The following is a 121,896-nucleotide window of genomic DNA, read 5'->3' as shown; positions in this document are numbered from 1 at the left end:
ACCTGAGGTCAGGAGTTTGAGACCAGCCTGGCCAACATGGTGAAACCCTGTCTCTACTAAAAATACAAAAATTATCTGGGCGTGGTAGCACAAACCTGTAGTACCAGCTACTCCAGAGGCTGAGGCAGAAGAATAGCTCGAACCCGGGAGGTGGAGGTTGCAGTGAGCCGAGATCACACAACTGCACTCCAGCTGGGGCGACAGAGCGAGGCTCCATCTCAAAAAAAAAAAAAAAGAAAAAGGAGGCTGGGCACAGTGACTCATGACTGTAATCCCAGCACTTTGGGAGGCTGGGGTGAGTGGATCACCTGAGGTCAGGAGTTCAAGACCAGGCTGGCCAACATGGCAAAGTCTCGTCTCTACTAAAAATACAAAAAAAATTAGCTGGGCTTGGTGGCGAGTGCCTGTAATCCCAGCTATTTGGGAGGTTGAGGCAGGAGAATTTCTTGAACTCAGGAAGCGGATGTTGCAGTGAACTGAGATCATACCATTGCACTCCAGCCTCGGTGACGGAACAAGACTGTCTCAAAAACAAAACAAAACAAAAAGAATACAGAGTCTAGAAATAGACCCACATGGTCAATTTTTTCGCAAGGCGCAGAGGCAAATTCAATGGGGACAGGAGAGTATTTTCAACACGTGGAAGAACCGGATATCATTCATACGCAAAAAATTACCTTCGATCTCTACCTCCTCCCACACAAAAGTTAACTCAGTCAAATCAGATACCTAAATGTAAAGGCTAACACTATAAAACTTCTAGTAGAAAACCCAGAAGAACATTTGTGAGCTTGGGTTAGGCAAAGATTTCTTGAGTTTTTAATGGGTACAGAAATTGGCCAGGTGTGGTGGCTCACACCTGGAATCCCAGCACTTTGGGTAGGCCAAGGCGGGCGGATCACTTGAGGTCAGGAGTTCGAGACCAGCCTGGCCAACATGGTGAAACCCCATCTCTACCAAAAAGACAAAAATCAGCTGGGTGTGGTGGTGCACGCCTGTAATCCCAGCTACTTGGGAGGCTGTAGTGGGAGGATCACTTGAGCCTGGGAGATGGAGGCTGCGATGAGCCCTGATAGTGCCACTGCACTCCAGCCTGGGTGACAAGGCAAGGCAGTGTCTCCAATAAGAGAGTAAGCATGCCTGCACCTGCAGGGGTGAAGTGCTTCTGACGCACCCCCCTGCCTGGATAGGGTCCCGGGGTAGCCCTGTGTGGCAGATTTCTGAGATGAATCCTAATGACAGGAAGTTGAGGAGTTTCCACCTCCTTTCCAGCACTAAGGAAGGGGTGGGGACTCGGAACTCTCTGAGTCAGTCTGGCTTCCCAAAGCACAGAGGAGGTCAGCTGAAGAGAAGGTTAGAAAGTTCCCATGAGTGACGCAACCCTGCTCCATCTTCAGGAGGAGCCAGCGTTGCGGAGCGGGAGAGATGGCAGCTGTCCACGCAGAAGGACGTCTCTGCCTTCCCAGAATTCCTAATCAAAACAACACACTATAAATGTGCAGACTTTTCAAGGAAACCGTTCTTTACTGACGTTTCCTACCACGCCGTTGCAGTCGTCTGAGACAGCACTAACTCAGCCTTTACGTGAGGTTTCCGTGAAGGGCGTCTGCTGGCGCAGTGGCTGGATCTGTCACCGTGAGGAAGCGCTACCAATATGGGCCCAGGCTGGAATCCTTGCTGTGTGTCCCCGGGAGTCTGTTCCCTCCTCCAGGACTCACCTCCCTCCTCTGTAAATGAGAATAAGAAACACTATCGGCCTCGCAGGGCCGCAGCGAGATGAAGGAGGGGTCGTAGGAAGTGCTTCATAAATGCTAAGTGCTTAATGGTCAGTGTGCAAGCGTTTAATCCATAGGAGCTCTTGTTATTGTTATTATTAATATTAAATATTAATATTTAGAATATAGATTCTTGGCTGTGCGCGCTTCACCCAAGCACTTTGACTCCCTGGATGAGTGGCGCCCTGCTGACTGAGAGCCCCAGTGCCCTCCCAGCATTGTTCGGGCTGGCTGGGGTTCCACTCAGATCAGTGCGTGGTGCCCCAAGCGCAGGAGCCCAGGAGTGACTCTCAGCTCTGCCCACCTAACGCCGCCCTCTTCCTCCCGGCACCGCAGCTTCTCCACGTGTAACATGGCTAGGGGCGGCTCCCGCATTTCCAACGGAGAGCAGCACGGACGCCAGCAAAACACGCGAAATGGAAATGGAAGGTGAGGAGCACGCATGTGCCCCGGAGAGCTGAGGCCTTGGAGGGGACTCCTGTGACACTGTAAAGGAGGAAGTTCCTGCATGGAGGTCGGCTGCCTTCCCGGGTCCCTGTGATGTCAGGATGTGCTGAGCCCTGCAACGCTCTCAGCCACTGGCTCCCACACAGGTTGGTGTTATGAAAATAAAAACTATGGGCCGGGCGCGGTGGCTCACGCCTGTAATCCCAGCACTTTGGGAGGCCGAGGCGGGCGGATCACGAGGTCAGGAGATCGAGACCATCCTGGCTAACACGGTGAAACCCCGTCTCTACTAAAAATATAAAAAATTAGCCGGGCGTGGTGGCGGGCGCCTGTAGTCCCAGCTACTCGGGAGGCTGAGGCAGGAGAATGGCGTGAACCCGGGAGGCGGAGCTTGCAGTGAGCCGAGATCGCGCCACTGCACTCCAGCCTGGGCGACAGAGCGAGACTCCGTCTCAAAAAAAAAAAAAAAAAAAAAAAAGAAAAGAAAATAAAAACTATGGAGGTTTGGCTCCACAGAATGGATAAGCCTGTCCTGTCCTGCTCACCCTGCATCTGCCACTGAATGCAACCGAAACCCTGAAGAGAGTGCGGGAGCTGCCATCGAGGGCCTCTGGAGAGTACACGCAGCAGACAGATTGGGGAAGGCAGCAGAACTCGGGTACCTCCCAGCCTTCGGAGCTCCCAGGCTCTTCCCTCCCAGCCTAAACCTCAACGCAGCAGGAAACCTTCCCAAAGAGCATCTTCAGGCCCAGATGCTTTCCCTGGCAAATTCCACCAAACATCTAAAGAAGAAACAACCAAATCTACACAATGTCTCCCAGATAATAAAATAGAAGAGGATACTTCCCCATTCATCTTATGAGGACAGCATTACCCTGATACCAAAACCACACAAAGACAGTCCAAGAAAAGAAATGCATGCAGACCAATGTCCATCAGGAACATAGACATGAAAATCTTCACCAATCTACTAGCAAGTTGTATTCAGTAATATATATATTTGCTAATATTTTGGTCATAGGTCATACAAGCCCATGACCAAGTGGGGTTTATTTGGGGAAGGCAAGGCTGCTGGAACATTTTTTAAAAATCAATCAAAGTTGCGTGCAGTAGCTCACACCTGTAATCCCAGCATTTTGGGAAGCTGATGTGGGAGGATCACTTGTGGCCAGGAGTGTGAGACCAGCCTGGGCAACACAGCAAGACCCCATCTCTACAAAAAAATTTTAAAAGTGAGCTTGGCATGTACCTGTAGTGCCAGGTACTTGGGGGGCTGAGGCTGGAGGATTCCTTGAGCCCAGGTGCTCGAGGCTGCAGTGAGTGGTGCCACTGCACTCCAGCCTGAGCGACAGAGTGAGGCTCTGTCTCTAAACAAAAGTTTAAAAATAAATTTATAACAATAAAAAAACTATCAATTAATCCATCATATTAGCAGACTAAATAAGAAAAACCACATGATCATACCAACTGACGCAGAAAAAACATCTGACAAAGTTCAACATCCATTCATGATAAAAAAAAAAAACTCTCAGAAAACCAGGGTAGAACAAGAGCAGAAGGCCACTTCCTTAATCTTTTTTTCTTGAGACAGAGTTTCACTCTTGTTGCCCAGGCTGGAGTGCAATGACATGATCTCAGCTCACTGCAACCTCTGCCTCCCAGGTTCAAGCAATTCTCCTGCCTCAGCCTCCTGAGTAGCTGGGATTACAGGCGCCTGCCACCACACCCGGCTAATTTTTTGTAATTTAGCAGACACAGGGTCTTACCATATTGGCCAGGCTGGTCTTGAACTCCTGACCTCAGGTGATCCACCTGCCTTGGCCTCCCAAAGTGCTGGGATTACAGGCCTGAATCACCGTGCCCGGCTTCCATAATCTTATAAAGGGTATCCATAAAAACTCCACAGCTAGCATCGGACTGACTTCATGGGCAAAGAGAATGCTTCCCTTGAGGTCATGAAAAGACAATTTATAAACTCTTACCATTCCCAGTCCACATCTTATCTGGAGGCCCAGCCAATGAACTACAACAAGAAAAAAGAAATCCAAGGCACATGGACCTGAAAGGAAAGAATAAAACTGTCCATATTTGCATATAACATAATTCTCTGTGTAGAAAATCTTAAGGAAATTATTTAAAAAGCTTAGGCTGGGCCGAGTGTGGTGGCTCACACCTGTAATCCCAGCACTTTGGGATGCCAAGGTGGCGGATTACTTGAGCTCAGGAGTTCAAGACCAGCCTGGGCAACATGGTGAGACCCCCATCTCTGCAAAAAAAAAAAAAATTAGCTGAGCATGGTGGTGCATGCCTGTGGTCTCACCTACTCAGGAGGCTGAGGTGGGAGGACTGCTTGAACCCAGAAAGTCGAGGCTGCAGCCAGCTGTGATTGCACCACTGCACTCCAGCCTGGGTGACAGATTGTTAATATGATGGATTACATTGATCGATTTTTTTTTATTTTTATAAATTTATTTTATGTTTTACTTGTTTTTTTAGAGACAGAGTCACACTCTCTTACCCAGGCTGGAGTGCAACGGCACCACTCACTGTGGCCTCAAACTCCGAGGCTCAAGCAAGACGCTGTCCAAATGAACAAACAAAAAAGCTTATTGAAATAATGAGTTTAACAAGATCTCAGGACATAAGGCCAACAGACAAAAAAAAAATCATATTTCTATATATTAGCAATGAAAAATAGATAAATGATAAAAATGTTAAACCCATTTACAACAGCTCTCCAAAAATGAAATACTCAGATATAAATCTGACGAAACTTAAGGATGATCTGTATGCTTTATCAAAATGCTGACAAAAGAAATCAAAGGCCTAAAAACAGAGATATACTGTGTTTATGGATTGGAGGACTCAAATATAACTATGCTGTAAATTATCCCCAAATTGATGTGGAGGTTTAACACAATTCTAGTCAAAATTCCAGCATGACTTTTTGTAGATAGTAAAAATTGATGTGGAAAAGCAAAGGATCTGGAATAGAAAAAAATGATTTTGAAAAAAATAGAATTCAACATCTACTGTCCAGCCAGACCCTCCTCTGGGCTCTGCCAGCCACGGGCTCTGTTCTGTGACTCGGAGCACCCCTGCCTTTTCCCAGTTACCGATGTCTTGCTTTCTCCCACTGGCTGCAAACTCTCTAAGACAAGAGCTGTCAAAATGCTCACCTCCTTTCATTTTTGATCTCCCTGCAAGTACAGGCAATGCCTGGCACAGAGTTGGGGCTCAATAAGTGTTTGATGAATGAATACATAAATACACTTGCGATTGGTCCGAGATCTGATTCTGGTAATGGTTGACAGTGGACTCGGGGCAAGTATTTCCGGGGGTGAAAAAAAGCTTGTTTGTGTGGTAAAGACCTTGGCCAGACAAGATCCTTGGTGATCCTGAGATCCTTGCTTCACTCTCAGTACTCCAGACAGATGTCTCTTTAGCCTTCCAGTAATCGTGATAGAGTGACAAGGCTTCTGTCGATGTAGTGATTAACTATCAATTAGGATTCAGGCTGGAGGCGTGGAGGGTTTGGAAAAATGTTTTCAGATTATTTTCCAAGTGTTTGATGAAACCCCAAGATATTTTTCCCAGATATATTTTCCCCCGAAGCTGGAAACCCGTGAGTATTTAAAGGAGAATTTAATCCTAGGGGTTACAGTTTGCTTTTGCTGCGCTCATCTGAATGGAATGGTGTGCAATGCCCAAGAGGTCTGTGGCCCTGTATTTTACACACAGAATTAGACGCTTGCATTTCAAATGCATGCATTTGAATCTCGCATTAATCCGCAAACCAGTACTTGAGTTTCAAGAGGGTATATAAACTTGGCAAATGTGCCTCTCAATTACTGGAATCAAGATAAGCCTGCTGGGTTGTAACAAGGCCCAGGCGCAGGCCTCAGAGAACCCAGGACCTTTGGTCGTCAGAGAAGTGGAGGATGGGAGAGAGACATGATGCTGGCGTCTCTGGGCTTGCATGGAGACACGGAAGGAGAAAAGAGTTTCCCGTTTGAAACGTAAAAACTGTCCATTGCAGAAAACTGGGAATACACAGACAAACAGATGGAGGGCAAACAATCCCACAAAGACAACCCTTGGAGGCCAAGCTCACACTTGTAATCCCAGCACTTTGGGAGGCCGAAGCAGGCAGATCACTTGAGGTCACGAGTTTGAGACCAGTCTGGCCAACATGGTGAAACCCTGTCTCTGCTAAAATTACAAAAATTAGCCGGGCGTGGTGGCGGACACCTGCAATCCCAGCTGCTCGGGAGGCTGAGGCAGCAGAATCATTTGAACCTGAGAGGCGGAGGTTGCAGTGAGCCGATATCGGGCCATTGCACTCCAGCCTGGGAGAGTGAGACTCTGTCTCAAACAAAATAAATAAATAATAAAATAAATAAATAAATAAAACAAAGACAACTTTTGGTGATATTTTAGACCACGACATTTCCTTCCAGTCTTTTTTTCCCCCTGCATTTTGGGAATTGCCGTTCAGGGCAGCTGAAATGAGAGGTGGGGCTTCGTGATTAATCTGCCATGTGTCCTCATGTTAAAGCCTGAGGGGCGCCCAGAGACTTGGTTAATTGTGAAGACTTAGCGTCAGCTGTCAGCCAGGCACCTGATGACTCAGTGAGTAGACGGAAAGGAAAGGGCTTTATCTAGTTCAGAACTGCAAGTACCTGCTGTTTTGACAATAATTTATTAGTGAAGATAACATTATCAAAGTGCGCATGCTCTGGATATATGTCTGTGAGCTTAAATCCCCTCTAGTCCATTTCAACACAAAGCAACTTGAAGCACATCAGAAAGTTTGCATTAATCCTGCAGCATTTAAAACTGTGACAGAAGCTCCCTGACTCTCAGGTGGCCTGTGGGAGTGGAATTGGGAGCACTGTGCAATGGTGGCCACTCCTGCTAACAGGCGCCTGCCTGGGACCCTGCAGTCCTACTCAGGAGGATGCACCCAAGAGAAAGGACATGAGCCCTCCACAAGGCACACTGAGAACGCTCTTAACAGCCCCAACTGCAACAAGAGATGCCATCCGCAGTGGAATAGACAAGCACATCGTGGCACATGCATAAAATGCAACATTACTCCACAGTGAGAAAGCAAAACTAACTCCTGGCACCCGCCACCGCTGGAGGGATTTCAGAGAAGCAGCGTGGAGAGAAGAACACGGAGGGCAGGACACATGGCACTGTGCGATGCCATGGAGAGGAAGCGCAGAAGTCACAGTGACCCACACCGTGGTTCTCAGCCAGGGTGACTGCGTCCCCAGGGTGTATTTAGCAATGTCTGGAGACATGTTTGGTTGTCACGATGGACGGGGTGGGTGCATCTAGTATCTAGTAGGTCAGGGCCAGGGACACAGGAAACATCCTACAGTGCCCACCACAGCCACCACCCCCTAGAATTATTGGCCCCAAATGGCAATCAATAGTGCCGAGGTTGAGAAGCTGATGTACGACAACAGGCATCAGGTTAGAGTCAGGGATGGGGAGAGCGGGAGGGAGTGAGCTTGGGGCCTCTGGGGTGTGGAAATGCTCTATACACTTACACACGTCTAAATGTGTAAAAAGCCACTGAGGTGTACACGTGCGATTTGTGCACTTTGCCATACACACACACACACACACACACACGCACACACACTCTCTCTCTATCACACCCCAGATCCACAGCATTCCCCAGCAAAGCCATGGCTCACGGTTTTGTGTTCCATCACCTCCCGCGCCCCTCTCATTTAAATAGGACAGAACATCTGAGTCAATGCATCCCTTTTACTAAGTGAAATGAAAGGGTTTGGCTCGCGGGGATTCCAAGGCAAATCTGAACCATATGAACATGCAGACTCATGGTAGACGCTTGGCTCTTGCACAGCTTCCTCCAGCCGCCGCCGTCGCGGTGAGCGAGCACACGCAGGCAGCAGCAATGACGGGCGCCTGAGGCTTTATGGGCCCTGGCATCACTGCTGTCCAGAGCTCATCATTTCCGTGAAAAAGGTGCCGGGCCCAGCCCGTCCCTGTTGCTCCATCAGCCGCAAACCTGCCTCAGGATGTCAACAACTGGGCAGCGTCCAGAGACCCAGGGGCTCATCTGCTCAGTGGGCCAGTGGGTCAGTCTCGCGGAGCTGACCGTGGTTTGTGCTTGTGTTCCATGCACGACCTGACTCAATCTAGTCCAGGGCAAAACTGGGCTGGAGTAACGCCCTGGCCAGACGCCACAGAAGATGTTTTGCTGTGGCTGCCACTCCTTGGAGAAAAAGCAAATTTGGAAGCTTTGACCCAAGAGGTGGAATGGCTGCTTATTTATTCTCATTTTCTCTCTTTTTTTTTTTTTTGAGATGGAGTCTCACTCTGTCCCCCAGGCTGGAGTGCAGTGGCGCAATCTCAGCTCACTGCAACCTCAGCCTCCCAGGTTCAAGAGATTTTCCTGCCTCAGCCACCAGAGTAGCTGGGATTACAGGCGCGTGCCATCACTCCTGGCTAATTTTTGTATTTTTTGTAGAGACGGTGGTTTCACCATGTTGGCCAGGCTGGTCTTGAACTCCTGACCTCAGATGATCCACCCGCCTCGGCCTCCCAAGGTGCTGGGATTACAGGCGTAATGAGGCTCGGCCTTATTTTCTTTCAGTGAATTTTATTTTCTCTTTGGCTCATATTAATATACTGTCACCATGAGAATTAACGAGACCAGAATGCTGAAACATATTTGGCTTCAGGAGGAAAAGACTCCGAAGTCAAAGTCAAGATGGTTTGCTGTGTAACCTTCAGGCACTGAAGACCTGAGCCATACAGCTTGTGAACGTCAGACGGGCTTTCAAGCCGCATAGAAGACATCTTCACGTTTCCAAAATGAATTTCTAAAATGCAAACCATATCTCAACACCGAAACCTTCAGAATTCCAGGGCAAACTCTGCTTTAAATGTAAATTGCAGAAAAGAAATAGAGACCCACTCCCAGCAGAGATGACAGGGCTAGGGTTGAGGACGCTGATTTCAGGGGCTGGTAATGACCAAGAGCAGCCTAGCATTGTGGCCTGGCCATCGCCACAGGGCTGTCTCCCAGGAAAGATGAGGCCAAAACAAAGCCACCCCCACGCCCTCCACCTCCCTGCTCATTGCTTCTCACTCTCCCCTCTCTTCTCAGTTGCTTCTCCCCTCTACATTTTCCTTTTATTACTGTTTTTAACTTTTTTTTTTTTTTTTTTTTTTTTAGTAGAGACAAAGTCTCATTATTTCACCCAGGCTGGTGTCAAACTCCTGGACTCAAATGATCCTCCTGCCTTGGGCTCCCAGAGTGTTGGGATTACAGGCGTGAGCCGCCTGCCTAGCTCACATTTTCCTTCTCCTGGCCTTCTCTTCCATTTCCTTTACCTGCTTAGCCTCACCCTTTCCATCCCCTAGCTGGCCTCAATACAGAGTCAAAGCGTACTTTCAGTTATTTGCTGTATTTACCAAATGAAGTGTGTGTTTTCTTCTCAGTTATAAATGTGGGTGGGTTGAAGCTTTATCGTTCTATTCCTTTGCAAACAAATCTTAGGTTGCTCCAAATCTGAGGTTGGATGCCGGCTTTGAATGGTTCTTCTTGTGCACTAGTGACTGTGAGTATTTTTAAAAGTCCCATTGTAGATGGTAAGGAGGGGACTTCCAGGAAAGCAGAGGGAATGCACATGCAGCCAGCTCTGGAGGACGTGTCTAAGTAAAAGGAAGACAGCAGAGGGAAAGGCTTCCTAGCTCCTCTGGGATAACTGGCTCTGGAACAGTCTTCACCTGGTTGCCCAATATACCCTCGTGCTGTTTTTCGGTGGGAACTTAGGAGTGAACGTCTGTCTACCCTGGTGGTCCCTGACCAGACAGGACACACTCTCTCAGTGCTGAACTAGCACTGTCTGGCTTGATCAGAGTACCCAGAACAGCCAGGAGGGCTGGGATTCTAACGAGGGATGGGGCAGGCAGGGGCACAGGTCCAGGTAGGCACGTGACCAAGGTCCCGAAGGCTGGCTGCCCAGAATCGAGGCCCCAGCCCCAGGCCCTCCTGGGTGCTCCCTAAGGGCCTGCTCTGCCAGGGCTCCCTGGTGTGCTTCCTGCCCAGGAGGGCACAACCAGCGGGCAGCTATGGTCATCACTCACGTGCACCTGTGGGCCCACTGCTGAGGGTCCCTGTTCAGACCTCACTGGGCGTGGTGTCGCATCTGCCAGAGTGGACGCTGTGATGTCAGGCAGGTGATACATTCACTGGGCACGGACTGCAGCCCCTCCTCCCCCAGGCATGGCAGGGGCCCTCTGAGGAGTGCCAGGGCCACTGTGACTGAGCATCAGCTGTGCTAATGGATCACACCTGCTACCTTGCTTACTCCTGCCCCTGGGCCTAGGTGACAGGGCCTAGGTGACAGTGCCACTCCCAGCCACTACCCAGAGGAGGCACCGGGCCACCTGTCCAAGGTCATATGGCTGGTTCACAGCAGGTGAGGATGGAATGCAGGCACCCGACTATTTAATCATTGTGCTACTTTGCTCTTTTTTTTTTTTTTTTTTTTTTTTTTTTTTTGCTTTAATGCTGCAAGCACTGAGGCGTCATGCACATCTTTTTCCTTCTGTTCCTCTGCAATATCCACTGGGCTCTGTCTGCCATTCCAGTTTACTCCTAAGCACCAGTGATGACCTCGTCAAGCAGGGTGGGCTGCAGGGAGCGGACACCGGGTATGAAAGGGTGTGAACACCTGCCTGCAGCACAGAGGAGGGGCCCCAAGCATAGGTGCTGGGCAGGTGCCAAGTCCCCAACTGCACAATGTAGACAGAAACTATGCATGGGCTTGGCAGAGGACCAAATGCCTGGCAAAAGCTCAGCAGCAGCCCTGGCCCGCAGAAAGCCCTGTGTGTTTGCTGTTAATCTCTCTCAAATGAAAGGTGCCAAACCTTTAGCCAGAGGAGGAAGTGTCCTGGAGAGGGGATGGAGGCAGGAAAGCTGGAGGGAGGTGCTGGTGGGGGAGGCCCACAGGAACACCCTAAGGTAGCCACCGAGGGTGCTGCTGTGGGCTGCTGGTCCCCTGTAGCTCAACATCTGATATCCATGGATACACTCCAGGTCTCAGACCCTAGCCTTGGAAGCAGGCCCGGCTGCACCCTTCTTTCGGTCACAGCAGAGGACCCCACTGAAGATTGCACTCCGGCGCTGTGAGGTGTGGCCTCCCAGTGTGGCAGGGAGCGTTTGTAGCCACAGGAAACAGGGACATCTTCCTAGAGAGTGAACTTTACTCATTGCAAAGCTAATATACTTTTTGAAAAATATGACAATTAATTTTTTTTTTGAGACCAAGTGTCACTCGGTCGCCCAGGCTGGAGTGCAGTGGCGCAATCTCAGATCACTGCAACCTCTGCCTCCCGGGTTCAAGTGATTTTCCTGCCTCAGTCTCCCAAGTAGCTGGGACTACAGGTGCGTGCCACCATGCCTGGCTAATTTTTGTATTTTTAGTAGAGATGGGGTTTCACCATGTTGGCCAGGCTGGTCTCCAACTCCTGAGTTCAGGCAGTCAGCCTGCCTCAGCCACCCAAAGTGTGGGGATCACAGGCATGAGCCACCACACAGCCAAAAATATGACACATTTTATGTCACTGTATTAGCCCTAAGGGGGCACCGCTCACCTGCCAGGATGCCAAGGGTGCATATTTCAATGGAAAATTGAGGCACTGACTTCTCTCTGCAGAGCCCAGGAGTAAACTGTGTGTGATAAAATAAGACAAGAATGTCAGGGTCTCTTGCCAGCCCCACGGGTATCAGAAGCTCTACTTTAAGCAGCAATAAATAAGTGGTTACCTGTGCAGAGAGGGACAGACAGGTCAGCTGCGCTGAGTCCCAGACCTGTGCCTTCTGATGGAAACAGGAAGAATGAGGCAGAGACGGGGTCGTCAGATCTGGAAGTCAATCAGCACCTTACAGGGAGGCTTTCAGTCTTTCAAAGCAGAGGAAGAATTTTTTTGTTAAATCAAATGGAGAATACCATCATACTCAGAAAATAGGCAAAAATAATTGCTTTCTTTGAAGGACACGTGGGAAGTCCAAGGTCAGGTCTATCAGACCCAACCCAAGAAAGCCAAGGCTATACCTCGAAAACCAGGGCATGTGGCCTGATCCCATGAACCAAAACACACTCCAGAGGGGTTGTTAAAAAAACAAAACCAAATAATAGGGGAAAAAGAAAGAAAAAAGACACAGAGTTAGATTTTGTCTAGTTCTCAAATGTGCCAACAACACAGGCACCCCTCAGAAAGTTCCTATCAGGGGACTGTTCAAATACACAAACACAACTGAGCAGTGTATTGGCTTGAAACAGGCAGCATAAATGAAGCTACTCTAATGTTTTCGTTATTAGAAAATCAAACAATAAACACTTTCCCCCAAAACAGAGCAAGAACTTAAACGGGAGTCTATGAGAAAATGAAAGTGATAAAAGTTTTTATAGGCCGTCCGCGGTGGCTCACACCTGTGATCCCAGCACTTTGGGAATTCGAGGTGGGTGGATCCCTTGAGGCCAGGTGTTCAAGACCATCCTGGCCAACATGGTGAAACCCTATCTCTACTAACAATACAAAAATTAGCTAGGTGTGGTGGCGTGCACCTCTAATCCCAGCTACTAGGGAGGCTGAGGAGGGAGAATCGCTTGAACCCGGTAGGCGGAGGCTGCAGTGAGCCAAGACCACACCACCGCACTCCAGCCTGGGCTACAGAGTGGAACTCTGTCAAAAAAAAAAAAAAAAAAAAAAAAAAAATATATATATATATATATATATATATATATATAAAATATCTTAAGCATATCACTGTGTGAAATCCTAGAGTCAAAATAAAATAGTTTGCAAATCCCACAGCAGCAAGCACTGTGTAAATTCCCTTTACTGAAAATACAGCACAGAACAGTGATTTCCAGGTTTGCCTACTTGCCAGTTGTTTCCAAGGAAGGGCCACTCGACAAAATACTACTGTGTTCAGCAAATCAGTGCCTAGCAAATGACCCCGTATCCTGACCACAGAACAACAGGAGACACGACTAAGTCTGTGAAACAAAATGCATGTACGACCAAGAAGCAAACGTACAATTTAAGTCCCACTGGAAAAAATGTACACTTGCTCATTAAAATGATGTAACATGTCTTATTGAGGTGGGGGATGAGGAAAGGGAGGGAAACAATCAGAAAAGAGAATGAAGCATTTGGTCACTAGTTCATAAAGGAACATCACCATGAGGTAAAGTCAGCAGATGCCATCGGGTGCATTTCATTTTCGAGCAAGTTAATTTTTCCCCAAAAGGTGTAAATAAGATGGGAACGGCCAGTCTAAAAGATGAATAACACTAAAACAAACAAACAAACAAAAACAACAAAAAAACCCAATTCCTAGGAAGCCAGAGAAAATGTCTGAAGAAGGCAGAACAGTGTCTGCTCGGTGATTTTTGCTATGACTGATTTTAAAGGAAAAACATGCTGGGCGTGTTGGCTCATGCCTGTAATCCCAGCACTTTGGGAGGCCGAGGTGCATGGATCACGAGGTCAGGAGTTCAAGACCAGTCTGGCCAACATGGCGAAACCCCGTCTCTACCAAAAATACAAAAATTATCTGGGTGTGGTAGCAGGTGCCTGTAATCCCAGCTACTCGAGAGGCTGAGGTAGGAGAATCACTTGAACCCAGGACGTGAAGGTTGCAGTGAGTTGAGATTATGCCATTGTACTCCAGCCTGGACAACAAGAGCAAGACTCTGTCTCAGAGAAAACAAACAAACAAACAAAAAACAATACAATAAAGGAAACACAAAACACTTCGTGTAGAGTTGGCTATTACCACTTGGCCTTGCTAGACACGGATTTTAAAAACACTAACATTTTGGTCTAATCTCTTTTAAGTCCACTGACCCTCAGGAAATTGGTATAGAGATACTGTCTTCACTAGGCTCAGTCAAGATATTTTTCCTTCTTGAGCCAGAGAAGTACCAGAAAAACGGTGAGTCTTCTGTCTCTTGCTGTTTTTAGTTCTTTTGATGCACTCAGCACTTCCCAAGAGAAATGAAGCCAAGAGACTGCTGTGTCCACACTGCCACAACTTGCTCATTCTCATTGACTCATGAACGTGAGTTGGCTGTACAATACTAGCTCACTGGTTTATTGGGTTATTTCCCATAGTTCAAAAGCCACTGACTTGGACTATGCTTGTCACTTTGTAACCAGTTGGCCTGGTCAAGTATAAGCAGTCTATGACAACAATAATCAGAAACGTCACCAAATAAAAGACATTCTAAGATGATGCCTTTGCTGACTGCAAAGTTCCTGCTCACGTTGCCCACACATTAGACTAGGATGGTATGACCAATGACATCAAGCAATGAAAGCAGGGGCTGGGCACGGTGGCTCACGCCTGTAATCCCAGCATGTTGGGAGGCCGAGGCAGGTGGATCACCTGAGGTCAGGAGTTCAAGACAAGCTTGACCAACATGGTGAAACCCCATCTCTACTAAAAATACAAAATTAGCCGGGTGTGGTGGCACATGCAAAACAATCGCTTGAACCTGGGTGGTGGAGGTTGCGGTGACCTGAGACGCACCGCTGCACTCCAGCCTGGGCAACGAGGGCAAAACTCCATCTCAAAAAAAAAAAAAAAAAAAAAAAAAGAGAGAGAGAGAGAAATGAAAGCAGAATGCCACTGTGAGCCACTTGGATGGCTGAACCATAGTTACACCAGTGGAGGCCAGAATGACCTCCATTCTTCATCCTGCCTCAAACACACAGTGGCTTGCACTTCCTTGGCTAGTGGACAAATAACATACCAACCAGGTAAACTTCATGACATCTTCCCTGTAAGAGAACTTCCAAGTCTTGTTGTCAACAACTGACAAATGCGAGGAAAATCTCCCTATAACATACTAAAAATGTAACCATTCACTGATTTAAATGCCACCTACAAAGGCATGTTAAATGATAATGAAGGAAAATCACTAAGTCTGTAGCCTCAGCACCAAGGTTAATGAGCAAAGTTCCCGAAGTAAATAACCTAAAGTTAGGAAACCGTACTATGAAACTTACAAAAACATTAAATGTTGCAACATAAAATGGAAACGTTGTACGTTAGGGTTCTCTAGAGGGACAGAACCTATAGGTAGATGCATATGTAAAGGGGAGTTTATTAAGGAGCATTGACTTACAAGAAGGGGTCCCACAGCAGGCCGTCTGCAGGCTGAGGAGCAAGGAAGCTAATCCAAGTCCCAAAACTGAAGAACTTGGAGTCCGACGTTCAAGGGCAGGAAGCATCCAGCACAGGAGAAAGACGGAGGCCACAAGACTAGTCTAGTCTTTCCACATTCTCCTGCCTGCTTTCATTCCGGCCACGCTGGCAGCTGATTAGATGGTGCCCACCCAGATTGAGGGTGGGTCTGCCTTTCCCAGCCCACTGACACAAATGTTAATCTCCTTTGGCAACACCCTCACAGACACACCCAGAAACAGTACTTTGCATCCTTCAATCCAATCAAGTTGACACTCCGTATTAACCATCGCAAGTTGAGTGCAAAATCTCAAGAATAGCTAACAGGGACAGACCCAAAATTCACTGGGACCCTAGAAAATGTCTGGATTTGCTAGAATCACCTAATTCTGTATCCCTGGGCCAATTATTCACTTGAGGGACCATATTCTGCCCTGCTCTGGGCTTCCCTGTCTGTGGCTGGGTGTGTGCTGATCCTGCCTGAGCAAAACAAAACTTGGGCAGCCGCACGTTCATCACGAATACAGCCTCAGGAGTCAGGCGGCATGAGGTTATGGGCTCCGTTTGTGTTCCCGCCAGTATTCATCTTTGAAGCCTGAACCCCCGGTGGAATACTAGGAAGTGGGGCCTTTTAGGTGTAGATGAAATCACAAAGGTGGAGGCCCACAGTGGGATGAGTGTCCTTGTAAGAGAAACAGACCAGGGCTCACTCTGCCCTGTGAAGACACAGTGAGAAAGTGGCTGTCTCCAGGCCAAGAAGCAGGCCTTCCCCAGACAGGTCTGCTGGCATCTGCTCTTGGACTTCTAGCCTCTAGAACTGTGAGAAATAAATGTTTGTTTTCTAAGCCACTCAGACTATGGTATTTTTGTTCTAACAGCCCAAAACAACACAGGGGTTTTGCAGGCTGTCTCGTTAGCACTAGCTTGCATCTTTCTATCAGCATAGATGGGTTAACAGAGAAGCCCTTTGCTGCCTACCAGGGAGTTGATTTTAAAAGGCCAGGTACACCAGACAGGGCAGCTCCCCTCAGAGCAGACGTTATTGCCAGCTGTCACCGGCAGACCAAGATACGGCAACGTCCCATTGGAGAGAATCTCTAGCCACTCTTCAAAGGGACTGGGGAACTTTCAAAGGCAATTTTAGAGCGCAATCATTTCCAACATATTTTGAGGTTGACAAAATATGTATCTTAGCAAATGAAAGATGATGGAGAAACCACTGAACGGTATCTGAGAGAAACCTTCTATCTGAATATACAGGACAGGTTTTAAGATTCAGAAGCAGGTTGGTGGGCCTAGTAACCGCATGCTTTGTCTGGCCTCTCGTTCCAGCTTCAGTGAAAAGGTTTTCCTAGATCGGAGGGCCCCTTTCCAGAGAGGACACTCAATCTCATACACATGGGACACGGCAGTGACAAAGTCACTTTATACTGCGTAGGGTGAATGATCAACACCAGTCGTAGAGGCTGGGGGCAGCGTGAGGATGAATAAGCCACCAAGGACAGAGGGCCAGAGCTGGGTCAAGCATCACAACGTACACATTCAGCCAAGTGCTTCAGGATGGCGTTTTATCTTTTCGCTGACTTATTGCTGCTGGTGTGGGTGGTTGCCCCAAAGTTAATCTGGCTTCCATAGGAACTGTACATTATTTTAATGAGAAGCTAATTATAATATTGTGTCCAGAGTTGGTTCCTTCCGGTGGGTTCACGGTTTCGCTGACTTCAAGAATGGAGCCGTGGACCTTCACAGTGAGTGTTACAGCTCTTAAAAAAGGCACAGACCCAAAGAGTGAGCAGCAGCAAGATTTATTGTGAAGAGCAAAAGAACAAAGCTTCCAGTGTGGAAGGGGACCCGAACAGGTTGCCACTGCTGGCTGGGACGGCCAGCTTTTATTCCCTTATTTGTCCCCTCCCATGTTCTGTTTTTGTCCTATCAGAGTGCTCTTTTTTCAGTCCTCCCTGTGATTGGCCACTTTTAGACTCCTGCTGATTGGTGCGTTTTAAGAACCGATTGGTGCATTTTACAAACCTCTTGCTAGCTAGAGCGCTAATTGGTACGTTTTTACAGAGCGCTGATTGGTGCATTTTACAAACCTCTTGCTAGCTACAGGGTGCTGATTGGTGCGTTTTACAATCTTAGCTACAAAGTGCTGATTGGTGCATTTTACAATCCTCTTAGAAGACAGAAAAGTTCTCCAAGTCCCCACTTGACCCAGGAAGTCCAGCTGGCTTCACCTCTCAATATGAGTTATAATTCAGCCAAGCAAATCAGAATAGAATTACAAAGGGTAAGTAGGTTAGACGGACAACACTTGTACAGTAAATTCAGGAAGCTCTGAACCCCAGATGGCACCAGGCTACAATCAGAAATACCAGATGGTAAGAGCAAGAACTTGAGAGAAAGGCTCAGACCACGTTAAAACCCCTTCTCTGTAGATCTCAGGACACCACAATCAATCATCCACACAGGGCCAGAAGCCGGGGCACAGACACCCTTGCACATGACATCCCTCTCTCCATGTCTTCCGTCTCAGAAGGCTTCCTTCCCACTACTGAGGGTGGCGTCTAGAGGCACCGCTCAGCCGCCCCAGCGGCACTCAATTGAAGAGCATTTAGCCTTGACCTACAGCAGCTATTTTGGTGATACTGAAAATGCTGGGCTATAGAAACAAGGGGTGAGGTGGGGAAGGGGAGAAAACCTCCTCCTTTCTGCCAATCGAAGAGTCAAAAATTTCGTTTACCCAAATCACTAATCCATTTGAAAATACGAAACAAGCATAACCTGAGTGGTGGTTCAGCTTCCACAAACACGTCGAGCTGATCGAAGGGCAGATTTTAATTCTGGAGGCAAACTCATGCCCCCATGAATTTCAGTTACCCGAAGAGGCATTCGCATTCAAAGAAACACACACACACCTTTAAACCAACTTTGTGATTTTTATTGATGGGCGACAACTTTATACTCCTAGATATCACTAAACTGTGTACAATTAGGGACGCAGCATTAGAGAAGAGCAGACAGCAGAATTAAACAGAGCAGACTGAAGGAGAGATCTTCATTATTTGCCCATTTTTCATTATGTGTACACAGAAGCATGAATGCAATTTGAAATCTTTTAATGGCAATAAAGTTACAATCACCCATCTATGTAGACTAACATTTTAACTCCAAATATTTGATCTGCAATGTGTACGTAAGCAGTTTCTCTCAGTACAATTATTAAAATTTTTCCTGTTAGGAACCAGCAACTTATTTTTTATGTTTATTTTTCTTTTGAAGTAAGAACTAGTTCTTCTTTGATAACTGGCTCATTTTTATCATTTATCAAAAACTAAAGGGTAAGGAAGAAAAGTGTGATGGATTAAAAAATTTCTTTTTTAAGGAAAGATAAAATTCATTTTCACAAATTTACAAGTGTTGTTGCTGGTGCAGGACTTATTCTACTAAGCAATGAGACTGGGGATCAAATCCACTTTCTTATCTCAGGAATCAGCATTATTTCAGAAATATGGGTTTTTGTGTATTTTCTAAAATCAAGCAACAGTCTGTTTCAACCAAATGATTTTGATTTGGAAGTTAGAGTCAACAGAAGCTATGTTGTGCACGAACCCCAAGGCATCTCCTTTTCATTCTAGCCCATTTTTGCAAAGGGAGAAAGTTTCTCTCTAAAGAGCCACTAAAGAGAGGCGGGAAGTGAGTGTGAGGTGGTGTCCTACGAAGCGGGCACTGGGCGCACACACAGCGCACACAGGGTTTACAGCAGGTCCACTCGGCGGTAATACAGGAGGTAGGCTGTGCGTTCAGCAGTTGGTTTCACCACCTGGTACTGGTTGATCACCTTGACTGTCTGGTCATCGATGCGCAGCCAGCCATTCAGACCGATCTGGAAGACGTCTGTAGTGTAATGGCCGCCCGTCGCACTGTTGCCGTGATGGTAGACCACTGGAAGAGAGCCCGGCAGGCAGCAGAGTGAGAACAGCACTGCACACGAATCATTACAGGTCTCTGCCGACTTCCCTCCAGGGATGCATCTTATGTGTAAAACCCCTCTCCAAAGCAGGTGGGACAGAGAGATGTCATCACACAAACCAATGCTATTTCAACTCAAACACGCAAGCAATCCATAATAAAAACTTTTCTATAACTGCAAGGTAAGGGTAAGTCAGATAGGTACATGTGTGCATGTATGCATATTAACCACATATTTAAAATGTCCCACGCCTCACAAAGACACTCCTACACAGCCATCAGCTGTACAGGCCTACAGACCTGGCTCATGCCCTTGGATGTGGCTGACTCTACTTCTAGACTGTCCTGAAGAGATTATCTGAATCTTGGACAGAGATTATGATGTCATTTATAACAGTGAAAAAATGGAAAACCTTAATGGCCACTAGAAGAAATGACTGATGAGTAAATTATATTAAAATAACACGATTTATTTTTTCGTGGAATAGATTAAGAATGGTGATGCGGGAATATGCTTATGGTATATTAAATGAGAAAACAAGGTCCTTAGGCCTTCTGTGGCCCATCTATCCTAAAGACACGGGACACAATCTCCCGGTGCCGGCCCACATGGCAGGAGGGACACCGGGACTGCTAACCACGGTCGCTTGAGCGTGGCGCTGTGGTGGCGCACTGCGGAGATGGTGCTGGTAGTTACGCATTTGCCTTTAAAAAAAATTACCCATGTTTCTATGTTTTAACAGAACAAAACACACACACACACACACACACACACAGTTATTTACTTAAAAAAAAAATCCTATAACCAAGAAGCCTTAGTCAAAGGCCTAAAAAAAAAAATCTGTAGAAGATGTCATGAAAACATTAAGACAGCCAGAGAACACATCCTCCACTTCTATGGAGCAGAGGGGCACAGGCCTGCCTGGCCAGCACCAGACACCAGCCTCGGGAAGGCGGCTGTCCGGCAGCATTCCGGGGGGAACGACAGGGCAGCCTGCTAAGCTGTGTCCACCAGCAGTGGCACAAAAGAAAAGGAACCAGGAGAGGTGCAAGACTTGGCTGGTAGGGAATTTCAGCACTAAAACAAGACCAAACATCACCAGGTTCTAGTCGCAGTTGTCACGTGGAGGGGCTAAATGACAGCAGGAGGCCTCAGTCCTCTCTGGGCCAGGGACCTTGGCTGGCTAGAGGACAGTGCTTATGACTGAGGCCACCAGTCAGACTCCTGGGCTCTGCACAAAGAAATCCTCTGTGCAGGGACCCCGGAGGAGACTGAACAGCATAGGGACAGCAAGACTGTGGGGCCCGTACTTCGGAGAGCCAGGGACACAGCCAATCCAAGGGCATAGCTTCATCCCGTACTGCACAAGTCACAGCCATCCTGTGAAAGGGCAGGAAGCACCCGTGACAGCAGCATGTCCGCTGGATCCCAAGTTCACTTTGAGACTTCTGTCCTAGATCTTCACCTCACAGACCTAACTGACTGGGCTAAGAGTTTTGCTTCAAAGCGACCATCAGTAGAATTTGCAGGGCCTGGGGGTTTTACTAACTTGTCTTTCCCACAAGACATCTCCATTCTAAAATTTCAAGGGGGACTGCATGTCACCATTCTAGTTTCATAAGCAGCAGCCCAGTTAACTACCCTGGGCTGAGCTGTGTGTCACTCACACCCGCAAGCCCCCCTGACAGGAGCGCTGAGAACCGCCTGAAAAGCTTGTGCGTGAGGTTGCTTCTCCCAGGCCCCACAATCACAGCAGTTCTTAAAAAGTGTTCCTTTGCTCATTCTACAGGTAATTCTAACCAGTCCAGTGACCTCATTTCCAAGATCAGAATAGGCTTCCAGCCTGGCCAAAAGGGCGAAACCTCGTCTCTATTCAAAATACAAAAATTAGCTGGATGTGGTGGTGCACAGCTGTAATCCCAGCTACTCGAGAGGCTGAGGCACAAGAATCACTTGAACCTGGGAGGCAGAGGTTGCAGTGAATGGAGATTGTGCCACTGCACTCCAGCCTGGGCGAAAGAGCAAAACTCTATCTCAAAAAAATAATGGGTTAGGGGATGAGGATTCAGGAGGGCAGGGGAGAGCAACCCAGGCCCAGGTCCCGGGGCGAGGCAGGTTGCAGAGTCGGGGAGGGGTGTGTGTGCTCACACTGGGGCCCTGACCAGGAGACGAGCAATCCCTAGCCCCTGCCCCTGCCCAGTGATGTCCCCCGCAAGAGCCTCCAGGGGAAGAGGTGCAGGGAGAAGGCAGAGAAACTGCTGGCCACCCACTGGGACCTGGGTGCCACACTCCAAGGAGCCAGGCAGGATACTGGCTGGCTGCAGAGTCTGAGGACTCAGACCTTCCATTCCAGGCAGGGGTGGACAGGGCTGGAGACACCCACAAGCAGGTGGTGCCCATGGCCGTCCCATCTGAGGCCCAGCAAGTTGAGGAGGAATTGTGATCGGGGGGAGAAAAGAAGAGAGTCAAAAGGAACAACGAATAGTGAGAGGAAGAGAGGGAAGCCTGGCACCTTGCAGTGTGGCTCTGGGCCCTCACCCCTGGGCCCTCACCCCTGGGCCCCCACCGCTAGGCCCTCACCCCTGGGCCCCCAACCCTGGGCCCTCATCCACTCGCCAAACTTCCTAAAACATCGGGCGTGAGCTGAGGTGGACAGGAGCTTGAAGCCCTGCTCTGCCACTGCAGGCCAGAGTGGTGAGTTTTCTTCCTTGAGTTCTGGTTTATTCTTTTATAAAATAGGGATCCCACCTCCCATCTCCTAGGACACATGTAAGGAAATGAAAGAATATCTTGGGAAGAGGTTCAATACATGTGTGAAGGTCAATAAATGGCAGTGTTATGTTACGATACAAACAGGTTCACCAAAGGCCACACCAGAGAAGGGAAGACACAGAAGCTAGAAACATGTAGTAAAAACAGCCTGGGAAGCAAACAAAAGTGCAGCAAACAGCAACAATCCAAAGAGGTAAAGACTCAGAGGCATAAAAGATGACGCTATAAAAGAGAAAGAAGGATAAAAGGGAAGGCAGAACGGAAAGGGAAGATGATGTGGAAGAAGAAATGATACTGCAGGGAGCCTAAGCCGGGAGACAGAAGAGGTCTCAAGGCCCACCCATGAGGGAACAGGGGGTGCCATCCACCCTGTTGGGAGATTTCTCATGACTGACTGGGGGCCTGGCAGCCGAGGAGCTTGTGCAATCGGGCCCACCCTCTCAAGCAGCCCTAACAATACCTGTGGGGGAGGACGCAGGGATCACCGGCTGGGGGCGCGCTCACCCAACCTGGCTGGGTGACCAGGTGTCGTGGAAACTCCACAGCACTGTCACCCACAGGTGCCACAAGCACAGCCGGGAGAGGTCATATTCTCAAACAGCCAGCCTGGGAGCCTGAAACTCCCTCCTCTGACTCAAAGACAGAAATGTTCCCTTTGAGCAAGGTCTTCTGTTATCTGTCCTCAGGGCCAAGATGATAATCCGTCATCTACGCAGAGTTTCAGGTAAAACTCTCACGTGACTCCCCGACTCACAAGGCCACAGGGATACCTGAGTACAGCATCTGGTCGCTATGCTAAGTTGCAGCAAATCTGTGCCCAGCTGTAAACCCCTTCATCAGTGTTTTAATGAAGAAGTAATGTCGTACAAATTTACTCACCTGCAAAGAGCCGATAGGTTCTGTGGCATTTAAAATTCTTATTTTTAACCCCTGGAGAAAGCAGTTCTGGAAAACAAAATATCAATGGCTTGAAGCACTTTTAGAAAGGTTCAGGATAACAGCAGCAAAAAATGGCTAACAACATTCTCCCAGCAAGTAAACTGCCTGTCAGACCAGGAACAAAACAACACTCTATCCCTTCAGTTGCACAAAAATTGACTCATGAAGGAAATGAGCCATGTGACGTAATAGGACACAAAATGTGCAGCCAGCTCACTAAAGAAACAGGAGCAACGGCCGAGGCTGTGATGCTCCCGTGGGAGGCCCCTTAAAAACAGGTGCTCTACAAAATGGAAAAGAAAAAAGCTGCTGACTTAAAAACAAAAACAGTTGTGAAAAATCCAAGGCAAGAATTAAAATTTTACATATGCGTCAGATCATAAAACTTCAATTACAGGCCAGGCACGGTGGCTCACGCCTGTAATCCCAGCACTTTGGGAGGCTGAGACAGGCGATCACGAGGTCAGCAGATCGAGACCATCCTGGCTAATACAGTGAAACCACGTCTCTATTAAAAATACAAAAAATTACCCGGGCGTGGTGGCACACGGCTGTAGTCTCAGCTACTCGGGAGGCTGAGGCAGGAGAATCACTTGAACCCGGGAGGCGGAGGTTGCAGCGAGCCAAGATCGCGCCACTGCACTCCAGCCTGGGTGACAGAGCAAGACTCTGTCTCGAAGAAAAAACAAACAAACAAAAAAAAACAAAACAAAACTTCAGTTACAGAACAGTAACATGATTTCTCCAAATAGGAACCAGTCTACCAGCTGCTACGAGGCGGGAACTCCCCGCTCTTACTGTGCGCAGAAGTACCACTTACATCGACACAAGAGTCCGTCGAAGGTGTGCTGTTCGGGGCAGCCATCTGTACTTCTTACCCAATGACCTAAGTGAGGTCCTCTTGTCCCCTATTTATGTTATTGATTTATTTTTTTGAGATGGAGTCTTGCTCTGTTGCCCAGGCTGGAGTGCAGTGGCATGATCTCAGCAACTTCTGCTTCCCAGGTTCAAGCGATTCTCCTGCCTCAGCCTCCCAAGTAGCTAGGATTACAGGCACCCACCACCATGCTAGGCTAATTTTTGTGTTTTTAGAAGAGTTGGGGTTTCACCACGTTGGTCAGGCTGGTCTCGAACTCCTTGACCTCAGGTGATCTGCCTGCCTCGGCCTCCCAAAGTGCTGGGATTACAGGTGTGAGCCACTGCGCCCAGCCCCCATTGATGTCATATTTTGATAATGTATTGGAGGTGGCAGCTGATATAAAAATACAGCAAGCAAGAAAAGATATAAAAATAAAATCACTGTAGCAAAACATCCAAGTCAGCTCAGACAGCTGATCTGGAGGCGAGTGAAGATGCAGGAGCAGAGGCCGAGGATGCCTTCTTTGACTTAGCCGGCATTCTAGGTTTCCCGATGGATAGAATAAAATGGGGAGGAGGATCTGTTACATGATTCTCACTGGCATCTTTCTTCCTCTTGCTGGTCCTCAAATGGGATTAAAAAGCAATCGGCTGATGAGTGATAAAGCAGCTAGAAATGTGAGAGGAGCAACGGACACTAAACCCGGCACAGCAGCCAAGCCCGTCAGCAGAAAGCACAGCTCTTGTGTGCAGGCCTGGGAGAGACAGTGTCTGAGTCTTCACGGGAAGGTATAGGGCGCCCCTAGGGTAGACAGGGAGCCGGCTAGAAGCCAGCCACGCCCACAGTTCCTGGGTCATCTATATGGAAGGAGGTGTGAGGTGGGGTTGCTGTGCCAGGGGACGGAGAGAAGAGGACTCTCGGTTCAGGTTTGTTCCTCTACAAGACCCAGGAGTGAGGCCCAGTGTCCTCTTTTCTGCTTCCCAAACACCTCGATACTCTGAGAATCCTCTCCAGCTAATCACAGTCCCAATCAAGCCTCAGTGTTGTACTATACGTTTTCACAAATTCTAAAGCTTTCAAGAAAAGTCTTCTTGAAGCTGTGCTTTTAGCAAGATGCCTTTAACCTGGGGCTCTTTAAAATTGCTTTCAAAAAGTGCCGAGCCCGTGACCTGACAGAGACTTGAGGCTGGTAAGTGCCACATGTCTTATTTGTGCGCCACCACAACTAGAGGTTAGAAGGGACTCTCACTGCCTATGAGAAATCATTCTTACTTCACTAAAAACCACTTAACTGGGCTAGTCAACACAGCTGTTAATACTCGGTGGAAGGCAAACTGCACCATTCATCCCTGAAATATTCACAGAAAAGTGATGTTCTTTTTGATAGACAAAAGCTGCTATTTTTCTAATCTAGTAAGATTATAGAGTTTAGTTATTTTTGCCTCTACTTTCAACAGGCCATTTTCATGAGAATTTTAGTATTAAGGTCTATTACAAGTCAAGAAACTTAAAACAAGTCCATGTCCAGCAAGAGAATGTCCTCACTCTTGACACCATAAAGAAATGCTACAGGGTTGAGCTTCTGATGTGCAGGAGTGCGTCACCACGAACACTCCCGACCTTATGTATGCATTACCTTTACTAATTTCCAAGTCCACAGGATATTCAATATTTTTGATAAGCTTCTGGCACCCACCAGTCTTCTCATAAACGAATCGTTTCAGGTGCAGCACGAGGACAGGAGGGAGTTTTTCCAGAGTCACTCTTCGACTTATCTCAACCTAAGACACAAAGCACACCAGGACACACCGTCCCTGTCTTACTTGCAACAGCTGACACCACATCCACCTTCCGCTCAAAGACGTCCTCTGAGAGGTGAGGCCCAAGAGTCCTGTGGCAGGACTTCATGGCTTTTCCTGCCCCACAGAAGCTCTGAGATCTACCAATGCTCCTCTTAAGAAAATGCACATACCCAGATGCAGTGGCTCATGCCCATTAATCCCAGCACTTTGGGAGGCTGAGACAGGCGGATCACCTGAGGTCAAGAGTTTGAGACCAGCCTGGCCAACATGGTGAAATCCCGTCTCTACTAAAAATACAAAATTAGCCAGGCGTGGTGGTGGGCGCCTGTAACCCCAGCTACTTGGGTGGCAGAGGCAAGAGAATCGCTTGAACCCAGGAGGTAGACGTTGCAGTGAGCTAAGTTCGCGCCACTGTACCCCAGCCTGGGCAACACGGCGAGACCTTGTCTCAGAAAAAAAGAAAAAAGAAGAAGAAAAATGCATACATTCCTATAAGCACAACTGCAGAGAGCCTCTTGGGTCCCTGAAGTCCAGTCGTAAACTCAAAGTTAAGAACTTTACTCTGTGGCATTACTGACAAATTAGCATAAAAATTAAAAAGCTAACTTAGTACCACCTTATTTATGTACTGACTCCCCCGCCTTTTTTGGGGGGAGGGAGTTCTCACTCTGTCGCCCAGGCTGGAGTACAGTGGTACGATCTGCGCTCAATGCAACATCCGTCACCCAGGTTCAAACGATTCTCCTGCCTCAGCCTCCTGAGTAGCTGGGATTACAGGCTCCCACCACCACATCTGGCTAATTTTGTATTTTTAGTAAAGAAGGGGTTTCACCATGTTGGCCAGGCTGGTCTCGAACTCCTGACCTCAGGTGATCCACCTGCCTCAGCCTCCCAAAGTGCTGAGATTACAGGCGTGAGCCACCACGCTAGGCCTAGTATTGACCCATTTAAAAATAACTCTGATAGTATTGATAAAACTGATACCAGTATGATTAGATGGGTTTTTTTGTTTGTTTGTTTTTTTAAGACAGGATCTCACTCTGGTTGCCCATGCTGGAGTGCAGTGGCATGATGAGGACTCACTGCAGCCTTGACTTCCTGGGCTCAGGTGATTCTCCCACCTCAGCCTCCCAAGCAGCTGGGACTACAGCCATGAGCCCAGCTGGTCTTGAACTCCTAGACTTAAGCAACCTGCTCGCCTCAGTCTCCCACAGTGCTGGGATTCTAGGCCAATTAGATGTTTTAAATAACCTTTAAAGCTATTTATTCTAATCATGAGTTTTATCAATGTAATCTGTTCCTGAAGTACTTTCACAGGTCTGATGAACGCTGCTTTTAAATAAAGCCAGGTTTTTTGTTACTAAGATGCATCTTTACAAATAACAATCCCTTTATCATTCTCTGTACTTACAAAGTCTTTGATGCTTCCCGTATTCATTTGGATAATACTTTTTTTTTTTTTTTTGAGACAGTCTCGCTCTGTCATCGAGGCTGGAGTGCAGTGGTGCGATCTCAGCTCACTGCAACCTCCACCTCCCGGGTTCAAGTGATTCAGCCTCCTGAGAGGCTGGGACTACATGTGCACACCACCGTGCCCAGTTAATTTTTGTATTTTTAGTAGAGATGGGGTTTCAACATGTTGGCCAGGATGGTCTCGATCTCTTGACTTTGTGATCCGCCTGCCTCAGCCTCCGAAAATGCTGGGATTACAGGCGTGAGCCACTGGAGAATTTTTTTTTTTTTTTGGGACGGAGTCTCGCTCTGTCGCCCAGGCCGGACTGCAGTGGCGCTATCTCGGCTCACTGCAAGCTCCGCCTCCCAGGTTCATGCCATTCTCCTGCCTCAGCCTCCTGAGTAGCTGGGATTACAGGCGCCTGCCACCATGCCCGGCTAACTTTTTGTATTTTTAGTAGAGACGGGGTTTCACCGTGTTAGCCAGGATGGTCTCGATCTCCGTCTGACCTCGTGATCCACCCGCCTTGGCCTCCCAAAGTGCTGGGATTACAGGTGTGAGCCACCTCGCCCAGCCAACTGAGGCTTAATTTCTAATCACTCAACAAAGGCAGACATTTTCTATATAGCAAATATTTCATATAATCCTATTTTCCCCAAAACCTTCACATGTTCCCACATAAAAACACTTCTGATCTAAAACATAATAAAGGTGGCATTTTAAAAACTTAAAAAAAAACACATTCAAGAAAATATGTAATTTGCTCCTTATAGATACTTCCATACAAGCTGTCCCAAACCTTCCTGAAACATCTGCTGTTGAAAGTGGTCGTGGCCTCATCTGGTAACACACCACCACAACTGCGCACCCATAACAGCTGGCAGCATCCTTTTTATCTTCCGGAGTCCACCAAAATGCCAGCTTTCCTTTATTTTTATTTCTTCTTATGTTTTAGAGACACGGTTTCACTATCGCACAGGCTGGAGTGCAGTGGCGCGATCATAGCTCACTGCAGCCTCCAACTGTTGGGCTCAGGCAATCCTCCTGCCTCAGCCTCCCAAAGTGCTGGGACTATGGGCGTGAGCCACCACACCTGGCCCGCCTTCTTTCTGGAAGCCTTCATCCAAACCTGCTATTTAGGATAAACCATTCTTTCTTCACTACTGTCTAACAACAGGCTGACAACTGCCTGCGCCTCAATCCCTGCCCCCACACCGCCACCCCTACCAGCCCACCCCAGCAAAGTCAAACTGTAATTGCAGCAGAAGCAAAAGAGAAAAACAGACACATCACAAAGGGTCTTCCCTAGGCAGCCCATGGAAAGGCTGACCACCTCCCCAACAGCATGGGTGGCCAAAGACTCCCATAGCTGGCTCAAGAAACAGCATAAGCAGAGGGCACCAGCAGCCAGGGCCAGGGAGCTATCTCTGGAGTTGCAGCTGCCACAGAAGTGAGCCAAGCCGACAGTCACCCACAGCCAATGCACAACTGAACCACCCAACCAACCTCCCCAACACAAATACCACTTTTTCCCTCTCTCTCTTCCACGAGGTCCACCGCCAGACTCTTCTTAGCTCATTCACTGAAGTCAACTACCAAGTTTCTGCCTCTGGCTCCTACTGCTTCTATTTTTTAAACAAAATCACCCATGAGATGCAAGTCTGCAAATACGGTAGAAGATTAGGCATAACTTCTACTGATCCCCCCAGAGCCTGGGTGAACCAGTCCACAGCAGGACACCCCCAAGGTGCTAAGGGTCCCTATGTCCTACTTTGCTCTTTTTGACTCAGAGCACACGAGATAAGCCAAGGATAGATCCATCCCAGTCATGCAATGTGATGACAGGTCTTCTACGTTGGGGCACCTTATTTTACCTTGTAGCTGCCATCCACTGCCCATTATTCAAATATCGCTTTGCAGGAATGCTATGGACTGTCCATAATTATCAGCCTGCATTCATCTCCCCAGTGCATTTTTATGAATTCACTGCCACAACCTAAGATATATAACAGAGAAGACACTCTCTGCTGCAGAGTACAAAATAGCCATAAGCTGGCACATCTGGACAGCCAGGAACTAATAAGCTCTCACAGGGCAGAATGCTATCCGTCTCGCCCAACTGAGTTGACAAGGACTCCACCAAGCTATAATGTGATACTCTTAAATTCATGAAGACTGAAAGACTCAAGAATCTTACCTTTTCCAGATGAAATCAAAGAGTAACAAGCATCAGAACAATGACTATATTATATTTACAATGACCTGGAAGATCTACAATCAAATGCAAAACAGATGTGTCTGGAATCTCTCTGACATCCTAACTAATCTAATGACAGTTGTACCCTACGGTATCATGAACATAAATAAGCTATTTGGCCTCTGTCAGAGGTAGTATTGATGTTGTGATATCATCATTAGATTGCCAGAAAATTAAATGTAGCTCAAGATAAACAATCCAAAAGGAGATCATTACCTTGTGTAATATGATTTAGAGCTAAAAGAGGCCCTTGGGATCACGTTTCAACCATTTCATTGTAAAACCATAAAAACTTTCAGTACAAAATGGTTAAGCAACTGATTTAAGAGGCATAACTCAAACCCATTTCCCCTCATTCCTAATTCTGTGTTCTTTCCACCAAACCAGAGCACCTTAGTAGAAAGGTTCAAAATCAAGTGTGAACATACCTCTTGTTTGGTTTTTGTGGTATAACCTTGGACAGATTCTCTTGCCACCAAGCTCTCCAGTGCATCCTGGACTGTGCGTATCTTGTCTGACTGGATATCCAACTGCAACGTGAAAAATGGCTGCAAAGTGGCAGATTCTTTTGAACTCTGCTGGTAAACCACAGACCTAAGAATTGAAAGCAAAAACAAAAAAATTAAGAGACCACTCCTTGCCACTTTCCCTTAAGATTAACCAAGGGAATAAACACTGAAAATAAGATTATTCAATATCACTTTCAAAAGACCACAGAGAAAAGCCAAAAATATACTGAATTTAAAAATAATTCTGCTGAATAGCACCTCCTTAGTATTTCTAACAACTAAATCTACCAGTTGATAAATGTTCCCAACGCCAGTGCTCTGGAAGAAAACATATTTCATTTTCCAAATTCTTTCACCTCCTCTCCACACTGTTATTTACTGCACCGGTTCATAAAGGCAGCCACCCTGCCATGGCCTCAAAACGCTGCTGCTTTCCATTTTCTCCAAGTATCATAGCCTGTTCTAATAAAATAGAGGAAATCCCAAGGTAAAGAGAGGATTTTTAATGGCATTTTCCTCCTATAAAAATGTCTTACAAAAAGAAGAAGGGGAGTAGGGTGTGTAGAATAAAAAACAAGTTAACATTCCAGGAAAAAAGGCTGCCACCCTTCCAAGAAGGGCGCCAATTTGACCTTGTTTTCTTAGCTGGTTTTTCATTTCATTTTTTTTTTCTTTTTCTAAGTTTTTCTGAGTAAAAATTGTGTGCTCGGCCCATCTCTCATTTAGCCTCAGCAAGGGAACATTCCAGGGGTTCAACAAGGGCTTCTATTTCTGCAGTCTCAGTGACCTAGTTTCTAAATGGAATAAAATGGGTGTGGACAGGTACTCAGGCTTTCCAGAACAGATGCGGTGAAGAGCTCGCTAAAAGCTTTTCTGTCCAGGGTTTAATTACGCATCTCCATGCTCCTTTACAGTTTGAAGACTTCAGTGACAACAGTTCCCCTGGTTCTGGAGAGGGATACAGTAGTGGGGAAACCGCTCATGAGAGCTGGTGGAGAATCAAGAAGCCCTCTTGATTCAGTGGTCCTGTGTTTTAGCAAAGGTGGCACCGGGGAAGAAAGGCGGGGAAGTCTTCCTGGGGAAACCGAGAAACATCTGAAGAGGCTGAGTTTTAGAAGTAAATCTTTCAATTGGTGTGAATAAAGAATCATGCTTAACAGTGGCCGAAAAGAAGTTCCTACGTTGTAAGAATTCCCTATCTTTGCTTTACCGTTTTTCAAAAAGAAACATCAACAACCAATTTCAACACAGAGACCCCTCAGAGGATGTGGCTAGCAGCCGTGACAGAGTCGTTCAATCTGAGCCAGCAAGTCCTCCAAATGGATGCTGGTATTTTCCACTGGTTACCCTTAGATAAATTTGGGATCTTTGAGTATGCTGACCCTCTGTGGCCTTGAAATTCTGATACCTGGCCTCTGCACAAAAACCATGTTCCCGATGCCTCCATTTGAGCTGTCCCTTCATCTTTCTCTCCCATCCCGAGGGAGTGTTCTCACAATCCTAAACCAGGCTGCTGGGCTGAAGGAGCAAAGGGCACAGCCTTCCCTCGCTGCTGCGCGCCAACCTGGACCCCAGCGTCTCCCTCCCAACACGACGTGTCCCAAGGAACCACAGACAGTGGTCGGGGCTGGCTGTTTCCCAGGTGACAACTGACCACCCAGCTGCCGTGGACACTCCACAGAGCACCAGAATAGAAAGGGGCCAGTGGAATAGAGCTCACAGTGCAGAACACAGAAATGACTTGTTCAAGGTCACATGACTGCTCAACTGGCTTCTAAATCCACTTCCACAGAGGACGGGAAACCAGCTTCTGAGGGCGTCAGCGCAGGTTTCTGAGGTTCTTATTATTCACCTGTTGAAAGTTGTTGATTCAGTCTCAGAACTGAGACTGAATCAAGTCTTGATGCCTCAAAAGGGGTGCTCTTTCTTTCAGGTACGCGGCATTTGGGACAACAACGGACTAAGAGTGTCACTGAAATACCAGCCTGGGGGTTATGCCGCAAGGCCTCAGAAAGGAAATTAGGCTCCAATGAGGCCTCTTCAGTACTTTCGATGGGTAAACCTTCTTGGAGATGGTACAAGTTTTGCTGAATTCCACATCACAGTGGTACTGAAAAGCTCTCAGGTAAATAAAGAAAAACCTTTCCGAAGGACTTTGTGAATGAGCAAAAAGCTGCTTAAGGGAACTGGCACACAGCCAGGTGCCCAGGGACTCCAGCCCAGTCACGTGTCTGTCTGTGTAAAAAAGACCTCCCTTCACACTCTCTTCACTTTCTAGCTCACCTGCTTCCAATCAGTTCACAACAGCCAAGACAGGGAAACAACTGCCTGTGGATGGGCCAATGGATAAAGAAACTGTGGTGTGTATATATAGACAAGGGAACACTATTCAGCTGTAATAAAGACCCTGCCATTTGCCACAACAGGAATGAACCTGGGGAACATTATACTAAGTTAAATAAGTCAGACACAGAAAGAAAAATATTGCATGGTCTCACTTATACATGGAATCTTTATTAAAAAAAAAGACGAAACTACAGAGATAGGGAAAAGAGTGGTTCCTGGGGGGGTGAGGAGTGGGAATGGGAGATGTCGGTCGAAGGACACCAAGGGCAGCCACACAGGCGAACAGGTCTAGAGATCTGATATGGAACATCGGACAAGAGCTACTCATAGTGCACTGTATTTGGGACTTTTGCGAAATGAGTAAAACTGCAGCTGCTGTTGCCATGTGCACACACACACATAAGGGTAACTGTCATGGGGAATATGTTTATCTGTTTCACTGTAGCAACTATTTTACTATCTCTATTTCATAACATCTTGTGTATACTTTAAATATACACAATTTATTAACATAAATAAAATTCCTCCAGATACACTGTCTTCTCTTACCAAAACACATGGTTTGATTAGCTGGTTTTTTTTTTTTGAAGACAGTCTCGCTTTGTCACCCAGGCTGGAGTGCAGTGGTGTAATCTTGGCTCACTGCAACCTCTACCTCCCGGAGGTGGTTTTATGTTGCAAGTTTTAAATGCAGATGAAGTCTAATATATATATATATATATATATATTATATATATATATATAATATATATATATATATATTATATATATATATAATATATATATATATAATATATATATATATATATATTATATATATATATATAATATATATATATATAATATATATATATATATATATTATATATATATATATAATATATATATATATATATATATATGTTTTCTCTCTCTCTCTCTTATGGTTATTGTTTATGACCTATCTTATGAAACCTTTGCCTACCCCTAAGTCATGATGACATTCTCCTGTATCTTTTTCTTTTTTTTTTCTTGAGACAGAGTCTCACTCTGTCACCCATGCTGGAGTGCAATGGCGCTATCTGGGCCACTGCAACCTCTGCCTCCTGGGTTCAAGCGATTCTCCTGCCTCAGCCTCCGGAATAGCTGGGATTACAGGTACCTGTCACCACACCTGGTTGATTTTTGTATTTTTAGTGGAGACGGGGTTTCACCATGTTGATCAAGCTGGTCTCGAACTTCTGACCTCAGGTGATCCACCCGCCTTGGCCTCCCAAACTCCTGGGATTACAGGCATGAACCACCGCGTATGGCCAATTAGCTGGCTTTTCTCTTACTCCCTAGCAGTGAGCAGCTGAACTTGACAGAGCAGAAGTGAGGAGCTCCCTGTCCCCTGCAGACATGCGCCAGCAGGGAGAGAATAAGCCACGGGGGCTGACAAGGGAGGCATCAGGAAGTGCAAGAGAAGAGCAGGCAGGGGAGCAAGATGCAAACCATTACGTCCAAGAAGTCTCAATACAAGCCTCACACCTTCCCCCTTCACCAACATGGCAAAACCCTACAAAAGGCAAATATTAAGTTATTCTAGAAAAGCACAAACCTGATGTGTCCACCAAAAATGCCGGTGATTGGAGTCTGAACAAAATCCGCCTGGCGGGTGACGGAAGTCTTGTTCCGGGGGCCCACTTGTTCCCATTCATCCTCGCTTCCTTCACCTTGTTCTTCCTGCTCTTCTTCATTGACCGAGTGGTTTTTGGGGCCATTGGAAATCGTAAGTTCTGAAAAGGAGAGCATCTGCTTACACTACTATTTACGACAAGAACAGCAAAAAATAAAAAGGCGCAGATCTGTCGATTGCAGTTTTAAAAATGAAATCAGGGTGTGGTCTACATTAAGAGCCACGGCAACCAATCGCAACAGGCGCAACGTCACTGAATCCATGGCAACCAACTGCAACAAGCACAACATCACTGGATCCACGGCAACCAATCGCAACAGGCACAACGTCACTGGATCCACGGCAACCAATCGCAACAGGCACAACGTCACTGGATCCACGGCAACCAATCGCAACAGGCGCAACGTCACTGGATCCACGGCAACCAATCGCAACAGGCGCAACGTCACTGGATCCACGGCAACCAATCGCAACAGGCGCAACGTCACTGGATCCACGGCAACCAATCGCAACAGGCGCAACGCCACTGGATCCACGGCAACCAATCGCAACAGGCGCAACGTCACTGCATCCACGGCAACCAATCGCAACAGGCGCAACGTCACTGGATCCACGGCAACCAATCGCAACAGGCGCAACGTCACTGCATCCACGGCAACCAATCGCAACAGGCGCAATGCCACTGGATCCACCGCAACCCATCGCAACGCCACTTGATCCACGGCAACCAATCGGAACAGGCACAACGCCACTGGATCCATGGCAACCAATCACAACAGGTGCACCACCACTGGATCCTTGTTTACATAAACACTAGAAATGACATCCCTGGGACAACTGGCGAAATTTGAAGATGCTCTGCAAAGTCGGTATTACCGTGTCATTACAGTTGGTTTTCTCAGTTAGATAAGGGACTGTGGTTACGCAGGAGCGGATCCGCAGGGGATGCTTTAGCACCTGAGATGAACTAAACTGTTAGCTACAACTTAACTTTGAATCATTCAGGGAAAATATATGCATATGTATGTATGGATGGATGGATAGATAAGACATATATATATATATATATATATATATATAGTGTGTGTATAGCATCAGAAAATATGTTTAAAACTGTACACTCGGCAATTATAAAGGTATTCATCAAACGATTCTTTTAGCTTTTTTATATGCTTGATCATTTTCCTAATTAAAAGTTAAAGGAAAATGGCAGAGGTTCGGGATAAACTGTAATTTACCTAAATATAACCTTCTCAATGGTGTAAGTTATCGTAGGGAATAAATGCTATTTGAAAGGAAAACGACTGAGGGGAAGAGAAGCAACGTAACATATGAGTATGCAACACCTGTTTACAGCGAACTCTTGCACAACTCTGTGGCAAGTGGACCATAACCTACTTTCACTACTTGGTGAGAGAAGCTTCTTTAGGTTCAACATTTCCTCATGAAGTCCATTTAGAATGAAGCCTAAGTATTCCTCAGCATCTTCTTGTCGACCCTGAAAAAGTCAAATATAATCACGTTACTGTGAACTGATCACTGTCAAAGGCCTGCAGGACATACAGTACTTGCAAAGTCCAACCATGCCTCCTCTGAAATGGAAGATGTAAAGTATTTCCAAACAATGACATGATGACATGGGTTTCCCTTGCATAGCTGAAATCCCAAGACTAGGAGGAAAAGGAGAAACAGATTAAACACATTTCTCTAAATGGGTGGACTAATGGGGATTTTTATTATTTATATTTTCTGTATTTTTGAAATTTTCTTCAATAAATATACTTTTTTTTTTTTTTTGAGACAAAGTCTCACTCCGTCACCCAGGCTGGAGTGCAGTGGCGCAATCTCGGCTCAGTGCAACCTCCAGCTCCCAGGTTCAAGCGATTCTCCTGCCTCAGCCTCCCGAGTAGCTGGGACTACAGGCGTGTGCCACCATGCCTGGCTAATCCTTGTATTTTTAGTAGAGACGGGGTTTCACCATGTCGGCCAGGCTGGTCTCAAACTCCTGAGCTCAGGTGACCTGCCTGCCTTGGCTTCCCAAAGTGCTGGGATTACAGGCATGAGCCACCACACCTGGCCACATTACCTTTATCACAAAAAAGTTATTTAAAAAAAAGTTTCTGTCTTGGGTAAACAAAATAGAAGACGAAGAACTAGATGTCTAGGGCCAGTTCACTGTTCAACTGCAAGGGTTACCACTCGAGCAATGAGCTAAGCAGCCCTATGTCTGCTTCTGTCTGTCTTTGATGATGGACAACTACATGGGAAAGAACTCAAACTACATGTGGAAAAACTCCACTGATTTAGAGCGTTAGCTGTGTTACACATACATCAGCAAAATCATTCACAGACGAGTCACCCAAGAGTTCAATAATCCCACATCACGAGTGTTTGATTCTGTTACTTATCATCAGTTCATATTTCATTCTTCACAGCACAACTGCCTATTCCAAGGCCCTGCAAATTGTTCTGTTTGAAGCATCTAGGTAAACTGCAAAGTTTACTTGCCCTCTCCAAATAGTAGACGTGGACAGCAGCTGTTCACGTGAGTGCATGCTCTGCAGGTGTGCAAAAAAGGGCAAAAACTGGCACAGCCAAAGTGTGCTCAAGACTCTTCATAGCAGGCCTGGGTGGCTCTCCTTGGAAAGGCCTGCTTGCAAGGTTGCCCCTTGGCTGGTGTCTGGGAATTTGGATTTCAGAAAGGTTCCCATCGGTCCAATAACTGATACGGGATTCTGCCTAAACCGTTTGTGCAAGCAATGTGCTTTCTGCTGAACACTTTGCTTTTGTTTTGGGAGTTTGGACTTTTGGTTCAAGCCAGGCAGATGGTACCTATGGGACCAGCCCTCAGTAAAAACTCTGGACACGGAGTCTGTAATGACCTTCCCTGGTTGGCGGCATTTCACGTGTGGTCACAGTCTGGTGCTGGAGTAGTTACGTGTAGCCGTGTGGCCCCACTGGGAGAGGAGTCTGGAAGTTTCCTTTAGGCCCTGCCTCACCTGTCCTTTCCCTTCCTGACTCTGCTCCGCATGCTTTTGCTGTCATCAACCATAGCCACGGGTATACCAGCTTCTGCATTTTCTGAGTTCTTCCAGTGAATCACCCAACCTCAGGGTGGTCCTGGGGAGCCCAACACATCCCCTATTAATGTAACCTTTAGAAGATGCTTTTGTTCATAGCATTATCTCTGTGCACGATCCAAGAGGGGTTCCTGAGCACCCACTTTATTTTGCCTCCACCTGTGCTAGGTGGGCCCCTCTGGGTTCTAAGGCATCTCTGTATCTTTGTGCTTCTCTTGTTGACTATTCATTAACTCATTCCCTCACTGAGAGCAGAGGGCGCACTTCATTCCATTTCTGCATCCCTAACACCATGTTCCCATTACTTGGGAAGTGCAAATTCCAAGCCAATACCAAAAGCTGCATTATAAGCATTTAAAAAGCTTAAGACCCTATGCTACCCCTGGTGGTATCCTGCTACGATGCCCTTGACATTCGCTCTTCTTCAAAGCAATGAAGCTTCAAGTAAACTTGACTTAAATGGCATTTTCTCAACTATTTTTCTCTCTGAATACATTTCCCTAAGCATCATTTCAACTGCTTGTACTGATTCATCACAAACTCAATCTGGGAGGAAAGAAATGCTCCAGTTAACGGTGCTAAGGGCGGCCCAAGTCACTCTCAGCAGCCCCAGGGCCTTTTATAAGGGCTCCCTGGCCCCTTGGTCTCATGCCTTTAGTAACAAAGTATGTGATTTAAAAAAATTTAGGTAAAGGAATCAAGTACATCAAATAGCTACTAAAGCCTGTAAGTATGATGAAGACATAAGCTCTTCTGAATACTGCCATCATTCCAGGCCCAGTGCACTCCATTCTACCCCAGTGGCATATAGTGCAGTGGTTAAGAGAACTGACTTGAAAGCTGGGTTCTGCCATGTACATTAGCTACATGACCTCAGACAGTGGCTTCACTTCTCTTAACCGTAACAAGGAGAACATAATCATACTTTATTCAGAGTCAACTAAGTTAATATATGTAAAGTACTGAGAGCAGTGCTTGGTGCACCATATCATCCAAGCAATGGACTCTTATAAACCTACATCTACTTACAGCGCTGGAGACAGAGGGCAAATATCAATAAGCAACAGTTACCACACAAACACTGGAACAAAAGGCAACACTTGATACTAGTGACGACAGAGAAGTCTCAAACCTTTTCAGACAGGCTTGACTTGTTAACTGTCAGGAGTCTGTAAATATATGTGGGCTCAAAGGCAGCTCCAGGGCGAATATCCCTCACGATTTTATCTCCAAGAGCTGCAATGGAAAGAGGACACAGGTTTTCCTAACTACAATGAACTCATAAATGATGAAAAAAGCAACATCATCAAAACTCCCCCACCTCCCACCTGGCTGAATGTTGAGAATGGCATAGGTGTAAAGACATTATCTTCCCAACAAGACTGAATTTACCAAATTTAAGTCACCTGTCTCCATAACTCCCAATATGTAATAGCATCAACAAAACTCATTTTTACTAACCTTGTCGGGGTTTTGGAGGTACTGGCATATTAGTGAACTCATTCATTAGCCGAACACTAAACATGGGGAAAAAATGTTAAATAGTGCAGTTTTAAACAATGTATATTTTTACTAAAGAGCTTTGATGGCTAAGTAGAATATCAGCTATACGAGTATAGTACATTTTAGGTAACCAATGCTGTAACAGCTAGTGAACTCAAGTCTTTTCTATATGCATTTTTGGTCTATTTCAAGTGATATATGCTGGTAAACGCTAAAATATTTTCTACTGAATCTAAAGAACACAGATCATCAATGCTCCAATTCCATTTCTAGTTAACTTCCATATAAAATCGCCAACAGTCTATTTTTTAAAAAAGACAGAATTATAGGACTCATTTGCAGGAAATCAAGAGCTTTACTAAACTATTTCAATTCTAATTATCAGACGGGAAAAACGCCACCACTTAACACATCTTTCACCACCTTACTTACAAGCTGTCTATCATGGGTGTTGACGTACAAGGCCTTTGCACTTTGGAATACAGAGGAATGAACTTCATCAGGTGGTACATCGGCGGGCAAGCAACCAATGCCTGCAGTGTCTACGTAGTGGCAGTAAGGAAGCGTAAAGGAAATGAACAGACACACCACATTTCCTAAAGGCATACGAAGCACAAGAATGTTTATAAAAACACAAGGAAGCTAAGGACGTTGAACTACTTAGATATGTCACCACGAAAAGGAATAAACCAAATAGTTACTAGGGTAAGTGTCCTGTGATGTCCATATAAGGATCTACGAAGCAGTCAGTCGTTTGTATTCAAGAACTTGACCTAACCAAGACAGTTCAATCAGTTAAAACCAAAGTTCCAGTTGTAAGTGGTTGCTCTGCCCTATTATTTGTGACCATTCTAATGAGAGTCAGCTTGTCTGCAGCCCTCATTCACGTGCCAACATATCCTCTCTTTCAGAGGGAGACGGACTGGGGTCAGGAATAACCCTGTTTATAAACAAGGTAGGCAGACCAAGTAATAAACCAGACTTAGGGATTCAAATGGAGGGCTAGATGGCCCATGGAAGCTGAACTAAGTCACATGCACCCAAAGGAGGGACAGCTGCAACAAGCTGGCCTTGCGGACGGCGTCCAGGAAGGATACAGCATTAATGTAGCACCAGTTCCCTTTATTGATCAGCCCACGGGGTTGCAACGACACTGGTTTATGGATTAGGGTTACATTCTCCAGCAACTCTGAAAGAGTGAAGAAGCATATTTCAGAAATTAATGACATCCAGTGAAGAACATTCAAATCATCTCATACGCTCTACTCTGGGACAGCATTTAAAATCCCTTCAGTAAAACACACAGCCAAAGAAAATGCATACTGTTAAGGCTTCATTCAGTTCAACATCAAGTACATTATTTAATTAGAACATTTTTGAAACTAATCTTTTCCCTCAAATAGCAACATTTAATCTTCCTGGGGGAACAGAATTAGGGAACACAAGAACTACCTATTTTAATGAGAAACAAAAAAATATTAACACAGTATCATTATTAGAGAATAGATTTGAGAGATCCAGCCTTTCTTCCTTAAACACCATTAGCCAGGTGTGTCTCATCAGCAGCAAGGCGCCTCAGACACTAGATAGAAAGATATCTTGCAGAACCCATATCTCGTTCCTCTCTGCATCCCCAGCATCTAATGCTGACCCTAACACATCACTGTGTGCGTTCAATGGCTGTTCAGTGAGTAAAAATACTCCTTTCAGAGACAGCGGTCTCCTACGAATTAAACTGTCCACTAGAAATCCAATTTAGCAACTGTTTTATACACTGTAATTCCCTTATTCCATTTACAAACACGCTGCTCAGCCTCAGGTTCACCCTGAGTGGACATCACTCTTTTTCTGTATTAAAACAGCTGTGAATGCCATCTTTATAGAATTAACCATCAGAAATGCTTGAAAACAAGACAAGGTCTCCCTCTGTCCCACTATGAATCTTCTAATGGCGATGGCTACAATTTATAAACCCTTCTACACTTAGCACGTTCTTTACAATTTACAAATGTTAATTGGCTGGACTGAATCCTTAGTAATCTAGGAGTACCACCACTTTGACCCTTTCACCAATAAGGAAAATGAGGCTCCCAAAGACTGACTAACTTACCTGTGATCACACAGCAGCCAGGTAGCATAGGCAGGGCCTCAACTCCATAATCTGCAGCCAATCCACACTGTCTCCTTTACTTTTAAATTGTATACTAATCAGATAACCCACAGATAGATACACCTACTATGTACCAACAAAAATCAAAAATTCATTTAAAAATAAAGTATAATAAATGAACAAATTGTATATAGGAAAGAAAAACCAAAATGGCATACATACATTTGATAGTAGCATCCATCTAAGGCATCGCTCAAAAATAAGCTTTTCTTTTCTAAACTACATTGTACTGGCAGATCCCAGACTTCGGCACTAATCAAATGAAGAAATTAATTTACAAAATTCAAAACACACACACACACACACACACACACCCCTCTCATTCCCTCCTTCCTATGAATAAATGTCCTCTTCCTTCTAACTGAAGAAGCGTAGGGAATAATTTCTGCATAGCTCTTCTTCTGTAGGAAGTAAAACATTACAGATTCTGTGGAATCTGTTCAATTAGACTAAGTTTGCAAAGCTCCTCTCTCTCTTAATATGGAATACAGAACTGGGCCTGGAAATAAATGAATAATGGATCAGTTACGAACTGAACCCCAAGCCTGCATGTGATGACACCCAGCAGAGACAGCACCTGTCATGTGAGGGACACTGTGCTAGAAGCTTTGTGTATATTATTCATAATTATCATAACCCTACTGTCAGAGATAGTTACCAACCCCATTTTACAGATGAGAAAACTGAGGTCACATAACAGCTGAAATGACCTGTGAACCTGGCTCTACCTGACTCAAGAGGTTGAGCCCTTTCCTCAATATATAAGGGGCTTCACTTAAAAATCCGTTTTATTCCAAGGTTTCAGATACTTACTTTTCCCCACAGGCTTAAAGTCTATTGACAGTGGATTTTTACATTTGTCTTTAAATCATATCATCACAACAGTCTATCATTTCTAGTGTGTGCCACAGAACAGCAACTAATGTCATTGCAGTGTTAAAAAGGTGCATTTTCAAATAACCATCAATGACGTAAAGGCATAGTGTCTCAAATAAAAACTCCAGCATGATTCCAACAAGTCTTTGCCACAGTATTTTTATATCAAATGACTTTTTTTTTTAAAACCTAACCTTAAGACTCAAAACCTGCTATCTTTCTAACATAGAAACCTTTGTTTTTTTGAGACAAGTCTTGCTCTGTCACCCAGGCTGGAGTGCAGTGGTGCGATCTTGGCTCACTACAACCTCTGTGTCCTGGGTTCAAGTGATTTTCCTGCCTCAGCCTCCCATGTAGCTGGGATTACAGATGTGCACCACCACGCCCGGCTAATTTTTGTATTTTTAGGAGAGACAGGATTTCACCATGTTGGCCAGGCTGGTCTTGAACTCCTGAGTTCAAGTGATCCACCTGCCTTGGCCTCCCAAAGTGCTTGGATTACAGGCATGAGCCATGGCGTGTGGCTGAAACCTTTGTTAAATAACACGCTGCCTTTCGCTGAAGGCGGGTAAACCCCTGCTGAGCCCTGTCTAGGCACCGGGTAAGGAAGGCACAGAGATGAATGCGAGGTGGTCCTGCCCTAGGCAAGCTCGCAGACCAGTGAAGGGATGAACTGTGATGTCCCTGGCTCCAAACACACACTGTATAGGCTAAGCTGAAGGGGTGTTGGGGGATGGGGGGTGGGGGGTGGGGGAAGGATGCTTAGCCCAATCCAAGGGCTGCAGAAACTCTGGGAAGGTCAGGGGTTGAAGCCACCAAATGGAAGCTGAGGAAGAACAGAGATACTAGAAGGTTCTCACTGACTCGGGCAGCAGTGCTATCCAACTAGAGGAGGAATACAACAGATGAGCAGGTTATTTTTTGTTTAGTGTGGTAATGAGCTCAGTTTTAGAGATGTTAGTAAAAGATACCCAGAGGACACCAGTAAATAGTATATGTATATTAAAAGACCAGCAAGTGACTGATTTTTTTTTTTTTTTGAGACAGTCTCACTCTGCCGCCCAGGCTGGAATGCAGTGGCATCATCCTAGCTCACTCCAACCTCCGCCTCTGGGTCTCAAGCAATTCTTGTGCCACAGCCTCCCGAGTAGCTGGGACTACAGATGTGTGCCACCATACCCAATCATAATTATTATTTTAGAGACAGGATCTTGCTCTATTACCCAGGCTGGAGTGCAGTGGCATGATTATGGCTCACTGCAGCCTCGACCTCCCAGGTTCAACAGATTGATAATCACACAAACATATGCACAGGTCCCCAGAGTGCAGGGCTGGAAGGGTAGAGAAGTGAGAAGCACGCAGGGGCAGCGTGTAGGAGTGGGGGCAGCGTGTAGGAGTGAAGACAGCAAGTGCAGGCTGCTCAGCCAGAAGCCGGGCTGAGGAAGGAGACAGGATCATGGGTGCAAGGAGCCAGGGATCCAGGAAGATGCAGCAAAGTTTCTGGGTGGGAGAAGGAGTCAAACAGCAACTTCAGTCTTCTTGACGATACGGAAGGAAAGGTCTTCTAGGGCAGAGTTAGGGCGAAGATGCCAGAGGTGGGTGAGACAGGGCTTGAAGATGTTCATTCCTGTTTAGCACTGATACTGGAAGGAAATTAAAGCAGCCACCAGGGCCAGGCATACAAGATCTGCCTGAAACTTCCCTTCGTTGTTGACCCGTTCGAACAGACTCAAAAACATGCTTTATGACAAGGCTAACTCCACTCTTAAAAGGAAAGCAGTGCACAGCCATCAAGAACTGGCTGCACTAAGCTCTGTCTGAAAACACAGCTCCTTTTTTTTTTTTTTTGAGACAAAGTCTAGAGACAGGGTTTTGCCACATTGGCCAGGCTGGTCTCGAACTCCTGGCCTCAAGCAATCCGCCTGCCTTGGACTCCCAAAGTGCTGGGATTACAGGTGTGAGCCACTGTGCCTGGCCTCCTTTCATGTTCTTAACTGAGTTAGGGGCCCAGAATAATCTGCATGGCCTGGAGGCTTGACCATTCAATCTCTATGCAATCAGAGGATACATAAATCAACTATAAACCGACTTTTTTCTCAGCATTTATTTGTGAGACAGCGTGAACTAGTCAGACAGAAACCTTTAGTTTCTACATCAGCCATTCCCTTAAATCGATACCAGCTTCCAGTTTGCTTATTTTGAGGCGCAGGCAGGTTAAAAAGCAGTTTCACTGTTTTTCTTCCACAGTATTAAAATCAAGTCTTTTAGCACCACCCAGTGGTTTGTTCAATAACTGCAAGGAACCTACAAAAGCGAACGAGCACAACCTCTGCAACAGCAGAACAAACGGGCCCTTGGGACGTGTACTAGGAAATGTACTCCACCAGCTTTCCTTCAGGCCTTTGACAGTCTTTGAAAGGCCATTCTGGTACGACGTCATTAAACGCAGAATAAACCTTTTCAGACTTGGAAAATACAGAAGAGACACTGAACAACCTAGATTTTTCTTAATGATTATTCTGTTACTATAGAAAAATTTTATCTAGTGGCAAGTCTTTCATAAACTAAAATACCATATCATTCTGTTATTAGTCTCTTATAATGATCCTAAATCCTAATCTCAGAGTAAGACCGACAGAAGGCACTCAAGATTCTCCACACTGTCTCCACAGTAGCTGACCTCATCACTACCTACCTGATATTAGTGCTGTGTGCCTCCTTCTCTGGACAGGAGGCTCCTTAAAGACAAGACTCTCACACTTCAACTGCTCAACAAAGTCCGCCCCATCTAAGGTAACAGGACTTGGTGGCCTTCTGTGTCCTCAGCCTGTTACTGCCATCCCTACTAGCTGCATGAGGCCTCCCCTCCTTGCTTTCTCCCCTCAACACCCCTCTGCCAATGATCACTTCTCTCTACAAACAGCTGCCATCTGTTCCTCTCTGATCTTATGCCTCAGACTACCCTGAAGGCAAGGCCAATCATTACTCCAACTAGACAGTGCGTGGCATACAGTAAGTTCTCATTAGACAGTAATACAGGATCAATTAAACATCTGGAGAATAAAGTTGTTGGTTACGGCAAATGACTCCATTCATATTTGTTAGAAATGACTCAAGAGACTTTAAACGTCATTTAGCTCCTAGTCCAGAAAGTCTAAATGACAGCTCCTGAGAAGACGCACAGTAAAGGGCAAGGGCCCAGGCACACAAACCAGGAAGATGGGGCTTCGCACCCTGGCTCTGCCACTTCATTCATTGTGCGGCAGATCACTCCGCACCTGGAACAGGTAAGGAGCTGCACCACGCTCAGCTATAGCAAAGATGAGCACGCATATAAATACATAAGCAGACCACTCCCGGCATGACGGCCAGCTCAATACAGACATCAGAATCCCCCCTAGAAAATAAAGAGCTAATAGAGGTGGAAGGAGAAGGGAAAAGCAAATGAATTTATGTGAGAGTTTGAGAAAACCAACAACTTTCAGCATCCCAAGAGGATGCCCAACTTCCTTAAAATCTTGACAAGTTTTAAACATATTAAAGATGTATTAATAAAGTTCTATTTCAGGCAACACTTTGGGAGGCTATGGCAGGAAGATCACTTGAGTCCAGGAGTTCCAAGATCAGCCTGGGCCACACAGTGAGACTCTGTTGCTATAAAAAATAAAAAATAAAAAATAAAATTAGCTGTACATGGTGGTGGCTGCCTATAGTCCCAACTACTCAGGAAGCTGGGGCAGGAAGACCACCTGCACCTGAGAGATCAAGGCTGCAGTGAGCTATGATCATGCCACAGCACTCCAGCCTGAATGAATGAGCAAGACCCTGTTTCTTAAGAGAAAAAAAATACGTTTTTAAAAAATAAAGCTCCATTTTAAGAGGAATGATTGTAACAAATGAAGATTAAGTACTTATTGTCAAAGATTTTCTCTTAAGATCCAAACACTCAAGAAACATTTAAGGTCCAGTTTTGTAACATGTCACACATACACTACGCCTTCCATCCTGACTCATCTCGATAACCATCAACTGGAGGAGACACTAACGCTTTATGAAGTTCGTGAGCTCCTCTTCTCCCTCGCAGTGAAAAAAACAGGGGTGCAAAAGCAGTTCTAATTCCTCCTAAGACCAGACCGAATTATGTTCAAGTGAATGAATCCTATTGTTATCATTCAAAAGTCAGGTCTTACGGACAAGCCAGAACTAATATCACTTCCAAATTTCTAATATCACTCTTCGCTCTATTTAAATTCCTCTTTCAACATCAACATTTTCATTTACAATGTTATTCCTAGCCTAAAGTCCAATACGCACTCTAATTATGGAGGCTAAAAGAATAAAAATGAGGAAGGCGGGCCACCAAGGATAGAGGGCAGGGAATTTCTAGGTTGAAACTTGACCTGCATTCCAAAGTCATTGCCATTGGTGTATCTATTTTACCTTCTTTTAGGGCATATAATAGAAGTTGGCTCTAATAACAAACTTTCCCCAGAAGCCTTTTCAATTCATCATGGTTGCTATAATTTACTACTTAACTGTTCAGACAGCAACTTTAGGAAGGTGGCCTCCCCCAGTCCATCTTTGTCACAGGAGTTGGTGGGGCTGCCTAGAACAATGTGTGTGAAAAAGCACAAAATGCCAGAATGACTCATAAAAGACACAAAATTGAAACCTGTAGTTCACTTTTGTAATAACTCACATTAAAAGGCTGAACTGAAATTTCACTCTTATGAAATCTGCTGACATATAGAAAAATGGAGTTGCTTAATAGCCTTTTTTCAAATTTTAAGACATACATGGTAGATGGTAGCTCACAAGGGCTGCCACAAATCAGCCCAATGAAATCGTTTATCAACTCAAAGGCAATACCAGCATCGTAAACTTTCATGTCATCATAAGCTATGATTATTCTTACACATATTTTACACATCAAATTCTGTTTTCCTAAAAGTAGGACTTAGGGGTCATATTAACATTGAAAATCCCTGAAAATGCAAGGTACAGAACTCTGATTCTTAGGGCTCAATAACTGGCCTGTAATTGACATTCTGGTGTTGTTGACCTGCTTTTCTGTCATCTTTCTAACTGTCCAGAACATTCTCCAAGTGCTTTTCTTTTCCTCATTACCATCAATTTGGAAGAACACACACTATCTTGGTTATCTAACCAGGTGGAGGACAGCAAAGTGACCAAAATGTACCACTACCCATTGACTATAGATCAACTTATGTTTCTGAAGTGGAAAGATGTATAATAAATGTGAGGCTACAAACATCGAATCAGATGTGGACTAAACTCTCAATCCACAAGGGTGGATCCCAGTAAACGGGTGCCATGCCTTTTTAACTTAGATCACGCCGCATGACCACTGCCTGTGTACTTCAGAGTTTGAAGAGGAAGTGCAAAATATCTGAGAAACCATTTCCCCCAAGGAGGGGGGGGAAATATATGCATGATTTATAAACTGCCAAAATAAAGATCAGTTTTAGGATACACAGCCATGCTTAATGATGGGGATATGTTCTGAGAAATGTGGCATTAGGCAATTTTGTCATTGTGGGATCACATGCCTAGATGGTATAGCCAACTACACACCTGGGCCATATGCTAGAGCCTATTGCTCCTAAGCTACAAACACGTACAGCATGTTGTGTACTGAATACCGTAGGCAACCGTAACACAACTCACTGCTCACTAGAAATTGTTTAGCTCCATTATAATCTTATGGGACCACTGTCGTACATGCGGTCTGTTGTTGACTGAAACATCATTAAAGCAGCACATAACTGTATATTCATTTACACTTAAATAAACACAGACAGGGTAATTCATTAGAGAAGACCCAAATTGTAGTAACTTTGTTTCTTGATCCAATGCCTTTTAGGTATAAAACCACTGTGAAAAATCATATAAACAGGTTTTGACTAACAATTCATAATAAATGACATTGCTAGATACCTCAACGCAATGTTTTCAGAGCTGTTCAAGAGCTCAGTTTTCCTAGTTCTCTCTCACTGGAATTTTAACTTATCGGGCAGTTGGCCACTCTTCTTACCCAGCATTATTTATATTCTGTTAAAACAAAATATACTGTTGCATAATTTTGAAAGCAAAACATCAAATACAAAATGGCTCTATTTGTGATGTGAAAGCATCTGATACAATTTCATCTAGTATATGAGGAATGTTCCTTAGTAAAGACCCAGGAAAAGTACAATGTTCACTGAAAGCATACGTTCAATTTCAAACGTCACATGTTCGTCAACTCCAAAGTATCTGTGCTAATGAGGGAAGCAGCAGCAAAGGCGCTCCCCACGTGTCTGCCATACTCACTCTTAACAAGGGTGTAGCGTTTTGCAACTACTTTCAAACACAAGCTATTAAGTTTTGGGTTTTTTTTTTTTTTTTGAGACAGTCTCACTCTGTGGCCCAGGCTGGAGTGCAGTGGCACGATCTGGGCTCACTGAACCTCCACCTCCCCGGTTCAAGCTATTCTCCTGACACAGCCTCCTCAGTAGCTAGGATTACAGCCATGAGCTACCACGCCCATCTAATTTTTTTATTTTTAGTAAAGATGGGATTTCCCTATGTTGGCCAGGCTGGACTTGAACTCCTGGCCTCAAGTGATCCGCCCACCTCAACCTCCGAAAGTGCTGGGATTACAGGCGTGAGCCACTGTGCCGGGCTGTATTAAGTTTCCTTTTGTTGACTCCTACTGAAAAATGGCAACCATCTCCTCTCAGACCAGTCACTGAAACACAGATCCCTCTCCAAGCCTCGGCAAGACAGGGCTTTTGTGTTTAGATTCATCCTTCCCTTGGGGCCAAAGGAAGTCACTGAGTGTTCAGTTCACACGCTCTCCCCTGGCGTGTCCTTCTCCTTTCAAATAACAGTTTACACATGAAAAACAGCCAATGGAACAAAATGTTGACACATAACCTACACCGAGGACATGGCCTTGCCACCAAGAAGGTCCAAGTAGAACCCGTTAAAGTGGATAGTTTAAGAGTAATCAAGAGTTTAATGTATTTCACTTCAAAATCCCTTATACGTGATTCTTTTAGTCCATCTGCCTTCTTAATTTCACTTCTGATGGCATAAAAACTAGTTGGCATTTATTAAGCAGACTTAACAATAGGGGAAATAGTCCAGAAATGTGAGAATTTGAAACAAACTTGAGATAAAAAATACACAAATTATTCTAAGCATTTTGTGTGTGTATAATTTTTTTTTTTTTTTTTAAGATGGGGTCTCAGTATGTTGCCCAGGCTGGCCTCGAACTGCCAGGCTCAAGTGATCGAGCCTCAAGCCTCAATCTCCACACTATCATGCCTGGCAGAAAGGAATACATTTAATGTCTAAATCATTCCCTACTCCCTCTTTCCCAAAAGTTAATAACACAAATACCACTGTCTCAGTAGAAACAGTTAGATACTAATGCAAGTCAAACTCTATTATAACCCACATCAACAGATCTTTTAATGAAACTAGACTTTCACTCAGTTAAACGCTGCTTAAAATAAGTGGGCCTACACTTAAAAGTGTGCCCACTAAAGGGAATTTGTGGTAGTGGATCTGACTTGTAACAAACTGAGTATATTTTACCACTTTTATAAAGTAAATCCCTAAGTAGGAGAATAAAACAACAAAAAAAATTTCAAACAATGCCATTCTCCCTAAGCCCTATATGATCCCAAGGGTTATTCAATGTGACTGTATTGCTGTACTATCTCACGAGACTCCTGAAACTGTCAACAACTACGTTCTGTCTATCGAAGCCTCAACAAACAGGCTGAAAAGAATTATATATTTTTAAAGAAACTACACTTTTGCTCAGAAAATTAAAACATCTTCATAACTGACCTAACCAAATAGGATTAAAAAAATAATCTGTTTGGTAGGGGTTTACACTATGTCCACACAAAAATAATTACGTGGACTGTGTGTGGCAAGGCTTTCCTCTACTACCAGTCATTAAGAGGCCCTTACTTTCAGTGTTTGACAAAGCTACTTCAATTAGACTTTAACATATACAGAACATAACAAACTATTTATCAAACTATATTTAAAGTCATATGACTAAGTAGAATGTTCTAAAACATTTTAAATGAAGCTTTTCTTGCTTATTTTAAATAAAGATAGAGAAAATCTCCCTAGGATGGGAGGTTTTCCTTTGTGGAGCAATTTTAGAAACGAAACTATAATATTCTCAGCTGGGCGCAGTGGCTCACGCCTGTAATCTCAGCACTTTGAGAGGCTGAGGCAGGAGGATCACTTGAGGTCAGGAGTTCAAGACCAGCCTGGCCAACATGGTGAAACTCGGTCTCTACTAAAAATACAAAAATTAGCTGGGCGTGGTGCCAGGCACCTGTAGTCCCAGCTACTAGGGAGGCTGAGGCAGGAGAACTGCCTGAACCCAGGAGGAGAAGGTTGCAGTGAGCCGAGATTGCGCCACTGCATTCCAGCCTGGGCGACAGAGTGAGACCCCGTCTCAAAAATAAAGAAACTAAAATAAAATTCTCATGACTTCGAACTTAGAATGCACATTTTTAACAGCACCCCACCGTGCATTTCTCATTATAGGTTAAAAATAAACTTTTAACTTAGTAATCTATATAAAGGCTTACACAATCTATCTTTTTTTTGTTGTTGTTGAGATGGAGTCTCGCTCTGTCGCCCAGGCTGGAGTGCACTGGCGCCATCTCGGCTCACTGCAAGCTCCGCCTCCCAGGTTCACGCCATTCTCCTGCCTCAGCCTCCTGAGTAGCTGGGACTACAGGCGCCTGCCACCACGCCTGGCTAATTTTTAGGTTTTTTTTAGTAGAGACGGGGTTTCACCGTGTTAGCCAGGATGGTCTCGATCTCCTGACCTTGTCATTCATCTACAGTATCAGTCCTTGCAATAAATACATTCTGAAAGCTGTGTTCAAGAAATCGCCTGGCCTGAGTGCGGTGGCCCACGCCTGGAATCCCAACACTTTGGGAGGCTGAAGCGAGCAGATCACTTGAGGTCAGGAGTTTGAGGCCAGCCTGGCCAGCATGGTGAAACCCCATTTCTACTAAAAATACAAAAAAAGATAGCCAGACGTTGTGGCATGTGCCTGTAATCCCAGCTACTTGGGAGGCCGAGGCAGGAGAATCACTTGAACCCAGGAGGCGGAGGTTGTAGTGAGCCAAGATCGTGCCTCCTGCACTACAGCCTGAGCAACAGAGTGAGACTGCATCTCAAAAAAAAAAAAAAAAAAATCACCTGGCTTTAAAAAATATATATGAAGCCCAAAATAACAATGTCTGGCCTATCATTTCCTCATTTAAGAGAACTTCAGAACAACAAGAGTACCTGAGATAACGTATTTTGTATAAGGAATAAAATACTCTTAAAAATACATATACATTGCTTGCTATCATCCTATTGCCACCCAAAGAATGTGTTTTATTTTTTACACAATTCTGACCATCCATAGAAGGGTGTGCATTTGGCAGCTTGCTGCTACATCCTGGTAATGAAGGGTGTCAGGTGTTCCAAAAGGTGACATCAGAAAGTATTACAGAAAGCCTAAACCAAACAGCTGATTTTAACTTGGCTACTAGGGTGAGAATCTGAAGATCTGGTCACCAGGCTTGGTGGAATCCAACCTGACGACACAGCTTCTGCTTCTTAGGTACGTACAGTCACGCGCGGCGTAACATTTCGGTCAACAATGAGCCACACATATGATGGTCCCACAAGATTCTAGTGGAACTGAAATGTCCTGCTGCCTAGTGGCGTCATGATGCTCCTGACCCTATGCAGGCCCAGGCTAATGTTTGTGTCTTAGTTTTTAAGTTTAAAAAGTTAAAAACAATTTTTAATATAAAAGAGCTTATAGGAAAGTAAAGGAAGAAAATATTTTTGTATAGCTGTAGTGTGTGTTTTAAGCTAAGTGTTCTTACGAAAGAGTCAAAAAGTTTAGAATTTTTAATTTAAAAGTAAAATAAAACGTAAAAAAGTTACAGTAAGTTAAGGTTAATTTCTTATTGAGGAAAAATTTGTAAATCAACGTAGTACAGCCTAAGTGTTGACTGTTTATAAAACTCGGCTTTGCTCAGTACTGTCCTGGGCCTTCACATTCACTCAGCACTCATCACTGACCCATCCAGAGCCACTCCAGTCTTGCAAGCTCCATTCATGGTGAGTGCTCTATACAGGTGAAGCACTTTTCACCCTTTATACCATATCTGTACTATATTTTTTCTATGTCTAAATGTGTTCAGGCACACAAATACTTAGCACTGTGTTACAACTGCCTACAGTATTCAGTAGTAACACGCTGGACAGGTTTGCAGCCCGGGAGTAAGAGGCTGCACCACCAGCCTAAGGCCCTACCACCTGTATTTGTGTAGTACTCTCTGATGTTAACACGCACATCCCGGAACACATATCCACCGTTAAGCAACACGTGGCTATGTGAGGACACATACCTCTTTCATACCCTGCTGCATTTCTGACTTCCTACTGTAACTTTTTCAAAACAATCTGTGAATTATGCAGCTTTCTATTTTTATTGTGAATTGTTTCTACTTTGGAGCCTTAGCACTCTAAAATAAAACATTAACTTTGGGCTGAACCCTTAACATTTTTCTCTTCCTTTCAAGAGCTGACCTTGGTGTATCAAAATTCTGAATAAAATCCATTTACTCAATCCAAAAAAAAAAAAACATGTTATTTCACAAAATGATTTCTTGTATCTTAAGAAATAAAAAAAGGAGCACACAGTGAGTACAAATCAGGATTATCATACCAAAGGTATATCACAGAAAAAGTCCATTATACATTCACACCATGGAGCAGAATTACTTGAACAAAAGGCAAGAAATGGAAATGTAACTTGTCAACAGAAAAGAACTGCTAACAGACATGGATCTTTCACTTAACATAAAGTTACGACAACCCTCTCCTCCCATTTGTTTCTATATTGTCTTACTTTTAGAGAACATTTAAGACATAGGCATTCTTCAGACATCGCTATTAACACACAGGTAATCTGCCATTGTTATGGGTACCACCACAGTCTATAAGCCCAGTTGGTGAGGTCTGCTCCCATCTTCACTCTAGATCTGTATCTTTTCAACTATACCTGCAATCTTTATGGCTACAGGATCCTCTGAAACCGGAACAAGCCCTTCTTTGACTTCAACCTGCTTTTCAGAAACCAGGGGAGATATGGCGGGAGGGGAATACTTAGTTTCCACATAGGCCACCGGCGAGGAGGAAGAGGGCTTAGAATCGTGAAAGAGACTGGCCCAGGACTTGGGCTGGCTGACAGGAAGGATGCCTGATGCAGAGCCCGTGCCGTCAGCAGGAGGTGATGCACTCTCGGGTTTGGTTGGGTCCAAGTCTATGCTTTCCGTGGTGTGCAACTCCACCCCGTTGGTAGCTGTGCCCTCACCCGAGGATTCAAGTATTTGTCCATTAGCAACTCCAAGGTTTTCAGTAGTATCGGTACCAACGCAGGGCTGAGCCCCAGCTGTCCTTGACAGGGTGTCTCTGCCAGCCTCTGCAGGGAAGCAGGACTGACCAAAATCAGCCCCGGGGCCCCCCTCCGGCTGCCCTGCAGTCCTGGTGTCACTGCCGAGTGCTCCGGGGAAAGGACTGTCAGGCACAATGTCACTGACAGAGTCCGTGGAGTTCTGGGGGCTGTTACAAGTCCTGGGCGTAACTGACGGGGGCATGTCACCCATAAATTCTGCATCCTCTGCACTGACACTGTTCGGGACTGCTGAATTGGCATGGCCATTGACCAGGGCTTCTGTGGAGATACTATCATCGCCACCATCTTTCAAATAGCTGTAATATCCAGGTGGCCGCTTTTTCTTCTTTTTACGCTCCCTTTGTCCAAGACCACCTGAGACACCATCACTTTCCAAAACTTCCGCCTCCACATTAGAACTTCCATCCAAAGCGAGGGCAGAGCCTGGGTACTGGCAGTCGATGGAGCCATAGCTTGCTTCTTTAGTGATACCATCAGGGGTTATTTTGGAAGCTGTACAACCGAGAATAAATTCAGGGGCCTGAGGGTTCAGTGTGCTTGAAATACTGTAGCTGGGGGTTCTCGGCGAAGTGTCACTGGGTTCAATGACTTCACCGACACCAAACTCAATTCTCTGATATTCTTGTCCTGTTTAGAAAGAAAACTATTAGTTAAGAACACAGTTCTACAAACTCTAAGTACCAGTAATTACTCACTTTCTCTTTGAAAATAAAAACCTTAAATTCTCTTCCTAATCAACAAATCTATTACATCCTTTACTTACGCTGAACAATTTGCGGAAAATGAAACAACTATAAAATTATTATTTAATTTGGGGACATGAAAAGCAGAAGCCTGTACTTATCTTTCTAGCTAAGGAAGGCTTTCAGAAGGTAGAAATTAAAATAAATTTGTAATAAAAAGCAAGTAATATTTTGCCAGTTTAAAAATACCCCCCAATGGAATCTGACTTTCTTATAGCTGCCTTATGCCTGAGATAAAGGAATACGTATTTTGGACAACTTAAATTTTAAAAGATCATGACAACTAACTTAGGGACTTAAAACATGGTTAAATCAGCTTCTCTAGTTAACGTCATTTGATTAATTCCAAAAACATGAACTACGCAAAGAATCCTATACATACTGGATAGGAGAAATAAGAAAGCATAAATTTAAAAACAACAAAAAAAAAGATGTCAAAAAAAGATTCAACAACAACAACAACAACAACAACAACAAAGAATCCTATATATAAAAGCGCACTTCAGAGCACTCTTCTGAATTCTCTATCTCTTGGTCTCCTCCGCTGGTAACCTTCAATTAAGTCTGAAAAATGGCCCTGACATGAACACATGCAAACGTCCTCTAAATAAATTCACACTGGATTAACTCCATGGGTGGTAAAGCCTTCCAAAAATACCAAAAGAAAAAGTTGGAATTGTGAACTTTTAAATATCTCTTGGGAAGCCTTCAATACTTCCTTCCCAGTTAACCACAATCCACATAATTCATTCATGCTAAGACAGATGTATTTTTATAGTTTACATCTCTGAAATCAGGTTAAGTTTTAGAATCAGTTGTGTCTTTCAACAGAAATCAAGCATCAATGTCACCTTATATTTGATAAAAAGTTACACATTTTGAAGTTAAGGGAAGGACACATGCCTTATATTTCATCTTTAATGCATGAAGATTTCTTCCAGGCCAGCATTAAAGGGGCCAATTTTTTTTTTCAAGGCATCTATCTCAAGAAAAGAAACTAATACCCAAAGAACGGTGTTCTACTGTGGAGAAATGAATATATTTTACCTTGAAAGGACCCCTAGAAGTCTTTTTGTAGAAGAAAAAATACAGACGCTGAGAGGGGCCAGTTACGTGCAAGTGAGTGTGCAGGAGGCTGGAGCTTCACAGCCTCCCGAGGCCTCCTGAATCTTCGTATGCTTTAGAATCACAGCCCCCCCACTGTGGAGGGTGAGGGGTGGTGGCAGCACAATCCTGCCCCAACAACAGAAAGTTCCTAGAAAAGAACACTGATGACGATTACACCTAACAGCAAGTTTATGCATAAAGTCACGACCATCTAATTCCTTTGGCTACTATTTATTTTTTGTTTCCTTACTTTGAAAAGAATTATCAAGGGGAAATGAATTTATTATCATATGTAGGGGCTGGCTGTTCATTTTGGTTCCAGACATCCCCTATTCCCTGATGTTCTGGGGCCGTCAAGGCTCCCCGGATTGAAACGGGTGTGCCTGGGGCAGAAGGCTCCATGTGGAGCCTGCCCTTTGAAGGCTGTGAAATCACATTCGAAACTAGAACGTGTTGTGTCATTCAGCTTATGCAAGACTGATTATTTCTAAGACACAGATGTGCTGTCCACATCTCAATTCTCAATCTTATCAGAACATAAAACATTCTAGAATGTGATGTAACGTGAACAGAACCATTTCAGTATGTTATAGTTAGTATCAAACATTTACTCAATACCATGTTTGATCATCTCACTAGAAGGCAGACTCCTAGCCAGCACAGTTCCTCTTCTTATGGAGGAACACTCACAATGGACGCACGTGCCTTGCACCGCATGGCAGAGAGCTCAGAGCCCAATCTGCCAGGCAGACGAAGTGCAGGACGGCCTGCACGCTTGGCTTCAACAACCCAATCAATACATTAGGAAGATGGAAACTCGATACTCAGGTAATGCAGGCAGAGGCTCATAAAACCATGAATCCTAACACAGCATTTCTCCAAGGCTGCTCACTGCAGTACATGCAGTAGAGAGGCCTGGACTACAAGGCAGGGGGCGAGGGAGGGAAATATACAGAGATTAGTAACACAAGGGCCCTGCTCAGAGAGTTCACATTTATTAGGGAGACAAATACAAACAACTGAGAATGAAAACATGGAGGGAAGGGAGAGAAGGCTGTGACTAGCTTTAGAAAAAGGATTCTTCTGGATGGAGGAAACAGTGATCAACTTCTATCAGAAACTAGAGAGGTCAGTGGAACTTGATGGATCACTGAATTGCTAAGGGCAGGGTGAAGGAGTGGTATCTCAAGCTTTAGGAACATCTAAAACAGGCAGTGCTTGAGGTGAAGGACAACCATTCACCTTGATGTGATTATTACTTGTTGTATGCCTGTATGAAAATATCTCATGTACCCCATACATATATACACCTACTATGTACCTACAAAAATTAAAATATAAAAAAATTTAAAAAACACAAAAATAGAAAAGGCCGAGATGTAAAAGGGAAGCCACGATGAGGTGCCTCTGCAAAGGGCTTGCTGCAGCTGGAGGTGGTGGGAGGGAGCAGAATAAAGCATCCTAAACCATTCATCCAACAAATGTACTGAGGGCTTACAACATTCCAGATACTACAGGCGCAGTGACAGACATAGAGAAATGGATCCTGCCATCAGCAGCTGAGCAGGCTGGAAAGGGAGGCAGGTCCATGACAGTGCCCACAGGCTCTGTACAGTCGAACAGGCCCTGGAAGAGAAACTAATGTCATGGAAACACAAGATACCCAGAAAGGCTGCAGAGAAAAGCAGGCCTGTCACTAACTGTGCAAACTGGTGGCAAGATTCCAGTCGTGTTTTTGGCAGAAAAAAGGCAGGACTTAGAGGGAAGAGAGTAAAGAATGGAGAAAAAGGGCCAAGAAGCAGTCACTGAAAAGGGCAGGCAGGCTGGAAGGAGGGAGGGGGAAGCAGAACTCCAGAGGCTGGGGGAGCTGGTGGTGCCCAATGCACAGGGAGGAGGGTGAACTCAAAGAAGTGATGCGCATGGGAAAATCATGGTGCATTTGTAAGCACTGGTTCAACATGAGCAGCATGCTCACTACGTGCAAAGCACACAGTGACAGAGGAAGTCCCACTGACTCAGATGCCTGAGAGGTTGACAGCAGCCAATTAAAAGGTGGCTCAGGAGGCTGAGCAGCCCGGCTTCCCGGTCCCTCAAGCTTCATTCATTTTATTACTTGTCCTAAGCTATTGTTAGATCTGCTCTTTCCCTTATGGTCTCCCATTTCTTATAAATCTAAAATTTTAGATACAATCACTCCCTGATGTTACTGGAAATAAAACGTTTGGTTAGTCTTTTCAAGGTTTCTATTGAAGGCTAAATTGTAATTAAAACCCCTTTCATAAGTCTGACCATGCTAACTGAACAGGGAATCCAAACCTCTAACTCTCAAAGAAAAAGTTTGGCAGCAGTTTCCTGGAGGCCAGTAAGGGCCTTTACAGTGATTCAGATTGAAAAATGATCTAGACAAGTTTGAATTGTGCAAGGGCAGCCTGCAATCAATAATTAAACAACCTTGTTGGTATTCCAACGCTGGGTACTTAAGCAATACAAAATCATTGCATCTCCATAAGCACCATCTCTGGCAATCAGCTTAGTGGCTGTGATGGAGACCCAAAAAAGTAACAGACCAGGAGGTGAAGAGGTGACCTGAGTTCCCAAGAGTCAGCGACAGACCAGGACATGAATGTGAACTGCAAGAACAATAGATGCCAGCTGCCCCTTAGTTTACAAAGAACACAGGCTCAGAAGCTAGCTGGCGCTGGAGCCAGCAGGCTGCTTAGCAACAAGACCCAAAGTTCGCTTCAACTCCAGCATGTGCTGATGAACAGTAACATACCTGTTGCACTCAGAGCTGTTAGGAAAAAAAGAACTCAACAACCATTTCCTAAACTAAGTATTACATGGCTGGCACTCCGAAGCACAGGATACGCTTTAAAACCAATTCACTAGTCAAAGTGATTCAGCGATTAAATACATTGCAGTTTACAGCAAAAACTTCAAGCTGCAAAGAAATGTTTATTCAAATGGGAAACAATGTTTACAGGTAGCCTGCCCACCCAGAACGTATGGCCAAATTCCCTTCAGGGAAATAAGGAGAGAACTAGCTTACCATCGGGTAGTTTATCCACAGCCTGTGTGCCACACAGAACTGTTCCACTGTATGGAGGAAGCTGCACAAGGAATCAGAAAACAAATTTTAATTCAACAAAATGTTAAAACCAACACTTACCATTTAATTAAGGCAACAATTCATTAAAACTCTTAATCCATACAACTTTGCATGCCGTTACTTCTAGCAGAATAACATACATGAAGAGTCAGTGCAATCTAAATCATCTTCATTTAACGAAAAAAACACAATAGAAATGCTTTCAAATATTTATCACTATTAAACAGATCCGAAAATGAAGCCAAAAGGAATAAAAATGAACTCCAATGGACATGTAAATCGGCTACAATAAAATGCTTATGATACATCCTTCTTTCCACAGGATGTCAGTGACTGACCATCCAGACCACAGACACTTTTGTTTGTGCACTAGCAAAGATGACTCTTCCTGACTGCACCTCTTATTCACGATCACTACATTGCAACACAGCCAGTAGAGGCTGGGACCAGGTCCATGGTCGGAGAGCAGAGGAAAGCACACTATAAACAAAAAGCCTGGTGACTGCGGCTCCCTTTTTAACACAGTGCCTTAATTAACTACATTAACAGCTAGAAGTCACATTCCTTGTTTGGCAGACAGAAAGCAGAATGGGAACTGTCTGACCTCTTTGTAAAAAGCTGAAAGGTTATCTCAAAAATAACTTAAATTTTTCTTCTTCCTAGCTATTCCATAACATTTATTTAAGAGTTGGAAATGCTTCCAATGGACACATTGGGTGTAAGAAATTTTAGGAAGGGGCCGGGCATGGTGGCTCATGCCTGTAATCCCAGCAATTAGGGAGGCTGAGGTGGGTGAATCACTTGAGGTCAGGAGTTCTAGACCAGTCTGGCCAACATGGTGAAACCCCATCTCTACTAAAAATACAAAAAATCAGCTGGGCGTGGTGGCAGGCACCTGTAATCCCAGCTACTTGGGAGGCTAAGGCAGGAGAATCGTTTGAACCTGGGGGATGGAGGTTGCAGTGAGCCGAGATCGCGCCACTGCACTCCAGCCTGGGCAATAGAGCAAGACTTTGTCTCAAAAAACAAAACAAAACAAAACAAAACAAAACCCTGTCTCTACTAAAAAATACAAAAAATTAGCCGGGCATGGGGGTGGGTGCCTGTAGTCCCAGCTACTCAGGAGGCTGAGGCAGGAGAATGGCGTGAACCCGGGAGGCGGAGCTTGCAGTGAGCCGAGATAGTGCCACTGCACTCCAGCCTGGGCGACAGCACAAGACTCTGTCTCAAAAAAAAAAAAAAAAAAAAAAGGTTTAGGAAGAAAAGGGGTAAGGTAAGCAGAGAGACAAACTGCTACCTGAGGGCAGAACAAAAGAACAAAAAGACATTCTGGTGCAGCACTTCCCAAAGTCTGTTCACTGCAGTACAATGGCCAGTGCAGGAATGGCCCTAGGGCCAAAGTTCAGAGGCTCCCAGGTAAGTCTCATGCCCAATACTGTATGAGAGCTGCTGCTTGATTGGCTTCCTCAGCTGAGTTCTCCAGTGAGATCTCAGCACACCAATTCAATAATCACAGCAGTAAAAGCTTCTCTCTGCTAGTAACGCAGTAAGTTCTCTTCCCAGAGAATTATGACAAACAGGAAAACACAGGGCAATTCAAAAGAAGCCAACACCTTCAGGAGTTGACAGCTGCACTTATCTCCACCACCAGGGGGCAACCTAGTACTCATCACGTTGACACCCAGAAGAAAGCATTCTGTATGCTGAGACGGGCTACACTAGCCTTGGCACCCGCAAGGCAAAGACCATTCCACACACCAGCATTGATGCTGGCAGGCACCTGGAGCAGAGAGGTGGGTCTATAAGGGCAGTGGACACAGCGGCCATGTGTGTCTCAGGAAGCCTCCATCTCGTTCAAAACCCTCTGTGGTCACAGAAGACAGTTTAGAAACTGATACATAGAATGCCCTCTTTTTCTGTTAATGACACTAGGATGCCCCCTGGTGACAGAAAGCTGTGTTATTTTGAGGCATGAAAAGTGTTTTGAATCACTCTATTTTTACACAAAATTTATTGTAACATCAAGAAATCATCTTTTTCTGAATCAAAACAGTTTCATCACTATTATATCAATATTCTCTTCACACTTCCCAGTATTCTGTTCTGCTCGGGGAAGAGAGAATGCTGAAGGAAACCTCCAGACCCGAGAGAGTGCAGCAGGCTGGGAAGACGCACAATTCGGAGAAGGGACCTCTTCACCCATCCACTTCAAAAGCCAGTACAAGGCAGAGAGCTGTTAGAACCCTGCTCACCATCTTCCGGCTGTCCCCTTCCTCAACATTCAACCACGGGGTGTGAACACTCACTCAACTCCCAGCCACTCCCACAACATGCAGAAGAAAACCCCAGCAATCGGGAAAAATACACAGATGACGATGAGGACAAGCCAAGTGGAAAGGCGGGGCCAGTAATGCCAGGTGGCGCTGACTGAGGGTGGAGAGGCTGGAGAGGCTGGACCAGTGACACCAGGTGGCACTGACTGGGCACTCAGGGTGTGCCAGGCACACATCCTGCTCCTCCTCAACAACTCTGGGGAGGAGGTCCTGTTACTGTGGCCCTCTGACAGAAGAGGAAGCCAGGCGACACTGCCAGCTTCAGATGAGGAAGCCAGGTGACAGTGCCAGCAGGTGACACTGCCAGTAAGAGGCACAGCAGGGATCTGGTGAGACGACCACCATCAAACTCCCAGATGACACTGCCACCTTTGGTAAGCATGCTCAACACACTTACTTTGATTTGCTAAGCTGATAGAAGAGCGCACCTGCAGGAATGCCAGATGGGTTGTGGCACTGTGGAAATGTGTGTGTTTTACTCCACAGGCACACAGCACCTTTCATTCAGCAAACCTCCCTCACACATCAGATGCACTTAGTCTGTGGTAACTGGATATCTAAATACACAACAGAATAAAAGTGCCAGGATGGTTCAAAGTTCACTCATTAACTATTTAACTATTTGGAAGAATACAAAGTTCAAAAATCAAAGACATAAAATTCCCTAGACAAATGCAAAGTGAGCAAGGGAAAAAACTGTCATCTATTAATAGTTATGCTAAACGCACAGTCTGAAAACAGTGCTGCGGCCTTGTGAAAAGGATACCTGGGCCCGTGGCTATAGGAAGGTCATGTTCTGAAGTCTCCCTCTGGGCTACCTGTGTGTTCTGCTTTCCGTCTCAAAGACTCTCCTGAACCACAAAGCCCTCCTTTAAAATCCCATTAAGATACCAAATTAGGCCGGGCGTGGTGGCTCACGCCTGTAATCCCAGCACTTTGGGAAGCCGAGGCGGGCAGACCACGAGGTCAGGAGATCGAGACCATCCTGGCTAACCCAGTGAAACCCCGCCTCTACTAAAACTACAAAAAATTAGCCGGGCGAGGTGGCGGACGCCTGTAGTCCCAGCTGCTCGGGAGGCTGAGGCAGGAGAATGGTGTGAACCCGGGGGCGGAGCTTGCAGTGAGCCGAGATCGCGCCACTGCAGTCCAGCCTGGGCGACAGAGCGAGACTCCCTCTCAAAAAAGAAAACACACCAAATTAAGAACTGTCTCTACTCTCTACTCTCCATGAGTACCCACACACACCCACACCACACACACTGCCCACTGCCAACACTATGTCATCAGGGGCTTATTGACTCAGTCATGGTTGAGATGTGTGCTACTTCCAAAGCTGAGATTCTGGAAACTGTAAAGAATGGTGAGCATTTCCTCTTTCTTTCTAAACATAAATAACAGGATTACGACTGAGGTTTAAACATGCTTATTAAATAAGGTGACTGCATTTTTTCCACTGGAGAAAATCATTTTTAAATCACTGGAGCACAACTCTAGAAAGATGCCAGCTACCTTTCACCTGAATTCGTTTCTCCTTATGCCACTAAATTACTAGCCACCTTATCTTGCCAGTGGCAAGCTGCCAAGCAAGCAAACTAAAAGACAAAGCAACCCTCTGCTGGCAGGAGGCGCTTCTGCAGGAAGGCAGAATGCTCTTTCATCTTAACATCCCACATTTCTTAATTTTGGTTTTTCAATTCATGGCCCCAAGTAGAGAAAACAATGTTTTATCAAGCTTCTAACAACCGAGAAAAAGCATATGAAAAATTCGACTAGATTGTAACTCATGCCACAGCCACATGGTAGAAACACTGCACGTTTGAGCGGCAATTATGTTACCTGAGAGATAAAAGGCCAAACTGTACTGTGGAAGTGACACGCCTTCCCCTCGCCACTCACACACCCACAGGTCCAAGTGACACGCCCTCGCCACTCACACACCCACAGGCCCAACCACATGCCGCCCCATGAAAGTGAGTTCCTGTGTAATCATGTGCTATTATAATTCAGATTCCTGAAGATTGGGGAAAACAACTCCATCCAATTATGTTAATTACCCTGCATTTTCCCTTTTGCAGGTTACTGTGATTTTGATAAACTCTTTTTATACCCCTCCAAACTTCACCGTATGCTCAAAAATAAGAAAAACAGAAAAGCCCAAATAAGCCCAGACACACTACGAGTTCTGAAGCTCGAGCTCATTTTCATGAGACACAGTCACGTCTTCTGTGAATAAAAGGTTTGGCATAACTTACCATCTGTACCCTTTTCATCCATTTCTACTAACATCTGTTACTCACTAGTTATCGGACCACACATTAGCTGATTTCCCAACATTTCTGTGACGTGAATAAGCATTCTGCATTTTTTCAATTTAAAAAACAAGAGAGAGAAAAGAAATGGGAGGCCCAAAAGGAAACAACGTGCCCAAACCCTGCGAGCCTGTGGAAGTGGCAGAACTGAAGTGACTCCAGGCCTTCAGACTTGAAATACGGTGCACTTTTCACTTTCCTATCACATGAAAACTCAAGTTTTTGTCTACTCACTTGCAAACAGGGACCCACCCATCCACATGTGTACACACTTGAGAAAACCTGTAGCAACTAAAACGTATGGTTACATCGGTGTGATGTGGGAAAAAATACAAAATCCCCTTAAACACACACACACACACACACACACACACACACACACACAAATTACCCAGGCCTGGCAGCACACACCTGTAATCCCAGCTATTCAGGGGCTGAAGCGTGAGAACCCCCCCTGAGGCGGGGCGGGGGGTCAAAGTTGCAGTGAATTGTGATTGCACTCTGCACTCCAGCCTGGGCAGAGTGAGACCCTGTCTCGAAAAAAAGAAAAGAAAAGAAAAAATAGAAATAAAAAAATAAAATAAAACGTGTGGTGTTTATAGAGAGACAAGCAATAGGCCCACAGAATAGCACACTCGGAACCAGGGGAGATGCGCTGCCCAACGGGGCTGACAGGACAGCTAAGGGCTGAGTTCCCAATGAATGGTGAGGAGGCACCTGCCAGGGCCACAGGGGCAGGGAGTTCGATGCCACCTCACACATATACAAAATTCAGTGCCTCAATTTCAGCTTATTACACGCTGAAGCGTGAAAACAAAATCTGAAAACTTTTAGAAGAAAACAAGACAAATGTCTTCGTTATCTAAAGGATGGGAAGAATTTCCTAAAGATATTTTTAAAACTAAAAATCCACAAACTATAAGGAAAAAAAAATCGATTCAGTTGACATTAAAGTTAAAAGTGTACTCCTCTTATCCAACAACAACAACAAAAAAATCCAACCCCAAAAAGGGTTCACCTAACATGTGAAGCTTAAAGCCCTCATGCTAGGAACAGATGCCTGTAAAACCAAAGATTAATCCTAAAATCAGTAAGAAAAAGACAAGCTACTTGATTTAAAAATATGGACAAGGGATATAAACCAAGTAATTCACAGCAGAGGACATCCGTATTGCCAGCAGACATGTGAAGAGAATGAAATAGTACCCAGCTGTTTGTAATCGGGGAGATGTAAATTAAAACAATGAGAGTCCATTTACTACACATCAGATTCACAAAAATTTTAAATATGCCAACACCAACAGTTAGCAAGGTTTTTTTTTTAATACAAGCAAGAAAACTCCCATGCACTGCTGATGGGAATGAAGACTGTTAAAATCCTAGATAGCAAACGAGCAGTCTCTAGTGAAACTAAAGGGGCTCAGTCCACAGAACCCAGTAATTCCATTCCCAGGTCTGTCCCGGAGGAGCCCACAGAGGGGCACGAGGAGACATGATAAAATACATTGAGTGCAATATTTTTAACGGCTGAACTAGAGACCTAAATGGCCCTCGACAGGAAAATATGTAAGTAAATTGCAGTGTGTTCAGTCACTGGTACTGAGCACTGGAAATCAAAGAACAAGGACAAATTTCTCAGCCTAAAGAACACAACATTAGCTTAAAATAAACGACAAAATGAATATAGTATACCATTTACGTGACACTTTAAAGCACATAAAACACTACGATTGACTATGGTGATATACACGTATATGATAAAAGGTGAAAACCAGTCAGGACCAATATTTCCCAATTTCAGCAGAGTAGTTACTTCTGGGGAGAGATGGGAGAGAGGTCCAAAGGAGGCTTCAATTGCATCTGTAATGTTTTATTTGCTTTTCAAAGCCTAATAAAGTAAATACAGCAAAATGTCAAATCAAATGTCAGTCAAATCTAGTTCGTGGGTTGAGGCATTTCTCATATTAGTCTCCATACTTTTCTCTACATTGGAATTCTTTATTTAAAAAAACAAATTAAAATAGAAACATAACTATTAATTGTATCTACCCACGTACTCACTAAAACACAGTTTTGTCTTACCTCAACTGAAGATCGAGGAGTCACAAAGAATTGATTGAATTCATCAGGGCTAAAATCTCCAAAAATATACTGAAAAAAATAAGAGAGTCACTGATCACATAAAATATACAAATTATGTACTTTCAGAAAAAATGCTACATATTTTAACAATCCAATGCAACATTTGGGCCATAACCCCCAAGATCCTTTCTCAATTAAACAGAGGATCTGCAACTCAAGAGTTCTAGGTTGTTTATATAAAAGAAATACTATTGAACCTTTCCTACAAATTGTCAAAGAATACTATGAAACTGATAAAGCTTATTTTGAAACAAATCAATTTTGTATGCCAAACTTGTCGAGTCCTGCTTGCAGGAGATTTTTATTGGTTCACAAATACTGCCAGTTGTTCCATTTACCTTTCTGCTGACTCATGCCACTACCTCCATTTCCGCTTTCTCTGCCAAACATACTAAAGAAAAGCAGAAAACGTGGTTCAAATGGGAAGACAAGGAAATCCAAAAAAGGAAAATGTTAATGATCCTGATTAATGATCTTTAAAAACATCTATATAACTTTTTAGTTTAAAAATGCGTTTCCATAGGATACACAGATACACATATTATCAGACAGACACAGCCCTTGTTGCAAGCCTGATTTCACACAATTCAGAATGTGATTTTCTGGAAAACGAAGTGGTTAAACTGCATGGATGTGAGTCTGGCAAGTGCCTACCAGTTCATATTCTCCATGGAGCTTCAAGAAACAAGTCATTGAGGCCTGGCGCAGTAGCTCACGCGTATAATCCCAGCACTCTGGGAGGCTGACATGGGCGAATCACTTAAGGTCAGGAATTCGAGACCAGCCTGGCCAACATGGTGAAACCGCCATCTTTACTAAAAATACAAAAATTAGCCAGGCGTGGTGGCGTGTACCTGTAGTCCCGGCTGCTCGGGAGGCTGAGCCAGGAGAATTGCTTGAACCCGGGAGGCGGAGGTTGCAGTGAGCTCAGATCGCGCCACTGCACCCCAGCCTGGGCGACAGAGCCAGACTCCATCTCAAAAAGAAAAAAAAAAAAAAAGAAGAAGAAGAAGTCATTGAGAAGAATCAGTGATTTCCACAACGGAGAAGCAATGATTCATTCATTTAATCAATAATTATTTAGAACCTACAAATGCCCACGTATGATCAGTACTGGGTATAAAAATGGTAAGCAGAGTGTGGTTCCTCTGTTCTAATGGAACTAAACAGTCTAGTAGCTTCCAGGGAAATTTACAAGCCAAGTGATTCAAAAATAACCAGTAACTAAATATTACATAAATGAATAATACTCATTATTATTGTAAATGTGAATAAATGGCCACTAAATATAATACCCTACTGGTAAGAATGCACAGGGAAAACGTTTCTGCAGAGCTCTTTGACAACATCTACCAAAACTATAAATATACATTAAGAACAAAAAAGTTTTCATATAATATTTACACATACTTGCAAAAGTCAACAAAGAAATTATGTATTGACGGTAACAGTGAAAATAAACAGAGCCTCAAAATGGTTCAGAAATGATCTTCTGAAATACCGTCACTTTTCAGTGAAGAATATAGAAGGTTACACCTTCTTCTCATCACCAACACTGGGAAAAGATGATATGAATTTCACTAAGAAACCCTCAAAGCAATGGAAGGGAAAATTCTATAGGCTAAAAGGAAGCAGAAAAAATTAGCACAGACTATCACACACAAAAAAAGAGCTATCAGAGATCATGAAAGTGTTCGCGGAAATTAATTACTAATTTTAAATCACTAAATTAAAAAACTCAACAGAACGTCTTAATAGCAAAATAAACAAAGCTATGGAAGGCAATGGGGCAACATTTTGAAAGTTTCGAGAAAAACGGATTTTGTTCCTAGAATGCCAGAGGATTTTTTCATAGAATTCTATAAATTACTTTTCAAGTGCAAAAGAGAAAGAACACTTTCTGTCACATACACCTTTTTCTTGGGGGGAGGAAAGGAAACTGCTTAAGAATTCCAGAAAATGAATTCGAGAAATACAAGAATGATAAAGAAGTAAAATACAAGAAACGCACGGCAGCTGTGAAGTTTAATGCAAATATTAAGAACAAATAAACTAAAATCATGCTGTTTTGTTTAATATCAATAGTAGAAACGTGGGTACTCTGTGCACATTGCCTATGGGGTATAGCCCTGCTCTGCAACGAGCAGTTAAAAAAAAAAAAAAAGTAGAGGCCGGGAGCGGTGGCTCACACCTGTAATCCCAGCACTTTGGGAGGCCGAGGTGGGCGGATCATGAGGTCAGGAGATCGAGACCATCCTGGCTAACACGGTGAAACCCCGTCTCTACTAAAAATACAAAAAATTAGCCGGGCATGGTGGCATGCACCTGTAGTCCCAGCTACTCAGGAGGCTGATGCAGGAGAATCGCTTGAACCCGGGAGGTGGAGGTTGCAGCAAGCCGAGACTGAGCCACTGCACTCCAGCCTGCTGACAGAGAGAGATTCCGTATCAAAAAAAAAAAAAAAAAGGTAGAAATGCTATATATTAAAAGTTATCCATTTTATCTTATGACTAACAAGAAAGGCCTTTGACTTCAGAATGTGGGGAAGATACCTAGGCATAAGAAACCAGAATGTTCTGCAGGATTATCAGGTATTTTCTTTAGGAAGGTTTTCTTCCTAGACAATGGAAAATAAACATGTTTATTTAAATCATACTTCTAAGCACACTTTCTTATTTCAGTTCACATACAGCCTAAAGTTTTCAGAGCTAGTCAATCCAGTAAGAACACTACAAATCCAAATGATTTGATAAAAATCTTGGCAGCAGAGGAGGAGAGGAGGAGAAAACAAGATTCCAAGCCACTAACACACACTTCCTGTTTCAAACGCAGACACCAAGTGGCTTCAGCATGAGTCAGCGGCAAACACCCTCAAGTCATGAGCTGGAACGCTCAGAAACGGTTCACTGAATTTTTTTTCTCCTATTATTTTCAAATTTATTAGTTTTACTTAATTATTTTTAAAGTATCTGAGAAAACGTTATAGATTTTAAGCGTTTTTATTATAACTTCATGTCAATAATTTCTCCACAGATATGTACCTTCAATCAAATTACAAAATTAACTAGGGGAAAATGAGGAAGAACTTTAGGTACAGACAGCGAGAGATCTTCAAAATACTATTAAAAGAAGAAAGCACTCTCGGTGTAAAAAAGGTAGGAAAATAGAGTATCTGTGTTGCTATATAATAACATATTTGTGTTTGTTAATAATATAGATATTTGTGTCTGCATAAAGAGACACTGGAAAGATCAACAAGAAAAAATGTGGCCCTTCACCTTTGGGACAGTAGCACTGAGTGGACGCTGAGTGGACGCAGACAGGAGTGGAGGGCATTTCCTAGCACGTTTTTTGGAGGGTTTTCTTGGGAGGGGACTACATACTTTCTTCAAAACATTAATCATAAAAAGTAAACACAACAGAAATCACCTTACAACTCTTCAAATGCACCCATTTTGCACAGACATAAATTCATAAGCATGTTAGTTTCAAGATCTCACTGACAACAGCTTAGGACTTGATGAAAACATGTCACGCAAAAAAATACACCATAAGTAACTGCTGATTACCAGCTATGCAACACTGAACTATCATTTAACACTTGACAAATCACTAGCCACGGCTGTTTTGAACTCCAACTTAATTTCCTTAACACTGGCTCACATAGCTCAATAAACAACTCCATCAAAATACACGTGAATCACATTTTAATCCTTAAATGCATGAGCTTTTAAAAGTGAGCAGTTACACTTCAGCAATATTTAAAACCGGTCCTTTCGATTTTATAACTGAAATAAAGGAACGGGCTAAGAAGTCAGTGCCAAGGGTTTAAGAGCATCTCTGCAAGGCGCTCAGCCTCCCGGGGAACTTGATTAGAATTTCCATCTCCCATACAATGAGTATTCCCCATATGCTCATGGCAGATAAACTACATGTATCTTTTTCCTATGTGTCAATACAAATATAACTTATACTCAAGCAGGAATTCTGATACAACCCAATAACCACATATAAAGGAATCCTCTATTTGGGGAGTTAACCATCAAATGTCAGTAAAAGACAAGTCATCGATATCACAAGCTAGGGGAATCCTAAGAATAAAATGGAATTTCTTAGAATTGCAATGCACATTTTGAAAAACGATAAATATTTCTTTCTTGGCAAAGTAAGCTGGCATGGTAACCATTCAAACATGGATTATGAATGATGTAATAAAATAATCCATACAAATGTGAAGGTTAAGACATCATTTTTGTATTTAACAAAATCATATGCATCATTCAAAGCACTACAATGAAGAAGCATTTATTATCAACACTATTCCAAAAGACAAAGTGTTGCTTGGCCAGACACGGTGGCTCACGCTTGTAATCTCGTCACTTCCAGAAGCCGAGGCGAGCAGATCACTTGACTTCAGGAGTTCAAGACCAGCCCAGCCAAAATGGTGAAATCCACCTCCACTAAAAATACAAAAATTAGCCAGGCATGGTGGTGGGTGCCTGTAATCCCAGCTACTTGGGAGGCTGATGCAGAAGAATTACGTGAACCTGGAAGGCGGAGGCTGCAGTGAGCCAAGATGGTGCCACTACACTCCAGCCTGAATGACAGAGGAAGACTCCGTCTCAAAAAAAAGAAAAAAGAAGAGGTGCTGCTTATAAAACAGAATATGACAACTTTATTGGAAGGAAAAAAGGTAATTTTTTGATATGCTGATAAAACTACAAAAGGGAAAATGGCCAAATACTTCTTCAATAGCAAATACCAGTGAGTGGACGGACATAAATTATAATTTTGATAAAACTACAAAAGGAGGCCGGGCACGGTGGCTCACACCTGTAATCCCAGCACTTTGGGAGGCCGAGGCGGGCGGATCACGAGGTCAGGAGATTGAGACCATCCTGGCTAACACGGTGAAACCCCGTCTCTATTAAAAATACAAAAATTAGCCGGGCGTGGTGGCACATGCTTGTAGTCCCAGCTACTCGGGAGGCTGAGGCAGGGGAATCGCTTGAACCGGGGAGGCAGAGGTTGCAGTGAGCCGAGATCGCGCCACTGCACTCCAGCCTGGGCCACAGCGATAAAAAAAAAAAAAGTAAAAAAAGGCCAAATATTTATTCAATATATTTCAATTATTTATTCAATTATTCAATTATTTATTCAATTTATTCAATATATTTATAGCAAATACCAGTGAGTGACAATTATTTAACTAAAATGATATCTGACTAAATGTTGAAGCAAGGCATGTTTGTGACACCAAAAAGTTTATCACAGAAATTCAGGACAGCCAACTGCTATTAAAATGTTCTGGTTTCACCATCTCCTTCTCCAAAAGCCTTCCTAACTTCCAATCAAAAGTTATTTTAGGTGTTTGGTAAAATGAGGAATTTTATCAAAAGAGGGGAGGAGAAACTGCTGTTCAAAAAAGTCAATATCCTGAAAGGCTGTGGGAAACTTCCAGACTACAAAAAGCTACAGACATGATAACTAAATACATTTCCTGACCCTAGACTGGATCCTGTGCTGGAAGGGAAAATTCTAGAAAGGACATTATATGGTCAACTCCCAAAATTAGAATATGGACAGGTTAGAAAAAAGTACTGCATCAATGTAAATTTGTGAAAGTGGTAACGTATTACTGTGGTTATTTAAGAGAATATGCCTATTCTTAGGAAATACACATTCCAGAATTTAGGATTAAGTGGCTAGAGTGTATGTAATCTTCCCTGAAATCTCAAAGGGTTTGGAAAAAGATTGTATGTCTGTATATTTGCATTTGTTAGCCCATGTCTGTGTGTCTGTATGTGTATCTGTACGAGTGTGTATTTGGAGACAGAGAACTCCAGCACACACAAATGATTAAGCAAATGGATTTAATCTTAACAACAGGTGGATCTGGGTAAAGGACCATCTGGGGATTCTTTGTACTATTGTTCTTTCCGCAACTTTTCAAGTTTGAAACTATTTGCAAATAAAGAGGTTTTTTTGTTTGTTTGTTTTCTTAAAGCTAACACTGAAAATTGTGAGGTTATGAGGAAAACCTTTACCCTCTCCTTATGTTTGACTGTTTAGTGTTTTCTCTCCTCTGGAAGATTAACTTATTTCAAAGGCTGTCACATGAGGGGGGAAAATTGTAGGTGTTTGGGTAAAATAAAGATGAAAATAACTCTGTGTCTGACTTCACAGGATTTACAACCTAGTGAAGAGGCAAATGCCACTGATGACATGAATTAGTTTTGCCCATAACAGAGCAAGATAAAATACAGAACAATTCAGTTCACACGGGAGACTAAAAAGCAGGAGTAAGTTCATCGTTTCTTGTAATTTCAAAGAAAGTGCAGAGCCTAGGACATATTGGTGGCTGTCATAAAACTAAAATAAAAGCAGGTACCTGGAGGCCCTGTCAGCCATGCCACACTACAGAAACTGTGACACTGCTGCGGCTAACTCTGCCCTTCCCACAGCTACACCAAATACCATCAGGAAAGACTGGGAAGCCCCCTAAGGTTTCAGCAACTCTGCCAGAGTCAGAACACTGGGGTCAAAAGGAGGTATCAGGAGAGCTCCCTCTCCCCTCTCCCCTCTCCCCTCCCCCCTCCCCCCTCTTCCCCCTCCCCTCTTTCCACGGTCTCCCTCTGATGCCGAGCCGAAGCTGGACGGTACTGCTGCCATCTCAGCTCACTGCAACCTCCCTGCCCGATTCTCCTGCCTCAGCCTGCCGAGTGCCTGCGATTGCAGGCGTGCGCCGCCACGCCTGACTGGTTTTCGTATTTTTTTGGTGGAGACGGGGTTTCGATGTGTCGGCTGGGCTGGTCTCCAGCTCCTAACCGCGAGTGATCCGCCAGCCTCGGCCTCCCGAGGTGCCGGGATTGCAGACGGAGTCTCGTTAACTCAGTGCTCAATGGCGCCCAGGCTGGAGTGCAGTGGCGTGATCTCGGCTCGCTACAACCACCTCCCAGCCGCCTGCCTTGGCCTCCCTAAGTGCCGAGATTGCAGCCTCTGCCTGGCAGCCACCCCGTCTGGGAAGTGAGGAGCGTCTCCGCCTGACTGCCCATCGTCTGGGATGTGAGGAGCCCCTCTGCCTGGCTGCCCAGTCTGGAAAGTGAGGAGCGTCTCTGCCCGGCCGCCATCCCATCTAGGAAGTGAGGAGCGCCTCTTCCCGGCCGCCATCACATCTGGGAAGTGAGGAGCGTCTCTGCCCGGCCGCCCATCGTCTGAGATGTGGGGAGCATCTCTGCCCTGCCGCCCCGCCTGGGATGTGAGGAGTGTCTCTGCCCGGCCGCCCTGTCTGAGAAGTGAGGAGACCCTCTGCCTGGCAACCGCCCCGTCTGAGAAGTGAGGAGCCCCTCCGCCCGGCAGCCACCCCGTCTGAGAAGTGAGGAGCGCCCTCCCTCCTCGTCTGGGAGGGAGGTGGGGGGGTCAGCCCCCCGCCCGGCCAGCCGCCCCGTCCGGGAGGTGAGGGGCACCTCTGCCCGGCCGCCCCTACCGGGAAGTGAGGAGCCCCTCTGCCCGGCCAGCCGCCTCGTCCGGGAGGGAGGTGGGGGGGTCAGCCCCCCGCCTGGCCAGCCGCCCCGTCCGGGAGGCAAGGGGTGCCTCTGCCCGGCCGCCCCTACTGGGAAGTGAGGAGCCCCTCTGCCCGGCCAGCCGCCCCGTCCGGGAGGGAGGTGGGGGGGTCAGCCCCCCTCCCGGCCAGCCGCCCTATCCGGGAGGGAGGTGGGGGGATCAGCCCCCCGCCTGGCCAGCCGCCCCGTCCGGGAGGGAGGTGGGGGGATCAGCCCTGCCCGGCCAGCCGCCCTGTCCAGGAGGTGGGGGGGGCGCCTCTGCCCGGCCGCCCCTACTGGGAAGTGAGGAGCCCCTCTGCCCGGCCAGCCGCTCTGTCCGGGAGGGAGGTGGGGGGGTCAGCTCCCGGCCCAGCCAGCCGCCCCGTCCGGGAGGGAGGTGGGGGGGTCAGCCCCCCGCCCGGCCAGCCGCCCCGTCCGGGAGGGAGGTGGGGGGGTCAGCCCCCCGCCCGGCCAGCCGCCCCGTCCGGGAGGGAGGTGGGGGGGTCAGCCCCCCGCCCGGCCAGCCGCCCCGTCCGGGAGGGAGGTGGGGGGGGTCACCCCCCGCCCGGCCAGCCGCCCCGTCCGGGAGGGAGGTGGGGGGGTCAGCCCCCCGCCCGGCCAGCCGCCCCGTCCGGGAGGGAGGTGGGGGGGTCAGCCCCCCGCCCGGCCAGCCGCCCCGTCCGGGAGGGAGGTGGGGGGGTCAGCCCCCCGCCCGGCCAGCCGCCCCGTCCGGGAGGGAGGTGGGGGGGTCAGCCCCCCGCCCGGCCAGCCGCCCCGTCCGGGAGGGAGGTGGGGGGGTCAGCCCCCCGCCCGGCCAGCCGCCCCGTCCGGGAGGGAGGTGGGGGGTCAGCCCCCCGCCCGGCCAGCCGCCCCGTCCGGGAGGGAGGTGGGGGGATCAGCCCCCCGCCCGGCCAGCCGCCCTGTCCGGGAGGTGAGGGGCGCCTCTGCCCGGCCAGCCGCCCCCTCCGGGAGGGAGGTGGGGGGGTCAGCCCCCCGCCGGGCCAGCCGCCCCGTCGGGGAAGTGAGGGGCACCTCTGCCCGGCCGCCCCTACTGGGAAGTGAGGAGCCCCTCTGCCCGGTCAGCCGCCCTGTCCGGGAGGGAGGTGGGGGGTCAGCCCCCCGCCCGGCCAGCCGCCCCGTCCGGGAGGGAGGTGGGGGGGGGGTCAGCCCCCCGCCCGGCCAGCCGCCCCGTCCGGGAGGTGAGGGGCGCCTCTGCCCGGCCGCCCCTACTGGGAAGTGAGGAGCTCCTCTGCCCGGCCACCACCCCATCTGGGAGGTGTACTCAACAGCTCATTGAGAACGGGCCATGAAGACAATGGCGGTTTTGTGGACTAGAAAGGGGGGAAAGGTGGGGAAAAGATTGAGAAATCGGATGGTTGCTGTGTCTGTGTAGAAAGAGGTAGACATGGGAGACTTTTCATTTTGTTCTGTACTAAGAAAAATTCTTCTGCCTTGGGATCCTGTTGATCTGTGACCTTACCCCCAACCCTGTGCTCTCTGAAACATGTGCTGTATCCACTCAGGGTTGAATGGATTAAGGGCGGTGCAAGATGTGCTTTGTTAAACAGATGCTTGAAGGCAGCATGTTCGTTAAGAGTCATCACCACTCCTTAATCTCAAGTACCCAGGGACACAAACACTGCGGAAGGCCGCAGGGTCCTCTGCCTAGGAAAACCAGAGAACTTTGTTCACTTGTTTATCTGCTGACCTTCCCTCCACTATTGTCCTGTGACCCTGCCAAATCCCCCTCTGCGAGAAACACCCAAGAATGATCAATAAAAAAGAAAAAAAAAAAAAAAAAAAAGAAGGAAAAGGCCAGAATGGAAAGGCTACTGGGTGACCAGCAGAGGGAAAAGAGGGCCTTCTAAGTTATAGATAATTAACCTGTGCTTAGCAACAGTGACAAATCCATTAGAGGCATGTCAAGAAATAAAATTGGTCAAGAAAATGAAAAAAAAAAAAATAAATAAATAAATAAATTTTCTTGTTTTGCTCTCTGAAAACAAAAACAAAAACAAAAACAAAAAACCAAAAAAACAAAAAAAAAAAACAAAAGGAGGTATCAGAAAGCAGTAACAAACGCTCCTTTCCCGCGTCCTGTGGTTGCATAGGAAATGCCCAGGGGCAGGACGGCACAGAAATGCCTGCGATTCGGGGGAGCAAACTACAAGGGCTTTAGGCATTTCTTCCCCTTTTTAGGGGAAGTAAGACTGTGAACTAGAGCAGCTATTTATTCCCCTCCACCACTTCCCCTCATATCCCATCCGGCCTCCATCCCGGGCTTTCAAAACTCTCACTGTTCACATCTTTACTTTCTGATCCTTTCTCAAGAGGATGTGGAAAAAAATATACAAGAAACACTTCGAGAAAAGGGGGGCAAGCCCACACCACAGCAGGGATGGGAACAAAACACACCTTCCTCCCTGAAGCACAGCCTGTTGGCTAAGCTGGCTCAGTTTACCTTCTGGAGGTGTGTGGAGGCCACCACGGCCCTCAGGGGGCCTGAGTTTAGAAACCCTGGGCAAAGGTTTAGACGAAGTGGGAAAACCAGTGTTCCTGCTAAAGGAAAAACAAAGACCTTGCCCTCAGAAATAAAGACACATTCCTCCATCTCAGCCCAAGGAAGGCGAGAAGGAGAAAAGATGTCTAATGTTCACTTGCACAACCTGCTGGCTACAGCTCTCCCGCCGGAACTGCGGGAAACACCACTTTCGGCTTCAGGAGACACTGGGGACTATCAGTACAGCGCGGCACTAGGGGGCGCTGCAGCACAGCATTCTGAAAGTTTCATCTCTCCGGGAATCTGAATAAATATGCAGGTTGTTCCAAATTAACATTCTCTGCCTTCAAAAGGACTGATAGAAATAGGAGATCGGCCCTGAAGTAAGAATGTAAATACTTTGCTGCTGCATTTGTACCTGCAGTTTCCGAGGCAGGTGGACAACTATGACCAATCTCTAAGAACAATCTCCCATTCACAGATGCACAGCTAAGCCTCACAGTGGCAAATGGTATAACCAGGTCACAGTCAAATACACAAGAAGCTGAGAAGTATAAAGTATTCTCCCTCTTCTCCTGATCCAAATAAGCTGAATCTGGGGAAACATGAAAAGAGCAATAGACTGTTTGGCGTGATTAAAGCCTTAATCTCATCTACAAAATGAAGGTATGTTGGACCAGACAACTTCTAAAATTCTTCCCATCTCCAAAAGGATCTCTTGGATCTAAAAAGGATTAAGAAACACGGGTTTGAAAATGTCGTCAGACAGGCCGGGCACGGTGGCTCACACCTGTAATCCCAGCACTCTGGGGGGCCGAGGCGGGTGGATCACCTGAGGTCAGGAGTCAGAGAACAGACTGCCAACATGGTGAAACCCTGTCTCTACTAAAAACACACAAAAAAATTAGCCGGGCATGGTGGCAGGCGACTCTAATCTCAGCTCCTCAGGAGGCTGAGGCAGGAGAATTGCTTGAACCCAGCAGGCAGAGGTTGCAGTGAGCGGAAATCGTGCCATCTGCACTCCAGCCCGGGTAACAAGAGCAAAACTCCATCTCAAAAAAGAAAAAAGAAAAGAAAGAGAAAAAGAAAAAGAAAATGTCATCAGACTAATGCATGCTACAACAGGATGACTTTGAAAACATTATACTAAGTTAAAGCCACACACAAAGAGCCATAAATTGTTTCTTCCATTCATACGAAATGCCAAGAATAGGCAAATTACCAGACACAGAAAGATCATGGTTGCCAAGGGCTGGGAGGAGAGGAGAATGGGGGAGCGGGAGGCGGTGACTGCTAATGAACATGAGCTTTCTTTTGGGGATGATGAAATGTTCTAAAATGGACTACGGTGTTAGCTGCAAAACTCTGTGAATACGCTAAAAACCACTGAAATGCATATTTATTCAAATACACAAACTCCACAGCATGTGAATTATATCTCAATAAAGTTTTAAAAAAGGTCAGTACTTATATCAAAATAAAAATTTTAATTTCTTTACTAGGCTTTATGAATCAAAGCCCAGTAAGTTATGGGTGCTAGCTGATGTCTACTGAACAATCATTGTGTGCTTTCAACTTCAGAAGGTGGTGTGGGTGGTTCTGAGGACATCTGGAGATGACACTATCATCAACTAGTGAATGCACCGCAGGAAGTTCGCCAATTTAACAACATGCACTGAGCATCAACAATCCACACTCAACTATGCGAGACTACGAGAGTAAAACTTTGAACACAACACACACAGGGGTCAGGGCATGGTAACATTTACAGTTTTATTACAGTGCAAGCCAACTGCAAGCTGCACTAAGTGTTACAAATGGCAGAAGCAGACAAAGGAAGAAGGAGGAAGAGAAGTTTTGTTCCCTCACTAATAGGGCTATAGCAAAATTTTGCTTTACTTTCTTGGGGCAAAGAGGTCCTGAGAAGGGAACAAAGTAGACAAACTATCACAAAGTCACTCTCACAGGCAGCCTCTCTCCTTGAAACTCAAATGTCAAAGTACTGCAATTGAGTGTCTACTTCCCTGTTTGTATATTCTATTTCTACTATTAAAGTGCTATCAAAAAGTAATCATTTTACCTTTCAAAGTATGGTTTTTAACAGGTTGGCTGTATATTAAGTGCTTTCATGGAGATTCCGAGCTAAAATTTCCTTCAAAAATTTTAGATTGAATTCAGATTGAATCTCCAAATTAGAAAACATGATTCACTTAACAGAAACCCACTTTTACCAACTTTCCAGTCCTGTGTCTATATTAGAACTGTATTACAAAATGGCCGTTAAATTGTAACTCGCTTTGCTCTTAACTAGTACTAAATAGCAAGGTAATATAGATAGCCCTCATTATTGAATAACTTGCTGTGTAAAATTGCTATTGTATGAAACAGAGCAGATAAATTAGGGAGTAAATTCAGTCAACTTTATCTGGGATAGCCCTAGCAGAAGTTCAAGATTCCACCTACTTTCATATTCATTACAATCACCTTGGTGCTGACCTTAAGAAAAAAAGAAATGGAAGATGAAACCAATAAAAAAGAAACTGTAACAGAAGCAGTTCTATCTTTGCTGGGGCCAAGGACGAACAAAAGAAGAGGCTGCAAGGGGGCTCAACGTCATTCTGGGGAATGACAGAACTGGTGTCTTGATTGTGGAGGTGATTACACAAATGTATACATCTGTTAAAATTCATGGAAATATACACTTTAAATGGGTGAAATTAACCGCACATACGTTGTACCTCCATAAAGCTGATTTCTTTAAAGTACAAGAATCGAGTTAGATCCATCTTTGTCTAGCCAGAAGTTAATGCAGTAGACTTGGCATAGAGTAGGTGCTCAAACTAGCTTTGTTGAACAAATGAATTCAGGAAGAGGAAGATGAAAAAACCCACACAAATAAAAAGCTTATCTAAGGATAAGGAATAATTTCTCCAAACTACATAGCAATCATTGTGACTTCCCAGGCGTCAGTGGGCTGACAGTCTTAACTTGATCACTCTGAATGGTTTTTATTCTCATGTTTTTATTATCACCAGAGATATTCCAGCTAGGAGTACATCTTTCATTCTCAAATATAATCTTCAAATAAATATAATCAAGAAATAACACTTATTTTTAAAGTATAACACTTAAACTTCTATTTTAAAATATAAGACTTATTCAACGTAAGTGAATTAAGCTTCACAGAACACTTTAAAGGAACACCTATTTTGACCTAAAGAAAAATCATTAACAATTACCATGTGATCCATTTCCCAAGCTAAAGAGAAACCACTTTTCAAAATCTTAAGTGTATAAGGGGGAAAAAAGGCCAAAAAAAAAAAACAAACCTGGGATGTGATCAGAAGGTATCGGAGCCGGTCAATCCTTTTAAAATCGACTTTATTCCCCACCCCCCATCTTTGACCCTCAAATAAGACCACCGGTTTCCAGTGTGAAGCAGGCATGCATCCTGTATTTCTTGGTCCCTCCTTTCTGCTCAAACTGTCTTTCTGGGCACATTTCACTAAGAACCACCTATTTGTACTCAGTTTCACTTTGCTGTCAATGACAGGAACTCATGTTCCTAGGGACAAAAAATTATCTTTTAAATTGATGTACTATAAAATTAAGACGACTGAGCCGGACGCAGTGGCTCACACCTGTAATCCCAGCACTTTGGGAGGCCGAGGCGGACGAATCACTTGAGGTTAGGGAGTTCGAGACTGGCCAACATGGTGAAACTCCATCTCTACTAAAAATACAAAAATTAGCTGGGCGTGGGGGAGTCTGCCTGTAATCCCAGCTACTCGGGAGGCTAAGGCAGGAGAACTGCTTAAACCTGGGAGGTGAAGGTTTCAGTGAGCCAAGATCACACCACTGCACTCCAGCCTGGAAGACAGAGTGAGACTCTGTCTCAAAAAAAGAAGACTGACAATATCAAATGTTGGTGAGGACAGAGAAGAAGCATTCTCATACACTGCTGGTGCAGATAGAAAACGGCATGGCCGCTTTGAAAAAGCCTTGCAGTCTCTTACAGAATAGAATATACGCTTACCACATTTTACGCACAAGAAATGAAAACCTATGTCCACACAGACACTTGTACATGAATGTGAACAGCAGATTCAAACAGTGGGAACAACAAAAATGTCTATCAAGAGGAAAGAGACAAGCAAACTGTGGGACATCCACAAAGGAATACTACCCAGTACTGAAAAGGCTGGAACTCAACACTCAAAATGGCTAAATCTAAATAGTTGGGTCAGGTGAAGGTAACCAAACAAAAGAGTACAGTTTGTGTAATTCTGCGCCAATGTAATTCTAGAAAAGGCAAACTTTCTTAGCCTATAGTGACAGAAGCAGACCACTAGCTGCCTGGACAAGGTGGGGATTCATGGCAAAGGGGCATGAAGAAACTCTCTGAGCAATGGAAATGTTCTATATCTGGAGTGTGGTAGTAGTTACTACTTTGGTGTATACATCTGTCAAAACTCAAACTGGGCTGGGTGTGATGGCTCCCAGCCTGTAATTCCAGCACTTTGGGAGGCCAAGGTGAGAGGATCACTTGAGAGGAGTTCAAGATCAGCCTGGGCAACATGGTGAAACCCTGTCTCTACGAAAACACAAAAAATTAGCCAGGTGTGGCGGCGTGTGCCTGTAGTCCCAGCTACTCGAGAGGCTGAGGCAGGAGAATTGCTTGAACCCGGGAGGCGGAGGTTGCAGTGAGCTGTGATCACGCCACTGCACTCCAGCCTGGCAACAGAGCAAGACTCAATCTCTAAAACAAAACAAAACAAAACAAAACAAAGCCAGACTTGGTGGCACATGCCTGTAGTCCCAGTTACTTGGGAGGGCTGAGGCAGGAGGATGGCTTGAACCCAGGAGGTCAAGGCTGCAGTGAGCTATGATCACACCACTGCACTCCAGCCTGGGAGACAGAGCAAGACCTTGTCTGAAAAACAAAGACAAAAAACCTCGAACTGCAAACTTAAAATGGGCACATTTATTGTATTAAATTATACTTCAATAAGGTTGACTTTTTAAAAATTGTTATGCACAATCTATGTAAAGCAGATGAAGCAGTACCATAATCAAAGCTCTTGAAGACCAATGGCCACAGTTGTAATCTTTCATTTACAGAAGAAGAATTCCTCAGTACACTCTATTTGTTAATCTCTCATCTACGGAAGAAGAATTCCTCAGTACACTCTATTTGTAGGCATCCACACTTTGGGATTTTTAGTTTCACATTCCTTGGTCCAAAGACCTCCCAGTGCTACACAACATCATCTTAAAAATTGTGCATCATTGCCGGGCATGGCGGCTCACACCTGTAATCCCAGCACTTTGGGAGGCCCAGGCAGGTGGATCATCTGAGGTCAGGAGTTCAAGACCAGCCTGGCCAGTGGTGACAAAAATTAGTCTTTACTAAAAATACAAAAATTAGTCTTTACTAAAAATACAAAAATTAGTCAGGCATGGTGGCGGGCACCTGTACTCCCGGCTACTCGAGAGGCTGAGGCAGGAAAATAGCTTGAATACGGCAGGCGGAGGTTGCCGTGAGCTGAGATCGCGCCATTGCACTCCAGCCTGGGCAAAAGAGCGAGACTCCTTCCCAAAAAAAAAAAAAAATTGTGCATCATTGGCCGGGCGCGGTGGCCCAGGCCTGTAATCCCAGCACTTTGGGACGTCGAGGTGGGCAGATCATGAGGTCAGGAGATCAAGACCATACCCGCTAATACGGTGAAACCCCATCTCTATTAAAAAATACAAAAAATTAGCTGGGTGTGGTGGCGGGCACCTGTAGTCCTAACTACTCAGGAGGCTGAGGCAGGAGAATGGCGTGAACCCAGGAGGTGGAGCTTGCAGTGAGGCAAGATCGCACCACTGCACTCCAGCCTGGGCAACACAGCGAGGCTCCATCTCAAAAAAAAAAAAAAAAAAAAAAAAAATTGTGCATCATCTTTTTATTCTGCATCTGTTTTCAATTTAACTGTGCACCACTCTGAAGCCTCTGTCCCATCATTACTCAGTCACTTCAGATGATTCTTGCCTGGCTCAACCTTTATTACTGCCGAGCTTCTCGGACCATGTACTCAAACTCCACACAAAGACAATTACTGCCAAAAACAATGAAGCAAAACTATAGTATTTCATTAAACAGAGTGCTACATGGGCAGACACTTGTAAGTGCCATCTGTTCTACAGGATTTTTCACTTAATAAAATATGCTGGAACCGGACCAACAAAAGGCCAGCTACTGAAGGCCACCTGCCAGGAAGGAACGCACATCGCTACAGCAGAGCTTCCTTTTAAAGGACATCCATGAAAAAAGAACCTAGCTACAGAAATGATTTTCCTCTGATTTGCTGGCCACTGTCAGCAGACTCTTCAAATCTCCTAGAAAATCTAGGACTGTCTAATGAGAAGTACTTACATTAGCTGGTAAATAGACTCCTCTCCTTCCGGTGTTAAGATCAAGCACAGAACTTCCACCTTAATGAGCGGCTTTGTTGTTAATGGAAAGCAAAGTTACTTAGAAGGTTTGGTTGAAGAAGTAAAAAGCTGCAAAATTACTATCTGTTGAAAATAAAAGAATGCAAAAAGAGGTATACTAGCTAAGGAAGGAATCCACTGTTTGCTGTCTCAATTTAACCTTCACCTAATGATCTGTCCAAACATGCCCTCCAAAGATTTAAATTATGCAACTATAGCTTGCTTTACCAGCAAAAATCCTAATAATTTGCATTCCACTCTTTAATTATGTATTTAAGTTCCTGGATATGGTCTGAAATCTTTTATTAGAAAACTGTTAACTCCAGACTTCAAAGTCCCCCTTATGGGACCTACATACACTAGAAGAGATGTTTTCCACCCAATCGGCTTCCTATATTCTATTTTCCACATAAAAGCAGGTAACCAATCCGCGGTGGTACTCACCTAGCAGGGGAGCAGCATAAACCATATTGGACAAAGGCCTAAGACAACAGTCCTCGAACCTGGCCACACCTTAGAATCAGAGCATCCTCAGGCCACACCTGCAACAATTCTGGCTTCAGTGGTCTAGGGTGGAGTCCAGGCCTCATTTAGCATTTTAAACACTTCCTGTGTGATTCTGACTTACAGTTGGAGTTTAGAATCACTGTGTAGGGGCATTCCCGTGATCCAAGAAAAAGCTCCATCACTACAGGCAACTGAGGAGGTGGGAGAAACTAAGCAGAAAACAGGAGGATGAGGGGAGCTACTTCTCCACTCAGTTATGCCTCCCAGTTAAAAAAGAAATTATAAAATAATTTGAGATAATTACTCACTATATAAAGCTGATGAACAACATCCAGATGTCTTTAAAATGGGAACTCTTTTAGTGCTTTTAAGGGTTTACTGATCATTAACAAGTTAATAAAGGCAAAAACAACAACAACAACTAAACTGGCCGGGCGCGGTGGCTCATGCCTGTAATCCCAGCACTTTGGGAGGCCGAGACGGGTGGATCATTTGAGGTCAGGAGTTCGAGACCAGCTTGACCTACATAGTCTCTACTAAAATACAAAAATTAGCTGGGTGCGGTGGCGGGCGCCTGTAATCTCAGCTACTCGGGAGGCTAAGGCAGGAGAATCGTTTGAACCCAGGAGGTGGAGGTTGCAGTGAGCTGAGATTGCACCACTGCACTCCAGCCTGGGTGACAGAGAAAGACTCCTTCTCAAAAACAACAACAACAACAACAACAACAACAACAAAACTAAAAGAAGAAAAACTTTTTTTTTGTTTTTTTGTCAGACAGTCTCGCTCTGTTGCCCAACCTGGAGTGCAGTGGCGCAATCTCAGTTCACTGCAACCTCCGACTCCTGGGTTCAAGCAATTCTCCTGCCTCAGCCTCCGAGTAGCTGGTATTACAGGCATGTGTCACGATGCCTGGGCTAATTTTTGTATTTTCAGTAGAGACAGGGTTTCACCATGTTGGCCAGGATGGTCTTGAACTCCTGACAGGTGATCCACCAGCCTTGGCCTCCCAAAGTGCTGGGATTACAGGCGTGAGCCACCGCACCCGGCCAGAAGAAAAACTATAATGCAACTAAATTAGAAGTAATATGACAGAAAAATTAAACTCCTGCCAAACACAGTGGCCCACACTTGCAGTACCAGCTCCTCAGGAGGCTGAGGAGGGAGGATCCCTTGAGCCAATAACTTTGAGGCTGCAGTGAGCCATGATTGCACCACTGCACTCTATCTTGGGTCACAGAGTACAATCCTGTCTCAATAAAATAAATTAACTCACAAGCAACTCTTCAGAAATGTCTTCTGAACAAAAGACATTTCTTTTGTAATTAAACTCATCTCTCATTTGCTTTTAATTCACTGAAATCTAACTTTCACTACCAACACTCCACTTTCTCAAAAATAACCTTCCAATCCAAGATTTTCCCTTCGCAATGTAGTCAAGTTCTCTGAAGCATCTACAACTCTATAAGACAAGTAATCTTCCAATCTCTCTCTCATCACTGTTCTTCCAATCTCTTAGGTAAGGAACTTTGAAAATACCATAAATTATATACCCTTTCCATCACAAATACCCTAACGTGATCACGAATCCCAAATTTCTGGGACCATCTCAACAAAATATCAAAATGTTCAGAAAAACTGCATTTGGCAAGAATAGCAACTGAATGAATTAAATTAAGCATTACAGTAAATTAATCCGTACTGAAATCACATACACCTGAGAACCAGAGACTGGGACCTCAATGAATCAAAGGCAGTAGAAGCACTTTCCTGAACACACATAACTCAGGAAGATTACTAAGAAGTGATGCATCTCCTCTTCAGTTCTACAGTTACTATCCAGCACAGGCCCTGATGACTCCACCTATGCCTGGGTATCTGCAATAACGTAGGTAGTGGCCTCCTCCTATCTACCTAGTAAAATGCTTGGCACCTAAGAGACTAGCAAATGCTGACAGAATGGCTCACAGTCACCAAACAGCTTGTCACCAAGCTAAATCGACACTTATTGAGCACCAATGACATAAAAAGGACATTAAAAAGCAGTTTAAAATGTCTAAGCAATGTGTCCTGCCTTCAGAGAACTGGGGTCAGGGAAGGAGGACATACAGCTAGTGTATACTGAATGTCCATTATGCTCTAGACAATGTTAAAGGCATTTAATCAACATACTTCATTTAATCTGCACAAAATTTCTAAAAGGGAGGATTCCTAATCTTTTTTGGGTGGCAGCAGACCTCCTGAGAAACTGATGTAAGGGAATTAGGCCCACCCCCTAAAGAATGCATGTACACACATTTCTGCCTATGATTTCAGAACTTCACAGACCCTCTGAAGCTCCCGAAGCCCAATACTACCTGCTACTCAAAGTGAGGTCACCAGGCCAGCAGCCTAGGAATGACCTAGGAGCTCAGACAGCGCACAGGGCCCACCCCAAGTGTACTGAATCTAAATGTGCACATTCACAAGACCCGCAGCTGATTCTCAACAGACTTTTAAGTTTGAGAAGCACTGCTATGCTCTATCTCATGTAATCCCAAGGCTCTACTATGAAGCAAGCACACTGCTATCACAGTTGACTGTCCCTATGGCTCTGGACTTCTATTTTAAGTTGCGTAACCATTTATCATCCAAATTAGAGGCATATCTCAGAGTGAAAGGATCATTATGATGAATTATGCTGGGATAAGTTTAGACCAGGACATGCGGTCACTCCCCATGTAACTGTAAGGTGTATATAAAGGTAGAATCTTCACTCTACAACTTGGTGTAATGGGCGTCTTTGCCTACCAACCTTGCCGAAGGTCGTGCACCTAAGATCCCAGTAACTATGCATTTATTCATTATTCTGCTGATCAGCCTTTGTGCAGGCAGCTCCCTCTTCCCCCATGCTCTGAAGAAGTCCTACTTGTCCTTCAAAGCTCAACGCAGGCATCACCTCCTCAGGAAGTGTTTCTAAACCCTATTTCTGCCAAAGCACTGTTCATATTTCATAGTAATTCTCATTTACCTATGTCTCTGTGAATGAACTGTTATCTCCTTGTGTCAGTCTGTATTTCGTCCACTGAAGCACAATACTAAGAATCTAATAAAGATTTGCTGAATGAAGATGAAAAAACTTTAAAAGTTCAGAGAAACCAACCTTGCCTGAGATTCCCCAAACAAAATGGAACAGGATTGGAACCTGAGGCTGACCTCAAGGCACAGACACATTAACAGTTAAGGAACAATAATATTTAAAGAAGACTGTAAGATGCAATCAGATAGTACAGATGATTTGCCAAGGAGAAAGGACAATCTTCCAGTCTGAGGAGTCCAGGAGGAACTGGCATATCTGGAAAAGGAGAGGGGGGAGAGACATTACGCTCATGTGGGACAGTAGCGAACTGGCCAGCTCCCCTTCTTACCCTGTGGGACAGTGGTCACCCAGTTCAGAAGTCAACACACCCCCACCCCCAGGCCAGATGGGAGCCCTGCTTGGCATACCACCCTCCTCGCCACAGTGCTCTGGTTGAGGGACGACCCAAAGGGCACGAAGCTCAGGACACTGCCTAAAATTCGGGGATGCACACTCACTCTCTTGGTCAGGCTGGTGTGACGGAGGCTGTGCCCAAATGTGAAGCCTGAAACTGCTGTGGCCATTCCGCCATCGTGGGGGAAACTAGCCCTGGGATAATACTGACAGGCAGAATGAAAAGATGAAGAAATGAAAAGTGAAAAAATGAAAAGAAGCCAGGTCCTCAAAACTGTAACTAAACGGCTGAATTAAACCAACTTTGAAGCCTGACCTGCCTCTGGAATTTCTAGTTACATGAGCCACTAAATCTCTAGTTTATGGTGTAAGCCAGTTAGAAAGCTGAGCTCTACTTGTTTGTTTTTTTTAAAAAAAGGGAGGGCACCCTAACACATAAATGGGGTAAGCAAAAAGGGAGATAAAAGGCTAGTTGGGCAGCAGTGACCGGAGGATTCATATAAAGTAGTAAGGTCACCCAGGTGGACTCACTGGCTCGTGCCTGTAATCCCAGCACTTTGGGAGGCGGAGATCCTATTCCTTCTCAAGACTAGCTCATTACCCATCTTCATTCTCTGAATTACTACAAAAGAACCTGCCACATGCACCACATAATTCCGCACTTAATTACACATCTTGTAACGTGCCCAGTTGTTTCTTATGCCTTAGCTATCCATTATACACAAAGGTAAGGATGCTTTGGTTATCTTCCTGGATATCTACAGCAATAGCTGAAATAGTTGGCCTTCACCAAACATAAGTCAGCTCATTGATATTTTATAAATGGGCCGGGAGTGGTGCCTCACGCCTGTAATCCAAGCACTTTGGGAGGCCTAGGCGGGCAGATCACTTGAGGTCAGGAGGTCGAGACCAGACCGGCCAATATGGTGAAACCCCATCTCTACTAAAAAATATAAAAAGTAGCTAGGCATGGTGGTGCATGCCTGTAGTCCCAGCTACTCAGGAGGCTGAGGCAGGAGAATCGCTTTAGCACGAGAGGCAGAGGTTGCAGTGAGCCGAGACTGTGAACTGCACTCCAGCCTGGGCGACAGAGCAAGACTCCATCTCAAAAAATAATCATAATAATAATAATAATAATAATAATAATAAACAGACCTTTTTAAATATTTTTCAAACATTTCATATGTAGAACTTGTTTTTGATATTACTTTTAAAATTTTTAAAAATTCATGTTTTAAATATCCACTAAGTATCTTCTTAATATCCCTTAGCAAAATATCTCTCTCCCTTCACCCCAAAAATAATCAATGAATTAAGGACGTTCATCTTCCAGTTTACAATAATGTGCTTAATTTGCTCTAGGAAATAAGATAAATTCACAACTAACAACTAAAAATTGGACCAAAAAAACCTGCCAAACATTACCATTTTTAGTATGCATAAACTATAACTTGTGAATACGCTGCAGTCCTTAAAAAACAATGCTGAAGATTAAGTTAAGGCTCTTGAGATCTAAAAAAAAAAACAACAATCGCAAAGGAAAATATTTAATGGAAAAACATTCAACAATATAAGAAATGCAAAGCCATGCATGGTGGCGCACGTCTGTAGCCCCAGCATTTTGGGAGGCTAAGGAGGGAGGATGGCCTGAGCCTAGGAGTTAGATGGTGCAGGGAGTGAGCTACGATTGTGCCATTCACTCCAGCCTGGATGCCAGAGCCAGACCCCATCTTTAAAAAAGAGGAAGAAGTGGGAAAAACATTTTACTAAACAAGTATCCTTCCACATTTTAAGGAAGAAACTACTATACCATGAACACACCACAACGAGCTGGCTCCCGCCAACCACCCACCTCCCACCACCCTAAGGCCTGCCCCTCCTCTAGGCACTGTTCAAGCCCTCCACGCTTCTCAACTGGGTCTCTGCAACAATCTACCTCCGCCTCTGTGCTCACCCCTCACCCTCCAAACTGCATGTGGCCACCACAGAGCTGTCTCTCAACTGAACCTTACTATTCTGGTGCCCAGGAAAAGCCTTTCTAGTCTCCCAGAACTTTTCAGGCTAAAAGGCTCTAGCAGAGCCTACAAGACGCACCCATCCATCTTCCCAGCCAACCCCCAGTGCTGCAGCCCCGACAACTCTCCACGTCCCAAATGCACTTCAGGGACACGGCACACGCCAGGTCTTTCTGCTTTGGGCGCCCTTCTCTTGGGACCCTGCTGGCCCGGCTGACTCTGCAAACTATAGAACTCAGTTCCAAAGGCTCATCTTTGTGAAATATTTTCCTCACAAACATGAGCCAAGGTGTCCCCGGGGACTCTCCTGTGATGGTCTCTCTAATTCTGGATCCTAACAGTTGATTCCCTAGCTTCTTTCCCACACCTGACTGTGGGCTTCTGAATATGTCCACTGTGGTATGTCTTTCATGAATGTGTTTGTTAATAAATATTTACTGAGCACTCACCACATTCTAGGACTAGGGGCCCCAGCAGTGAACAAAGCAAACAAAAACCCCTGCCCTCAAGGAGCTTACAATGGGGCCTCAAGGAGCTTACATTGGGGGAGGACGAGAGTGAACCAGATACACATGTCAGGATAGCGGGTATGTAGGGTATTAGGTGTGAAGTGCTCTGGAGAGGGAGCAAGGAGACAGGGTGACAAGTATGAAGGAGGGCGCAATTTTAAAGGTGGGTAAAGTGGGCCTAAGAAGATGGCCCAGGCAAAGAGACTCACTGAAAGTAGGGGAGCAAACCACAGGGACAAAGGGGGCGAGCCTGTCTACAGACAGAGGGTCTCGGGGACAGACAATGCGTTCCCCTCCATTTCTGTACCAACAATGCCTGGCACATAACTGAGTTCAATAAATAACTAGTGGGTGAATGGTGGCTTTGGCTGAGATATCTAAGGTCACAAAGGTGGGGGAAAGATAAACTAACTGTGGCAACTAACTGTGGCAAACCAACCGAAAAGCTCTTTCCATGTTCACTGGTGACACATAATTGGGCCCTGTACTGGAAAGGCTGGCTGCTCCATGGTTCTTGCATTTGGGGGACAGCTGCATTTGCTGTAAGCAGGCCTGCGAAGATAGATCACTGGCATGCCCACTAACAGTCCTGGAAGAGCTTTAGTACACGGAGCCCCCACAGCCAAGCACTTGTGGTAACTCTGGTGAAGGCATTCTCTCTGCATTGCTAAGTGTCCTATCATCTCCAGACTACACCTGCTGAGAAAGAGACCAAGGAATAAAACCAAATAACTTATATGTGACGTGCGGGTCAGTCACCTGGATTCAAGAAACTACACAACAGAGGTAAAGAGAGCACTGAAGAACCTGAAGAGCAGCTTAGGGGTCACTCATGCATTCTAAGTGCAGAAATGACAATCAAGGTGATACTGTGGGAAGCAGCCACCTCTTCTTCATCAGCTCTCATTACTATTTCTATAGACGGCAAATCTGCCCCTCGGGGTCTTGCATGCTGTGGTCCTGAACTTCATGCCTAGAACTATTATAGAAACACCAAAAACAACCATAAGCAGTCCTGAAAACAGTGAATGACAACCAGCTGTTCTCTGTTTGCTTCAACTGGTCCCTGCCAATTAACCGATCCAACAGACAAACACCTGAGTGCCCACTGTGCTAGGCAGTGGGGACACTGGGGCAGCCAGACCACAGCAGACTCAAGAAAGCCTTCCTGACCCGAAAGAGCAGCCAGGCCGGCGGCTGCTTCCGGCTCATCCATGTGGTGTTGGCCTCTGCATAAGGCACAGTCTCCCCAGGCAGAGTCACGTCGTCCTTCCGCTACTCTCAGGACAGGACCACACGGGCCTCTGTACACAGCTGACTGCCTCCTGAGGAAGGACAGGGCATCTACAGAATCAAAGTATAAGGTCCCTCAAAGCCTGCCATACACACAAAATACTGCGATTTCTTTCCCTTCTCACAGAAAAGAGATCAACTGATGAATATGCTAACTTAAGTCTATGTTTCCACCCAAAAGCAGCAAGGACAACGAAGCACAGCTGCAAGGTGTTTCTGTCCACCTTAAAAAGCAAAAGCCACCGGGCGCGGTGGCTCACGCCTGTAATCCCAGTACATTGGGAGGCTGAGGCAGGCGGATCACTTGAGGTCAAGAGTTCAAGACCAGCCTGGCCAAAATGGTGAAACCCCGTCTCTGCTAAAAATACAAAGATCAGCCAGCCATGGTGGCACGCACCTGTAATCCCAGCTACTCAGGAGGCTGAGGCCAGAGAATCACTGGAGCCCCAGAGGCAGAGGTTGCAGTGAGCTGAGATCTTGCCACTGCCTGGGTGACAGAACAAGACTCCACCTCAGACAAAAAAAAAAAAAAAAAAAAAAAAAGCTAGCCCTTTCTCACACCTAAAACTCTAGTTATAGATGGAAGAAAAGTTTCTGCTGCTGGCACCTAACTTAGAATACATTGTTGTGGCAAAGAAGAGCAAAGAGGTAAGAAGCAACAGAGAACCAAGCGTAATTATTTCAGCACCAGTTTGGGAAAAACTAGAGACTAGAATTTCCTCACCTGACGAATCCATGAGCAACAGCAGCAAAAGAGAGCAGGAATTCCCGATGGTAAATTGGCTTAATGCTACGCACACATCCTCAGAGATGTTGACAACCAGGCTTCAGGATGAATTATAAAGTTCCAGTTCTCTGGGACATCAGATGCTCACAGTTACACTGAGCTGTGGGGGAGTGTGCTGATCCCATGCTGTCCACAAGGGTCCTATTTCAAGATGTGGGGTGCAGAGCAACAGCCAGAGCAGCTCTTCAGGTTCTGGGGAACACATGTGTACTTACATTTTTAAAAACATGTTTTTTGCAACGTATAAATCCCAACACGGGCCCTGGCACAGAGCAAGTGTTGGGTAGATGCTTGTTTAAAAGGCATAATCATGGACTTCATGAATGCCAAACCAAACTGAAATCTCGTTCTGAAGACACGACATGACAGCTCTTCAAAGTGGCAAAATGTCAGGTTTCTCATCTGCTCACAACTGTTCCACAATTCCACTCGGCGCTAAAATAAGTGAGGATCACACTCAGAGTGAGGGGCACAATTCATATTTTTGTTGTTGTTCACACCTAACCTAGACTGGAGATGTAACAGTTTGTCCAAAATACAATTTCATTATTGCTGTTCATGGGAAAGTACTCAACAAGTTAAAACAAAAAAAGCTGTACACAAACCCATGCAGACGATCTGCAGCCTGAGCCTGGCTGAGACGGCCTGGGGACCTGCTCACAGGGATCCTTACTCAGTGTCTCTTGGTGGCACCCAGGGTGCCAGGTGATTCTGGTATTAGAAGAGGGCACTCGAGGATCACAAACCTAAAAACGCTGTTAAATCCAATGATTCCAAATTTCTAAAGTTTACTACCAAAAGTACTACAGGAAACATTTAAAATAAGGTAACAAGTCACCTAAGTTTTTCTTAATATTTTCTACGAATATAATCAAGGGACAGATGCTTGTTTTTAAAGGTGCCTCCCCCTCAAAATAAAGGGAATATGTCCCTAAATGACCTTCCCTAACTACTCTATCCAATTATCACTGAGGACACTGAAGGGCTACCTGCCTCACATTAATCTGTCTCAGAAGTCCCCAAAAGAAACGCCCTACTTCTTTCCCCTCAAAGTTATGAGGCTTAAGATGCCAAAATGAGCAGAGAGTAGAGTCCCAGCTATGGAGGAGAGCCTAAAGAATCAAATCCCTGACAACTTTCGAAGCATCTAAGTAAGACCCCTGCACAATCAACTCAACCCAGCAATCTTTTTTTTTTTTTTCCCGAGATGGAGTCTTGCTCTGTTGCCCAGGCTAGAGTGCAGTGGCACAGTCTGGCTCACTGCAACCTCTGCCTCCCGGGTTCAAGCGATTCTCCTGCCTAAGCCTCTCAAGTAGCTGGGATTCCAGACATGCGCCACCATGCCCGGCTAATTTTTGTATTTTTAGTAGAGATGGGGTTTCAGCATGTTGGCCAGACTGGTCTCAAACTCCTTACCTCAAGTGATCCGTCTACTTCGGTCTCCCAAAGTGCTGGGATTACAGGCGTGAGCCTCGCACCCGGCCTCAACCAGCAACCTTAACACAGAGTGTTGCTACCAACTTAACTCAGTCCTGAGCTTGGATTATCAAATTCTTTATCTCTCCTCTCCAGACTCCCGGCTAACCACTTCACCCTACACACCATTTCAGCCACAAATTTATCTGTTTCCCAAACAGGCTGCAGGCTTTGAGACAGTTCCTCTGCACAGTCTCCTCCACACGCCCTTGTCCGTGTGCTTCTCTGCCTGGAAAACTCCAGCTCAAATGTCGCCGTTCTAGAAGAGACGTCTTCCCAGCTTTGCCCAACATTCAGTCCCACTCTCCTCCTTTTTTGAAACACCTTATACCTAACTCCTGAGTCACGCAACTTCTCTCCACCTCCACGGGACCCTCCGAGTCGAAAGTCCAAGGACCCTGCCCTAAATGATCTCCTTATGACCACTGCGACCCCGTGAGTCTATTCTTCACTGGGCAGAGTATGATCCCAAAAGGCAATGTGATTATGAGGTGCCATGGTCAAATGTTGTACCACCTCTTCTTCCACACTTTTCTCAGAATAAAGACAGTGACATCTAACAAAGGCTGCAAGGTTGGATGGTGCGTCTGTCCCTCCCCTCCAGCTCTGTGCCCAAGACACACAAGTCCTTACTGAGTTCTCCAAAGTGCTCCAAATTCCCTCCAGCCAAAGGTCCACCACACATGCTGTCCCCACTGTCTCATGCTGTAAACGCGTCACTTCCACGGGAACCGTTCTCTGACTTCAGACTGTGTTCCCTTCCTTTGGGAAACATCTCTCAGTTTGGAGTGACATGTACGTAACTGTGATTATCTGATTAGCAAGCTGTCTTCCTCAATGGACCCATAAACTCCTCCGCGAGAGAAACAATGCCTGTTTTCGCTCATCACTCCCTCCTCAGTGCCTGGTACACAGCAGCCACTCCGTAACTATTTGCTGAATGAATGAACAAACGAATGAATGAATGTTCATGACTATGTTGTTCACACTTGTGTTACAGGAATTACCACCCTAAAACTGGATGCACCCAGCCATTAGCCTGCTTCTCTCCCTCACTACCCAGCGAACCTCTAAAGCACAGGAATTCTCTCTTCAGCTCTATACTCCTAACGTCCGGCCACCAAAATCTGTGAACAATCACAAAAGATATAAAGTCCTTCATATGTGGTTCTGAAAAAAGTGTCTAGTATTCTGCAAATTAATTCTAAACAAAATAGCAAACCACACTTGGAAGCCCTGATTTTGCATTTTATTACAAGTCAGAAGTAGTTAAATGTGGTTATCGCTCAGGAGTGGGACCTGAGTTGGGAAGTGCTTTGTTTTTTGCCATTGCAGTACTCTGATGAAACAAAGTGACAGAAGACAAAAACATGATTTTGAAGAAGATGGAGAAAAATTCAGGTTAATTACCCAGTTTCTCATTATTCCCTAGGGCAGGTGACTTACCAATCTCCAACTAATAAAAAGTTTGTCCTCTCATAAATCTAGTGCAAAGGCAATGGATGGACAAGAATCTGAATGTGAATCAGACCTCCTTTTTTGTTTTTTGAGATGGAGTTTCACTCTTTCGTCCAGGCTGGAGTGAAGTGGCGTGATCTTGGGTCACAGCAACCTCTGCCCCCACGGGTTCAAGCTATTCTCCTGCCTCAGCCCTCCGAGCAGCTGGGATTAAAGGTGCCTGCCACCACACTAGGCTAATTTTTGTATTTTTAGCAGAGATGGGGTTTTACCATGTTGGCCAGGATGGTCTCAAACTCCTGACCTCAGGTGATCCACCCACCTCGGCCTCCCAAAGTGCTGAGATTACACACGTGAGCCACCACGCCCAGCCAGACCTCTTTTTACAATATGAACACCGGACAGCATGACTACTACTAAGGGGGTGGAAGTCTTCAATATATTTCTTATCTTTTCTTTTTTGACGTAAGAGTCTCGCTCTGTCACCCAAGCTGAAGTGCAGTGGCGCAATCTCGACTCACTACAATCTCCACCTCCCAGGTTCAAGCGATCCTCCCATCTCAACCTCCCAAGTAGCTGGGACTACAGGAGAGCACCACCATGCCCAACGAATTTTTGTATTTTTGTAGAGAAAGAGTTTTGCTATGTTGCCCAGGCTGGTCCCAAACTCCTGAGCTTGAGTGATTCGCCTGCCTCAGCCTCCCAAAGTGCTGGGATTACAGGCGTGAGTCACTCACTGCACCTGGCCCAAAATATTTCTTAAGAAAAAAAAAATTGTTTGGACAACATGTTATAAGTTGTGACAGCACTTCCACAATCCCCTGCACACTGGATCCTGATAAGCCACTTTAATCTCCAGAATATCTGCTTCATTCCCTGGCAAAATTAGGTAAACCTAAGAAAACTGACTTCAGTGGATGTTTTCAGTAATTTTGAAAACAAGGTTTGCTCAATAAAGTTCAGTGACTAGATACAACAGACCATATTATGAAACAACGGAACAACAACAAAATACTCCAGTGGAAAAAAGCATAGAAGACACACACCAAACTGACGATTAAGGATCAGAGAGGAAGGGAATGACTTCTACTTTTCACTTTAAATATGTCTGTGCTGTTTTTGTGTCTTAAAAATAGCATGTCTTCATATTAGAAAATAAAATAAACGACTTTATTAAAATGTACCCCACACAAACTTTAGTGAATAGTAACATATTATAGTAACAAATTTTGTAATTAGTAACATTAAAGTTTTTAAACGCACATTTCATTCATTCATTCTGTAAATGTTTATGGAGGAACTACTAAGGGGAAGTCACAGTGTGAAAGATTATGCCTTCATCAGTCTCTTCCAGAAAACCAGTCTGGCAAAGTAGAAAAAGCAAAGGATTCAGAAGTCAAAACACCTGCTTTTAAAAGGTCCTGATGGCCAGCAGCCATTTGACCTCAAGCCACAACCTCTCTGGGTCTTATCTTACTCATCTGTAAAATGGTTATAATAATACAGGACAGAGTTGCTGTAAAGGCTCAAACAAGCTAAGGCACTTTCTAAACTATGCAGTTTATAGAGTGTATAGGCTTCAAATGATGACTACTACAATGCTTAGTATCTCGTAATAAATATGTTCCTCCTTCTCCAATGATCAGATCTACCCAGAAATTCTACTTCACGTCTTGAATAAATATATATATAGTCTTGGCCCAGCACGGTGGCTCACGCCTGTAATCCCAGCACTCTGGGAGGCCAAGGTGGGCAGATCCCGAGGTCAGGAGATGGAGATCATCCTGGCTAACACCGTGAAACCCCGTCTCTACTAAAAATACAAAAAATTAGCCGGGCATGGTGGCGCGCGCCTGTAGTCCCAGCTACTCGGGAGGCTGAGGCAGGAGAATGGCGTGAACCCGGGAGGCGGAGCTAGCAGTGAGCCAAGATCGCGCCACTGCACTCCAGCCTGGGTGACAGAAGAAGACTTCGTCTCAAAATATATATATATATAAATATATATATAAATATAAATATATATAAATATAAATATATATACAAATAAATACATATAAATATATATATAGTCTTTGCAGCCATGTAAGGGAAATTATTACTTAAAATATCAAGAGAAGGGGTATATAGGAACTCTTTGTACTTTTCTCTCAATTTTGCTGTGAACCTAAAACTGCTCTAAAAAATGAAATATAAAAAAATTGTTTTAATGTATCAGAAGTTTTTTATATTGGGCAGGAATCTCGAAAACCTCTAGAATTGAACTTCATTTTCAAATCCTCTTCTATTTTTACCCAAAACTTCAACATGTCCTATCAAAAGTAAAAAGACTGATACTTGCAGAATGAATAGGGAGGCTAGACGCGGTGGCTCACACCTGTAATCCCAGTACTTTAGGAAGCTGAGGCAGAAGGGATCCCTTGAGGCCAGGAGTTCAAGACCAGCCTGGGAAACACAGCAAATCCCTGTCTCTACAAAACACAACAAATTGTTTTTTTCAAAGAATGAGTAGGGATGCTGGGGGCAGTGGCTCATGCCTGTAATCCCAGCACTTTGGGAGGCCAAGGTAGGTGGATCACCTAAGGTCAGGAGTTCCACATCCGCCTGACCACCATGGTGAAACCCCATCTCTACTAAAAATACAAAAAAATTAGCCAGACGTGGTGGCTCACACCTGTAATCCCAGCATTTTGAGAGGCCAAGGCAGGTGGATCACCTGAGGTTAGGAGATCAAGACCAGCCTAACATGGTGAAACCCGTGTCTACTAAAAATACAAAAATTGGGCCAGTTGCAGTGGCTCATGCCTGTAATCCCAGCACTTTGGGAGGCTGAGGCAGCTGGATCACCTGAGGTGAGGAGTTTGAGACCAGCCTGACTAACATGGTGAAACCCCGTTTCTACTAAAAATACAAAAAAATTAGCTGGGCGTGGTAGCAGGCAACTGTAATCCCAGCTACTTGAGAGACTGAGGCAGGAGAATCGCTTGAATCTGGGAGGTAGAGGCTGCAGTGAACCAAGATCGCACCACTGCATTCCAGCCTGGGCAACAGAGCAAGACTGTCTCAAAAAAAAAAAAAAAAAGCAAGCAAGGGCATGATATGTCTGTACTCAACATACACAAATGGAAAGGAGCACATCTTCATAAAACAAAGACAAATGGGAAAACAAAAATCTAGCACCATCAGATCAGGAAGAAAGAAAGAGAGAAAGGGACGGAGGGAGGAGTCAGCTAGATGTAAAAATCAGGTTCAAAAGGCACAGGAGTGGCTGGGTGCGGTGGCTCACACCTGTAATCCCAGCACTTTGGGAGGCCGAGGTGGGCGGATCATGAGGTCAGGAGATCGAGACCATCCTGGCTAACACGGTGAAACCCCGTCTCTACTAAAAATACAAACAATTAGCTGGGCATGGTGGCGGGTGCCTGTATTCCCAGCTACTCAGGAGGCTGAGGCAGGAGAATCACTTGAACCCGGGAGGCAGAAGTTGCAGTGAGACAAGATACCGCCACTGCACTCCAGCCTGGGTGACAGAGCGAGACTCCGTCTCAAAAAAAAAAAAAAAACAAAGCACAGGAGTGGGGACACTCACCTTTTTATTAGGGATACTCTCACTTCAAAATGGACTGGTTTTGAGACTCCTGAGCCATAGAGTACAGGCTTAAGGAGATGTCCCTCCAGCTAATACCAGAAAAATAAACTGAGAATGGATCCGAAGAATGACAACCGATAAGGCTGTAGACACAAGCCCAACAGGGAGGAGACTGAGGACTCTTAGGAGCAGCCACCATTACAGCGCAGACGGTAGCAGGTGCTGGGCCCGCACTCCACATGCACATTCTCCTAACAATTCTCGTGTGAGCCCAAAAGGGAAAGTCGAGGAATTCAGGCTGTAACAGCCCCAAACCACATTTCTATCTCAACACCTTACCAGCCCTATTCCAGGAGAGGGCAACCAGGGCATGATGTTTCAAGACGGGACAGAATGGCAGTGCTGGTAGAGTTTCTGGGTTCTCAAGTCATCTGATGAAAATGGGATCATGGCCCAGGAGCTTTCAAATAGCCAGAAAATGGCCAGTTCAGAAAAAATCTAGGATCTGAAGATTCTACATCGAGGTTTATGATAAATTCTACATTTTCTGATCCTTGAAACAAATACTATACACATACCCCATGGGCTACCTTTATTTTCCTACACTAATTCTTCATCCAGCCTGTATTGACAGAAATGGTCAAAGAAAGACCTTTTGGGAGAACACTTCAATAAACAGGAAAACTGCAGTCCAAGCACATATAAGTCTCTGGAAATGAACATCTACACTGCTGAAGTGGCACTAAAGTGACAAATGACAGTAATCCAATGGCCCAAGGCCAGCAAATTCCATTGCAAACAGATTTATCTGTTTTGTGCGATGGTGATTCTTGCATGTGTGGCAGTAAATAGAAAAGTAACAGCCTAATTACAAATTCAAAAGCAAGCTCTTCCCACTACGTTTCATATTTTGGTATAGTACCAGCAATAAGTGTCCTCAGCAACCACGTTTAATGTGCCACCTGAATACCAGGAACCATTAACAGGAAGTACCTACATGTCTGAAATTATATCTTTAAAAACAAACAAACAAACAAAAAACCGAAACAAAAACCCTGATGTAACTAATTCAATTGGAGATGATACCACTTTTCTCAATTACTTGAATGTTATATTCTGAGCACAGCACAATGCAACGTGCCGCTTAGGCTTGGCATTAAACAGCAATCATTAAGCTTTGTAATCCTTTTCTCCTTTAAGTTTTCCTATGTGAATCACTGCTTAAATCCTATCAGTTCCACGTAACAGAACACTGGAATACATGTCCTAACTTTTGCTTTAGTGAGGAATTTAGAATGTGGTAGGCCTGCTTAGTATTCACTGGAATTTCAGTGCGCTGTGCTCTCAATGAAATGGGCTCAAGAGCATGAAGGTGAGGTCCTAGTACGGGGCGGCTGCTCAGGCTATCTGTACAAACCACTAAGGCGACCACTGGCTCACAAACTTAAAACATCTACTCTTAGGACATGTTTAAATAGCTTGCTGTCACTATGCAAAGGAAAATTGTTATCTCCAAATGCCCCTTCAACATTTCAAACAATTGTATTTACTTCAGCTGCTCATTACTTGAGATTCTAATAAAAATGTATCTCTTTCAAGAATTAACACTAATCCAGCTGTTGGCTAGAAACAGATATTCAGCAATACAGTAACATTCAGCCATATGCTAGAGGGGGAATCCAAGACTTTCTTCCATCATGTAAAATGTGGAGGATCTGCTATTACAAGGTAAAAAAGAGACTGGGGTGAGTCTATGCAGAGACAAGGACAGAAGCCAACTGCATGACATTTAAATTGGGTGTAGGAAGCATTATTGTGGAGATTTCACTATAAATGACATCAATAATCACAAATATTTTTTCGGTGTAAGGCAAAACTAATAGCTTCAAATTAATTACCCCAAATAATTTAACCGGTCCCCTCAGTGACAAGGATATTCACTTGGACCTACACTTCAACTGTTAAAGTTCATTTATTTGTCTTTGCTAAAATGTTGAGTTACCGGTCTCAAAATGTTTCCAAATTCTTCACTATTACACTTCAATACAGGTAACAGGGATCAACCAACACTTTCTAATATTTGGAAATAGGGTTATTAACCTATAAACTTTTTTATTTATTTTGAGATGGAGTTTCGCTCTTTTTTTTTTTTTTTTTTTTTTTTTTTTTTGAGACGGGAGTCTTGCTCTGTCGCCCAGGCTGGAGTGCAGTGGCATGATCTTGGCTCACTGCAACCTCCGCCTCCCGGGTTCAAGCGATTCTCCTGCCTCAGCCTCCCAAGTACTGGGACTACAGGCGAGCTTCACCACACTCGGCTAATTTTTGAATTTTTAGTAGAGACAGGGACTCACTATATTGGTCAGGCTGATCTCGAACTCCTGACCTCAAGTGATCCACCCACCTGAGCCTCCCAAAGTGCTGGGATTACAGGCACGAGCCACCGCGCTGGCCTGTAAACATTTTTAAACTGTAACGTTTTCCACCTCCCATTATTCTCAGTGACAAATTTAACTTTAACAAGTCAATTTTAAGATAAGACCTTCAATTTGCAGTTGTTATTCCCAACATAAACAAGTAATATACATATCATGGCGCTTAATATCTGATAAACAATCAGTATTTGCTGAATGAATGAATGGCCATTAAGGCTGCAAGACTCTTAGGACAGTAGCCAACCAAATAAAACAAATTTATTAAAACGCTCAGAATGACTGGAGCAGGAACCAGTAACTAAATCCTGTCATACATGATTCCATTACTTGTTTCCATTACTATTCTTTTAAAATGAAAATTATGAGAAAACGGCCAGACGCAGTAGTGGCTCACGCCTATAATCCCAGCACTCTGAGAGGCCGAGGCGGGTGGATCACCTGAGGTCAGGAGTTTGAGACCAGCCTGATCAACATGGTGAAACCCGTCTTTAATAAAAATACAAAAAATTAGCCAGGCATGGTGGTGGGCGCCTGTAATCCCAGCTACTTGGGAGGCTGAGGCAGGAGAATCGCTTGAACCTGGGAGGCAGAGGTTGCAGTGGGCCAAGATCATGCCACTGCACTCCAGCCTGGGCGACAGAGCAAGACTCCCGTCTCAAAAAAAAAAAAAAAAAAAAAAAGAGCAAAACTCCATCTCAAAATAAATAAAAAAGTTTATAGGTTAATAACCACAGCACTCCAGCCTGGGCAACAAGAGCCAAATTCCAACTCAAAAAAAAAAAAAAAAAAGAAGAAGAAGAAGAAAATTATGAGAAATCAAACTATTTCCTTTGCTACTTTCTCCATGCTAAAACTTAAAAGCATTTAAATCATACTTTAAAAGAATAAACCCAAAGTGTTGCTAACATTTACGTTCCGCCAACTTTTGCTACTCCAATTTTCTAAAGATGTGTATAACGCTTTAGACTGTTGTATAAAACGTAAATACTGGGACAATGAATGCAAACGAAATTACAATTAAGTTTACATATTATCCATCCCCATTAATTAACATTTCAATCAACCTTGAATTGTGATTGATGCTTATTAAATAAAGGAAGTGAGCTATGCCTAAAGATGCTTTCTTCATGTCAAAATCACAAGGAATATTACACATTAATTCATTATGACCCTTATACTTGTTCATACCAATTCTAATAAGCTAGTTAAAATTAGGATTTAAGTTGAGAAAAAAGCAAATATCAAATCTTTTTTTTAATAGAAAGGTCTAAACAAAGCTAAATACACCAAATCTCTTAAAATCTTTGTGCTATACATTTGTAAAAATTATTCAACTACTGATCCCTTTTTTGGCGCAAAGACCTACACTACTTACAAAAGTAAATGTATAAGGGAACAAAACGTTAAAGGGGGAAATTCTGATGCAAACTAAACTACAGCTAATTTAACAAAATTGAAGCTTGTCGTAAAATCTAATTTTTTAAAAAGTTTTCGCATTTTAGATTCCACAACACGCATTCATTACAATAGTTCCGAAAATCATGTTTCAAAAGAGGTCTAGTCAGATTGACTTCATCTGCAGAAGGGCAACAAAACCCAATTGCTTATGAAGGGTTATGATTTTACTCGCAATCAGTTTCCCGAATGGCTACTTTGTTTCATTTCCCCATATTTAATACAAATACACAATGAGATGGTTTAAAAGTGTGCAACAATTTATAGGGACCAGATGTCAACAAATTAGCAGTCTAAAGCAAGGCTGACAAATAATACATCATGCCGATTTTTGTCCAGAATAATTATAATGGCGGAGGGGGGAGAAGGTGTGAGAGAAGGGGTGGGAGAGGGGAATAAGAGCTTAACTCTACACGCACATCTCCCAAAAAGAGCTCTTTCTTTCCACCACGGGATTATTGTAAAGGGCCCCTAAGCTTTAGCTACTGTTCAGGCAGGGTGCGTTAGTTGTCAGCCTGGCTGGGATGGATTCGTGCAAGGGATGTCACTCAAATGCAAGTGAAAGTACGGTCCTTGCGACTTATTTCGAGTTTTCTTTGCAACAGCAGCCCAAGGCCGCTACTCTGCGACTTCTACCTAAAAAACAGAAAATCGGCAACCCCCGCATCATCAATCAAGCTGAAAAAGGAAGCTCTTGGGGCAAAGGGGCAACAGGGCACCCCCAAATCTCTGAGGCCCGCTCCAGGCAGAGGCAGCAACCTGAGCTGCTCTGGGGCCCCTGCCGCTCCAGGGGACTCCCGGAGCCCCCGGGCCGCCTCCCCCGGCCGGCGCGGCGGGGAGGGCCCCACTCCACACCCCGGGCTCGCCCCGCGGTCCAGCCCCAGGGAGGTTAACCCCTTCGGCGCCCTCCACGCCCTCCCCAAGCGGAGCCCGGAGCCCCCGCCCCTCGACCTCCCCGGGACTAGGGGGTCCGGGTGGCTCAGGGGACGAAGGCGCGGCGGGCGCGGAGGCGGCGGGTGGCTCCGGCCTAGGCCCGGGCAGCGTGTCCCGGCGCCCTCCCCCACTCCCACACGCTCGCTCCGGGCAGGGCGCGGACGCCCGCCCGCCGCGGCGTCCGCCCGCCCCGGGCTCGGGCCCCTTCCGGCCGAAGGCGCAGACCGGCGGCTACCTGCGGGCTGTGGAGGGCCATGGCTGCCCGTTTCATTGGGACTCTGCGATCCTCCGGCTGCTCACGCTGCTTCCCCCGCCGCCGCCATCTTCTCGCCCGCACATACACACTCGCATCGGCCGCCGCGCCTGCGCACTGGCCGCGCGCCGCGGGGCGCGGGGAGGCCGGCCCGCTGCTGCGCCTGCGCGGCCGACAGGTGGGCGTGCGCCTGCCGGGCCGCGGACATCCCCTGCCCCGCCTGGAGCCTGCCGGACTCTGAGCCCCGCGACCCTCGGGCGGAAGCGGCCGGGCGGCTGCACACCAGGAGCCCGCCGAGGCCTGGCTGTGGATCCGGAAGGGGAGAGGGCAGGCAGGTAGAGGTGGCAACGCCAAGGCGCCGGCGGGCCCGGCTCCTCACCTACTGGGGGCCACCTGGGCCCCCGGAGCCCGGGAGCCGCGGGCTGAGGTCGGCCTGGGGTCCACGAGCCGCCCTCAGCGTACCTGGGCCCGGGCCTCGGGAGTGTTCGCATTAGATCCCCGAGGAGGGTCTGGTTTATGAAGATCCCGTTGCCGCGCATTCATTCATTTGTTCACTCTTCATTCACTCCCCAAGTCCTGCCTGGGCGCCTGGGCCACGCCTTTGGCTAGACATTAGGGGAAAAAAGCAAAACAGACAAAAACAAAACGTAGGGCATAAAAGCACGCGTAAAGTGCTTGACATGAGGCCTGGCAAGTAGCAAACACTCAGCAAGTGCTACGTGTTGCACACGTGTGTGCGTGTGCACGGGCAAACCAGCCTTGGGGGTCGTTGGTTCATTCACTATTAAGAAACAGGGGCCCCTGCCTAACTGCACTGTTTTCCAGCCAGTGGGTCCACCCTTGGGTTTTGGCCCCTTTTCTAGCTGTAATTTCAGACAAGCGACTTTCCTTCCCTAAGCCTTGGTTTCCTCACCTGTGAATAAGACAAATATGTCATAACGCGTAAGATTTGTGTGAGGTTCAAATTAGATTAACGTGAGCACACTGGCCAAGAGAATAGTCAATAAAAATTGGCCACTGGGATTGTTATTAATAACCATTACTATTGGTTTCATTTATTCAACAAACACCTACAGAGAGTCTGCTCTTGCTAGACCCTACACTGAGCAGAGGAGATTAACAGGAAGATCCATTCCCACGTTACATGAAATAGGGAGCCTTGTCTCTTCATAAATGGGATGCCATGAAAAATATAAGTGGGCCAGGCGCAGCGGCTCACGCCCGGAATCCCACACATTGGGAGGCCGAGGCGGGCGGATCACTTCAAGTCAGGAGTTGGAGACCAGCCTGGCTAATATGATGAAACCCCAACTCTACTAAAAATACAAAAATTGGTGGGATGTAGTGTGGCACACCAGGCGTCCCAGCTACTCAGGAGGCTGAGGTGGGAGGATCACTTGAACCCCGGAGACGGAGGTTGCAGTGAGCCGAGATCGCGCCACTGCACTCCAGCCTGGGCGACAGAGCGAGTCTCTGTCTCAAAAAAAAAAAAAAAAAAAAAAAAGAAAGAAAGAAAGAAAGAAAAGAAAAGAAAAATATAAGTGGTAGGGAGGGGTTGTTCCAAAATAGAAGAGCTAGAAACACATAACCAAATACAATGTGTCATCTTGCTTGGATCCTGATATGTCTTTTAAGCTGGTTTTACTATTTGTTGACAATTGGAGACATTTGAATATGGATTGGATATGGGTGATCTTCGTGAATTATTGGTAATTTTATAGTGTAATAATTATACTGTGCTCATTGAGAGAATGTCCTTATTGTGAGGAGATGCATTCTGAAGAGTTGAGGATTGAAGGCCATAATGCCTGTAAACTATTGTTTAATGGTTCAACAAAAGATAAAATCATGTACACACATAAACATTCAGGGAGAGACAGCAAATATGGCAAAATGTTTACTATTGTTGGCTCTAAGTAGTGCTATATATTTCAGCTTTTCTCTATGTTTGAAAATTTTTATAACAAAAATTGGGGAAAACAATACAATATAGTGTCTGTGCTATAATTTTAACCATGGAAAAGCGATATCTGCACTTGGATAGAAACTGGGGGACGTGAAAACTCACTAGTGATTTATGGTTGTCTCTCTGGCTCGGTGCGGTGGCTCACACCTGTAATCTCAGCACTTTGGAAGGCTGAGGTGGGTGGATCACCTGAGGTCGGGAGTTCAAGACCAGCCTGATCAACATGGTGAAACCCCGTCTCTACTTAAAATACAAAAATTAGTCGGGCGTGGTGGCAGGCGCCTGTAATCCCAGCTACTCAGGAGGCTGAGGCAGAAGAATCGCTTGAACCTGGGAGGCAGAGGTTGCAGTGAGCCAAGATGGCACCATTGCACTCCAGCCTGGACAACAAGAGTGAAACTCTGTCTCAAAAAAAAAAATAAAAATAAAAATAAAAATAAAAAAATATATATATAGTTGTTTGTCTGATTTTTATCATACAGTTGCTTGAACAACAAATAAAAGTGATAAACAAAAGATCCCAGGCCAGGCACAGTGGCTGACGCCTGTAATCCCAGCACTTTGGGAGGCTGAGGCGGGTGTATCACCTGAGGTCAAGAGTTCGAGACTAGCCAGGCCAACATGGTGAAACCCTGTCTCTACTAAAAATACAAAAATTAGCTGGGCATGGTGGCAGGCACCTGTAATCCCAGCTACCTGGGGGGCCTAGGCAGGAAAATTGCTTGAACCCGGGAGGCGGAGGTTGCAGTGAGCTGAGATCACACCATCTCACTCCAGCCTGGGGGACAAAAGTGAGAGTTTGTCTCAAAAATAAATAAATAAATAAATAAAAAATAAAAAAGATCCCAGTCTTCATTTTCAAATAATTCACATAGATATTAACACATATCTTCAGTACAAGTAAATAGATGTTAAAAGGAAGATATGAACAAGCACTATGGCCTTCAGTGCTTAGCAGACCCTGGTGATATACTTTGGCTGCGTCCCCACCCAAATCTCATCTTGGATTGTAATAATCCCCATGTGTCAAGAGTGGGGCCACATGGTGATAATTGAATCATTGGCATGGTTTTCCCCATACTGTTCTCATGGTAGTGAATAAGTCTCACAAGATCTAATGTTTGTGTGTGTGTGTGTGTGTGGTTTTTTTGGTTTGTTTGGTTGTTTTTTTGTTTTTGTTTTTGTTTTTGTTTTTGAGACAGTCTTGCTCTGTCGCCCAGGCTGGAGTGCAGTGGCAGGATCTCAGCTCACCGTAACCTCCGCCTCCTGGGTTCAAGTGATTCTCCTGCCTCAGCTTCTGGAGTAGCTGGGACTACAGGCATGTGACACCACGCCCGGCTAATTTTTGTATTTTTAGTAGAGATGGGGTTTCACCATGATGGCCAGGCTGGTCTTGAACTCCTGACCTCAAGTGATCTGCCCACGTCAGCCTCCCAAAGTGCTGGGAATACAGGCGTGAGCCATCACGCCCAGCCTCTAATGGTTTTACAAATGAAAGTTCCCCTGCACAAGCTCTCTTGCCTGCCGCCATGTTAAGCGTGACTTTGCTCCTCATTTGCCTTCTGCCATGATTGTGAGGCCTCCCTTGCCATGTGGAACTGTGAGTCAATTAAACTTCTTTGCTTTATAAATTACCTAGCTTGGGTATGTATGTCTTTATTAGCAGCATGACAACAGACTAATACACCTGGTATCTCCCATAAGTCGGGACAGTGGCCTAGGCCTGGAGTCAAGACAGGCCCAAGTTCAAATCTGGAATCCCCCACTCACTAGCTGTGTGAACCTGGGCAAGTTACCTACATTTTCTGTGAATCTTTTGTAGAAGGTGGTGTGATGGGCAGAATAATGCCCCTCCCCTCAAAGATGTCCATGCCCCAACCTCAGAACCTGTGAATATATTACTTTACATGGTAAAAGGAACATTGCAGATGTGGTAATGTTAAGGGCTTTGAGATGGATTATCCTGGGAAATAACCTAATTATGACATGACTGGTGGGTCCCATGTAATCACAAGGGTCCTTATGAGGGAAAGAAGGAGGGGCAAGAGAGTCAGGTCACAAGGAGATGTGAAAATAGAAGCAGAAAGAGAGAGGGAGAGATTTGAAAATGCTGTGCTGCTGGTGCCACGAGCCAAGGAATGTGGGTGGCCTCTAGGAGCTGGAAAAGGGTAAACATTTTCTGCTAGTGCTGCCAGAAGGAACATAGCCTTGCTTACACCTTGATTTAGCCCCATGAGTCTTCTGAGCTACAGAACTTTAAAACAAAAAACTTGTGTTGATTTAAGCCGGTAAATTTTGTGATTTGTTCCAGCAACAATAGGAAACTATGACAGGGGAAGCAACACCACCTGTTCTATAAGCCTGTTGCTAGGAGGAGATGAAGTAATGGAGCTAGCACATGGAGCGTGCTGCCTGGTGCTTTTTTTTTTTATTTTTATTTATTTATTTATTTATTTTTTTTTTTGAGACGGAATTTCACTCTGTCGCCCAGGCTGGAGTACAGTGGCATGATCTCAGCTCGCTGCAACCTCCGCCTCCAGGGTTCAAACGATTCTCCTGCCTCAGCCTCCCAAGTAGCTGAGATTACAGGCATGCACCACCATGCCCAGCTAATTTTTGTATTTTTAGTAGAAACAGCGTTTCACTCTGTTGGCCAGGCTGGTCTCAAACTCCTGACCTCAGGTGATCCACCCGCCTCGGCCTCCCAAAATGCTGAGATTACAGGCATGAGCCACCATGCCCGGTGCCTGGTGCTTTTAAACTACCATTCAACAAATGGTAAGTGAGTTTTCTCATTGTCCAGTTTGGGCATAAGGCTTCCCCAAGGAGGTAACATTTGAGCTAGATCTTGATGAGTAGGTGTTTCCCAAGAGTTCTTTTCTGGAACTCTGAAAGTATATAGGAGTACCACTAACTGTGTGGCCTTAAGCAAGTAACTTGTGTCTCTGGACCTCAGTTTCCTCATCTGCAAAATGGGAGAAATAATACCTCCCAGGGATATCGTGAAAAGGAGAATAAGATAACAGAGGCAAATTGCTTAGCAAAATGTCCGGCATACAGCAAGGGCTTAATAAATGGTGAAAATTGTCATTATTACTCCCAGAGTTCTTAGAAGGGAAAGTGAGGTTTGCACAGGAAGGGCTCAGTGCATTTGACAGCATTTATTGCCAGTTATAAAATTCAAGCTTTCTTTCAAACAAAAATTAGAATTTGGAGACACATCCACCATTGTGAGATGGACAGCTACCCAATTCTTAAAGACTTTTCTGATAAGACTGGTGGTGATAGTAATAAATGTAACTTTTTTTCAACTTTTAGATTCAGGAGGTACACGTGCAGGTTTGTTACCTGGGTATATTGCATGATGCTGAGATTTGGGGTAGGAATGATCTCGCCACCCAGGTACTGAGCATAGTACCCAACTGTTAGTTGTTCACCCCTTTCCCCACTCCCTCCCTTCCCCCTCTAGTAGTCCCTAGTGTCTATTGTTGCCATCTTTATGTCTGTAATTAAAAAAAAAAAAATAGAATAGAATGCGTCAACATTTGGAAGATCTGCATAACTCAGTGAATCAATGTTTTCCAAATGACTGATGTTATAAAATTGCACATGAGTAAAAGATCCATTCAAAGTACAAGATAGGACAGTGGGGCCAGACACAATGGCTAATGCTTGTAATCCCAGGCTGGTCTCAAACTCCTGAGCTCAAGCAATCCTTTCTCCTCAGTCTCCCACAGTGCTGGGATTACAGGTGTGAGCCACTGCTCCTGGCCCAGACTTTTTAAAAATTTGTAAAAATACAAAATAATGCCACTCCTCTCACCAAAATGTTTTGTTTTGGAGTATAGTTGTTTTTCACTAAAATGATGTTATTTATGTTAACATTTAATGAAAGTATTATATTTTAAATAAATTGTTATTATTTTGTAATGTTTTAGTTTTTACTTCTAATATGGTAAACCACAACAGATACAACCTCTGTCTCCTGTATTCAAGCGATTCTCCTGCCTCGGCCTCCTGAATAGCTGGGATTACAGGTGCATGAGCCACCATGCCCGGCTAGTTTTTGTATTTTTAGTAGAGATAGGGTTTCACCATGTTGGTCAGGCTGGTCTCGAACTCCTGACCTCGTGATCCTCCCACCTCGGCCTCCCAAAGTGCTGGAATTACAGGCGTGAGCCACCGCACTGGCTCTTTTTTTTTTTTTTCTCATTTAATTCTTAGCTTTGCCAACAGGAGGTCAGCCAACAATAATTTTTAAGAATGTAAAGAGATCAGCGACCAAGAAGTTTGAGAACTCCAGCTCTCCCGTGCCAGCAAGCGCCCACTTTAAATCTGCCCTCTGTCTGCCTGGAACTTTCTTTCCCCAGGGAGGCTCAACCCTTCATTCACTCAGGTTTCTGTTAATGGTCATCTCTGCCTAAAGGACCCTCCTCACTCCTTTGCCCATAATGGGTGCCCCACCCTGTGCCCTCCTGCTATCCAGGTTATTTTCCCACAGCACTCACAAACTTTCTTTCAAACAAAAATCAGAATTTGGGGAAACTTGTAGCTGACATTTGGGGAAACTAGCTGACATTCTATGGCATATTTATTTTGTGTGTTTATTGTCTTTTTCTTCCACTAGAATCAGGCCTGGCGCAGTGGCTCATGCCTGTAATCCCAGTACTTTGGGAGGCTAAGGCAGGTGGATCACTTAAGCCCAGGAGTTCGAGACTAGCCTGGCTAACATGGCAAAACACCGTCCATCTCTACTAAAAAATACAAAAATCCACTGAACATGGTGGCAGATACCTGCAATCCCAGCTACTCAGGAGGCTGAGGCAGGAGGATTGCTTGAACCTGGGGGGTGAAGGTTGCAGTGAGCCGAGATCATACCACTCCACTCCAGTATGGGTAACAGAGCAACTGTCTCAAAATAATAATAATAATAATAATAATAATAATAATAAATATAAGCTCCATGAAGCCAGGTACTTGGTCTTGTGTTCTGATATTTTTGCAGGACCTAGAACAGTTCCAGGCATTTTGGGCAGCTGCTTACAAAACATTTGTTGAATGAATGAAGAAAGGAATGACCTGATTTAATTCTTGGCAAACCCAGTAAGGCAGATACTATTGGTTTCCCCGTTTTAAGGTGGGGGAAATGGAAAAAAGTCAAGTGACTTGCCTAACATCATGTCACTTATAAGTGGGGCAGATTGGGATAAAAAAGATTTGCCAAATGCAGAGTTCAAAACTGAGTCAAATCAAGTACTATGAAAAGACATTTTTGAGACAATTTAGAGAATGTAGGTGAGGCCTGGAAAATACCAAGAAACTATTTACCAATACATGTGTTAGGTATGGTCATGACATTGTGGTTTATATAAGAAAATACTCCTGGTTTTAAGAAGTGGGCTCTGAAATATGTAGAGAATGAAATGACGTGAGGTATGGGATTTGCTTTAAAGTATCAGAGGACAAAACAGGAAGGAAAAAGGAAGTGACGAAGCAAACGTTGCAAAATCTTGGTAGCTGTTGAACCTGATATATGGATGTCTTTGTTAGTCCCGGTCCTCTGAGAAACAGGGACCAAGAGGTGGAGAAGGAAAAGGCCTAGGAGGGAAAGAGGAAGGGTGGGCAGAGATGGGAGATTGGCCAGCAGAGTGTGGGGCTGGCCCCTGCAGAGGAGAGCAGGAAGGCAGAGGGCTGGGAGGAAGAGGGTTTCACTGTAGGGCAGTTTTCTTCTTTTTTTTCTTTTTCTTTTCTTTTTTTTTTTTTTTGAGGCGGAGTCTCTCTCTGTCGCCCAGGCTGGAGTGCAGTGGCACTCTCTGCTCACTGCAAGCTCCGCCTCCCAGGTTCGCGCCATTCTCCTGGCTCAGCCTCCCAAGTAGCTGGGACTACAGGTGCCCGCCACCATGCCTGGCTAATTTTTTGCATTTTTAGTAGAGACGGGGTTTCGCCGTGTTAGCCAGGATGGTCTCGATCTCCTGACCTCGTGATCCACCCACCTTGGCCTCCCAAAGTGCTGGGATTACAGGCGTGAGCCACCGCGCCCGGCCTGTAGGGCAGTTTTCTAAAAGTTTCAGCAAGGTCATCAGGAGTCCTTGGGACACAACTGCACATAAGAGAAGTCCCGTATGTCCCAGAAAAGAACCAACCTAGTCACTGTTTCCTGTGGCTGCTGTAACAACCACAAACTGGAAGGCTTAAAGCAACACAAATGTATTCTCACAGCTCTGGAGGTCACAGTCCAAAACCCAGGTGTTGGCAGGGCCATGCTCCCTCTGGAGGCTCCAGGGAGGACGGTGCTGCAGGCCCGTCTCCCAGCTTCTGGTGCAGCGGGCCACCCTTGGTGATCCTCAGCTGGTAGCGTCATGGCTCCAGTCTCTGCCTCAGTCATCACCTGCCTTCTTTTCTGTTTGGCTCTGTCTCTGTCATGTAATAAAACCAACACAGACAATTTTTCCTCCAAAGCTGGATCAAATTTCAGGTGGTCCATTGGAGCCCTGAATTACAGCTTGCTCTGCGGGCCGTGTTATCTGAAATCTGTTTATCGTTAAACACCAACATCAAAGTCAGCTCAGCAATCTGCCCTAGGAGGGAGGGAGGACCCGTGGAGGGAGCACAGAGCCCTGCCTCTCATCTGAGCCTCACTCGGATCTCTTTGCTCGTTGATAGCATGTTGAATGGACTAGAATACCCGCTTTTTTTTTCTTCTAATTCTTTTACTCTTTTATTTTTGGTGGCAGAACTCACATAGCTGACGTCTCTTCTTAAGTGAGGATCTATATAATGCAGTTCCTCACTTAAACATTATACCCATTTCCCGTGTCTCTGCCCCTCCCCAGACAGTGGGCCAAATTTAGGCACCACCATCTTCAAAGACTTTGGCCAGGAGAAATAACTGCTAAAGAAAGGGAATAAGAAAAAAATAAAAGACACTTTATTGATCTAGATTCCATTCTTCCTTTTTTGTTTTTTTAGATAGGGTCTCACTCTGTCACCCAGGCTGGAGTGCAGTGGCACCATCTCAGCTCACTGCAATCTCCGCCTCCTGGGCTCAAGCAATTCTCGTGCCTCAACCTCCAGAGCAACTGAGACTACAGGTACACAGAGCCACACCCAGTTAATTTTGTTTACTTTTTGTGGAGACAGGGTCTCCCTATGTTGCGCCGCTGGTCTTGAACTCCTGGGCTCAAGTGATCCACCTACCTAGGCCTCCCAAAGTGCTGGGATTACAGGCATGAGTCACTATGCCTGGCCTGGGTTCCAGTCTTAATTCAGCCCCGCCAAGTCACTCTAAGACCTTGGAGAAATCACTAATTTTCTGTAACTTGGTTCCTACATAAGGAAGAAAGCCCTGTTTGTCCTGCATGCTTCGTTGAGTAGACCCTGAGATCAACGGAGATGATGAAGGTGGCGGCAACTTCAGTCATGTGAAATGATACGTTAGCTGCAATGTGTTCTTATTATCAATGAGTTGAAGTGGTGACATTATTATTTAATGCTCCTTCATTTTTCTTGATCCAGTCACCCTTACAAACCCTTCCTTTTCTCACTCATCCAAGAATTTCTTATGTTTCATCAATTTTCATGTGATGTAGGTTTTTTCTTCTTTGCCAGACCACCCAGAGAACAAAAGCATTCTTTCAATCTTCTTTAGCCTACAAAAAAAGTATATTTTTCTACTCTAAAGGCAAGATTGATTATTTTAACAGAATTATACAATTTTGAAGAAAAAAATAATCTGTGACCCCAGCATTCTAGCACAAACACTGATTGTTTGATTTTTTAAAGCTTGTTGTTAACATGAATGTGATGGGAATCTACAAAATAGACTGTGGAGTCCGAGGGTCCAAGCTCAGTTCCCAGCTCTCCCGCTTAGCGGCAGGAAGCTGTGGGCAAGGCTGCTCCTGGAAACCTTTTACTTCATTTGTAATATGGGGGTAATGATGCCTTTCACACAGGTCATTGTCAGGATTAAATGAGACGGTGTGCATCAGCTATGGTAGGGTAAACTGAGGTACATGGAGAAGCATCAGCAAAGCTACCCCAGGAAGCTGATACCAAGGGTGCCTTCAAAGGGTGTGGCATAGAGGAATGGAGAGAAGGGTGATCCAGGAGGAATGGAGAGAAGGGTGATCCAGGAAAAACCGGGATAGTTCACCCAGCACCTCCAAGGTGCCAGGGTGGATTCGCAGCTGAGTTTCCTGGGAGAGTGAGGGAGTCTTGGCAGAGATGGCGCTGGAGAATTGGGCAGTGGTCTGGTCACATAATATTGTGAACCATTTACTGAGCACCGTGTGTCAAGCACTCAGATTAAACCCTTTATATGCATCACTCATTCATTTTCTCGTGTATTTATTTATTTGACAAAAGCGTGGTGAATGGGCCAGGAGTGGGGACTCATGCCTGTAATCCCAGCACTTTGGGAGGCTGAAGTGGGCAGATCACTTGAGATCAGGAGTTCAAGACCAGCCTGACCAACATGGTGAAACCCTGTCTCTACTAAAAATACAAAAAATTAGCTGGGTATAGTGGTGCATGCCTGTAATCCCAGCTACTCAGGAGGCTGAGGCATGAGAATCACTTGAACCCAGGAGGTGGAGGTTGCAGTGAGCTGAGATCACGCCACTACACTCCAGCCTGGGTAACGGGGCGAGAGGCCATCTCATAAAAATACATAAATAAAAATTAAAAAGTGTGGTGAGCTCCTACTGTATGGAAATATTAGATGCCAAAGATATGAGGGTAAGTTGAACAAAATTCCTGTGTTGTCGAGTCACTGCTTCCATCTGTCTCCATTGTCACGTGCCTTCTTTCCTGTTTGGCTCTGTCTCTACGTCATGCCATAAAACCAGCACAGACAATTTTTCCTCCAGAGCTGAATCAGACTTCAGGTGGTCCGTCTGAGCCCTGAATTATGGCTCCCTCTGTGCAGACGTGTTATCTGAAACCTGTTTATCATTAAACACCAACATCAAACTCAGCTCAGCAACCTGCCCTAGGAGGGAGGGAAGGCACATGGGGGGAACATGGATTAGCCTGTAAACTAAGGAACGAGGAGGGACAGGAGCAGACGTAGGTTTGAACAAGATCTCTCTGGCTGCCGTGTGAAGAGTAGCCTGGGAGGGATAAGGGTGAAACAGTAGGATATTGCACTTAGTAGGATGTTACTAGAATCTCCACCGGTCAACTAAGAATGTACACAGTATGTATATAAATGTGGACGTATTCAGATTCTGTATGCATGTTTTAGTCCATTTTCATACTGCTATGAAGAAATACCTAAGACTGGGTACTTTATTAAGAAAAAGAGGTTTAGACTGGGTGTGATGGCTCATGCCTCTAATCCCAGCACTTTGGGAGGCTGAGGTGGGAGGATCACCTGAGGTCAGGAGTTCGAGACCAGCCTGGCCAAAATGGCGAAACTCTGTCTCTACTAAAAACACAAAAATTAGCCAGGCATCATGGTGGCACACACCTGTAATCCCAGCTACTCGGGAGACTGAGGCAGGAGAATCGCTTGAACCCGGGAGGCAGAGGTTGCAGTAAGCCAAGATCGTGCCACTGCACTCCAGCCTTGGCAACAGAGTGAGATGCCGTCTCAAAAAAAAGAAAGGAAGGAAGGAAGAAAAAAAAACAGGTTTAATGGACTCACAGTTCCACATGGCTAGGGAGGCCTCATAAGCATGGCGGAAGGTGAAGGAGAAGCAAAGGCACATCTTACATGGTGGCAGGCAAGAGAGCATGTGCAGGGGAACTGCCCCTTATAAAACCATCAGATCTCGGGAAACTTATTCACTATGATGAGAACAGCACAGGAAAAACCCACCCCCATGATTCAATCACCTCCCACTGCATCCCTCCCACGACACATGCGGATTATGGGAGCTACAATTCAAGATGAGATTTGGGTGGGGACACAGCTAAACCATATCAATGCACATATACACACGCTTGCTCTCAGCACATACTGTTAGACAGGTAGCTTGTTTCCAGCATCTCACCATCATTGACAGCACTGCCGTGAAGTGTTTATTTCTTAACAGATCTTTCCCCGATTTTATTATATTAAGTAAGTAAATAAGCAATGACTTGGTGGATGGTGAGCATTTTACATCTTACCACGCAAGGGTTTTCCAACAGCTGTCCCTCTTCAGAAAGGAGGCCACTTAATGCTGATGAAATTGGACAGGAGATGAATTTTTTTTTTTTTTTTTTTTTGGTCCCATTGCATGCTGGTGAGTCAAAGCCACAGGGTTTCCTGGTTCTGCTCTAACGATCATGATCTTGCTCTTGTAGTTCTTGCTTTCCATTGTAAGCCTCAACACAAGGCATGATCCCTGACATGTGACGAGAGCTCAACCAATACTTGATTAATTAATCATGAGCTGAGGCCCCAAAGAACATTTGAATGGTAGCTAAAGTCTCTGGACAAGGAGGCGAATGGGCTTCATGCCCTCAAAAACCATCTTTATGTTTTCTCCTGAGTAGAGATTCCCTTTTCCCACCCCATGACAAACTAGGTTTTCCAGATTGAAGAGATTACCCAGCTAGTGAGAGACACCTTGAATCTTTCCTGGATTCTAGCAACATCCTACTAAGTGTGATATCCTACAATTTTTTTTTATTTATTTTATTTTATTTTATTTTTTTTTTGTAGACAGAGTCTCTCTCTGTCACCCAGGCTGAAGTGCAGTGGTGCAATCTTGCCACACTGCAACCTCTGCCTCCCGGGTTCAAGTTATTCTCCCACCTCAGCCTCCCTAGTAGCTGAAATTACAGGCACCTGCCACCATGCCCAGCCTAGTTTTTTGTATTTTTAGTAGAGACGGGGTTTCATCATATTGGTCAGGCTGGTCTCGAACTCCTGACTTCAGGTGATCTGCCAACCTCGGCCTCCCAAAGTGCTGGGATTACAGTCAGGAGCCACCGCGCCTGGCCTAATGTTTTATGATTTTTTTCAGAATGATATTTTCAAGATTTTGATCTTCTGGGATTTCAACATTTGGGATTATGGCATTCTGGATTGTGTCTTTTGGGATTATGATCCCAATCCACTCAAGGTCACCTTGAAGATTTCTTCCTGAGTTTAACAGCCCTGATCTGTCTCTGAGAGATTAGAAGTGGCTGCCTGTTCTCTGACACTCTTGGCATTGAGAGGTGGAGTCTATTTTCTGTCCCCTAGAAGCTGAGCCAGCCCTGTGACTTGCTTTGACCAATAGCGTGCAGTGGAGGTGATGCTGTGTCAACTCCAGGGCTGGGCCTTTGTCTTGTGTGCTCAGGATATTCCCTCGTGGAACCCAGCCCTCAGCTGCATGGAGAGGCCATGTAGAGGAGAACTAAGGTGCTCAGCCTGGTCACGACCCCAGATGATGGCAACCCCAGCTGTCTCCAGAGAAAAGAACTGCCCAGCTGAGCCTAGCCAACCCACAATATTGTGACAGATAATAAATGGTGGTTGTAGCCAGGTCACTGTGGCTCACGCCTGTAATCCCAGCATTTTGAGAAGCCGAGGTAGGAGAATTGCTTGAGCCCAGGAGTTCAAGACCAGACTGAGCAACATAGCAAAACCTTTTATCTACAAAAAATTTAAAAGTTAGCCGGGTATGGTGGTATGCACCTGTGGTCCCAGCTACTGGGGCGGCAGAGGTAGGAGGATCCCTTGAGCCTGGAAGGTTGAGGCTACAATGAGCCATGATCACACCATCGCACTCCAGCCTGGGCAACAGAGTGAGACCCTGACTCAAAACAAAAAAAATTTCATGCCAATATATAGTGAACACATGACAGAGATTCACTTACCTCATTAATGAGAGCCCCACCAGGGCAGTCAAGTTGGTCCAAAGGAAGATACAAGAGACTGAAGTATACACAGATGCTCCTTGACTTACAATAAGGTTATGTTCCAAAAAGCCAATGGTAAGTTGAAAATATCTTAAGTCAAAAATGAATTTAATGCCCCAATAAATCTATCGTAAATTCAAAAATTTGTTAAGTCAAACTCTTGTAAGTCAGAGGTGGTCTGTACAGTTAATGAAAGAAAGAATGCTGGAATAAAATTGTGAAGTATAACACAAGAAGGTTAACGCCCTACAAGGCAATAAAATGACAACATTGGAAATTATCTTTTCTTTCAGATGGAAATACTTTCCATCTGTATGGAACAAAAAATATTCTATGAGCTAACATCTAACTTTGCAGAGTCTAGGCCCTAAAAGTAAATAGTAAGTTTAAAAAATTACATTTCTTGGCTGGGCATGATGCCTCATGCCTGTGATCCCAGCACTTTGGGAGGCCAAAGTGGGCAGATCACCTGAGGTTAGGAGTTTGAGACCAGCCTGGCCAATATGGCAAAACCCCACCTCTACTAAGAATACAAAAATTAGCCGGGCGTGGTGGTGGGTCCCTGTAATCTCAGCTACTAGGGAGGCTGAGGCAGGAGAGTCGTTTGAACCCAGGAGGCAGGGGTTGCAGTGAGCCGAGATCGCGCCACTGTACTCCAGAGTAGGCAACAGAGCAAGACTCTGTCTCAAAAAAAAAAAAAAAAAAAAAAAAAATTACATTTCTCTAGAGCAGCAAAGTACTATGGCCTGTGGGCCAAATCTGGCCCTCTACCTGTTATTATAAATAAGGTTAGAGCACAGGCATACCCATCTGTTTATATATTGCCCATAGCTGCTTTTTCACTACCATAGCAGAGTTGAGTCACTGCAACAGAAACCGTCTTGCCCACGAAGTCTAAAATCTTGACCATCTGACCCTTTTCAGGAAGCTTTCTAACCCTTGCCCCAGAAGATCTCAGAGCTGTGGTTCTTAAAGTGTGGTCCCTGGACGGGCAGCATTAGCCCCCAAGAGCTTTGAGAAAGGTAAATACTGGGGCTGACTTCAGGCCCACTGAATCGGATACACCAGGAGCAGGCCAGCACTCCGGGTTTAGCATATCCTCCAGGGGTCCTGATGTACACTCAAGTTTGAGAAGCTCTGCCTTTGAGAGTCAGATGACCGCTGAGCTGACTTGAAGACAATGCAATAATTTGGTATGACATCCAAAGGGCATCCAGTATCCCAAGTTTGGTATAAATTTTCTTTATATGGCACATGGGGGAAATGGAGGATAGTGAGATTGAGGAGCTAGGCTGATGGCAGATCATGCCAAGGCAGAAAGTTCAACTGCCATCTTTCCACTGACAGCTTTGGCACAGGAATGGTGATCAGATTTTCATTTTAGAAAGAGCTCTCTGTTTACATCCGTTGGGATGTAAACCAGACGGAACTAAGGGTGGGAAGATGGTGAGGTTAGAGAAGCACAAAAAGATGGGAAAGTTCGTAGCTAGTTAAGAGCCTGTACCTGAAACCCTGAATCCAGGCTGGAGATACTTTGTGAACTCCTGGATACAGCTATGCCTGAAGCTAGAGAAAATGCATAGACTTCCCGATGAAGCCATCCAGAACAGGATGCTGCAGTGGAGACCAGTAACAGGAGAAGGCATGGAAAGATATTAAGGTCACGGAATCTGCCAAATGATATGAATGGTGAGAGACAGGAAATGTTATCCCAATGGTATATTTCTGATTTGTTGGATTGGGTAGAAAGGGGCAGTCTAGGAGGAGTGCCTAACTCCACGGAGAACCTCATCTCTCACTGCTCTCAGCCTGATAGGAGACAGAGAGACACGCAAATGACCCCCAGCCAGGGGAAGGACTGCTCTTCTGTGGGCACTGCGGGCATGCCTTTCTCTCCTCCTTCATTTCCATCTGCGTGCCTTTGTGGAAAGCATAGCAGGGAGGTGAAGTCCACACCCCTCCTGGCAGAGCAGCACAGTGGGTAAAAAAATCCCCTGGCTTCCTTTAGGAACTTTAAATACGCAAGTCAAAGAGCCTCTGAGGCACCCCACAGATGACTATCAGATCATTCTTCCCTTTTATACATCCTATATTGCATCGCTTCATCACAAAGTCAGATTGATTATCTATCTATCTATCTATCTATCTATCTATCTATCTATCTATCTATAATTTTGAGACAGGGTCTCTTGTGTCCCCCTGGCTGGAGTGCAGTGGTGTGATCGTGGCTCACTGCAGCCTTAACCTCCTGGGGTCAAGCAATCCTCCCACCTCAGCCTCCTCCCCATAGCTGAGACTACAGGCATATGCCACCACAACCAGCTAATATTTTATTTATTTATTTATTTTTATTTATTTATTGGATATGAGGTGTCATTATGTTGCCCAGGCTGGTGTTGAACTCCTGGGCTCAAGCGATCCTCCTGCCTCAGCCTCCCAAGGTGCTGTGATTGCAGGCATGAGTCACTGCTGCCAACCTCCCCTGGCTTCTGTGTTAAATGCTCCTCGCCTTAAATTCTATTAAGCTTGACAAGCTATTGAAATTTCTCTGAGTCTCTGTTTCTTTATCAGTAATTTTGTGATAACAAGACGCACCTCCCAGCACGGTAGTGAGGAATACATATTGAGATATGAAATGCGAAGTGCTTTTCGAGATGCCTGCTACATGGTAAGTGTCTAATCAGGGGTGGATATTACGATGTTCATTCTGGGACCTCCAAACAGACAAACATTTTTTGACTAACTGGCTTGTGACATGGATTGTTTCTTTCCAATTTAAAATGCTTTCTTTTAATGAAAGTTTAAAAAAATAATAAAAGTGTAATTACCACTTGATAGGTAATTACTATGCTGGGCTTGTGCTGTGATTAAATAAAACTGATTTGCATATAAGATCATGTTGCTGCTGGTAGCACTACTGATACATTAGTTATACAATAATTTTAAATTTAACTTCATGGGAAGATTCTAGGGATGACAGCCTCCTGGGAAAAGGGGAGGGGCATCCTACCACCTGTCATCGGCTGCTACCATGAGTACCATGATCTTGTACAAATTGGAGGAAGGGTTGAGGCATGGGACTGAGGCTCCATCTTACTTTAAAAAATTCAGTTTGTTTTAATTCTGTCCAAATATAGAAGCAATACACACTCAGTGTGGTAAAGAGGGTAAAACAAGGTGGAAAGAAGGGAAAAAAAAAAAACCGATTTATTTTAAAAGACAAACACTGTTGGCATTTTGGTATAACATATAAGTTCCAAATCTTTTTTCTTGATATTTTGAATGTAATGGTGAGAATGTCATTTAGTTCAATGATGCACATAATATACCCAAGGCAGTGTCTGGCACTTTGTTCCTGCTCAGGAAATGAAAGTGTTATTATTATTATTACAGGATATCTGATTTTTGTATTCTGGCCTTTCTATGGCACAAGTGCAATAATTTTTCCATTTGATTAAAATGAAAAAGCCCTCATAAACATTATTTTAAGCAATTGTACCATATTCTGTTCTGTACAAGTTTCATGCATATAAATTATTTCAAATTGTTTGCTCTTATAAATATTAACGAACATCTTTATGCACAAGGTCTTCTCTGTGTTCAAGTTATCACATTATATTAGTCAGGGTTCTCCAGAGAAACAGAACAATTAGGAGATAAATGTATAGAAAGGCGGGGGCTCATGCCTATAATCCCAGCACATTGGGAGACCAAGGAAAGGAGGATTGCTTGAGCCCAGGAGTTTGAGACCAGCCTAGGCAACACAGTGAGTCCTCCATCTTTACAAAAAAAAAATGTTTAAAAATTAGCCAGGTGTGGTGGTGCACGCCTATAGTCCCAGCTACTCGGAAGGCTGAGGTGGGAGGATCACTTGAGATCACAAGGATGAGGCTGTACTGAGCCGATGTGACGGTACCACTGTACGCCAGTCTGGGCGACAGAGCAAGACTCTGTCTCAAAAAAAAAAAAAAAAAAAAAGAGAGAGAGAGAGATTGACTGTAAGGAATTGGCTCACATGATTACAGAGGCTGAGAAGTTCCAGGACCTGCCCTCTGCAAGCTGGAGAGCCAGGAAAGCAGGTGGTGTAGTTCCTGTTCCAGTCTAAAGGCTCGAAAACCAGGAGAGCAGATGATGTAAGTTACAGTCCAAGTGCGAGAGAAGACCAATGTCCCACCTCAAAGACAGGTGGGGAGAGAGAATTCTCCCTTTTGTTCTATTTAGGCCTCCCACTGATTGGATGAGGTCCACCCAAATTAGGAGGACAGTCTGCTTTCCAGAGTCCACTGACTCAGGTGTTCCTCTTGTCCAGAAATGCCCTCACAGACACACCAGAGGAAGCTGTGTCCAGACATTTCGGCACCTTGATTCAGTCAAGTTGACAAGTGAAATTAACCATCATATACATGATTCCTTGCACTCTAGTCCAGTTCTAAAACTGAGGATTGAGACCAGCCATGGGCAACATGGTGAGACTCCACTTCTACAAAAAGTACAAAAATAGCCAGGTGTGGCAATTCATGCCTGTGGGCTCAGCTACTGAGGAGCCTGAGGTAGGAGGATCACTTGAGCCTAGGAGCTTGAGGTAGTAGTGAGCTATGATCGTGCCACTGCACTCCAGCCTGGGTGACAGAGGTGACCCTATCTCAAAACAAAACAAAACAAATTGAGGATTCTGAGATGGAGGACCCTTTGTGGAAGTCTGTTTGGAACCTATAATAGAGCTACAGGACTCAATGTCTGCTTCACCTGTGGGGACATGCATGCTCTGGTGGAAGTATGAGTTGGTTTAACTGTTCTGGGAGTCTGACAATATGCTTCAAAAACATTTAAATGAAGTAGTCTAGATTGGACTTTTGGTTGCAAATGACAGAAGTGCATCTCTAGGGTAAGGAAAAAAATGTTATCATCTGTTGGACCTAAAAGTCTAGGGTTTGAGGCATGGCTGGATCCAGGGTTCAAATGATGTCAATGGGACTCCGTGTTACTTTCTCCTTCTTACATCCTTGCTTTCTTTTGGGTTAGCTCCATTCTTAGGCCAACTCTTCTCGCATGGTGATTAGATAGTGCTAGAAGCAGTCTAACAACATCCTTTTTGTGGCATCCCCAGCGGAAACAGCATTTCTTTCACCAACTATACAAACAGATGACCCAAAACAAAGGCTCATTTGGACTGACCTGAGTTATGTCCAGGTCTAGACCATTTTTCCTGCTAGGAGGATTTAATGCTTTGATTGCCTGAGCTTGGGTCCACAGAGTAAATGAAATTCCACCAGTAAAAGTGTGAATCCTGCCTCAAGATGTTGGAGAAAATGATGATCTGTCAGCAAAACAATGTCCTGCATATTCTCTGAGCTTCCAAATTTATTGAGATATAATTCGCATACCATAAAGACTGCATGCTCAGCCTTTTAGAGTATATATTCAGTAGCTTTTAGTATATTCACAGAATTGTTCAACCATCAGTACTATCTAATTCCAAAACATTGTCATCATCTCCCCATAAAACTCTGCACCCATTAACAGTCACTCCCCATTCTTCCATCTCCCAGCCCCTGGCAGCCACAAATCTACTTTCTGTCTCTATGGATTTACCTGTTCTGGACATTTCATACAACTGGAGTCACACAATATGTGTTCTTTTGTGTCTGGCTTCTTTCGCTTAGTATGATACTTCCAAGGTTCCTGGTTTGTAGCGTGTATCAGAACTTTCTTCCTTCTCATGATGCAATAATATTTTATTGTATGGAGAGACCACGTTTTTGTTGTCTGTTCATCAAATTGATGGACATTTTGTTTTCTCCCACTTTTGTCTACTGTGAATAATGCTGTTATGAACATTTGTGTACAGTTTTTTTGTGGACATGCATTTTCATTTCCCTTGAGCATATCCCTAGGAATGGAATAACTGGGTGGTAGGGTAACACATTGTTGGCCTTTTTGAGGAGCTGCCAGACTGTCTCCCCCAGCGGCCACACCACTGTTCCCATTACATTCCGATGAACAGAGCAGACGGGTTCCAATTTCTCCACATCCTCACCAACACTTGCTGTTATCTGTCTTTGGTTCTAGCCCTCCTAGTCCCTGTGACGTGGTCTCTTATTGTGGTTTCATTTGCCTTTCCCTAATAACAGCCTGGGATTTTCCTTTTCCCGCCTGGTGATGGCTAAAGTTGGGATAAAGCCCTGCACATGAGTCTCGGTTTATGCGTATGTGCTGGCTTTTGCGCTCAGCCAATATTGAGAATTTGACCCTAGTGATTTCAGTGCACAAGGATTTGCCCTAGACTGGTGTCTGCAACAAAACGCCATAAGCTGAGTAGCTTATAAACAACAGAAATTTATTACTCACAGCTCTGGAGGCTGGAAGTCCAAGATCAAGGCTCCAGGAAATTCAGGTGAGGGCTTTCTGGTTTATAGATGGCTCCATCTTTCTATGTCCTCACATGGTGGGAGGTTAAGGGGTC

At 45.0% G+C, this 121,896-nt stretch overlaps 1 protein-coding gene and 1 long non-coding RNA gene across 3 annotated transcripts; both read right to left on the bottom strand.

Moving 5' to 3' along the window:
* Positions 1–1,508: 1,508 nt before the first annotated feature.
* LOC134808830 (uncharacterized) lies at positions 1,509–12,178 on the bottom strand. Its single transcript, XR_010152658.1, has 4 exons — positions 12,043–12,178; positions 11,871–11,946; positions 4,205–4,281; positions 1,509–1,727 (listed from the first exon to the last, which is right to left on the bottom strand). It is a non-coding gene; the product is annotated as an uncharacterized LOC134808830 (long non-coding RNA).
* A 6,212-nt stretch (positions 12,179–18,390) lies between these two features.
* Positions 18,391–101,911, bottom strand: USP10 (ubiquitin specific peptidase 10). Of its 2 annotated transcripts, XM_016930295.4 has the most exons (14): positions 101,615–101,911; positions 64,882–64,950; positions 58,098–58,158; positions 52,785–53,825; positions 39,719–39,810; positions 39,054–39,163; positions 38,580–38,635; positions 38,251–38,354; positions 35,437–35,536; positions 33,961–34,138; positions 29,955–30,120; positions 25,651–25,795; positions 23,096–23,161; positions 18,391–19,416 (listed from the first exon to the last, which is right to left on the bottom strand). In XM_016930295.4, the coding sequence occupies exons 1-14, from the start codon at positions 101,648–101,650 to the stop codon at positions 19,229–19,231; spliced, it is 2,412 nt and encodes an 803-aa protein (XP_016785784.2). In that variant the 5' UTR covers positions 101,651–101,911; the 3' UTR covers positions 18,391–19,228. The 2 variants fall into 2 exon arrangements, with proteins under 2 accessions (XP_016785784.2, XP_009429612.3); XM_009431337.5 differs by lacking the exon at positions 23,096–23,161 and having other exon boundaries at positions 101,615–101,778.
* Positions 101,912–121,896: the final 19,985 nt, after the last annotated feature.

This window comes from Pan troglodytes, chromosome 18 (genome assembly GCF_028858775.2).
Source record: "Pan troglodytes isolate AG18354 chromosome 18, NHGRI_mPanTro3-v2.0_pri, whole genome shotgun sequence".
Taxonomy (NCBI): domain Eukaryota; kingdom Metazoa; phylum Chordata; class Mammalia; order Primates; family Hominidae; genus Pan; species Pan troglodytes.
This window is presented reverse-complemented; position numbering and strand designations above follow the sequence as displayed.

What these genes read in the sequence shown, in the direction of transcription:
- USP10 (XM_016930295.4), bottom strand. Translation starts at nt 101,650, where the DNA reads ATGAAACGGGCAGCCATGGCCCTCCACAGCCCGCAG. An exon ending in TGTGGATAAACTACCCGATG is followed by an intron (nt 53,826 to 58,097) that starts GTAAGCTAGTTC and finishes CTTTCTAAACAG; the next exon opens with GACAAGAATATCAGAGAATT. An exon ending in CCACAAAAACCAAACAAGAG is followed by an intron (nt 25,796 to 29,954) that starts GTATGTTCACAC and finishes TTTGTGTCTTAG; the next exon opens with GTTGAGATAAGTCGAAGAGT.